Source organism: Pungitius pungitius, chromosome 20 (assembly GCF_949316345.1).
Source record: "Pungitius pungitius chromosome 20, fPunPun2.1, whole genome shotgun sequence".
Classification (NCBI taxonomy): domain Eukaryota; kingdom Metazoa; phylum Chordata; class Actinopteri; order Perciformes; family Gasterosteidae; genus Pungitius; species Pungitius pungitius.
In genome coordinates this window covers 4,716,589-4,828,756 of record NC_084919.1, presented here as the reverse complement: position 1 = coordinate 4,828,756, position 112,168 = coordinate 4,716,589, and the positions used below count along the sequence as shown (strand labels likewise).

Below are 112,168 nucleotides of genomic sequence, written 5' to 3'. Positions count from 1 at the left end.
TTGGGCGTCACTCGCTGGAAAGAACTGGGCCACTTCTCACATCTGTGAACAGAAGGCCTCCCCCAGGTTCAGAGACCTCGGAGCAGTCAATGAGAGCCTCGCCACAGCCTAATGAGGATTAATACGGTACGGAGAGGAAGCACATGGCAAAAATATCAGGCCCTGTGGGATATTTGGACTAAATATGACAAGCCTAAAGACTTTTTGGCCCTCGAGAAGTCCCGCAGAGGGATTGGAGAAGCGTGCCGGGGGGAGATATTTGTGAAAATGGGAAAGCACCCTTTACGTTAAATAGCGGCCCATTCATTCTGTACAGAGATTCGATAATGGTTTACTGTCCCAATTATTGTTTGGCATTGTAATTGACCACTTTAAAACAAGGATTTGTTCTATTTCCCTCAATGATATCTCAGCATGTGAATATTAAAAGATAATGAGCAAATAATAAACACATTTTATATTTGTTCTGCTCATTTAAATTAAATTTCTTTTGATTTGATATTTATTGGTTAAGAAAAAAAACACCAAACACGCGATGAAACACTAATTTTAAAAACACTAATTTGTTTGATCTTCAAAGAAGTCCCAAAATAATTAAACATTTCTTACAGGCAACGCACAGGAAAAACATCAAAAATATATAGAAATTTGTTGATTAAGTTTGGTGTCAGAGGGAACAAAAACACTTCACAATTATATGTGGAGCCAAACTTTCAGATCCACTCTTAGAGGGAACTTTCTTCTTTTGTCTCGCATCTCCCTGAACTCTCCAGAGGTCAAGAGAGGTTGGTTTTTTTGGTAGCCCCCCTCCTCACTCCCCCCTCTTCACCAAACAAACAACAGCTTGCCAACACAACATCATACAGCCTCGTAAACGAAAAGCAAAAGGAAGTGTCTGTGACTAAGCCTGAAAACAAATACGCCGACCTCCACCGGGGCGGAAGGACGTTCCCTCGGTTCGGCGTGTGTGATTTGGCTCTGGCGCTCATTTACGCAGCTAGCACAAACTGTTGACTAGCCTGCACCCCCCCTCCCCACCCCCCTCCTCCGTCACCACCACCACCCATCACACCAGAGAAGAAGAGCACGGTCGTCCTCCAGTCAGAGGGTTGCCGGTTCGATTACTAACCTTTATGTTGATGCGTCCTTGGGCAAGACACTTAATAATTCTCTTATAAGCTCTTTCTGGCTGTCAAATGTTACTTTAGTCCATGCAAATAACACACGGTCTGCCAATCAGAGAGAGTTCGGAGGCAAACTTTTCCAATCAGTGGTTGACATGTGAAACAATGAGCCCCCCCCCCCCCCAACTGACCGATGGAAACGTGGCACTGTGGCGTTAGAGCGGCTGTCATAAACACCTCGTTGTTTCGCGTACGAGTTAATTACAACACCCTGGATGAGGCTGTGGGGTCTGCTACACTTTTCCCCGCGTTCTGTCACATTTAATCTCATTGCACCAAACATTTAAATAGGTGCCACGCTTGTTGTCTTTGCAGCTTTGCATCACTGTCACCCTGCCAAACGAGCACAACAAATGCACTCTCCTCCTTGTCGCGTCCATCCCAAGCTGTGTTTCACATCAACACAAACTCAATTATTGTCAGTAATTACTAGTATCTTGGGGTGTTTGAGTAGAGGCTGAATTTCAAAGGCTGCAAAACATGGACTAAATTGCCCGAGGTGCTTGATGGGAGGAGAGGGGGCCGTTAAACTGTCTCTCGGATTCAATTGGCCTAATGTGTCTGAAGCCAGTGTTGTAGCCAGTAGTTTGCGGTTTATTGGAAGTGCCTCTGTGGTCAGTTTGAACAAATGTCTCCTAGCCTCTTGGCCCTCAGACGCAAGAGGGGAATGTGCAGGTGAGACCAGCTTTCCGCTTCAGAGAGATGGGCCCTTGGAATCCAATTTCCGGAAGGGCAAGGACAATGAGTTGTGCTATATGGGCAATATACAGTACGTCTCTCGTTAACAAATTCAGATTACATTTGGAGCATGCTGATTTGGATTTGGCGCTCTAAATCAAAAAGCAACTTAGGTGTCAAGCAATCATCTGCATTTGCAGGCCCGTCAAAGCACGGTCTGTTATGAGATAAAAGAAAGTGGCATTACTTGAACAATGCAACACAAAGAGAGCAAACCCAGTGAGAGCAAAGAGGCGACTCTCAAAATCTACACTAATCAAATTAGTTTGATGAATCCCATTTTTTAAATTGTAAAATCAACAAAAATATGATTTATTAAAAATCCAAAAAATATCTATAATCAAATTCTTCCTTTAAAAAAGACATTGAATAGAGTTCAATTTAAAACAAAGAAATGCAGGTATGTGGTATTCAAAGAGAAATATCTCAGTCCTCTGATTGCAGTGGTGTTTGAATCTTAATATTATGTTTATAGTACCTTTATATATTTATGCTCATGACTAATTTGCTACTGTCTGTACGTGGTTGCATCAACCTTTGGGAAAGGCTAGACTTCTGAAAATGTGAAAGTTAGAATGAAAATCCTTGATAATGAAGACTAAATGCTGATGATTACTTGTGGATTTTAATTACAGGGGTCACCATGCTTCCTGCAGAAATATTTGCTCATTTGAAAGCAAAAAGAACTTTTTATTGCTACGACCCTCAAAAGCTCTGAGTGGAAAGCTGGTTACAATTAGGTCAGTGTGCTGGAATTGCAGAGATTTCAAATTAAAAAAGAATAAACCCTTGAGGTTGTGTTTTCTTTTGAGACTTCTGCACTGCACGTCTAAAGTAGAACCCTCAGCTAATATAAGTAATACAATATAATTATTATTTATTGTCTAATTCAAATGGGAGGTTTAGCTCTTGTAACAGCACGTTTTGATTTGTGTAGTTCAATTCATCAGCATACAGGAAAAGAGACCTTTGCAACAGCAACACGCAGGACGTGGCTTGAAGAAGAATGGGAAGAAGAAGCGTTTTATTGCGAGAGACACATGTAGGCCGTCCCGTGAGAGCCCCTGATCTGAATTCAGCCGGTGGCAGTAGTGCATGTTGAGCAGCCCAGCGACTGCGGAGGAACTCCATGTACACAGCATGTAGATGTATGCACTTATTCCCACAGCAGGTTGCACAAGGTCTGTAATGTCGATATAAATACAATTGAGTAGTGATTGGTCAACACACTAGCTTTTCCTAATGTTGATCATTAGCACGTACCTGGAACGGTGGTAACTAACAAAGACTATTTTTAGCACACGTTCTTCCACCAGAAGCCATTGAATCGTTTGGTGTTTTTTTTCTGTTTTAATGTAGTTACGTCTTACTTTATGTGATGTTTAACTAAAGACAAAAGTAATGTCATCAAAGGTGGGTTCATTGCTGTAGTGGCGTAATACAATCATATCTATTTTCCAAATATTTCGAAAATTGACTGGGTGCCTCAGCTGTTCTTCTTCCTGCCTGACTCAATCTAGAGATTGAAAATTGGACAGTTTTGTTTTTAGCACAACAAAAGCGGAGAGAAACTACTGTTGTGGTTTTTGAAATTCTCATTACGTTGAATCTGGGATGATCGTTGCTGTCTATTGTTCCACCGGCTGTTGTGTCCACTATCGAAAGAATTGTGGTTTTCGATTAAAAAGAATATGTCAACTCCGGTTTGCCTGACTACTTCCCCAAGGTGTCGCACCGCCATATCAACCCACCCGAGGCAATCTTTTGCCGACTGCAATAGTCATCCATGATGACCTAATATAACGAGTGAAAGTGGAAGCTGAAACGGCTGAAAAGCACCCTGTCGTTTACCCCCATAGACCACGACACATGCGCCCTCTGAAACCAGAAGTCAATTTGGTCTCATTTCAAATTGCATGACTTGCCCTCTGAGTAATGCCCATATAAAACTTAATTCAATGTTATCTGCAGCCAAACTGTGTTGGCGTGACAAACCACAACACAGTCCCTGACATACGCCAAGGGGTCCTGGGGACCGTTTCAGGTAGGAGGTTCAACAAAGTCTGAGTCAAACCCTGAACTCTGAGTTGATTTACCCTGAGATGGGAAATTCTGAGTTTTGGGTTTCAGAACAGCTGTTTAAAGTTGGTTCAATCCAAAGAGTTGAGCGCGTGCACTGAAGGCAGCATGAATGGAGCCATGATACGATTGGTCACCCCTATTGAGCTGGAAATACTAATGCAAGCGTACAGAAAGTATGAACTGTAATTAGAAACAAAGCAACACGCTACTGCAGCAAAAGACAGAGAAACGTGGGAGAAAACTGCTGCCCGGGTCAATGCGTAACTTCCAATATAGTGTTGTCAGGTAGTATTTAATGTACACACTAATCATAATCCATATGTTATACTAATTCCCTGCGTCCCTGGACGCAGGTACATGCGTCTCACCCTGTTAGAATGCACTACACACAGGCTTGAAATACACACCCATGCTCATACTTAATCACAAGAAAAATATTGCTGGTAAAAACTGGTACAATGGTATTGAACCTATGATGTAATTTATTCAGGTGCATCCTGTGGAACTCCTCTTTAATGGCTCTCACCGGTTTGTGTCCAGGAAACAAACACTTTTCTCATGGCTCTGCATACAGTAGCTTTACTAATATTCTCCATCACCGATGTTGTGAAGGAAACTACACAAAGAATGTGCTCTGATGTGAGAGTATGTCCACGATGGGTGACGTTAGTTATATGAGGACGGGTGAGGTTTTGTACATATTTGATAGTTATCTGAAAATGACAAAATATCTAATCGGGGCTCAATATTCTCTCCCGATATTTACCACTCTGCGAAGTAAAACCGCTTCTTCATCAACAGGATGGTCCAGAAAAGGACATGCCATGTTCCAGAAAACACTTTATTCTTTAACGTAACAAAGATCTTATTTTGTTCTTATTTGGAAACTGCGCTAAAATCTGTCTGATTCAGAGTATGAATGAATGAGGAAGTGAAAGTGCGCTGTGTCATTGGCTGGGCTGGTGTCAGGGGGATGAGCCTGTGAAAGAAACTTGAGGTTTCTTTAAGAAAACCTGCTCCCGACCAGGTTAGGTTCACAGGCTCAGTTACCATAGCGACTCACCCCGATGTTTAGTTACCTCCCTTTCTGAAACAGACAACCCAGAGTTCCCCTCATCTCAAGGTTAAGAAACTCTGAGTTTCCACTAAACCCGCTTCTTGAAACGGACCCCTGACCATCTTTCTGTCTTTGACTACCTTGCAGAGGTACGTCGTGCTGAACCCAGATTCTAGAGGCCGCAGCAGGAGCTACACCCAGGCCTGACCCACTTATTTTTAGAGCTGACTATGAGTGAAGTGTTCGGTCCTCAGCTGGGTGGGAAGCAGCGGTGCCAAGGTGCTGGCCGAAAGAACAAACATCTTCTCTAGCTCACCAACAACACCTCAGGATACAGACACACACACACACACATGGAAAACGCTGGGGTGTCGGTAGTCTGACGGACGCACAGCAATTGAAGGTGGCTCACTTTTTCAAGGGCCGTTTCTCGCATCGCCCTACTCGCTGATATTGAACTAATCATGCATCTTTTCAGCTCATCAGCAGTTATCTGCAGTGTTCAAATGAACATTTTTTTCATCCTCCCCATCCATTTTCCCTTTCCTTTTTCTCGGTTCTTTTCTGCTGGTGGTTGAAGAGCTTTGTCCACAAGATAAGAATTTTTATATTTAATGGGACAACAAGTTTTTCATTTAAAATCTAATCTAAAGGAGGTGGACACAAATTATCCAGCCTAATTGAAAAGCTAAAAGCAATAAAACCGCTCCCTGCAACCTTAATGTGATTCTTGAATGGGTGGGGAATGGAGCAAGGGGCTCGGCGTTGGCTAATATCAATGGTGGTAATGATGCTTCAGTTGCCTTCCCTTTTGAGCAGCTTGTCTGCACCAAGGTCCTAAATCATCATCTGTGGACACATTATCGGAGAACAAAATTACAAGTGAGCATTTCGCTGCGTTGTCAGAGTAATTATCAGGGTTTCTAAGGAGGGATGAGTATTCAAACTAAAAAACTGTCAATTTTAAGGACAAATTGGTGTATTCTCACCAAGCAGCAACCTCCAGGGGTTGAATATTTTGCCGAAGTGGATGTGCCAGAAACCATTCCACGAATCACCACTTGATTGGTATTGGTCATAAAAGATCATTTACCTGTTCATGACAGAGGGATGAATCATATTTCACTTAAACCCTGATATATTCAGGATTAAAGTTAAGCATAATTGAGTGGGACATGTCTGCTTTGATTGGCAGGTTGTGACCATGAAGTCACAAGCATGCTTTTATGGAACGTTTGATGGTACTAAAAGATATTTTGGAGATAATTTGGAAACTCTTTCTGCAGGAAGACCATGAAAACATATTGTCCAACCACTCATGGGTGATGTCACGTCAACTAGTCCCACTTTTTGTATTTAATCAATGGCTCGCAAAACTAAACATGTGTAGTCAAAATAAGAAATTATTTAAAGAAGAAGTGGGCTTTGTGGACCTTGAGGTTAATTGTTTCCTCGAACCAACTTTTTGGAGATTGCACTTTGTTTTGCAAATTTCTTTCTGTTCTTCATGGCCGTTCAGAGGAAGATGAGGATAAAAACTTGTTAGGGATGACTACCTTTGGCTCATGAATTTCTTACTAAATTAACATAAATAAGAAGCCATTTTGGCGCCGTTCCTCTTAAACCTTTTTTAAATCATCTATTCCAAATTAATAATGATGAAACAACACGTTAACATAGCTGAGCAAGGACATGGCAAACCAATTTTTAATAGCATGTGGTTTCTCCTGAACAGAGCGGCAGAGCTTTTAATCATTGCCAAATCTCCAGGCGGACGTACAAGATTCTCATGAAAAAAAGAAGGGGCCACGTTTTGATCTCACGGAGAGGCCTGGATGCTGGTTCACAAGAAGCTCACTCTCGCCATTCTGCACCTCCTTAATTCCATTGAGACCCCAGCACATGTGTCTCTCCGAGCCTTCGTTTCTCAGACCTGTTCAGACAGTGGATTGAAAGAGAAATCTACAGGCTAATTATCCCTGAAGCGGGTGGATTTGGAGGACCCGCCAGGCATTTCGTGATTGGTCCTCTCAGCGGTAGTCAGGACCGGGATTAGTGAGGACAGCGAGGGAGGTGGACAAACCCCTGCGGTGAGCCAGTCGGACCTCCAATCCCACCCGACAAGAGCGCCAATAGGCATCTTCATCAGGGTGCAGATGGAAATGCCTACAGAGAGGCCATGTGGCTCCCTATTATGGTTGTCTTTTGTTGAGAGATGGCACTGGTTGGGGAGAGTGATGGGGGATTTCATCTGTTTTCAAAAAGGCAACCTTGCATGCCTCAGAGTGTGATTTAACACGAACTCCAGCAGAGTCTTTGTTCCAAAGGACTTCAAAAGTCCAAAATACTGGACTTTTCTAAAACGTGTATATCCAGTTCAGGGATCTAAGTGGACTTGACAGACACCGGACTGGTGCCTGAATAGCAGATGCGAGGGAGAATGCATTTGGTTTCATGACCAATCAAGGACCAAACTATGTAATTTACTTTCTTTTTTGAATAGAGTCTATGGGCCTCATGTACGTACATTTACAAATGAACGTACAACGTTGGACATGACCAAGAAACAGAAAGCTCTGTGATACTTTAGCTGACGTTACATTTACAAAACCTGCAGCTCATCAGGTAATCAGGGCCTTTCTCCACCCACTAGACCACATATTGCGAGCATTCAAACGCACATGTGAATAGGCCTCCTTCTCTCTTTCTATCATGGATCAACCAAAGTCAAAAGCGAAAACCAGAATTCAGTGGCAATGTAGTTGATGTGTTTTTTGGGCATTAGTGGTGGGGAAATGTGTGTAAGGACTGGTGCGTTGTAGAAAAGCGTGAAGAACTTGACTGTTTGAAATGATCCTGATGCCAATAATCGTAATGTAGTGAGGAGAACTGTGGAAATGGAATGTGAACGCTAAGTCAGAGATGCGTCATATTAGATATCTTTCGGTAACTGGAATATTGCAGAGCTGCTTAATCTGGCTCGGATTATTGTTGCCATTTCACGAGGAGGCATAGGAGAGGAAATGCACATTTTGATTTACACCTGCTTTTATGAGGCGGTACACTTTCACCAATAAACGGAGGCGCGCTTCCACAGGCGGTTTCTGTACATACCGCGGAATACATCATTAGGCGCACTTTACAGATCCCCTCTCCTCACTTTATGGGAAACCCCCACTTTCCCTTTCAACCTCCTGTGAATGCACATGCATGACACGGAAAGCACCATTTTTCAGTTTCAGGCAGTCTGCGGTTTTACCTCAGTGCATGTGCATGTACATACCTTCTACGCGCACATCACAAAACATACATGAGCGTAAATGAGGCCCTGAGCCTTTCCTCATGTTCATGGAAGCTATTGTCTTGAAAGCGATAATAACAAAAAAAGCAATTTTGGGTGCCATCTCAAGTGAATTGTTGAGATCATGTCATGAAAAAACCAAAATGAAATCAGACTGAGGCAAAAGTGACAGGGAAAAAACTAAAATGCACAGTTGTATTATTTACCAAAACCTTTATTAAACCTTCAATTACCAGTTCAATTACTTTACTGCAGACTGTATACTATAATATCATGTGTCTGCTTTGATATTGATTTCTAAGGTTGGGGAAAACTGTGTGACTTTCCAATTAGGTGTACTTATAACTGCCACGTCAAGCAGAGGCTCTTACTCATTGGCTCCCTGAACCACTTGGTCCTTGGGTCAGTGCTCAGCAGGCCCATTAAATAATCCCCTGATAATCTGAATGAAAGAGTCTTTTGGTCCATCAGACTTTGTTGTAAGTAGGTTGACATGTTCCCTTGTCTCTGAAAAAAAAAACATACAAGTTCTTTGTCTTTCCCTTCAAGTGGAATGAAAATATAGGTTTTAATTCATACAAACCTCAGACTGGACGGTTTGGGTCATGTTGGGCTTTGAGAGTGCACTCATGTCTTGGGACGGCCCCATCATTAGACATCCTGTCCAAGTATACCAAGCTGCTCGAAGCCTTAGCCGGGTAATGAGCGGGGTCCTCAGTGTAGCAGGTTAATGTGTTTTTATTGCCATGGTGAAGCTAATAGAGTTGTGATGACTGCACACCTGCCACAAGACTTTGGGGAAAGAGGATTAAAAAAAAAAGGCCACCGTGAAGTCTCCATCAAGGCCCACGGCTGTCTGTGGGCAAGAGTGCAGTTGACAGATGAAGCATTTGACAGTGACGCATTGCTGTGGGATGGAAACCAAACGACTAGAATGTTAAAACACACGTTGACTTTCTCGAATGCCCTCCCCTCCCTCTCTCTCTCTCTCTCTCTGTCTCTTCCTTCACGCTAGGTTATTCTAGTTGTTTCTGATCTTGTTTGAATTCTACACGAATACGTAGAGGGGGAAATTGCACAGACAAGCACACAGCCTGTGAATTATTTGGTCCTCATTCCCCCTCACAGGCATAATTTGGCTGATTTTCTTTCACAGGCGGCTACTCTTCACTCATTCACCCTCCGTAAATTCTCCAATTATTGATCATTACATTACCCTAGAATGCTCTTTATTAAGGTTATGTCCTATTGTTAAAAAAAATCTCAATGGCAACAAAGTCACAAATTAGAAATGCCACATTAGCGATATGGCATCATTGTATTCCAGGCAGCGATATTGAGGGTTACTTCCACGGTGTCATCTGCTCCAGAACAATGAACGCCTGCTTCAAACGATGCTTGGCAATGGAATTGGACTGGAGAAATACAATACCACTGTTATCTCATTACTTTGTTTCTTCTAGGTCACTTTTGTCCCATAATCCATATACATGCAGTTAAACCAACATTTAATTCTAGTTATAGGCCTCCTTGTGGAACAAAATATTACTTTCTGCTTTCACTTTTTGCCCATTTTCAAGAAGGCGGACTGAATACTAGGACACCCTTTGTACCTTTTGATCACTAGTTTTGCTATGGGGCAATGCTTTCATGTGTTGGTAAGGGATGTGTTTTTAAGTTATTGTCTGCAGGTCAGGTGACCCGTAAGGGACCGAATTCAGAATCATGCTAATAATGAGTTTGTGCTATTTTACCACTAATTCTTAGCTCTAACACAACACGAAACATTGTAAGTAATTATATAAACAACACAGACCCATTGATACATTTTTGAAAGTATTATCAGATCAGAATGTATTACAGCAGCAAAAGCTCTCATGATGCATTTTGCATAATGCATTATGATTCTTTATGCATGAATCAACAGGTTTTTGTCATCAAGTGTCATAAAGCACATTGACATACTTTCGAGCCTTTCCACCTGTCCTTCATTCTCTACTTTGACATAAAGGCGCTGAAGTCCTACATTTCTCAGGAAGATGTCTGACAGCACCCAGAGGCGTAATCTTTGATCCAGCCGAGACAAAAGCCCCATAAGTTTATAAGTTTAACAAAGTCAGAGAGGACAAAACAATGGCTTGAAGTGAAAGAGGAAAAACATCAAACAGCTTTAGCGGTCTGTAAGAGCAGTGCAGTGTTTCAGGCCCACATTTTCCCTTTCGCTCCAACAGTGTGCAGGTGCCTCTGTAAAATAGAAGTTGGATGTCAGATTAGTGTTAATTCCATTCCAGCCCCCGCCAAATAGGCGCAGGTGTTAACAGTTGCATGACAGGGTTAGTTTGACACGGCACCGGAGCAATGTGAGTTTTCAGCGAAAAAAGTTTCTCTTTCCAGATGGTAATCAGTTTGGAATTTATTTAATCCCCAATTCATAGGGCGAATAGTAATATGTCTTTTCCTTAATCATTGTGTCTCCCGCAGAGTTCAATAGCATGCTACATTCCTGCTCCCGACGACTCAGCCTGTGTGCACAGAAAAGCCTTTCATTCCCTGTCACATCACTCTGACAACAGTATAAAATGCATGGAACATCTAAGCGCGGCCCGGCAGTCCCATGCAGTGTTGGTTCAGCACCAACAATAATCCACCTCAGATCCTCCTAATTCTGTTAAAACAACAGATCAGGGCAGCCGCGTCTGACGGAAAGATTTTCAGCAGCTTATCTTCCACCTTTCCAGTTATAGATGAAATGTATTCTTCCCTTTTCTGGATTTTTTGATTCTGTGCTATACACGTCAACGTGTGCATGCTTATGTATAGATTCTGTCCCTCAGTCCCTATCACGTTATGTGGCATATCAGTCATATTCTTGTTTTTATTTCTCTATGCAGTTACTTCATCGCTTCAGGTGACACTTCCGGCCGGCCAAAACAGTGTGCCAATCAAACCCTTTGCTAAGCCCCGCCTCTCGCTGCGACTCCAGCTAGCTGCCCAGGTGCCCACACTGTCACTAGTTGCATGACTTTACTGAAAATGCATTAAACATGTCATGAATGTGCTGTAGGCTGTGTTACGAGTGATGCTTATAGCGCAATGATTTCTTAAATTGCTGCACATCTCTTATCCAAACAGACCAATTGAGGCACCCAGACACGTATCCGGCTCATATTTGTCCAAACGAAACGGCAAAATCCGCACAATATGAAAATTCCTCATAGTAGCTTTAAGTTACTAGAAGGAAGTGATGCAGCTGTTATGAACCATTGAGTTACATGCATTTAAAACATTAGAGGAATTGCATAAAAATGCTGTGCAGATAAAAGTCAGGGATCATGGGTCACTGTTGTGCATTTTATTTGCTCCCCACTGGAAATATCGTTCAGTACCCTTCAAAATTATAAACTGAAGCGTGTACTGTCTGCTGGATGAGTCACATTGCCAAAGTGGGATCTGCAACTTCCTCTGACACTGCTCTGCAGAGAGCCAATCTGACGTCGTGGCGGAGCACTTTGACTACTGTATGACTCTAATGTATGACGCTAAACACACGCGCGCTCAGACAAACACACTCACACGGGCCCGTGCTGCAGTTATGAAATCAGCTGGGCTTAACCTGCATGTGCCCTGTTGGTTTAACAGATTGCATTCACATTTTGATTCAAAGCCGCTGCCTCCTGCCGCCACTCCCCCCCGGGTGGAAGCATTACCATTGTCTGCCTTCATTCGCAGAGGATCCTGGATCCTGTCCATGCTTTTTCCATCAGGCCCAGCCTCCGTAAGCTGGGCCTCGACACCCCAGTGAAAACAACTGTGGTCAAACAGAAAAGCTGGCCATTTATCTGTGTTTGCCATAAAATCCAGCACTCCTCACAACACTCTGAAAGTGGGATTATTTCTCCTAAGGGGCTTCTAAGTCTCTAAACCCCAATTACTGTGTTACCATTTGATTTATGGGTTTGAATTTAATGACACATTAAAATGCAATTAGCATCTGTATCCAGAACAAACTGTGTGCATCCAATGCGGGACTTTCAGGGAGGAAAAAACCCCAAACATGGATTCTCTTTTGCATCTACAGTACAACAGGGTCTTTGGCGCACTAGCTGGCTGTACTTTAGCACTCACTTTAGATTAAACGGTCCATTAGAGCTACATTTATTGACGTATTTAACATTATAGCTAAACATAGAAGTTCTTTAGTGGACTACGACCTATGGAAATATGAATCAGGTCTATATTACATACTGCTAAATGCTCTATCCTCACAGATTTACTCCAAACATGCTGTGATCCACTCCGACACTGACACAGCGGCTTCTCCAAACCGCCCTGACCTCAGGAACCGTCACTGGATTTAATATGCCAGAAAACACTCTCAGTCAATACTGTGACTGACCTAAACAGCTAACCTAAAAGTCTGCTCTCAAAAGTCAGCTTTGGACACGGCCAAAGGCAGAAATAGCAGTGAGATCAGCAGCTTGCATTCCTGCATGCTGAGCTGCATGCTGATTGAGCTGCCAGCATTGTATTCTCATAAAAAATGGATTGGCTTTACACAGGCCAGCAGACAGAGCATCTTTGATAACCTGCCTCCTGTCTGGTTGAAGAACAGTTTTTCTGGGCCTGTTGTCGGCACTTTGATGTCAGGGGGCTATGGATAAAGGAATACTTCAACCAAAGAAAAGGTGATTTGTGAACCAATATCTCATTAAGTGTTGCCTTGAGTTCTTTGTGAGAACTTTGTTCTCCTAGCATGCATGGGAGGGAAAGAGAGATTAAAAAACATGCCTTGAATTTAAGTCAAAACCCTCCAACCTCTGTCTATCACAAATATTCATACTAAAAGTTTGTAAGTCGGCAGTCGGAAACACTACCACCGCAATGCTGTCTTTCCATTGTATTCAAATCCAAAAAAAAGACTACCCCTGACCCTTCGCCTAAATGCGCTGCGTTTTTCAAAAAACGCTGCTGGGACTACGCACAGCGGAATGACCAAAAGGGAACCCGTAACATCTGGCTGTGCCCCACCCCCCCCCCCGCCCCGATCATTTTCATGCGGTCATGGGATGCCAAATGAGTAATGCGATCCATATTCAATTAACTAAGCAGTCCCTATCACATATCTTCAATAACATTTTACATTTTACAGAACTCTTCATCATTAATGATCTCACGCTACTCCTCCATGCAAATGTGAGCGTTTAGCACAGATGCATGTGCTTCAGAATAAATTAACATTAGACTGGAATGAACTGAATGCGACTTGGATTACATGTTTACACGAATACTGAAAGACTTTTTAGCAAGACTGTTTTTGTATCATTCATTTTCATCGAGTTTATATTCGGGGAAACTTGGCACTCAAATCTGTTCCATTGAAAGACAGGAAACTGCGGAGACAGACGGCGCTCATCTTTGACGCGGGAAAGAGTAAGAAGGTCCAACATGGAGGAGGTGCCCGTCTCGTTGGCTGTGCTCCAGCAAGCAAATCGTATTCAACCCGCTCCTGGAGTGTGAGCTGCTCAAAACCAGCATTCAAAATATTTTAATTATCATTGAATGAAAAGTGCTTTGAGGGGAGTTAACATAAGAAACTCAAAACAGAAGGAAGCCTTTGAATTTGTGTATTGCTAGTGCATGGTCGTGTATAGCATGTTCTTGGATGGCAATTGTGTTAGCAGTTACTCTTTAGCTAAATAATTTACAATTTACAAAGTAAAGGGATGAGGCTTGATTACTAATCTACTTTCTTTCTCAACAACTTCAAGACGGTTGTTGTCTTTTAAAGTCTCGGAATGTGCCATGCACTGTGGTATAGACACGTGCAAAGGTAAGCAGAGTTGTATTCATTCATTCATTCTTTGGCAGATGCCATTTTGCCTTGAATGTGAGTGTGCAAAAGCAGCTGTGACTCTGTTTTGCACATTAATGCAACGGGTTAAAACATTTGTCCTGTGTCCACAACTAAAGAGAGAGGGATGAGCTCTTTTTGGTTAGGTTGCTTGATGTTGTTGTTCTTCAGGCCTTAATGTTTTACATTATCTAGAAAGAAATACTGCGTGGAACACTTACGGAAACAGTTGCCTCCCACTTGGCACGCAAAAAAAAGTCAAACTCTTTGAATATCCAGAGATATTTCATCCGTCCAAACTGTGATGCTGTTGGCAGTTAGAAGGCCAAGGGATCAAGCAGTGAATGAACCCTGAACATCAGTATTCATTAATGCATACATCCTACGCTACGGCAACCGCAGATGTTCTTAAGAGGCGCTTTAGATGCAGTTATTCTGTGTTGGTGTACTTATGGTGTACTTTAACACTTGACATACCAGAAACGCTTCAATCGCACATATCAGAACCAATCCAATGCACGACAGTGCCGTAAGGCTACAATCTAGTTCTGCAAGCGCAACCGTTATGGATTGGAGCAGCAATGGTTTAAGGGTGGCGTTGTAGTTTTAACACATTTTCATGTATCTCTCTTCTATCGTAGACTTTGCACAACAATGTTTGGGAGGCGGGTTAGCAGTTCTTGTGAGTATTATGGAGATTTTCTCTCACCGGCGCCACTGTCTGCTACCAACAACTCTCTGAAGACGCTAATAATTTCACACTAACTGAATGTGACTGTGTGAATTGGACTGTTTCTGCAATCATGATTATATGCATAGAAAGGGCTACATTTTTTTGAGTATAACCTGATTTAAATCAGCATTGAAACGGGATCTGCTTAGTAGCAGAGTAAAGTCTATATTCTCTTTCTGTTTTATTTACACATTCACACCTGATTTTTATCAAAGAACACCAAGGAGACAGCTGAATAAATAGCGATACTTTTGCCACTATGTTTGCAATCTCACTTTTTGGGGGATCAGGTCAAATCAAAGAAGAATGACATGAAAACATTTCCCTCACAATCCTTCTAAATTTGTGGTTTTAGTTTACGCTACTTAAAAAGTAAAAGTCGGAAGGTGCTTTCAAACGAGATGAATGTTTTTTTTTATTGGAGGAAAAATGACGCTCATGTTTAATCAGGAGCAGCAACGAGGCCTGGACGAACGTGCTGTAGATCAAGAGGATCCTCCCCACAGCTGAGTTAGTGTGTGGTGACAGCTCGAGTGAGTGGACTGGGTCGCTACAAGACAGCAGCGTCAGCGGAAACGACATGAATACAATTGATCTTGGCTCCTCTGTCGCAGCAACCTTTGTATATAAAAGGGTTGACAAAGGGTCAACAGTTTCTTTGGTCTCAGCTCCAGGCGTTAAGGAGAATAAGGATATGCCACATGACATTGGAGATCTCCGCAATCAACGTACACATTTCCTCTCAAAAGTTATACTTGTGCAAATGTGCAAAATTTGGTGGATTCATTGCGGCACAAAAACGCGCTGTGAGTGATGTCACGATTATCTCATGTGCAGATGGAGATTGAGATGATTTTTTTTCAGCACGCTTGACTCAATGACCAGAACTGAGATTAGTCCAGTCAAAAACCAAACAGATGATGATAAAACAATTATACAAGTCAGGGGTGGGTTAGTGACACACCTCCCACCATGAAACCATAACTTTGAGACAAGTAGATCTCCCGATGTCCTTTCACACAGTGTAGGATACCATGACTATACCAAAGATTTAAACTTTTCAGCTGGATTTTACAGATTAAAATAATGCAAACAAACCAGACTGTAACTAACTCAAAGTGTCTACTTAGATCATATATTTTTACTTAAACCACGTAAAGCTAAGGTGTTCATTTTACAGATAAAGGGTTCAATAATGAATTATTACCATCGATTTTTGAGTCAACATATTCATTTTCCATCTGGTTATTTTTTTGTTTGTTCCCCATTAGTCCTGAATTGCAAAGCTTTGTGGAAAGCAATATTTGAGTCTGGTCAGAGACTCCTTCCATCAATCACACAAATCACCCCTCACCTTGCAGTATTCATGATAATGCAACCATTGGCACAGCGTTAATTGCATCCATTTCTCACCTCATCTGATGCTCTGACACCGAGATCAGGAAGAGGCCAGATTCCTTTTGCAGCTGCTCAAGCTCAATTCATCATCCTTGATCCTTTTGTGTGATGGATGCTACATTCAAAGGGAATTACTTAAGCTGTTTGTACCACCCTCTGCAATTCCCAGTTCAGCTGTTCATTTGGAATTTGAATTTTGTTTTGGTAAACAGACTCAAAGAGCAAATGTTGTGTTTAAATGCAACTCTTTTGCAGCACATTTTTGATGCAGGCCCTTGCTGTATTTCCCTGGGAATTCACAAGATTATACAATGTTACTAGGAACAACCAGACTGAGATTAAAATGGATGAGATCCAAGAGCCTGTGGTAGTCAAAATGAAAACAATAAATTCAATAAAGTCAGTTTTCCATCGTAAAACAAATCAAGGCGGCAATCCTCTCAACAAAAACTTCAACGCCAAACTGGGGGGGGTAAAGTTCCTGAAAGATGGCCACTAATCCAGTTATATCCTTCTTCAAAAGCACTCCACATGGGTATATAAGTGAATTGAATAATTGCCTGTACTTCTTTAATGTCCACTTTACTTAGTCTTTACTTCAGAAAGAACGCGGCGAAACTCCTGCTTCCCCTAACCGTCTGAATCTAAAAACTAAACAGCACTCTGAACATTTGATCATGCCAGCGGTGGAGCCATTCCTGTGAATCTCAGCTGAGCTTTTCCGATCGAACTCTGCGAGATGTTGGGAAACAGATTGCGGCATGATGCGGACAATCTCCTTTGCGTAGCTGTGAAGCGCCTCTGTGCCAATTGCGGCGTGTTCTTGCCTGCAGATGTGCAGCACAGCTGACAGCTGCGATAGTGGCTGGAAATAGAAGAAGAAATTGCAGGCAAAAGTTGTTTTTTTTGTCAACAATTAGAGTTGGATAGTGATCCCAAGGTTAATTTGGTAATCAGTGCATCTGCAGTGGTTGCAAAAAGACGTTCATCGTTGAATCAGAAGGCAAGGATGATGGCCAGCTGTGGAGTAGAAAAGGATCCTTTGAACAGTGATAAAAACTTGGCAGCCGTATTTCTTTAGAGGGAGGGGTACTTTTACACTTTTTCCTATTTTGTTTATAAATATAGATATTATAGATAAAATGTCGGTGACACAGCGTTCTGGTTATATCTTTTTTCAACACCCAGGAAAAGTATTCAAGATGTTCATCAGCCAAATGTACAACTTGAAAGCACTAATAGATTGAGAGCCAATATGATAACCACAGTGAATGAAGATGGTTTGTCAGAATACTTGCCACCCTCCTGAAACCAACCTAAATGGTACTGACTAATCACAAGTGTCGAAACATCGTTAACGGTTAGCATCCTGCTAAATGGGGTCTGCAGAGTATTGTGTAACAGCAAAGTTATTCTTTTTCAGTCAAACTTATGGGGTTCTATTCTATTTGTGTTTTTTTTACTCTTGTACTTGATGAAATTGATTCTGAGAAGACATGTAGCCGGACAGGAACTAATTTACAAACACAAATTAGTTTGCAATTATGAGAGATCTGGTCCCTTGTTGTCGCGACTGTGTTTAGGCCGGGGCAGGGAGGAGGACTCCGGTTTGGAGTTTTCCAAAAGCAAAGAGAGACTTAGATCTATAAATAAATAGATAAAAATCTAAACTCAAGATTCCAAAAGGCCGGGGGAAGGAAAAACACAGGGACAGGGACCAGGAACTAACAAGACGCTAGGTTGAACACATGCCATGCCATGACATGACAAGGGACAAGAGACTCACAGGGCTTAAATACAAAGGGGAGGTGCAGGTAATGGGACACAGGTGGGAACTATCATGACACTGCAGACAATCACAGAGGAAGACAGGACAAGACAGGAAGTGACGTTAACCCAGTGACACAAGAGGCACGAAACTACAAAGTAAAACAGGACATGAACCCAAACCGTGACACTTGTTTAGATTCCTTGTTGTTGTGCTTGGCTTTGTTTCCTCTCTAGCGGTCAAATCAAATGCAAAGGACTCTATTTACATCCTTCTTGTAACTGTACACCTCCCAATTATCCCATTCCACTCGGGAATCCTCAGAGCTAAAACCTGTTAGGTAGGTAAAATGTTGCCATTGTGGTTTTGAAAACAAAAATCTTAAGTGGATCCAAATGGTTTTGGCCAATTATGTTTTTAAGTGTCCACTGAATGTGTGAGTCATCAAACATGAGCATCATGTGCAGAGATGCTGCGCAACGTGTCACCAAAGACGCCTGGCCGCACAAGCAGCCCGCTCCAAATCCAAAGCAGAGGTCGTTGTTCATGTTGCCTCAGAGGCTGACGCAGGCCCTTTAGCATCATGCGCAAACACACTGTGGAACCTAGTTTACATTCAATATACCCCGTCAAGGTCATTAGGGGACTTGTAGGCTATACATCATTGCCGGTGTCTGTAAGCACTCAAGGGGGGGGGGGGGGGGGCGCCTCCTTTTTTTTTTTTTTTTTCAAGCGCGGGCCTCCTCAGCTGCTCTTTTTACTGCATCGTCTCGCCTCGTATAGCCACTCAAACAAACCCCTTCCAGGCCAGTTTTTGTCTGACAAAGGGAACACTTCTACCCCATGTGTGATCCAAAAGAGAGTGGAGAGCAGATTTTTTTTTTCTTCCCTTTCCCTCCACAGCCTTTTCCATTAGACCCATGGGGTGAACACCACGCTAGGATCAATACAGGCCCCATTAGGGACCCCTATCGGGGGCTGGCTTTTGAACATCGACCCGCCCACCCTTGGTCGGCGAAGAGACCCCACGGGTCCCATTGGCCTGCTGTGGCGGCTCCTAAAGGTTGCATCCCTGCACAATACTGACCTCTCACGCATTTGAGCTGAGCACCGTCAGCATTGCAGTCATTACTGGGATGCTGTGCAGGGCGCGTATATCCGCTGTGTTTATTAGAAATAAAGCTTCCCGCAAAGCGGCGACCGCCGAGCAGCTGTTCGCCAGGACGACCGGACTGCCACACATTCAGTGTGAGAGCCGCAATGAATTGTGGCTGATTTTTCGGAGGCTTTCCAGCGCTATATGGAAATGTGCTTGTGCAGAAATAAAGCAGGGGAAAAGGGACAGCTGTTAACAATCGCTGTTCATTTTAAATATCTGCAAAATCCGCGCCGTCTAATCATTCCTAAAGGGATGGCATGTCACGCATGTTATATATCAGTTTGTAAGTAATCTCCTGGCAGCATTTCCACCACAGCGGATGCAAAAATACTCATCTATTATTTTATTTTGCCGTCTCCACTCACTTAGGCCTGTGGGAATCCTCTATCTATTCATTCCTCCATGAATAATGCTGCACATCTCCATGTCAGATGGAAAGATAATAGTGTCACAAGGCTGGCCCACACATCTCCTGCTCAGCACAATTTACAGTGGGCCATTCTGTGATTCTCCCCGCCACTCCGTGCCTCACACTGCTGCCCGGTGAGAGGGTGATATGTTGCAGAGCACGTCCGGACCTTACACGGGCCCGCCCACATCCACTCGATTCACTCTTGGTGACTTCGGACTGCTGGGATGCTACTGATCAGTCCTAATTTCGCTCGCTCACTGCGACTCTTGCTAACAAGATGCCACTGCCGCCTTGGGGGAAGAGTACATTTTGCTTGGGATGAACCAGTTGTTCCAATTGATATGTAATGAGAACTTTGAAGAAGAGGGAAAATAGACATGACAATTGACCATAACATTTAACCAAATCAATGCGTTTAGGAGCAGTGGGATGGCAAACATGACAAGTTATGTAGTAATAATGTGAATACATTGTTATAATATGTAAACAATATGTTGATGTAACAATAAACTTGTGTAAATGTACTTAATGCTAAATAGTATTTTTTTCATGAATAAGAAAAGTGTCTCGTTAACACATCTAGTTATACAATACGTCATTATGATTTATACTTATTGACAAGATGAAAATTATATTGTTATGTTGACATAACATAACAGGTTTGTATATAGCAACAACAATACTGTGATACAACGTTAAATGCCTTGCATATGAACATATACATGTATTAAGGTTTTTAATCATACACCTTTCACATTATAACGTCATATCAATCGGTTTTTTCTTTTCATGGCCTGGCAGCAATATCATCCAGCATGAATCATCCCGCCGTTGGCATCCTTCTCTCATTATCTTTTTGGGTAAAGGAGGTCCAGGTGGACCTACAGGATTTTGTGGGATTGTTCCCTGAAGGATGTTAATTTATCTCCGTGGAGTCATTCAGAGCTCTCATCGATACCAATGGCACGGCTGTTACTTGGTCGGGAAACACCGAGGTAGATCTGCTGAACTGCTCCTGTGTGGTTTAAAATGTCACAACACCTTACGTTTAACGTTTGTTCCAGGCAGCCCAGCTGGTGCCACACGGAAACAACAGCGAATGAAGGGTTTTTTTTTTTTTCTTTTTTTCTACAAAACTCATTCAGTCCGCTTTGAGTTCCAATCAAACCAAACAAGCAGTACTTGTTATTGGAGTGAATATCAACATATAAACGAATCAGTTTTTTTTTCTAAATGTCATTGCAATATTGCCACCCAAAGTGACTCAGTTGAACTTTTCCAAAAATCCCTCCGAGGTATTACAAAAGTCGTTCAGTCTGATCATCAACAAAGGCTCCTCTGCAGGCGTTTGAGGCCGGTAAAGATGGCAACGATTGCTCAAGGCTGCTGTTTGTACGTGCTGATGATACAATAATCCCAACACCATTTCAAACAGCATTACACAATTCATAAAAACAGACTTGACTTTTGAGGCCCCCTTTTTTTTTGTAAGGGAAGCACTGATCTGACTTTTTCAGTTCTAATATATTTTCTGATACCTGGGCTCAGGCTGACATGAAAAAACCTTGTGCTTGTCAATAATCCTCTTCATAGTATCTAGATCTCATCGTTGCTTTTTACAGATGGCCTGTGACCTACAACTCTCACTGGAGCCGAGTGTGGAGCAGTCGGGATGAGGATCAGCACTTCTAAATCTGAGGCCATGGTTCTATGCTTACTCCGGGTAGATGTGTCCCGTCATAGTTTAAATGTCTTCAATATTAATCTGTGAAAAAATGTGTGTCCAAACTTTTTAACTTTAAGTTTTGACATTATTGTCCAAAAAATATGAATTAATTAATATGAATCATTATCATTATTATTATATTCTACACTATGTAAGACATTGAAAGCATTAATATTGCAGCAGACAACTATTTCTTCAGCAAAGATGTAGTGGACTAATGTCCGTCTCCCTCTGTAGTCCAAGCTTTGTACTAAATACAATATCTTCTCTCAATATTTTGCACTCCAGTTACCCTGGGCTGGCTCAATTTTATTAATCTTAATTTCATCATAAATCCTCAATTTTACGTTATTACTATGACATATTTTGAAGTATGGCCAAAACATATCTTTTAAACATATATTAAAAACAGTAACAATTCTATGTTCCATCTCAAGTCTGGAAAAAAAAGGAGAGTAGTGATTGTGATAGTTGGTTTTTGTTTGAAATACATTAAAGAATGAGACAAAAATGACAATAACTCAAACGAGATGCTGCGCATGGATTACAGCAAGACAGCAAACACTTAATCCATTTACATGGCGGTTGTGGTCATGATTACCGTGGCATCGATAAACTGTAATACAGACTACATTTATAGATTTCCATGTAGAGCATTAGTCCGTGCGATGGGTTCCACTCTAATGAGCGATCTGAAAAGCCGAGCTGGGCTACTCTCAGCGAGGAAGCGAGCCAACGGCAGCGGCACCATCACTCACTGCCCCAATGAAGTCATTGTATCTGCCAAATCCATCCACCTTTCCAACACAGGCATTTGCCAGCCTGTGAAACTAATCATCCACCCTTGGGGATTGCGGACCGAAGCGGGTGGGGGGGGGGGGGGGTTGGGATGGGTTGAGCAGCCATATTTTATCGCTCACTCCAGAAAGCCCCCCCTCCCCTAATGAAGACTACTTGATGAATCCAAGGCAAGCCTGGACTCTCCTCAACCAATCCAGACACTTGATGAATCGGACTGTACATGCAACACCTAATCAGGATGAGATTTGGTTCTATAAGTAAGCAGAATGGCACAGTGTGTGTATCTTCCACGGAGGGCGTTCAGATTTGCCGGGAAGAATTATTAAAATCTACTTGTGGTGCACTTATTTATGCTATGGTTTTTGATTCACAATATCAACTGTAGTCAATGTTCTCCCTCGGAGAAGTTCTGTTGGTCTGTTAGACCTTTGCTTTATTATCTAACATTTGTTTCTAGAGATGTAAATGTTACACATTTTGTTACCTGTGGCTCACGTGACCTTTTTCCTCTAGCACCTGCCCTAATGGTACTAAGCATGTGTTGTTCAAGGCTCTGGTGATGGTATCTCGCTTCTTTCTCGTGTGTGAAAGAGTTTTGGGACACGGCGTCCAGATTGGGTGACATTTGCTTTTTTTTTGGTCTTTCCTCTGTAGCGTAGAGGAAAAATGAAACACTGACGTGGAGCATCCAGGCCGACCTCCACTCTACGCGGACTTTACCGCTCTTCACACTATGTCACCTCACTCCCTTCTTTATTGTCATGACAACGTGGTCATGATTACTACCGGCAGGCTTGGACATCTGTTTGAAGAGTGGGCATTGAGAAAGCCCAGGGGAGGACACAAGCCCCACCGGTGTGGTGATAGCCAACCTCCTCCCAGAAGATCGTATCAGATGATTTAAAACCGCCGCTTGTTATTCACTCATTTTCTCTTGAGTTGCCGTTCAAATGCCCTTGTCACTCAGGTTTCTTAATTACATCCCCAGTAATTATTTATGCTGATTTGTCAATCGAGAGTGCCTTCAGAGGAATTGCAAGTGCTTTGTATTGAAAATGATATTTACCCTCCTAATGATGAAACCAGAAAGAAGATTACGCCAAGAGACAATGTTTGATTTTCAGATTATTTTGTTGACATCCGACACATAGAGCCTGATTAGCTCCATAGTAAGGATTACATACAAAGTGAAAATCAAGGCAAAAGTTCTGTTGTTTGGAGAATCAGAAAGCACCTCACCACCACTGCACACATTGAGTTTGAAGAGCTCCGATGATGGCCAGCAATGCCAGGGTTGCAATTGCTATTGTTTTAGCTCTAAGTTACACAATAAAGGCGATTTCTGTACATACAACGTCAATGGAACAGTGGAACCCTTTTTATGAATTATCCTATACAATATGCATAGTAGCTTTTATACTAAGTTCCCTCATTTTAAAGAAACCAAATCTATTATAACCACTAACTTGGCTTCCTGCCCGTGCATTTTCCCCCTGCGTGATTGCATCCCCTGCCCTGATTGATTTCACCCTTCCCTCATTACCCTTCTTCCCTTTATGCATGCCAGTTTGTCTCACTGTCTCTTTCATTAAGCTTTCCAGCCTTCGGTAGCTTCTGGTAATATTTGATCATACTTCTGTGTTTTGGCCACAGACACTGCCGGGATTTTATTAGAAATCATTTTTTATTGGCGTCAACCGTGTAATTTTTACTATTTGTCGTAAATTAAGTGAGTGAGTCGTTTCTGCTGATTGCTTGCTATTCAAAAATGTGTTAAATTTGGCATGCATATCAGAACTGATGAAAGATGTGATAATTTTTGGGTTTCGAATTTGCGTATCAAGAAATGTCCCTATAGCTCCCCAAATAGTACAACACTAGGCCAGTTTTTTCCCCCAATGCCCGATTTACTTTAAATTTGGCACACATGTGCTCTTGGACATGCTCTACAAAAAATGTTTATCATGGTTGGCAAATGCGCCTAAATAAATTTTCCGCCATTTAGAATTTTGTGAAAATCACATTTCTGCTAATTTCTCCTAAATATTCGGGGTTCAATGTCCCCCCGAATCATAAAAATCGTGTTAAGATGATATTGTCTTCAGAAGATATGGGCAAATGAACTTTGCAAGGGTTGTGGTTAATCTGGGAACACACATAATTTACAAATGAATTTGCCTCCCTTCACCAACAACGTAATATATGTAAACATTGAATCCCTGAACACATCTTTTCATAACATTTGAATAGGGGGGCACTGCAGTTAATTGTGTCATTTTTAGCCTATTTTCATGATTTGTTAGAGTTTTAAAAGACCGAACTCCCAGCGATTAAACCTGAAAAAATTGCATTTTGCTGGAAAAAATATATATAACTATTGTGCGTAGGGAGCATTTTAAAAAGAACATTCGCCATGAAAATCTGTTGTTGTTTTATCTCGACCATACTTTATCTAATCTGCTCCATAGACATCCATATGATAATTTTCAACCCTAGTCATAGGGCCACCTGGGGGCCTAAAAAAAACTATATTTACAACTCTGTCTGTTTAGCAAACACCTCTTTGGAATTAGGAACTTTCAACGATATCTGCAAACTAATGATAATGGATTGATGCTCTCCTCCCATGGGCAGGTCGATGTCTAAACTTTTGATGGAGCACCGAATCCTTTTTAGGATACAGGGCCCCTTTACCCAGAAATCGCCTCCATTTTTCAAGACAAGAGCTACAGACGGGCATGGAAAGTGCACTTTTGCTGTAAATACCACATTATATTTCCCCAAAGGACACACCTGAACTGTGAAAAGCAAACCCTTTGTTTTCTAAATGGGTCATGATCTGTTTTCCCTGTGGAGTCCCTGTGGACAGGTAAACCATTAGTCAGGCCTGCACGTTCCTCCTAATCAATTTACACAGTTTAAAACCATTCATCTCCATATCCCTGGTTGACTTCTACACTCACCGGCCACTTTATTAGGTACCCCATGCTAGTAACGGGTTGGACCCCCTTTTGCCTTCAGAACTGCCTCAATTCTTCGTGGCATAGATTCAACAAGGTTCTGGAAGCATTCCTCAGGGAGTTTGGTCCATATTGACATGATGGCATCACACAGTTGCCGCAGTTTTGTCGGCTGCACATCCATGATGCGAATCTCCCGTTCCACCACATCCCAAAGATGCTCTATTGGATTGAGATCTGGTGATTGTGGAGGCCATTTGAGTACAGCGAACTCATTGTCATGTTCAAGAAACCAGTCTGAGATGATTCCAGCTTTATGACATGGCGCTTTATCCTGCTGAAAGTAGCCATCAGAAGTTGGGTACATTGTGGTCATAAAGGGATGGACATGGTCAGCAACAATACTCAGGTAGGCTGTGGCGTTGCAACGATGCTCAATTGGTACCAAGGGGCCCAAAGAGTGCCAAGAAAATATTCCCCACACCATGACACCACCACCACCAGCCTGAACCGTTGATACAAGGCAGGATGGATCCATGCTTTCATGTTGTAGACGCCAAATTCTGACCCTACCATCCGAATGTCGCAGCAGAAATCGAGACTCATCAGACCAGGCAACGTTTTTCCAATCTTCTATTGTCCAATTTCGATGAGCTTGTGCAAATTGTAGCCTCAGTTTCCTGTTCTTAGCTGAAAGGAGTGGCACCCGGTGTGGTCTTCTGCTGCTGTAGCCCATCTGCCTCAAAGTTGGACGTACTGTGCGTTCAGAGATGCTCTTATGCCCACCTTGGTTGTAACGGGTGGTTATTTGAGTCACTGTTGCCCTTCTATCAGCTCGAACCAGTCTGGCCATTCTCCTCTGACCTCTGGCATCAACAAGGCATTTCCGCCCACAGAACTGCCGCTCACTGGATGTTTTTTCTTTTTCGGACCATTCTCTGTAAACCCTAGAGATGGTTGTGCGTGAAAATCCCAGTAGATTAGCAGTTTCTGAAATACTCAGACCAGCCCTTCTGGCACCAACAATCATGCCACGTTCAAAGTCACTCAAATCACCTTTCTTCCCCATACTGATGCTCGGTTTGAACTGCAGGAGATTGTCTTGACAATGTCTACATGCCTAAATGCACTGAGTTGCCGCCATGTGATTGGCTGCTTAGAAATTAAGTGTTAACGAGCAGTTGGACAGGTGTACCTAATAAAGTGGCCGGTGAGTGTATATTCGATGCAAAATGTCAGGTACTGTAATAATACCGAAGCGGGGCTCAGGATTATTGCAGAATTGCCAAATACAAATGATTTCTTTCCCTGTTATCTTCCTCTGGCAGTCGGCCAGGATCCACTTTTTTTTCTTAGGCAGTGCATCAGGTTATGGGAGAAATGTAGATTGAAGACATCTTGATATATGAAGATCCAATATGAGATCCATTACAGGGTGGTGATAAGCTAACAATAGTATTACAAAAGACTAATGTTTGTCCGCGATAAACCACACCAGGAATGGCTCTACGGTACCAGAAGCACCGTGGGCCCCACTGGTGAAATGGATAGTTTAGGACTCCTGCTTCAGGTGTTGAGGCGCTAACCACACGGAGAGCGTTGTTTTTCCACCTCCGGCCTTTCTGATCGGTAACCAAGATTCAATGGTGGCAGGTGAGGGGGGAGGGGGGGGGGGGGTGTGATAGAAACGTGGTAAGTTAACTACCCTATGTGGCGCTTCGGGCCGCAGAGGGGGAGTTGGAACCTGAGATTGATGTCGTCTCCATCTCCATCCCCAGAGTAACAGGCAGCACAGCAGCAAGACTACCTGGTGGGGTTTAGAAAAAGTGTGTTAATAACATAACTTTCATATTTTTTTCGTACATATGTCATCATTGTCTTTTGGTTTGAATTTTTGCCGGATACCATTTTTGTGTTTTCATCAATTAGCTAATTTTGTCCAGCAGTCTGTGTTTGCTTGTTTATTTTCATTTTGCTGGGTTTTTATAAAACATTCAGTGCTTTGAATGTAGTTTTTCCTGCTACAGATACAATTGTGCCCTTCCTACCTTTATTAGTATCAGTATAGTATAATGATTCCTAAGTCAGGCTCAATCAAGGTCTCATAAAATAATGGTGAGTTATTAAATTCACAATCAAAAGAAAAATTGAAACCTGCTTCTGAGAGTGAATTGTTTTTAGGAGTTATGTATCTCTGGTTGTCTCACCATATTTTATTACATGATATATTTTTATATGATAACTGCCTAAAAAATGATATGTTTTACTTTTAAATGAATTAGAAAATCAAGGATTTTTTATATCACTGTCAACTCTATAGCAACGGCGTTTCTGTCAAAATCCAAATATAGTTAAACTGGCACTGAGGTGGCATGGCCCTTTAACTTGGATGTCCTGATATGCTCAACCTGAGGCCATAGAAAGGACCACCACCTACAATGTCATATGTCATATTCATCAATTGGAACTGGAGAGCTGAACACAATCCCGAACCCTCTTTGTATTGTAATTGTTTGGCATATATCTCGGCACATCATGGATCAACAAAGCCTCGTGTAACTTTCTCCTGCACGCGACGATGTGCAGATGTTCAGACCCCAGAGATAACATTTAACACACATGTCCTTGGATGAATAATAGCCTTTCAAAACTTAAGTGGACCATCTCATGTGGAATAATGATGTGAAAGGAGCAAAGACAATAAACTTTCCCCCAGGCGGAAACACAGAGTGTTTTTGCACATGAAATAATCTTAAAGTTTAATGTAAAAATATGGCAAGGTGCAATGGGGAGGGATCCTGTCACGCGGAGGTACGTATCGGCGGAAAGGATCCACACGCAGAGGGAGTCACAAAATTAAGGTTTTAATTTTCAACGAAAACAACGAGCCGAGCTCAATGGTAAAACACAGAACAAAAATGTACTCTCTAGGAGATCAGCTGGGCAAACGGTTAAACACAAAGTAATCCTCCGGACGGGGAAGTCGTCATCGGATGTAGCCTCCGCGGCACGTCGCTGGAGATCGAGCGCGCAGACCTAAGCCGTGCGTGAGAGGTAGAGGAGTCTTGAGGCTGCGGGACAGGGCAAGGATTCAACTCAAAACAACAATCCGACAAGACACAAAGGGAACACATGCAAGATATAGCCAGGGTGATTAGACAGGACAAGAAACAGGTGTAACACCAAACAGGGCGGGCACTGATTGGGATGAGCGGCAGGTGGGTGGGAAGACTATGTGAGTGGGTGTGTGCGTTAAGGTGAGACTACTGGGTAACTGAGTGTGACAGTGAGTGTATATGGCAGAGGAGAGGGGAGAGAGAGACCCGGATCCTGACAGTACCCCTCCCTCAACGAGCGCCCCCAGGCGCTTCCGAGGAGGGAGTCTGGCGAGTCCGGTAGAAGTCCTCAATGAGCGAGCGGTCCAGGACGTCCCGGGCCGGAATCCACTGCCGCTCCTCAGGACCGTACCCCTCCCAATCTACCAGGAACTGGTGGCCCCGCCCTCGGGGACGAACATCCAGAAGTTTACGAACCCTATAGATAGAGTCCACCTCGTCAAGAGGGGGGGGGGGGGTGCACGAATGACAGGCTTTAGACACGAAACGTGGAAGACTGGGTGTATCCGGCGTAGCGAACCGAGCAGCTTTAATTTAACGGTTACCGGGTTGAAGACCTTAACAATGGAAAAGGGACCGACAAAGCGAGGCAAGAGTTTCCGTGAGCCTTCGCGTGCGGGCAGATTGCGAGTGGAGAGCCACACCTTCTGCCCACAAACGTATCTGGGTGCCTTTACACGGCGGCGGTTGGCAGTTCTACAAGTGCGCTCTCTGGTGCGACATAGGGCGGACCTCACTCTCCTCCAAGTGCGCTTGCATCTCTGAATAAAAGCCTGCACGGAGGGGACAGAAGTCTCCGACTCCTGTGACGAAAAGAGTGGGGGTTGATAGCCGAGACAACTCTCAAAAGGAGACAGACCGGTTGCGGAGGAGGGTAAAGAATTATGGGCGAACTCGGCCCATGAAATCTGATCTACCCAGGACGCCGGGGTCTGAGAGATCAAACTGCGTAGCATGCGCCCAAGAATCTGGTTGGTCCGCTCGGCTTGCCCATTGGTCTGTGGGTGGAATCCTGACGACAGACTGGGGGAAGCCCCAATTAGTCGACAGAACTCCTTCCAAAACAGAGAGGCAAATTGGGGCCCTCTGTCGGACACGACGTCCAAGGGAAGACCGTGGATCTTAAACACATGATCGACCATAACCTGCGCGGTCTCACGGGCGGACGGTAATTTGGGAAGTGGAATAAAGTGCGCCGCCTTAGAAAAACGATCGACGACCGTCAGGATAACTGTGTTGCCGGCGGACGGAGGGAGACCGGTGACAAAGTCTAACGCGATGTGTGACCACGGGCGTGATGGAATGGGAAGGGGTCTGAGGAGACCCGCCGGCGGAGCGTTGCTTGACTTAGTTTGCGCGCAGACAGGGCAAGAAGCAACAAACCGACGTATGTCACGCTCTCTGGTGGGCCACCAGAATCTTTGACGGATCGCGGCTAACGTGCCCTTCACGCCGGGGTGCGCAAATAGTTTAGAGGCATGGCCCCACTTGAGTACGGCCTTTCGTGCGTTCTCGGGGACGAACAGCCTCCCCTCGGGGGCAGTAGGAGGTCTGATGGCGTGCGCCAGGGCCCTCTTAACAGTCTGTTCAACTCCCCAGACAACCGCTCCGACCACGCAGCGTTGGGGAACAATTCCCTCCAGGGTTGAGGCATCCTCCGTGGAATCGAACTGACGGGAGAGGGCATCGGGTTTAACATTCTTTGAACCGGGTCTAAACGAGATGGAGAAGTCGAAGCGGCCAAAAAATAAAGCCCAGCGGGCCTGTCGCGCGTTAAGTCTCTTAGCGGAGCGTATGTATTCGAGGTTCCGGTGGTCGGTCCAGACAATGAATGGCACACTGGCCCCCTCTAGCCAATGCCGCCACTCCCCCAGCGCCAACCGGATAGCCAATAGTTCCCGGTTGCCGACGTCATAGTTTCGCTCCGCGGGTGAGAGCCGGTGCGAAAAAAAAGCGCACGGGTGGATTTTATCGTCATGGGAGGAGCGTTGCGACAAAATAGCCCCAACCCCTACGTCAGAGGCGTCGACCTCAACAATAAATTGTCTTGCGGGGTCCGGGTTGACTAAAATGGGCGCGGAGGTGAATAACTTTTTAAGCCGATTGAAGGCCTCTTGCGCCGGTTCTGACCAATAAAACCTTGATTTGGTCGACGTGAGTGCGGACAAGGGGGCAGCCACTTGACTAAAATTGCGAATGAATCGCCTGTAAAAATTAGCGAATCCCAAGAACCGCTGGAGAGCAACGCGAGATTCCGGGGTAGGCCAACTGAGGACCGCCCGTACCTTCTGGGGGTCCATGCTGATTCCCCCCGCGGAGATCACAGACCCAAGGAACATAACCGAATGCGAGTGAAAGACACATTTCTCAGATTTAACAAACAGGCGGTTCTCGAGCAGGCGCTGTAAGACCCGACGGACGTGTTGGACGTGTAGCTCGAGGGAGGGTGAGAAGATTAGAATGTCGTCCAGATAAACAAATACGAAGATGTGTAACATGTCGCGTAGGACGTCATTTACCAGTGCCTGAAACACCGCGGGGGCGTTGGCCAATCCGAAGGGAAGGACCCGGTATTCAAAGTGGCCAATATGGGTATTGAACGCGGTCTTCCACTCATCCCCCTGTTTGATACGAACTAGGTGGTACGCATTACGCAGATCTAACTTAGTGAAGAATCTAGCGCCCTGTAGGATCTCGAACCCTGACGACATAAGGGGCAAGGGGTAGCGATTCTTGATCGTTATGTCGTTTAACCCTCGGTAATCAATACAAGGACGCAACGACCCGTCCTTTTCCACGAAAAAGAACCCCGCACCGGCAGGGGAAGAGGATGGGACAATGATTCCATCCTCCAGCGACTCTGAGAGATATTTCTCTAACGCTTCTCGTTCGGGTGATGAGAGAGAGTATAGTCTACCGCGGGGGGGCGTGGTGCCAGGGAGGAGGTCAATGCTACAGTCGTAAGGGCGGTGAGGTGGCAGGGAGACTGCCCGGGAGCGGCTGAAAACCGCCCGCATGTCGTGGTACTCCTCCGGTACGCCAGTCAGATCACCGGGCTCCTCCTGAAAAACAGAGACAGAGGACACGGCAGGGATGGCAGACACTAAACAGTTACTATGACACGAAAGACTCCAAGACAAAATAGTACTCCTGACCCAGTTAATATGGGGATTATGTTGGACGAGCCAGGGGTGCCCTAAGACAATGGGGGAATAGGGGGAACAAAAAATGAAAAAAGAAATAGTCTCTTGGTGGTTCCCGGAGACAGTCAGACTCACCGGACTGGTGACCTGATGGACCTCAGCTAGAGTTCCACCATCCAGGGAAAATATAGTGGTGCGTCTTTCTAAGTCCACCAGGGGAATGTTGTGTTCCCGAGCCCATCCCTCGTCTAGGAAGTTTCCCTCTGCCCCCGAGTCAATCAGCGCCGGACAGGAGGCGGATGAGCCAGCCCACCTTAGAACGGCGGGGAGGGTGGTGCGGGATCTGGATGAGGATGAAGACACCGCCGCGCTCGTCAGTACTCCTCTGTCTACTGGCGAGCCCGGTCTTTTACCTGGCATGAAGCGGCGAAGTGGCCCGCCGCACCGCAGTACAGGCATAGCCCGTTTGAGAGGCGGCGTTGTTTCTCCTCTGGCCGGAGACGAATGCCCCCCAGCTGCATGGGCTCAGGTTCGGGGGAAAAAGGGGGAAATAACTCTTGAGGTGTCGGGGCAGCAGTGCGGACTCGTCGTCGTTGTTGAAAGCACCGATCGAGGCGGATTGCCAGCTCGATCAGTGTGTCCAGGTCGTCTGGTGACTCACGAGCGTAAATCTCCTCCTTGAGTTCAATGTTCAACCCCTCTAAAAAACGGGCCACCAAGGCGGGTTCGTTCCATTCGCTGGTCGTGGAAAGAGTTCGAAACTCTATGGCGAAGTCGGCAACGGACCTCTTTCCCTGGCGAATGGTGGTCAAGAGACGCGATGCCTCGCGTCCAAAGACTGACTGGTCAAATACCTTTATCATCTCCTCCTTGAAGAGGAGGAAGCGTCCGCAGCGGGGACCTCCAGCCTCCCAAACTGAGGTTCCCCATTCACGGGCGCGTCCGGTCAGTAGGGAAATCACATAGGCGATGCGGGCTCGGTCTTCCGCATAGGTCCGCGGTTGCAGAGAGAAGGCCACCTCACACTGCGTCAGGAATGCCCTGCATTCCGCCGGTTCCCCAGCGTAACACGGGGGGTTATTGATGCGGGGCTCAGGAGACGACGAGTGAGAGAGTGAAAGTGGAGACTCGGAATGGGGCTGGGTGAGGCGCATAGACAGGTCGTTCACCTGAGCGGCCAGGCTCTCCACGGCCTGCCTGGTTGCCGACAATTCCTCCTGGTGTCGACCCAGCATCGCTCCCTGGAACTCTACGGCAGTGGCAATGGATTCCTCCCTTGCTGGATCCATAGCGTGGTCGGATTGTTCTGTCACGCGGAGGTACGTATCGGCGGAAAGGATCCACACGCAGAGGGAGTCACAAAATTAAGGTTTTAATTTTCAACGAAAACAACGAGCCGAGCTCGATGGTAAAACACAGAACAAAAATGTACTCTCTAGGAGATCAGCTGGGCAAACGGTTAAACACAAAGTAATCCTCCGGACGGGGAAGTCGTCATCGGATGTAGCCTCCGCGGCACGTCGCTGGAGATCGAGCGCGCGGACCTAAGCTGTGCGTGAGAGGTAGAGGAGTCTTGAGGCTGCGGGACAGGGCAAGGATTCAACTCAAAACAACAATCCGACAAGACACAAAGGGAACACATGCAAGATATAGCCAGGGTGATTAGACAGGACAAGAAACAGGTGTAACACCAAACAGGGCGGGCACTGATTGGGATGAGCGGCAGGTGGGTGGTAGGACTATGTGAGAAGTGGGTGTGTGCGTTAAGGTGAGACTACTGGGTAACTGAGTGTGACAGTGAGTGTATATGGCAGAGGAGAGGGGAGAGAGAGACCCGGATCCTGACAGATCCAACCAAAAAATAATGATGAAATCATTATCAATCAAATATATAATTTAATATATTCTATGTCACTGTTGGGGATGGGAATGTCATCACTTCCAAAAAGACATGACACAATTGATTTTAACTTGTTTTAGTCGAGCTATTTTAATTTGAAAGGTTCAATGGCACCGACGGGAGAATTAGCATCACCAACTGTTTGTCTGGATGAACCCATTTTGAGATTTTGAGAACATGACATTATCTTCTGCAAAAGGAATCTGCTTATTGTCATGGAATTTAACAGATGCTGTGAAAAAGGGACTCTGAATCCGGAAAGAGATGTTGCTGTCCACACATTTTCATCCTCATTCATTTAGGGGACAAATCCCTCGAGCACATTAACGCACCGGCTTCCATCGCCTATCAGTGGCATTGTACTTTTCCTTGAAAATGTTCCAGTGTCGGTGTGTTTTGTGCCCGAAGATGTGCAGGTTTATAAAATCTGTTTATTCATCCTGCTGCTGCCAAACAGAATCCTCTTATGTAACCGACTGTCTGAAAGTTTTGAGGCTTTGCCAAATAGTTGTTTCTTGAAATAATGTTGTGATGTTTCATTCTGACAGCATAGCGGTGTGTATGTGTCTGTGTGTGTTTGTGAGCATGTTTACTTCCTTACAGCACACAGTGGTTGTGAACTGCTCAACTTTTGTAGAAGAATTTAGTTGTTTTTAAAAGAAAAAAACTCATTGTACATACATTTACTAAGTATTTTTGTGCCACTGATACCCTGATAATGATGTCAACTCTACTGGCGTTTAACAAATGTAACACTGACCCCAGCCTATGCTTAAGTATAATTTTGGTTTAAACCCTCAAAACTTCTCTAATCCCGAAAATCAGAATAAAACAAGTCATTTCTGGCCATAGATTAGTTTACCTTTTTCTAACTATCCAGTTTTAGACTTTAAAGACGACATCACCATACCACTAGACCCTCAGACAGCAATACCTCTGCAGATGATCTATTAAGCAGGATAAGACTGTGCCGTTTTAGGCTAATGGGCAGAGAGGCGTAGCCACTGAGAAACTGATGGATGGAAGCCAGATTCATGTGTAATCCAAACTCACAGAGAGAATGGAGATGAATTAGAGACAGCACGTTGTGCCACTTCTGGGCTTACTAAAATAAATACAAAAACTGCTGAAAGATACCACGAGGGATCCATCCAAGCGCCTTGAAAGAAGTGGAATTTCTGGAAGATTAAAGAACAAAACAGGACGGCGTGGATGAGTGTTTGGACAGCCTTATCATGCACGCCCGTGCAAACAAGCTCGCGAGCATGTCCAAACCGCCATGGCAGCTGCAGGGAGAAGATAAATAATAGAAAATAAGTGTTGAATACATTTCCTTCCTCATGAAACATTTGTAGAGCACATGTTATGAAGACTTTAATTCCTGCGTTGTTTAGTGTCTGATGGAGTGCATTTTCTTCTTCATCCCTGCCTTCTTGGTGCAATACTTTTCTTTCAGTGGAATAATGTGAGAATGTGCCTGAATTTGACTTTGTGCTAGTTATCAACTAAAAACGGAACATGAAATAATGAAGTTGACGAGATGAATAAAAAAAATCAGGTATGCAAATAAGTACTGATGAACAAAAAACAAAAGGACACCCAAAGCTTCTATATAGATTGTATTATATTTTCAAAAATATATGTACAGTCTATTACAAAGGTTACAAAGCAAAAAGAATTGTCTATGTAACAAGAAATTGTCTAATTCAATGATCTTACAGTTCTGCTGTTGGGGAAAATACTTTTGACCAGTGGATATTCAATACTTTCATCACAGAAAAATAAATAATAAATTGACAATTTGTATTACTGTACAGCAAACTAAAAAAAAATCAACAAAGTCAAAGTAAAGATGGTAATCCTATCAGCCGTCTTTGGTCCTAAATGAAAAAAAAAAACTTTATGTACAACTAAAATCTTGATGGTTGACAATAATTTCTCGGCAAGATAGAAAAATATAGTGCATTTTCAATGTATTCAGAGCTCTCTACTGAGTAATATGTGTAAAAAACAATATAAATAAAATGTACAAGTTTTACAATTAGTTCACATACAAAGATCCCCTCAAATCTAGTCTCCCTCTGACACAATCAACAGTGCTGCACTCTATGGAATTATTCACCGCCTTGACCAAAGCGGTGAAACTAATTTCCAACTGCTGAACCACAAGATTTAAAAAATAACTTCATACTCTATCTGCTATTCCTGATTCCAACATACATCCTGCAGTTTTTTTGTTTTACATTTCTTTCTTTTTTTTTGGTGTTTTTTCTTTTTTTTTTTCCTGCTGAAATAGAGCCACAACTAAACTTTTCTCGTCCAGAGTTGAGCAACCTAAAGTAAAAAAAGAAAATGTGTATGAAACAAGCTTAACCAAGTTCAAACCTCTGAATGACTTCTGGAGCTGAAGGTTGGACGTCGAATCGATTGCATCCCGGCCTTAATCTCAATTTGGCTCAAACGGCTGTTTCCACAGCACGGGAAAAAAAAAAAAAGAGGACAGAGGCATTCTACCCTGGGGTGTAAAGTGGCCTACAGTGGCCCAGCCTTAAAACCCGAGCGTAAAGTGAGTGTGTGTGTGTGTGTTGGGGGTGGGGGGGGGTAGCGAACTGGGGAGTTTTGTGCTGACTGAATGACTTCATGCCGGTGTTCAATTCAAAGGTCTGGCCAAGGCCCAAATGCTGAGCTCTGCTGTACGGATAAAGGGCCCAATGTGTGTGACACAGGGAGGGTGGGGTAGAGCTAGAGAGCCGGTCGGGGCTAATTCCTGGTGTCTCCTGACAAAGGTGAGTCCCCACAGTGGAAATGGATCCAACTCTATATCCACACTAAACTGGATTATTCTGAAAACACAGTTTACGTGCAAAGTCAAAATGAAATCCACACCAGCTTTCTCAGGGAACTTTATGTTCACTTTGTAAAGGCAGTGAAGGTAAAGGTGGTAAAAGGTTGTATAGTCATCAAAAATGCTTCAGAAAGGAGCGACAAGAAATGCCAGACACTGAATTTTGATGATTGCGAAAACCTTTTTTAACCTTTCCCCAAAGCTCTAAACCCTAAAGCCCTGACCTTAAGAGATTTAGATTTCTGTCCTGACCAAGCAGCCGGACGGCAGGGAAACGGGCCGCTTTAATGCCTTTGGGTCAGTGGAACAACGACAGCCGGATAAACCTCGTGCTTTCGGTCATCGCTCAAGTATTTCCAAACTCAACAGTTAGTCATCTTTGTAAGCTCTCTGTTATCAGACAATGGACCGAGTACAGCCACTTAGTTGCGGCTCATCAGTACTAATTGTTGAAATCCAGAGCTGAAATAATTATTTGACAAATTAATCAAGCGATAATGTAAATTCTGACTTGAATGGGAATCCTTTTTGGATGTTGTAGTCGTAGTTCGTGCGATCTTATTGTATTTTGTAAAGTGAATTGAAGTTGAGGGGTAGGAATAAGGTAGGGTCGAATGGCCATTGAGAAAATGCGATACATTGTTTTTCACTGTTTTATAGATCAATGGTTTAACTGGAAAAATATTTCATGTTCATCAGACTAACTGGGTGCATTATTTTCCAATTCAACATATGTCAGACAAAACCAACCGGATGATGAGTGACCGTGTGAATGTTGGGGGTTGGTTGTGGTGACGGTAGCTATTGAGAACTCAAACGGAACATGTAGGTGTCCTGGGAAAAGCCTTCAATACAGTTATTTAAATACATAATCATCTTCGTCTGTCTTCTTCACCAACCCGTCAGCGTTTGGCTGAAGGTCACCAGTCATAACGAGGTCACCTGTGGCCCTGAAACCAGATGGGTCTGCTGTTGGAACATTGCTTCTGACAACCCCCAAAGTGTATTTTGATGCTGGTAACGTTTTAATTCAATGTTTGAAGCTTGTCAACTCTTGCAGATGCGCAGGCCTATTTGGGCTGACGTTGGCTGTAGAAGGGTCCCTACTCTCCTCTTTGGGTTGATGAGGTCTGAGCAGGCCCTCAGACAAAGAGGTACGATGGTAACATTCATTTTAGGACTGTAGTTGCCTCTTTATAGACATCCAGACATGCGTGCACCAGTCTTTAAAGTGTTTCCGTAGGTATCGGGCTTATTGTCGATAATCGGGAGAACGAAGAAAGCTTGTATGGTTTTACTTTTCATCAGTGAGGGATAATGTTTTTTCAATGCATTCAATATGACAATAATTGAAATAAATGACCGGATACCGGAGATGTATCTCCGGTTACGGCAGCAGTAGAAGACATGGTTGTAATGGTTTTTCTCCATGGACACCACTCCTGTTTACGTGACAGCTGAATGAATGCATTTTCTTTTGAAAGGATACTGCACTGAAAACACTCAACATGGGAACGCTCTTCTTTTTTTTCTTTTGCATTTCAAGTGGAGACAGATGGCCCCCGAATAGGTTGATTGGCTTTCAGCGCATCATCTGAGAAAGCCCCCCCTCGTCTCTGTTCCCGTACAAAAGACGTATGGGAGGAAAGAGGAGCAATCTTAGGAGACACTTTAATGCATGTTCCTTTCGCATCTACGACGCCTGTGAGGAATGGGTGACGGGGACGCGTGAATAAATAAGGGAGCAGCGTGGCATGTCTACAGAGCTGTGGCGGCGGTGGGCGGGGCGGTGGGCGGGGGATTTAACTGCGCCATCTGCATTCAGACTGCAGCTCCGTCTCCTAGTCCTGATTCCCAGAAGCGAAGCCCCAGTTGCGGACGCCGTAGGTGTCGGAAGATGATGTCAGCGCGGCCAAGAGGCGACTTTCTAGAGTTTCGAATGGGGCCTCTTTCATCTCAGCCAGCCACTCAATTCAACATTTCCGTTGTTTGAGTCCCACCAAACGCTTTAGCATATCGTAGTGGCCAAACAGGACGGATGATTATTTCTTCTGATGACTTGGCGAGGCCAATTTTTCCCGAAGCACTTTTTCCAAATATTTTCCTGGTCACAGAGGTAACATTCCTTTCGATTTGCGATGCTGACTGAGTCTTCTGGGCATAGCACACACATGCGATAAAACCTAGCACCTTTTTTAAAATAAAAGAATATTCAGGCAAATACATTTTCTACCTGGTAATTATTGCTCTGTGTAGTCCGTCTCTTCACCGAACGCGTCACTCGTGACATTAAATTGCGTCTGTGAGCTCAATTTCACCACTTTCAATTTCCAGATAAAAAGACACTACAAGGAGAGAAAGAAAATAGTGACACTACAAGGAGAGAAAGAAAATAGTGAGCGTGTCCACCCTTTAAATGAAGTGCCTAAAATAGTGGCAACACCTAATCTAACGCATCTTTTAAGGCAGTATTACGTCTACAAAGATCCACCCCATAAAAACTGTACTTGCGGCTTGACACTGCAGCAAAACAATGGAGGATTCAATTTTAATCAAATTTCTCAACAGCGCTGCAAGAGCCTTCTCGATAACCATGTAACCGTTCTGCCTTTCCTGCAGTGAACACTAAGACGAAGGATATTGCTACTCCGATATAAAAGTCTTGATTTTTGAAAAACAACTCGCCTTCCTCAGTGTTGCACCCCTCAGGAAATTCCTAGTAAACAAACCAAACAATTGAAAGATTGGAACCATGTTGGGGGAAAAAAAAAAAAAACTGCACAGAAAGGTTACTGTTTTCACTTCAACAGCACATGAAGGGAAACACGAGTCACTGCAAACAGTTCAAACAGTCCAGCATGTGTCGGCAGCACAAAAAGTACCTTTTTGAATCTGCCCCTAAAAAGTTCCCTCTGCGATTGGATAAAAGAGAGTTTACCCTGTTGTCAAGTCCAAATAGAAGAGAAAGAGAGAAAAGCAACAAAAACTGCCACGTGGGCCACCACAACCTGTCACTTTGGCAGAAAAGATGGAAAATAAAGTAGTTAGAGAAATAATTGAAAGCACCGCAAGTAGACACATTGTTTTTTTAGTTGTTGTTTTTTTTGTAATCCGTTGCCTCGGTGTGGTCACTCACGCCGTTGTTCAAAATGAATGAAACGGAAGCGTCAAACTCTAATGGGCAATTTGGATATATAGTAGAGTTCATAAGCGCTTCTAACAAAAGACAAAAAGAAAGTAATCTTGTCCAGGTAGTTTCTTTTTTGTTGTTGTTTGTTTGTTTGTAGTTCTTTCTGGCCTTTTCCTCTCTTTAGTGCCCCTTTGAAGAGTCGGGACGGCAATCCTTCACCGAGGAACAAAGGAATGGTTTCACTCCAGACACGGCCGGAAGAGTCAGACGAAACAGATGTCCGTTTACTTTGACGATTATCCCGCTTGCGTCCCAGGCACTGCTCCAGATTAAGTTCTGTTTTTTGTTTCCTTTAGGGTTTTGGACCCCGTCCGACGCGGTCCGTCACACCTGGACCCCAGTGCCGTGGAGGTGCAGCATCTGGGCTCTCATAGTCTGTATGCTGCTCATGATCTTTTTCTGATGGCCCACCAGCGTTATCCCCAAGCTCATCACGTCCCTGGGAAGACGAGATAACACATTGGTCAATGCATTGGACCGCGCTGAGGGGCCAAACAGGCGCCACTTACAGCTTTAGCATTATTGTGAGTGAAAGGCGCGTACAACAAAATGTAAAAACGCAGGAGGCTCGTTTATAATTCTGAATGATCCATTTTAACAACAAAGATAGCGAGGATCGGAAGTGTGTTTGGAAGTTCATTTGAACCCTTGACCATTGAATGGGTGTGCAAAGACAAGTATTGACATCTGATGGTCAATGAGAGTTGTGAGTAACCACTGAAGGGCAAGCCACAGTCTGGGCTGACTCCACAGCCGCTGTCAACTGGTAAGAATGCAATAAAAAAAAAAGCAAGGAGTTCACACAAGTTCACGAGGCTTAAGATGACGACACACTAGATGGGAATGTTTGATGAGAACTGTGAAACATCATGCAACAACATGAACACGTCTGTGCCCGTTATCCACAGAGCATCATTTTGCTTTACACTGTGAGATTTTGAATTAATTGAGAGGTAAAATGTTGATGCTCGGTTGATTAGAGGCCCTCGATTTAATGTACTTCCCTACTTTTTAGTTTATTTTTTTAGTTTAAGCTATGATGAAAGATATATATATACACTCAGTATGTTTTATTATATACTTTTATTTATTTAGTCACTGCTGACAGAGTGACTTATTTAATATGGTGACTTTTACTTTGAAGTCATTGTGATGTAAAGATTGACACTACTACTTGGTATGGCATCTTTAACAGAAACACAGTTGTCACTAATTAGTTCCAAAAAGTAAGAATTTGCTAATTTTCATCAGCCTTTACTGAAAACACAATAAACAAAACTCAATTGTTTAGGTCGGTTAGGAAAGGGAGGAACAATGCCCTCTAAGCCCCTAAAAGGTTTTTAATGTGAAACATCTGTTCATGTGTTTCATTAAGGGTATCAATGAAAGAAACGCAGAAGGGAAAACCTCTCAAATATTAAAAGAAACAGAGTAGTGTGTTTTTTATTTCTTTGATGTCAAAGTGATGGAATTATTGATGTGGAAATACTTTGACTTTGCAAAGAAAGATAACTAGGAAGGACTTGAGTTTGCCTTTGCCATCAAAGAGGCCTCTTGCTGAAAAAATGTATAACATATACAATGTTCAATCGTGGAAGAAATAAAGGATGGGTTACCTCCAAAGTTTGGGTAAATGAGGCCTGTAATTGAAGATTTATGATAACTTAGAGAAAAACTCCCCTATCCAATAAAACTCACTGGCCAAACGGCGTAATGCACCAAAGTAGATTGTTACTCATATTGGGATGGGAGGAAGGGAAGGGAAGTCTAGGTGAGATCACCGTCTTAAATGTGGCTGGTATAAATGTTCTCGACTGATGCTTGACCCCGTGAGGGCTTCATATCTACATACTCGATTGACATCCTGGCCACAGATTCCAGGGAACTGTAGCCGGCCGCTGTGAAGTTGTCCCGGTATCGCTCCATCTTGATGGCTTCCAGCCACTCTCCCACGGAGCGGAAAGCGGTGAAGTCTGGTGTGCTCTGATCCAGCAGTGGACTAATTGGTCTGCGGGATGAGCACAGAATGATGTTTATGTCTCGGGTGAAAAGAGAAACGTCTTTCGCCGAAAACACAATCAGGAAGGCGACGAGGCCGAGTGACGACCAAAGGCACCCAGCGGTGCAGCGAATCGCGACAGGGAACACTGATTGGAGGCTTCAATCAATGGCAAAACTCACAAAGACATACAACGTGGCAGTTTGCCTTGTGAAAATGTTTTTTTGTTAATCTGATTACATTGTCCTCGTATAGTCTTCATAAAATAAAGCACTCTTTAACCAGCTGAAACTTTTCCATCTCGCCTCGGGAAGGTATGTTCTGACTGCCAATAGAATCCATCTGACAGGCGTCAGAGAAAGGTCCGGAGTTCCCACTGCACTTTCAAAGAACCCAGAACTCATTACAGGGGTTGATTTAAAAGGACTCTTATTGACCATAAAAGCCATGGAAGGTGCTTTGAGGTATTGATCCCCGGGATTTATCTTTCATCTCCCAACTACAGAGGCTAAATCATTCGCTGGACACTTTGGATCGCCCACTAATGCACTAAAGTAAGTCCAAATTCTTCGTTGTATGAAGCCACATTTAAATGATTAATTATTGTTGGTTTTTTCTTACCGTGTACATGTCCCCAGTGGGGTTTTCAATGTGTTAGGGTTGCGGATCATCTTGTCAAGTATGCCGACTATCTGATCAAATTTGGGACGTTCAGCTCTGTCTTTCTGCCAGCAGTCCAGCATCAGCTGATGGAGGCCTGGTGGACAGTCCATCGGAGCAGGAAGACGGTAGCCTTCATCTATTGCCTTTATGACCTGGGAAATACAAAATGAGTCATTAGTATTAGCCGTCAGTTGGCCAAGACCCTTTGTGTGTCTTCCTAACCCCATTAGCCTTTAGCACCTACCAAATACTAACCCCAAACACTGTCCAACCCTTATCTAACCCTAACCCCCAACACTTTTGGCATGACCTTGAGATTAATTAAGGTCCCAGCTCATGATGGACAAAAAAAGGGACGTGAGATAAATTAACTTTCACTTTTTATAGTCATGTTAAAACGGTTGTGGGCTTTAATTTAGACCTATTACTAAAAACCAGATCCTGACTCATTTACCTATTCTGATGAGACAATACATGCTTTTAGTTTCTCTTTGACTGTTCTTTTGCTTTACTTAGCCATAAAACAGTTTAGCACAGAGTTAATTAAAAGGTTAATGACATGAGAGAAGTGGGCGCAGTGGGTACTTTGATCTGATTATCCACTTTATATATTGTGTGGATAAGGAGTTGTGTACATTTTTGCATATTTTCATCAGCATTTTCAGTCATGGCTGCTGAGACGAGATTGACTCTGGGATAGAAAAAGGTGTCAAAACACTGAAACTGTTGAGAAAAATGCAAATAACGTTTTTTCCCGCAGCCCCCGGAGGATGTTTGCTGACAACTTGATGAAGTGCGAAATATCCCTGACATTGATGTCTGGCAAGTAGCACCACATACGGCTCTTTAATGCCCCGGCCATCTTGTTTAGCATTTCCAACATCTGATTGTTCCAAGCCTCTGCTTTGGTGCACCGGAGCATGTTAATCAGCTCTAGGCCTGGCGCTTTGGGTGCTAAACACCATGCAGCATTTAGGAACCCTCCGGGCCGGCACAGACCATCGCCATCTACCATCAATCAAAATGTGCCAAATGTCCGACGACATGGGACAACTTTCGAGTGGTCCGGCACAGTTGGACTCCCTCACTGGGAGTTGGCAGGAAGGCTGGTGACTGCACTGAAAGAACCGCGGGTGAGTTAATCATTATAGCCATTTGTGGCATTTGTAAAATAAGAAAATAGTTTTGGGACTAAACTCTCTGAGGAAGAAAAGCCTGGGCAATGTCAGGAGTCAGCTTGTACAACTTGGTGCTACGGCACTTTAAAGATACAGTTTCTGATTCAATTAAAGCACATAAAAGAACCTCCGATACAAGATGTTTCACAGCAGTCAGGTTGGAGAAGATTTTTATGTTGTTTTTCATTTTAAGAGCTGCATTGCTAGAGCTCCAATATCTTGTTTTGATTGTGTTGTGCTTGACTTCATTAAATGTCTTTTATTTTTGAAAATGTTTTAGGAGATGTGAACCCTCTCTTGCAGTAAGTGACCGTACAGAGGTCTTTACACATATCATCAAGTGGTGTCAAAACATCTGTAAGAAGGCATAGTTAAAGATGCCCTATATAAACTTTTGTACTGTACTTCATAGACGTACCCCTCCCCCCAGATTGCGAGAGACGGAAAACAGATGAAAGTGTACAATGAAAGTAAAAGATGTCAAATCAATGCCTTTACATGGTTGTATCCAATGGCCGTGACAAATTCAATGCATCCAGCAAAATACGCTGGAGTTGTTGCCAATTTTAATTGGTTCAACACTGCTACTCACAGTGATTTCCCATTAACATAAGTCATTAGAAACTTTTAAGGGCATTTGAATCAAAAGCCCCCTGCATGACAAGTTCTTTTGACGCGCGTTGTGAGGACTTCCTCTGTGTGTGTGTGTGTGTCCCATTACGTGTCTGTTTCTACTTCAAATGGATTCAGACTGCATGATCATGGCAACTAATTAAGCACAAGGTTACCGTCCCGGCCGGGCTGTTCTCGAGAGGGTCCCGCGAGAGTCTCGAGGCAGAACAAAAAAAATGGGAGTTTGGTTCGTGATATTTATGTTTTAGTGGAATGACTTTGTTAGAATTAATTAGGGATGAATCTTGTGAATATCCCTGCCCTGTTTCAGATGGTAGTCGGCGTTTGCCCACACTGTCCTGTTTCTTTTCATGAGCAACACAGGAATTTATGCTTTAGAAACTCAAACAGTTAATGGAACTTAGAACAGAGGTCAATTCTCTTCACATCATTCGGCTTTTCTTTTCTTTTCTTTTGTGCAGTTGGACTACCTCGTAACCAAAGAGTTTACTATCAGCGGAATGACAAAGTAATTCAGTTGCTTCATATCAGGCAGTAACTCACATCTTGATTGGACATGTCCCAGTAGGGCCGTTCCCCATAGGACATGACCTCCCACATGACAATGCCATAACTCCACACGTCGCTTGCAGAGGTGAATTTACGATACTGTATGGCTTCTGGAGCGGTCCACCGGACGGGTATCTTTCCTCCCTGTTCAGTAAAACGCAGGTCAGTAGCTGGAGTAAAGATCAAATGCATTATATCCTGCATCTTCCCCTAAAGACATCAATTAGAGAGAGAGAGTTTCAGAGTTACAAACATGGTCAAAAACACAAAAAACAAATAAACTGCCAGTACTTTCTAGGCCTTCCTTAAACGAGGGGATTTTTGGCTTTGGCAATGCTTTGTTAATCATTTAGAGAGGCTTTATTGATTGATCATTAATAAGAACAACAATGTTGCAAAATTTCCTATCTGTGTTTTTTTTTACAGTGCTGCAGGGCAACTATAGTTTAGTTATTAGAAGCATATTTACTATTAAAACTGCAGACTAAGTGGATCATTGGAAAGTACGAATCTCCTGACTCGCTAATAAATTCCAATTTCTTATTCATCTTCATTAGAAGTGCATCGACATGTTGACATGTACATTTTCCGTGAAAAATGCCTCTACAGCCTCAGGAGACAGTTTGGCTGTTTTTTTTTGCCAGCAGTAGAAACACATACAACCCAACGAAAATAAGAAAACCATAACAACGCAGAAGCTAGCCCCTGCCTGAGGAAATGGCTTATCAATTAATTAAATGTCAATGGCCAGAAGGATATTGCAATAATGTTGACTTTCAACTACCCAATTTTTTTTTAGATTTTTAATCACTTTTGTTTTCCTTGTGATTGGTTGTCCATGAATGAATACACTCTTGTTCAATTTGAAAATCGGATGCTTAAAAAAAAAAAAAAAAAAAGCCCCCGACCCATATGTTGCATTTTAAAATAAACTCAGTTTACAGATGATAAGCAAGCGGACACATTTTCCAACCCCGAATCTGTTCCTTTTAAGTAGCGTATTACTGATTTATAAGAGCTATTGAATCAAAATGAGACTACTTGGGCGTGTACCAGTGCTCCATCTCCATGCACCACCTGTGATTCGATTAGAGGATTCAGACAGCGCCCTGGCTGGAGAGACAGAGCAAGCGCCTTTAATTGACTCACGGTTGTTGTGTAGACAGCCTCGGGATCGTCGTCGATCACCCTTGACAGGCCGAAGTCAGACACTTTACACACAAGATTGCTGTTGACGAGGATGTTTCGCGCGGCTAGATCTCGGTGGACGTATCCCATGTCGGAGAGGTATCTCATTCCCGCCGCTATGCCCCGCAGCATCCCCACCAGCTGGATGACAGTGAACTGACCGTCGTGTTTCTGCACAGGGGACGCAGGGAAAGAAACGACAATAAAAACACGGGGCCCCGGTCAGTCGCCTCCGCTGACCATGCGGGAAATGTAGGTCACGGCACTGCAGCGGCTCCAGAACAAGATGCATGATTTTCGCACAGCGCGGGCTCTCTGGGACACTCTCCAGCAGACGCAAGGCGCACTTCCCAAGGTGACACTCACCCTGAGGAACCCGTCTAATGAGCCGTTCTCCATGTACTCGATGACGATCATCACGGGCTTTCCTGATGAACAGAGGAGAGGGAGACGATCAATCGTAGCAGGATCGTTTTGTTTGCTCACAAAATGCTTCACAATAAACAACGATGCCGGAACTGCTCCGGATTTATTTTTAGCCTTGTGTATTAGCTTTTAATTAAAAGTTACCATCTGCTCCTTTTTTTTTATTACAGTTTCTAAATGAGAAAATGTTAAACAAGGACTGTGGCTAATCTAATCACATCTAATATCACTCTGACTAGAACGCTTTTACCTCCCAGAGCTAAATATGCTTTGATGAAACTGATTGAGCAGCATTTTTAAGGGCACACACCCCAAGTGAGTAGGGTAATAATTCTAATTAATAGATAACACCACGAAACTTACCAAGTTCATCACTAGCATTTGCCAAACAATTAGTTTGTATTGCAACTGTTCTGAATTTGCATGTTTAAAGATATATATATATATATATATTTATATAAGTATTGTCAGTATCCATTTTTGCTGTGTTGAAGGATACGATGCTACAGATCAGGCAATCTGTGTAGAGATTGCAGAATAAATTATGAACTAGATAACAAATTTAAGAAAAAAAAGGTTTCAAGGTTTAAACTATCTATTAAAAACTATTTAAGCTATTAAACTATTTATTAAATGTATATGCATTTTTGCATTATCAAATTGTTTGAGTGAATTTTAGTAGAAATGTACAATTGCAAATAGACAAAGCAGAAAAATAAAGACCTGAATGTGTTTTTTGGATGTTTACTTTCCAATATTCTGAAAGAAGACACCTTAGGGAAGCAAAAAAGCCTCAAAATCCATAAAGAGAGAAATGTCTTCGTAATTTTACTGCGATTACCTCTCGTCACGACTCCCTCCAGATGAACCACGTTGGGATGGTCGAACTGGCCCATGATGCTGGCCTCGCACAAGAAGTCCCGCCTCTGCTTCTCCGTGTAGCCCACTTTCAGCGTCTTGATGGCCACGGACACGTCCCGCTTCCCGGGCAGCTTGAGCCGGCCGCTGCACACCTCCCCAAACTCTCCTGTGGTGGGGACGAGGCCGCTAGCTGGGTGAGTTGTGCGAGTGGGAACAAAGCCTTTCACAATGACACATTTATTAGTGTATGTTGAGAAAAGGCAGCTGTGCTGCGGTGGAATACAAATTGGTATTGCAACATCTTGTTCTACTCGGGGGAGTGTAACCAAGACCTATAATAAGACACGCTAGCGCTGCAGAGATACCGTCATTGACCGCCGCTGTAAAAAAAAAAAAAAAAAAAACTCCATGTGGCAGCATTTTCTCAGCCGTGGAAAAGATCTCGAGGACGGCCTCCCCCAGACCCAGCCCACATGTTAATTGCAGTGAACTCCCCCCTCCCCCCCTCTTTGCAGTGGCACCATCAATATAGAATGCGTAAAGCTGTGCCAAAGTGTAAATATCTGCCTGTCAGAGTGATGTATGGGAGCACCGAGTGACTAAACAGCGAGGGCTGAGAGGAATGGGGATGGCGCTCACCTGCTCCGATAACCCGCTCAATTTTGATGCAGGAGGCGTCCAGCTCCTTGGCAAACTGATGGACGGCCCTGTTGGGGTCCTCGTAGGTCTCAGGGTCAATGTAGGTTTTGGTGCCTGGAAATTTAACTGTAGAAAGGTAAGAGGATTACTGTTATGAATAAATATGCACGCCATGCACCGGCGGGCAATTGACAGGCAAACGGTTACTAAGACCAGTGATTCAGAGGGAATTACTGAGCAGTGGGAGGAAAAAAAAGAAGAAAAAAAGGGTTTCCATGTGAGAAATTCCATCAGAAATGAAAAGATTTGACTTTTCCCTTCCAAAGATGAATCTGTTCGATTGGCTACGTCGGTTCATCGGGTCGTTTATTGACACGTGAGGTCTCTTTCCAGATGAGTAAGGTTGTTTACAAAGCAGTCTCTACTAATTAGAGCCATTTCTTAACCATCTTTAAAATGTTCAAGGGCACATATGATAAACGTGAACCATTAATTTATCCAATTTGAGCTGCCAAAATACATTTTTCTGACACGATTTGAATGTCCAGATCCAAAAAGGACCAAATGACTGTGAGCAGCTTGAATATAGTTGAACTATCTGAGTTCAGTCCCCTGAAAGTCTCATTGAAAGAGAAGCTATGTCTGGGCTACAGACACGGTAGAAAATTGCATTGCTCCGGTGTTTTTTTTTTCCCCCCAGTAGCACAGAGATGAGAAGAGTTCATGAAGAGCTACAAAGTGATGGTGAAAGCACTTTTTAACCAATAAGGAAAACAAACAAGGTTAGAGCCAGGCCAGATATGGGAAGGAGGGGGGAAGTCTTTTAAGAAATTAACAGCAAATTGCAGTATTATGCACTATTAAGCAAACACATCCACTCACGGGGCCCATTCCGCTGTGCATTTTAAATTCCACCAGTAACAACACAACCTGTCGACTTTAAAATTTAATGAGGTTCGGGCCGTAAACCACTGCGCGAAGTGCCCAACCGCACCCTCACCCGGATCGAGAGGCTCAACGCCCCAACAAGGATGACCGAGGGCGACATCCCCCCCCCCCCGACAAATGGAGCCAACGTGTTGGTTTGGAGGCGTCCGGCTCCTGTCATTGGATGTGGCCCGTCGGGTCGCTCCATTAGGGGCTTTCGGGGGATCTTTCAGGTACTTAGCGTTGGGCCGACCCGGACTCGCCTGCCGCCCACTTTATCCTTTACGCACCGCGGCACCCCTCTGACCCTTTTTGTTTCCAAATCAGCAGTTTGCCTACAGCCGTGGCCATCATTACGACTCCACTCGGGGGGGGGAGCAGTCTGCAGCTGCATCTCCAGGGGCATCATTAGGGATAGAGGGGGCCTGGAAGGAGCCCCTTCGGCTGAGCAAACAGTGCTCCAGAAGCTCCGGCCGCTCGCCAGGGGTGAAAGTAGATGGAAGTTCCTGAGGTACTACACTCCAACCTTTATTACTCTGTATTGCCACCCCCCCCCCCCACTCTCAGCTTCCTGCATCATTCAACACACACAATTCATCTGTCGCTGCTTGTGTGGCGGAAGAAACAATGACTAATTCTTCAAATGTAAAAGCGCAAGGATAACTGCACTGTTTTGGAGAAGCAGAACAAACAGATTCAAAAAGTTGTAGGCGCAAAACAAGACGACGCTGGAACTATTCGAAAGAAAACTTGAGTGACACTCGATGGTACGCTCACGTCGCTCCTCCGACTTTCCCACCTTCGCGAAACTGAGAAAGTTGTTCTTCCGAGCTTTCTTCATGAGCTTTAAGTCGCAACATGAACACAAAATGGACTCCAAGAACAGACGTGTTGTGTTTGATTGCTTAGACAATATCTTTGCCTATTGTGATCCTTCCCCAGTCGGGAACTCGATTTTTGGCAATGAATTCCGACAGCAATATCAATGCAGAGCAAACTCCCTTGATGGGGTACACAAAGATGTACGATGTACGAACCGACGAACCGAGAAGCAGACATGACCTCCTTGGCCGAGGTCACTAATTGTGTGCTGTTGTAACGTTGGCGGCTGTGTGTTCTTGTTGAAGTGCGGCTGCGTCGTGTTGTTACACCACGAAGGTCGGTTTGGGAGGGAAGCTGCTGTCCCTTGAGGGACGGAGGTCCCCTTCACGTCCGTCCCTCACTACAACCACCTGAGTTATGGCAGTTATGGTTTTCTTTTTTACTGCTTTTCTTTTCTTTTTTTCTTTTTTTACTCCACTTCTCAACCTCTAAACTTCTCCTCCCTTCCTGACAGGTGCCCCCTTTGCTCATTTGTACTTCCCCCACGCCTTCATCTCCACTCACGACTGAGTCCTGCCAATCAGTGGCAGATGTTCGCCAGATTGTTACCCGGCTTTGACCCGAATCAAATAAACTGGCATCAAACACTCATGCCAGTGGGGGTTATTTTTGTTGTCGTCTTTCTGTTAAGCATGCAGTAATTGAGATACCCCGGTGTGTGTGTGTGTGTGTGTGTGTTCACGTGAACTCAGACACTCACATTGGAAGTAGAGCTCCTCGTCCCCCTCCTGATCTGCTTTGCTGTATCCGCAGTGCCTGCACGGGGAAAGGGGGGAGGTGGGGAAGGGAAGGGAAGGGAAGGGAGGGGTGGAAGGAGGGCGGAATCACTGTGACTGTGCAGAGCAAAACGAACGCCCTAGATCAAGAGTTTTAATGCAGCGTATCACGTTAATGCACATCCAACAATGCATGCGCTGCTGAGGACAGTTCAACACGTCTTGTAATATCCGACGTCTTGCAACATTAACGTGTTGAAGGTTCCCTCAAGCAGGTGTTTTGCTGCACAAAGTTGGTCTTTGAGCACAACCAGGGGCAAAAAAAAGAACAGTAAGAGATGGACCACATGTGAAGGGTGGAATGAGTGCTGGACATGCACTTGCTGTGGATGCAGTGAGGCCTTGTATCCACTGTTCATTCTGTCCCACCAGAACCCTCATTTACAGGTGGATTTCACTACATGTGGAGTTATTTTAAACTTTATACTGAGTGGACCTTGATTGAGCATCAAGGTGTTGACTAAAGACGTTAGTTGCAGATTACGGTTGTGACGGTCAACCAATGAAATGATAATGAAATCATATCACTTATTTTCAGAATAAAATGACACGTGCTGGAGAAAACACTATATTTATCTTAAAAATATGTAACTTTGAGGGCGGGGTTCTTGGAAAGAGTCAGGCAACGGTTGTTGAATGACAGGCATTAAACTCCCAACTTTGACTCATTAGAAAAAATAAAATAATATGTACATATGTACAATAAGGTAATGTTGGTGGTTTCCAAACTGGACCATAGCATTGTGTCCGTGTAACAGCGAAAATGCTGCAGATGGCATTGGCTAAATGGGCTGCATTGTATATCCATCTCTATATATTTAGCCAATTTTGAGCCAATTTTGGTGATTTTGTTTAAGACGCTTTCAGGTCAGACTTGACTGAATCTTCAATGCTGACCCTAAAAAACCTTAAATGAAAGTTCTGACGAGAGACCATTGGTGCAAATGAAAGCGCTGATGAAGTGTGTGATGGAATGATAGTAATGACAATGGGCTGGGTGCTTTGTGGGAAAAAATCAAAAAAATCGGTGCCACTTTTCATCATGCCCTCCGGATCTCTCACTCTCACACACACACACACACACACACACACACACACACACACACACACACACACACACACACACACACACACACACACACACACACACACACACACACGCATAGGCTAAGCTCCCTTTTGCTCTGGCGTACTTGTCTCATAATGGCTCTTTAAAAAAAAAAACTCTTAAAAATGTTGTCAGGGCTGGAAGTAGGGGGGAGGATGTAAAAAAAAAAAAAGCATCACAGTCCATTAGCACAGCATGCCGTGAGATGATGGGTGCGTACGTGGGCGTGCGTGTGCGCATGTGAGGCAACAACCGCGGGAGGGCGCGGAGGCCCGTGAGTGGGGAGAGAGGGCTAATTTAACAAGCGCGGACTCACAGGAGCGGAGAGTCAATGGGGCCCGCGAGAGCGTACCTTCTCCCGATGATGAAGCCGAAAACCATGAAGACCAGGATGATGGTCCCCGCCACGGCCACCACCGCTATGATGATGACGGGGTTCTGCTCGCTGGAGACGATCGCCGCTGACGGGACGGACACACGGGGAAAAAGAAACAAAAGAAGAAAAATCAAAAATACGTCCGGTGAGAACTTGGTCACATCGAACCACCATCAAACGGTGGGATATGAGTGAGCCCGGCAAGAGGCGCTGAGATCGATCACCTAGCCCCGCCCTCCCGCCCCCCCCCCCCCCCCTCTGAAGGAGCGGAGGATGAGGAGGAGAAGGACGAGAAGGGGGGCTCTGCTTCTATTTTTGAGCCGTCCTCACACACACACACACACGCACACACACGGCTCCACTGTTTCAGAAAGTGGGCTTAATAGTCCCAGACGGCGGAGGAGATGCCCTTCATCTCAAGCAAAGACACATTCAGGTTGGATTGTTTCCACGTCGGGAGCTCCCGCAGCGCGCGGGCTGTATGGCGTCCGCAAACCGCCGATCGGACCAATAGGGGAGGCGCGCACATACACACACACACGGGTCTGTGAGAGATGTGGGTTTCCACTCTCGACTTGAAAAGTGGAAGGATGTTCGTTTGTTGCTGTTGTTGTGGCCTGTCTGAAGAGGAGAACAGCTGATCAGATATTCCCGAGCCTCGATAACGCACTCATATAATGTTACCTACTTTTTTTCCCCCCCTTTCCACCATGGAGGCTGCACTGCGCTGGTCAAGGACACTCTGTCCGGACTGCAAAACTTCTAACCTTGTCCTATGGACACGCTCTGCATGCGGCGCGAGTAATTAATCCGTCCCTTTTCATACAGCAGGTTGTGGATGTGAGCAAAGTGGTGTACGGCGGCCTCAGAACCAGAGGGAAATCAATGAATTAATGAAACTCAAGGAGGTTTTTGCCCCTCACTCTGAGAAAAACAGAAACTAATGAGAGCGTTTCCACAACATGCCGATACGCCTGTTGGGACGCGGCACATGCAACATGGTGTCTGGGATTTGCATCAATAGTTGCCTCGTATGTCATGTGAACCGGTGCTTCTACGATGTATCATAACGCCAGACCCCCCGTTAACACGCTGCCAACCTCGGTGCAGAGCTAATGCAGCTGATTAGATTCAAACAAGGTCCGTCCTCATGGCACCGCAGTGGCTCGTCCTCGCGCTCAATGATTTGTCCCACGACGTGTCGTCAGCACAAAGTCAAATGCAATTTTTGTCGGCTTTGCTTGGAAGCAAATTATTTCCCCTGGCTATTGCTTGCGGGGGTTGGATACATTAACGGTTTGCACCCGAATTTGGAGTCGAGAGATCGAAAACCATGTCATGACAAATATATATATTAACAAATAATACTACATATGGTCAGACTCTCACACCGTTTGCAGTTTGCTATCGGAGACACACTGTAGAGGTGAGCACTGTGAAATGAAGCATAATTACATGCAGAAGGAAAGCCCTGTGGATGGCATAAAGTGCGTGGTAGAGCATGGTACCTGTGGCCTCCTCCTTGGTGGTTATCTCCAGTCTGGGGCCGTAGGTGCCGTATCCTGCCTCTGTGAAGGCCCTGATCTGAAACACGTAGGCGGTACTGGGCTTCAGGTTGTTCACTGTGGCTGATGTGGACTTGGACCTCACTGTGGAGTAGACCCGGTCCTTCTGATCCTAAAAGAGTAGCAGAGAAGTAAACCGGGTTTCAGGGTTAATTCCCTGTCACATTTCAATCGTTTCTTTTTTGCCTTTTCGTTTGATCGCTGTACAGCTAACATTAAGCAAACTGCTCAGATGTTTCAAATTAAAAGCCTTGCAAAAATTTGAAGGGCAAAATCCCACCCCTTCATGGCAGACTTTTAAGGTGACACATCTCATAAAAGCAATTTGGAAAACAGCTCAAATCAAAGCAAATGGAACAGACTGGCAAATCTGCATTTCTTTTGAAAATACAAACTCAAGAAAAAATTGAAAAGTGAAAAGTATGCCTAATGCTGAAAGAACCCCTGTTACTAAAGTTAAGAAATATATGAATATCTATTCATTTTTGAAAAGTGGCTTTCATGTGAGAATTTACAGAACCAAATTCATTTTATTTTATTATTATAAAATAGTTTTTTATTTTCACTGATTACCATCTTCCCGTTATAGGCAGCTCACACCATATAAACACACATGACCAAATGTTCTTTTTATAAAAAGGAAATCCATTTGGAAGCACAGTCTGCAGGCATCGTGTACGTGGTTGCTAGGATCTGTGGGGGGGTGGCTGTAGTTTCCAATGTTCTACTGTTACAGCTGGGCGGACCACAGCCACAGTACGTGACCTCTGATTGGTCGGTGCTTTTACACGGCGCTGCTATCGGAGCTCTGCCGCACTCCTCGTCTTTGATTCAACGTCCTTTCCTTTTCCACATCGAGGATGTAGGGAGAGAGGATGTTAAATGTGTGCGGACCGAAAAAGCCCTACGAGGCAAATTTGTAAATTGCAATTTTGGGTTATACAAAATAAAATGACACGGATGGATTTTTCGCTGGGTTAAACCCGCTCCGTTAAAACCGGTGCTGCAAAGAGACGATGTGTTTCGGACTTGTGGTGAAAGCTACGAGGAAAAGGAGATCCTAATTCTGGCAGTGAGGCAGCCGCGTCGCGGGGGCGGGGCCACTGTGAAGGAGTGCGGCCTGATTAAAATCTTCTGAGCATCTTCATTCATTATTGCAATTAGGAGACAAAGGACGCACTTGCGGGAGCCTCTCGCAGCTAGAATTCAAAATGAAGAGTCGGCAGGAGTGAACGTGAAAGTGGCCTCTGACTGCGGAACTCACCTTTTCGTAGTATTTGATTTCGTACTCCGTGATGACGCCGTTGGGCTGCCGGGGCTCCTGCCAGGAGAGCTGGATGCTGCGCTGCTGCACCTTCTCCTTGATGACCTCGCTGACCTGGGACGGAGCTGTTTGGACAAGGGGAGCAGGTCGATCAGCCCGGGGGGGGGGAAAAACCCACTCCGGCTACCCTCCACCGACCGACAGGCTAAGAATTCAGACTGACTCGCTCCTGAATGTTTAATGCTCGATGTTGCAGCACCCCCCCCTCCCCCCCGGAGAAGAGGGGAGAAGGTGGAATTGTCATTATGTCTTGGATGTATTTCAACATGTCCGGCGGGAACAAGCAGACGCCCCGCTCTCCTCGACGACGGATGCGTTGAGACATCCTCTTAGACAGCCCTCCTATGCACACCCATTGTCTCTGGCTCTTTGCGTGACTCATTTGAAATGTCTGGATTAACTGCAGGCGCATACGCACACACACACACACTTCCAACTTTTAGTTTGTGAAGGTGAATGATAGTAACAACCTGAGCTGTATTTTAAAAGGGATGTGAGGCTCATTTTAAGGTTCAGGTTTGTATTTTGGGATTCTTGCTCAAATGTGTTTACTTCACTTTCTTCACAGACTGTTTGTCGGAAATGTTCTCTTTTGGCATCTTTCTCTTTAAATATTTTCAGGCCGTGTTAAAATGCAGAGAATCGCACGGCTTTATTATTCATTCATCTTTATAAATGTGGATACTTGTACGTACATGTGTACAAGTGCAGAGAAGAGGGGGCTGTCGTTGTGCAGAAACCGCGGCATTAGCACGCCGCACAAAGGCGTTTCTTAAATGGGATTAAGGGAGCTTTTTGACCTGTTTCCAAAGCGAAGTTAAAGTGTAGTCTTTTTTTTTTCTTCCTGGAAAGTCGATACTAGCAGTCATACTTGTCTGAAGACGTTTTTGCCGCGTGTGACCACTGCTACTAGTTCCCAGCTTCCGGTTCCACGAGCATTACCATTACATCATCACCGCCTTGATCATAATAACCATCATTTCCACAGAAAAATAGACTTTTTGGCTTACCTCATCCCAATGAGATGATGCTTTAAAAAAAAAAAAAAAGGGGTAATCTGCACTTTTAACAGCCTGAAAAACCTTACACTCTGAAATCGTGATGAGTCACGCTGCTCTCGGGGCAAATACATTGAAAGTTGAAAAAGGCAAACTGGGGACCGCGCAGTGGCAGCCACTTGTCAGCTGCTGTACTGTGATTTCAGTTTTCCCGGGTCTCTCACGGACTGAAGATGTTCTTTTCACATGAAAGGGGAGCTTGTGAATGATGGATTTACACCAAAGGAGGACGTGAATTCATCAACCACGGCGAGATGATGGGAATTCGGTTTGATTTTGGAGCAAATCGGCCAACAGAAGAAGCTTGTGTTTCTTCGCTGTCAAGTATATTTACAGAGCCGCATCATTTGTACAGTCTTCACCACGACTCTGAACAACATCCATATCGGACAGGAGCCAAAGCTCTTGTACCATGACCAGTGACCCGGCCCTCTAAAGCAGCCTGACCCTGGATTGTTCTACCATGACCCTGCCACTAATGACCGCGGCTGGATTAAAACCTCATTAGGCTTCATCGGCATTCCTGACAGCAACGCAAACGACAGCGGGCACCCAAGACCTTGTCAAAAAAAAAAAAATCTGAAACTTGTGTTGTGACATGTTCCCTAATAATCCACCCAAAACACGGGAACAAAGCATCCTTTCTCGGAGCAGGGCAGATGGACAAAAGGGCCGATAGAGTTTTCCCTCGTCGAGTCACAACAAGCAGTTAGTGCAGCTTAACCTCATCCAATTTGGCTGCTTTCTCGGTGATCCATCTCGGTGATCCATCCGTCCTCGATAAATGGACCTTTCCTAAAATGGTTTTTTTTTAGGGGTTTATGGGAAGTATTTGATTCTTCTTGTGTGTTTACCGCCTTCGTTTGACATTTGCTTTTATCCTCTGCAGACATTTATTTTTCTTTTTTTACACTGTGACAAAAACGTTGGACTCAAGCAGTGGTTAAATGTTGATGCGTACTGACTTAATGGTGTGTTTAATGCAACATTAATAAAAAATACAACACAGTAATCAAATGACTGATTACATCGCTATTCAATTTAAACTTTACACAACAACTCTCAAAGACAGATCTCCTGTAGGACAGTAAAGTGTGTGTCTTTTTCTACTACTCTGTGCTACTAGTACTGTAAAAGTCAATCAATAAAAAGGATGAGACAATAGACTTTTAGGACGTTGTATAGTGCGTCAACTGCAAAAACACCCAATTCTCAATTTCCATTAAGTGTTGTAGACCATGAATGAAATAAAAAAACATTTTATTGTTTAACAGAAATTTTCCATGGGCTTAAGAGGTAAAAGTCCTATGGAAACAAACATTTTTGGGGCCCAATTTACATTACCCATTACATGATGCCATATATATATATATATATATTATATATATATATATATATGGTGTCATTGGGAAACTAATACCACAGTTTGACCACCGTATCAAATCTTCCAAGGGATTTTGGCTTAGATCAGAGGGACAAGGTCTACTGATAAAACTACTAACTGCAGGGCCAGATATGGATTATAAAATCAAGCTCCAAACTTCCCAGTTGCAACTTAATATGGCCTCAAACGACAATGACAGGACTAGATTTGGCTTCATAAAACATCCTACACTTCCCATGAAGCAACATTGCCATGTTTTTGGTCGGATCAGGTTCACAAACTCCATTTATTATAACATTTCCTTTTATTTGACCCGTAACTATATCAAGTATGCGTACGGTCGAATAATAAAATGCACAATGTAAGGTTGCCACAACTGCAAAATTGTTGCGCTTGCAACTGCACAATAACGATCTTGATTAACATATTGATTAAGACTTAGTATAAATTTTTTTGGCCTTTTCATTCCTCAAATCAATATTTGTATATACATCGCACAAGTGCATATGAAAGATTTCTACGGAGATGTATGGTTTGACTCGGGCTCAAGCAGCAGATCTGCCCCATTTACCCCCCTTTGGCCTGCGGCGCGGGGGGGGGGGCAGCGGTGACTCAGCTCAGCCCCGCCCCCAACCTTCAGTTCCATTACCCATGCCACGAGGGCTGACAGTGAGCCGGGGTCCCGCGTGTTTCCACAGAGATCATGAGATCAGTGAGGGGTATTAGCAGACGGGGCGTACCACGCTGGGCTTAGGGGGGGGGGGGGGGGGGGGCGTCCATGGTTCACTCGGAAGGGGAAAAGCGGGGTCATTCTCATGTTCATTTAGTTAAATACCAAGCATCAACCCAAAAGTAGAAATTGGCTACACCCCTCCACCCCCCCTCTTGGTTCTGGATATCAAGGAGACCGGAAGCATTCAGCCACTCTCTCCGACTCGGAGCACACCTGTTGGGCTTAGCGCGGCGGGAAATTGTAGAATTGTCTCACCCGTTTCCAAAGAGACTTTTTGGGGGGGAAATTGGGGCCATTTGTGCATTCACTTTGCAAAATATTAGTAAATCCTTCAGTGACGCCCCCCAAACACCTCTTCCTGTAAAGCCAACTGATGCAGAAGCCCAGACGCCACGGACCGAGTGTCTTATGAATACATTAGACGCTGCGTTTTAATATCCTCCTCTTTCACTCGGCCGTCGGATTCCTGGCCTCGAAAGGCGAGGAGCGAGAGCAGTTCATTACATGAGCATCTTTCTCCGCCTGCGTGCCTGCCTCGCGGACCGTACCGGCGCTATAAGTTCACATTAATTACCGCTGTTGTCGTCCAAGTGCAGAAGACCGTGTTTGATGGTGTTTAAAGTTTTTTTTTTTTTAAACAGGTTTTTAATTTAAAACAGGACATTACAATGTGTCAAGAGAGAAAACTTATTAGAATAGAAAGGATCCTTTGGGCCCGATACGGGCCGCATAAAGCGCGGCACCATTTCGATCCAAACAGCTTCCATGGTGACCTGTGTGACGAAGGAGGCCGACTGTTCAGTGCGACACCTACAGTGCTGGATCCAAACACGCGATATAAGGAATCCCTTTTAAATCATTCATATTCTGTATAGTTGAGGAAACTGTTAATACACTCAAAGTCCCACTTTGCCGGGCCGGCCCTGCTCTCCATCACATCGAGAATTTCACACATTGACAGCTCTTGATGCCTTTAACATGCTGCATAGGCGGCGCTCAGTTTCCTTGTCACCACTGCAGAGCCGAATATTTATAGTTGTGGGGAGTGCGCTTGTTAGACTGAAGCCTTTTTCTCCCCCCCCCCCCCCCTTAATACACCATCTCCAGCAGCCCGTGAAACAAAAAGCTTTGATTTGGCTGCCTTGACTCTAACGGGGTATGACATAATCAAGATTACTTTTACTCTGTGTTGTGACTCCCATAACTGAGCAGAACCAGACTGTTCTTAAACGTTGGCATCTTTGGGGTGAAAGAAAAAGGGCTGTTAAAATATTATATTGAAAAGTATATTTTTGATTTCCTCGTCGTCCTCGACAAATAGCGTTGTTCTGTGCATAGTGTTTGTAAACCCGGGCTTGCTATAGATTATCCCATAGATAGCCGGATCTGCAAAAACCCTCGATGACATCATCATAGCTCATTTTCTCAGACATAACAAAGCTCCTCCAGACCAACAGAAGAATGGTAAACTGATGTTTAAGTATACAATTGCTGGGTTTGCCCTTTCAAGTTGATGCCAGGCAGTGTGACTCATGGTTAAATAAAAAAAAACACTTTAGCTGAAAATAAAGACTTTGCTCCAGCTGAGAGGTGAAGAATACTTGAATGGATTGTACGAGCGCCACCACCACATTGTCTACTGTCTCAGAGTCCAACTGCTGCCTGCTCCTCTCAATGTGATGCTCTCCTGGTGGGGGTCATCTGTCTCCCCCTGCACGCAGGATGCAATTTGCATTCTAAGACAGCCACATCATTTCACAAAATTCCATGTGACCCCCAGCTGTTTGCCACAGCTGGGATGGCTTCATATGTCGGTGTGTGGGTGTTTTTAGTGGTTCAGTTATCAATGTGAACCCCTGTGGAAAGTGTGTGTGTTTGAGGGGGGGGGGGGGTTATCTGTATCTAGCTACTTTTCACTTATTGACTGACGGTGCCGCCTAGCTCTGAGGGCCATAATCCAGTGACAGGCTAAAAAACTGCATTCGGTTTAGCAACTGCATGTGAGTAGCAGAGTAAAGGATGAAGTGCGATAACGGACCGATAATAGATTGCTCTGGTGGAGGAACAGTCAGGATCGGTGTGTCACGAGCTTCTTGCTCTTGGGCTAGCGAGCCGGTGCCTTGCAGGGGGCTTTGGGGCTCTACACGGCATCGCGTTGCAGCCAGCAGCTGCCCGGCCTGTAACATATCACCTCTGCACGCAAACATGGAGGAGAAAAAAAAGAGAGGAATGATACAGTCCTCTTTTTTTTTTTAAATGATCATTGCTTAACAATAGAATTTTTCAAATGGATTTTGAGGCCTTTTCAGGAACATTTTTTTCCAGGTCAAATAACAGCTCGAGGAACCTCCATGTTTAATCAAACGCATTTTATATATCAGAAAAAGGTCCCTGGGTCCCCTCACGTCAAAACACCAAACCTACACCTTTGTACTATAAAAAATACGTTTCCTTTACAAGCGCGTCCTTACAAAGTCCTCGCGTGGGTTGAGGCCAAAAAAATAGCGTGTGGCCATCAGAAGCTAACGGTACCATGTCTTGAATATTTTGATGGCCTGACGATTCCTATTCACCGCCAACACTTCTGGTGGAGGCACACAAAATACCCTTGAACCAAGAGTGTTTGAAAATATAGTTTTTTTTTTTTTTTTAAAGAGCCTGGCAGAGGACAGAGTGCTCGCTGCATAACAATGCCGGTCGAAAGCGGGGACACCTTTAGTGACCATGCGGGAAGGGTCAAAGGGGGGGGGGCTCCGTTTCAAAGCAATTAGCTGGGCCCGTTATGAGTCAGGTCTAGGCTGCCTCTTTCATGTTCCATAGGGCCGAAAGCTCCAGAGGTGATGGGATGATTATTAATATATTTCTGACGCTGACAGCTCAACACAGACATCAGGTTTTCTCCTTTATTATTTTTCAGTTTGAGGACCCTATATATGCCCATCAATTGTCTCAATCAGCAGAGAGGCATCCAATCCGATCGGCTTTGCCGCGGAGCCGGATTTTCCGCCGAATTTTTTTCTCAAGCGCTGCACTCCACCCAATGATGGGTGGATGTGTTTGGCCGTAGAGTAAATGCATTAGATGTCAATGTGAATTCCTTCCCCCGGCTAATAGAATCTCTCCTTGAATTCTCCCTGCGCTCAAGCAAGTAAATGTTTCTCGGTGTGTGATTTGCTGAGTGCATCGCCCACACCTAACAGCTTAAGTATACCCCCGTGTGCTGCCGCCAAGCCAGGAATCAGAATCACAGTAGAAGGTCAGTGGGGGGGGAATTGCATTCATGCAACACCGACAAGCACACATAAGGTGCACTGTGCATGATTGCCCCTCCAATGCCTCCTGACAAGGAGTTCATTTTAACCCGCCGGTGGTATTCCCCCCCCCCCCTATGTATAATATCAAAATGCCGTATGGTGGAACAGATGCAGAAATCCGCTTTGTTACATAATTGTCCAGCCAGCGTGGACCCCACTTATTGACGAAGCACTCGGCTTTCCTGTGTCAGTGTCCAAATTAGGGAGCAGGGCTGGCAGCCCTTCATCCGCCACTCTCATCACACACCCTGATTTCTGCAGCCAGAATGGGGGGGGTCTGCAATCGGCATGTCTATTTTGTCTTCACGCAGGGCGCGAATAGAGTCATCTCGTCTCCCTTGTAGCATGGTCGACATTTACATAATGAATATCTAAAGTCCATTTCTTAGGAAGCCTTTCACAAAAGGACAAGTGAAGCAACTCAAAGAATTTGCCTAATTCGGCCGGGTTTTGACGCAAACATTTCCACCAGATTGCTGCTCTGTCTGATTTTTTATGTGTATTTTTAATAATAATAAGCAAATTTCATTAAGCAAACAACTCTAATCAATCATAATAATAACTTTTGCAATACTTTATAGAAACATATTGATCAGTATATAATAATAATTATAATTCCCAATTTAAAGATTAAAATCAACTCTTTCATTTATTGACAATCCAAATGTTATAATATAAACTATAAATATACCCACCTTTACATTCACATGGTAACACTGGAATATACAAAAGGCTAAAGAATTTCCAAGAGTTAATTGTGGCTTTATGATCATCAATTTTCTATAATTATCAGTCCTGTCATTGAAATGATTACATATGTACTCTAGAACAACACCTACTACAGTGTGCTACTTTAGAGTGTGCCTACCAGAGACTTCCAGTAAGCCCCATGTTAACTTGAGTGGTATAATTCAAATTGTGTGTATCTTCTTGTCTGACCCCGTCTTCTTGACTTTCCAAATACTGAAAGTTGAATGGTGGAATTTATGAGCCACAACAGAAGTGACCATTGAGGTGGTGCCTGCCATGTACTGGCTGTGCAATATGTTTTGTAGGTAGAGGATAAATGGATAGAATAAAATAAACCTACAGGACCATATCAATGTAAGCATGGGGAATCTCATCATTAACACACTCAAGATCATTTTATCATCCAGCCCTACGATGTAGCAGAATTGTCTGCTATGTTGAATAAAAGGATAGCTGTGGTCCTGTGAGCAGATCCTCTGACCACTAACACTTTACATCCATCAAAAGCACGTAATGCAAAAGGTCTACTTGTTTCAGAGAGATTCTGTAAGATTTGAAGGCGAGAGTCATATTCTGAGGTGGACACCCATAGAAAAGGGTTGGGAAAACTGGTCTCTGCTGTTGCTTCCAATCGGCAACTGTATGCTGAAGCATAACACGATCACCTGACACGTATTTCAATAAATACCAGGTGTAAGCTGTAATTCACTCCTCCGCCTCGCGGTAGCAGGTCACGTTGCAGAAAGTCATAGTGATCAGCCTGACAGATGGCAAACAGCAATATGCCTCAAATGAAAATGACATGGAACATGAATTTCAACGTGCACTGCAGCATGATTGTGCCACAATATGCTGTAAACATGGCACAAAAAGTAAGGAGTTTGGCATTTGGTTCATTATTTCTCAATGCTTCGTGGCAATGAATCATATACAATTGGAAAGCTTGTTTATTTCCCTTTGGTAAAACGGTTCCACATCTGTCAGGAACATGCAGGTATGAGTTGCCTCCGTGAGAAAAATTGCCAAATCTGCAAATCGGGCTGCAAGGAGATGCCCGGCCAGTGCATATTCGCAGTCGGCCGCAACCTGAATGTTATGTTCAGCCATTAGTCCAGATTCCGCCTGGGTCATATAGTGTCAAATTTTTGAGAAGACTACGCTGATTGCTGCACCGATAGAGTAACATCTTTGGGTGGGGGCAGTGGGATGGTGAGGGGCGGCATCTCCCTCGCAGTAAAAACAAATCATTGGAGGCAATCTCAATGCAGAGAGACATCGAGATGAGATTCTGCAACCAGTGGCCATCCCATATCTCTTAAATATGGGACCGAACTCTATCCTGGAGTGCAGATGATAGATGGCTTCAAACCCCACTAGAGGGGTCAGCTAAGGCGTTGGCGTTGACTTGTGACCGGGCCCGGTGACCAGCATGAGGAGGTCAATCAATAAGTCTTTCTTCTGCAGACATCAATCATCCAATCCACCAAACAAACACCTAACACAAGTCAATGGAAGGGAAGATTTGGCAAAACGTCACTGGGCACAACCCACACACTCCGCTCTGCAGCTCATCCCACAAATGCATGTTCCTAACATATGTGGCCCATTTCAAAAGGAAACGGCTTTTCCCAGTGTGAGATTTATTGGCATGAAGCATTGTTAAAACAGAATTGACCAAACACAATTTCCTTGATTTAGGTTTATTTTCCACGCACGTAAAACTGAGCCCCTTGATTTAAGATCCTCTACCGCTCACAGAGAAAATGCGTGACCCTGGTTGTTTGTTATAAGAACCCCCCCTTAGGCTGCCAAATAAGAACATCTGTTGACTTATTTTAGCCATCATAATTATATTGACAATAGCAGGCCGGCATGTGGATCCACCACGATGTGAGGGCGGCGGCGCGGGGGGCTCGTTTCAGGGAGGTCGCCCCGGGAACGAAAAACGACACGCTCCGAAACAGAGGAAAAGGGCTTGGCGTGTGTTTGTAAATAAACGCTGCTCGTGTTCCGCAGAACCAAACGCTTCCCATCTGAACCCATTTAAATCAGGACAAACCCTCGCTTCCCGAGACGTCCAACGCCTTCATTCACAAACTGCCAGGAGATCAGCGAGCGACCAGACGTGCCTGATGGAAGTCGTAAAAAAAAGATGGCGAGCCTTTGTTCTAATCATGCTATCTAACTCCCGGCTCGGTGAACCCCGACCGTCGGGGGGGGGGGGGGAGAACACACGGGCGCGGGCCAGATGAGAAATGAAAGCGCCGGTACTTGTTATAATGTACGCGCTTGGCGTTGCTTATCCGCCGACTCGCTGACCTTTCTGCCTCGAGCAGCTGCGAGGCACGTCTTTCCAAATACACGAGCGCGCTGGGCAGAGATACGCGTCTGCGTGCGCAGTGGCTTTATCGTTTATCTTAATAAAAGCAAGACTGCATAGGAAAAAGAAAAAAAAAAAGGCCGGTGTGAGTATCGAGGTGGATATTTACGGGAGATGCTAAGCAGCCAGACGGCCTTCCCCACCTCTTAAATGTCAAAGCGCGGCCCGAGGGGGCCCTCGGCGCTCCAATCGGAACGCCCTGATTGGACATCTGAGCTCCACGGGGGGGGAGATAAGCGAGATAATTCACGGAATTCACAGTGCTGCGGAGCGGTGGCGCACACCGGTCAGGATCCCGAGGCACTGCTATTATTCCGGGGTTTCAACCCCCATGGTCGCACTCATCTGCAGCTTCACACAGAGGCAGCTGCTCCCCTTCCCCCGTTATAGCCAAATGGATCTAATGTTTGGCATCGGGAGCATGGGAAATATTCAAATGACAAAATTAAAGCCAGCGCTGTCTGCGCGACGCTGGGACATACAATCGCTGAAGGCGGGCATCGCAAACATTGGTTTATTAAAGAAACACCTCTGTCACCGGGGTGGTGAGCGCATTAATCAGTGCCGGTATTCTCTTTAATCACAGCCTTGGAGCGGCTGCGTGCCAGGGAAATCATATCCACGGCCCCTTCAGCCGCCTCTGTCATTTTGCACAGTCCAGTAACAGGGCCCGGGTCTAGGCAGGGGCAAGAGGGGGCCTGGCCCCCTCAAACTAAATCAATCAATTAGACATGGTAAAAGGTGCTGGAGCACAATGCCCCCCCGTCCGAGACGCCATGCAGGTGGTCTAAGTCAGGTCAGAGCACGAGACGACCTGCCGCGGAGCGGTTGGGCCGGGGGCGGAATGTAGTTCATCACTGTGCAAGATAAAAGGGACGGCTATTCCAGCAAATTCAGTTCTTGCGGTTTTACGGCGTCTCTTTCTAGAGGGATCGTCCTCATCTCAGAAGTGAGGACGAAGCAGTTTGAGACAACGACCAAAAATAACTCCATGAAATCACAGCCGATTAATCACTCACACTCAGGTTTTGTTCAAGCAACAACGAACCATTATTAATTACTAGCTTGCGACTAGAATGTAATTTATAGAGCTCTCAAAAGTAACTTCATGTTCTGAAAAGTGCCCTGACATTGCTTTCGTTCTTATAGCCACAAGTGGGCAACTACTCATAAAAGAAGGGAGATTCTATCAAAGTCTGTGATCATTGTGAATAGCATTTTAAGTACATGTTGTTTGCTTACATTAGGTTGCACTTAGTTGTCATGGGTGACTACGTTTAACGCTTGTTTAATATGGACGTTCAAGAGACATGTAACAGACATGTAAAAAAACGTTTTAACAAGATCCTTATAATCAGGTGCTAGTGTAACAATAATACAATTCTCATGCTAAATTAATTTGAAAGCAGCCAACGAGGCGAGTAGTATTCCAGGAATAGAGTGCTAGTGGGAATCTGACAATTAAAAAAAAAATAGAGACAGAAATACGTCGTATGGACAGCTGAAACCAGAAGCAATTTCTATATATATTATATATATATATATTATATATATAATCATTTGTAAACAATTAGGAAAAAAAGTGTTAATCATGGCAATGGAACATCTCGATGAAGCAGTGACTCCTGGTGCTCTTTTGACTCTATATTTTAAAAAAGGTATTCAAAACTTTTCAATCACATTTTTTTTTGTTTCCTACACCAACAGATCCAACAAATGTCTTCTTCCAACCTACCAAACCCTAGTTCTGTCCGAGAAAAGAGAAAGTGGTTGGCGATGATGGCCGGGGATGGGGGGGTGGAAGTGTCCGACTCATTTGACTGCACTCTGGGTTCGAGTGGACCAAGTGTGCGTGTGCAGGAAACCGAGCCGCCGACTCAGCAGCAGCCTCGTAATCAAGGGGACGACTTAATGCTGGCAGCCACACTCATGATGAGTAAACCCCCCCCCCTCCCTCCCTCCCTCCCCTCCCCGGGCCAGACACTCCAGACAGGCCTCCAGCCAGACAGCGTGCGGGGAGAAAAGGAAGGAGAGATTGCACAAAAGCCTACTTAGCGACTTGTAGTTTAGGGGATTGGCTTTTTCTATGTCTGTCATCAGCACTGAGCTTTCCCATCACTCATCTGTCTGCCGTGAGCTCACTTGATGTCTTCTTTATGCGCAGACAACAAAAAAAAAAAAGCAAACGACAGGACATCAAGGGAAGCAGGAGGCAGCGCAACAACGCTCTCGGGAACTGGGTGTGTTCACCCCCTCACGGGAAAATAAGAAACCCAAGCGAGGCGTGTCTGTCCCAGGGGAGCGCTTGTTTTTAAGGTTAGGGCAGCTCGCGCGTGTCACGGCGAGGAAAGCGTCGATCCGTTCAGGGATTGACCTCCCGACTTTTGTTCTTTGCGTCCTGTTAACTTATGGAAGCAGCTAACTGATGGTGATTAATGGCCACCACGCACAGGCAGAGACAAGCAGAGACTTCACCTCTGTGGGACTTAAGTGGGATTTCCAGCACCCAAATTTTTTTTTTTAAAAAAGGAGACGTGTGGGTTTGCCACAACTCGCTGCTTGTAACAATCGGTGTGGATCAAAGTCCCAACTACGATTTATTATCAGTTGTCCCAGAAAAGCTTTTGTTGCAGTGCTAATAAGCAGCCCAGTGTAACGAGGGCTGATCATTCCCAGACTTGGGGAAAAGGCAGACTCTTTGCCCCCCTCCCTCCCTAAAACCCCCGAGCGGCTTTTTTCAACCGAAACTTCGCCGAGTGATCGTCCGCTCGAGGACACAAATCCAGCTCTCAGGTTGCCCAGCTCAACTCTGCACGGATCCCCCCCCCCCTCACCCGGCTCCCGGTGCCCTACAAAAAGGCATGTCCGCTCTCTTTTGTCACCCCCCCACCACACACACACAGGGTGACTGGTCCAATCGCCGGGTACGGAGTCAGATTCACAGCCCTGTCATGCTGTAACACCGGCTCCACGGACAAAAAAGGGGACAGAAAGCCTCTTCCCCATTGTATCGTGAGGGGGGAGGGGGGGGGGGGGCGGGGTTCTAACGGTGCCAGGCTTTAGGAGTGACCAAATGTGACCTCTGGTCAGGGACAGAGAGAGAGAGAGAGAGGCAAGGGCTCGGTGAGTTTGGGAGATGCGGCTGCCCTGATTTGAAGGGACATTCTACCCTGGCGCTCGCACTTTACGAAACCAAAAGGTCGGTGTTACGTCCCTAAAAGGTCTAGGGGTGGGGGACGCAAACAATGTAAAATAATAAACCCGGGAGGTCTTAACAGACAACTATTTTAATAAAAAAAGACTCAACAAAAAGCAAATGAAAAGGATCTTCAAACGGAAGACGAGCTTGGATTCTTTGGTCTGCAACTCAATCCACCACCTCTCTGCTCACTCTGGGCTCCGCTGCCACAACCACCCTTAACGCTGGCTTGGCACCGCCATATATCCTTTGCTGATCAGCTGATCAGCTGCAGCTGCAGGAGTGACATCACAGTCACACCTGAGGAGAATCACACTCACATCACGGCACGTAACAGTCAGTAAAAGCAGATACTTTATATTAAGCTGATCTTGTATCCCTGTCTTAAGGTGGGGCCCGGGGACACTTTGTAGGACCATAATGGTTTTAGTCAACATTGTGCCGTTTAGACGTGGCCAAGTATTAGTCAAGAGATGAGCGATTCCCTTCCATCAAAATGTCCCCCACATCACAATAAACCAAAGGCTTCGTCTTCACACGGTTTGCTCTGCCCAACAAAGCCCAAACGTATCACATGTGCAACTAGAAAGCAGACGTACAGCTCAGGCCTCCGCCAATGTCAAAGGCCACATGCCACATCTTGTTTTGAAAATGAATAATGAGTCCTTAGTGCACTCCAAACGCTCCAAAAAAAAGCTTCACGTGAATCTGTGCCGGTAGTTTTGGTGAAATTCTTCTGAAAAAGAAACTAAACACAGCGAACCCTAATTCTTGCGTCCTTGGAGGAGTTGACCACGATGGTACATGCAGACCTCCTCCATGGCTATTTCATCTATATTCATCCTCATTTTCACCAAGCTTCATTCACATTCTACACTCACCGGCCACTTTATTAGGTACACCTGTCCAACTGCTCGTTAACACTTAATTTCTAAGCAGCCAATCACATGGCGGCAACTCAGTGCATTTAGGCATGTAGACATTGTCAAGACAATCTCCTGCAGTTCAAACCGAGCATCAGTATGGGGAAGAAAGGTGATTTGAGTGACTTTGAACGTGGCATGATTGTTGGTGCCAGAAGGGCTGGTCTGAGTATTTCAGAAACTGCTAATCTACTGGGATTTTCACGCACAACCATCTCTAGGGTTTACAGAGAATGGTCCGAAAAAGAAAAAACATCCAGTGAGCGGCAGTTCTGTGGCCGGAAATGCCTTGTTGATGCCAGAGGTCAGAGGAGAATGGCCAGACTGGTTCGAGCTGATAGAAGGGCAACAGTGACTCAAATAACCACCCGTTACAACCAAGGTGGGCATAAGAGCATCTCTGAACGCACAGTACGTCGAACTTTGAGGCAGATGGGCTACAGCAGCAGAAGACCACACCGGGTGCCACTCCTTTCAGCTAAGAACAGGAAACTGAGACTACAATTTGCACAAGCTCATCGAAATTGGACAATAGAAGATTGGAAAAACGTTGCCTGGTCTGATGAGTCTCGATTTCTGCTGCGACATTCGGATGGTAGGGTCAGAATTTGGCGTCTACAACATGAAAGCATGGATCCATCCTGCCTTGTATCAACGGTTCAGGGTGGTGGTGTCATGGTGTGGGGAATATTTTCTTGGCACTCTTTGGGCCCCTTGGTACCAATTGAGCATCGTTGCAACGCCACAGCCTACCTGAGTACTGTTGCTGACCATGTCCATCCCTTTATGACCACAATGTACCCAACTTCTGATGGCTACTTTCAGCAGGATAATGCGCCATGTCATAAAGCTGGAATCATCTCAGACTGGTTTCTTGAACATGACAATGAGTTCGCTGTACTCAAATGGCCTCCACAATCACCAGATCTCAATCCAATAGAGCATCTTTGGGATGTGGTGGAACGGGAGATTCGCATCATGGATGTGCAGCCGACAAATCTGCGGCAACTGTGTGATGCCATCATGTCAATATGGACCAAACTCCCTGAGGAATGCTTCCAGCACCTTGTTGAATCTATGCCACGAAGAATTGAGGCAGTTCTGAAGGCAAAAGGGGTCCAACCCGTTACTAGCATGGGGTACCTAATAAAGTGGCCGGTGAGTGTATATCCATAATCCTGCTGACTATAAACAACAACACCAACAGACTGGACAAACAGGACCTCTTTGGCAGACTTAATAGACTAGGTAAAGAGTTCACATTCAAACTGCGCCTTCAGAAAAACATTTCTCAGTGGCAGCTGCCGTTTTACACCCACGCTCAACAATCATAAGGGATGGATACCCAGCCGTAGAGGAGACGGCCGATTGTCCAGCCGCTGAAGACAAGAATCCCTCCCAGTGTTTCTGTTCAGGGTTGTGACTTTTTTTCTTTCCCATGTTGCTCTCTGCACCTGTGCATAACCCCCCCCCCCCCGCCCCGCCCCTCCACCCCATCCTCCACTGCTGACAGCATCAAGTTCACACCGCCTCTCAGTTGTGCTGTCAAAAGTCAAAAAGGAATGTAGGAAATCACCCTCCTCACTGCATGGTTGAGAATAAACTCTGAATCCCCACCCCCACAAGTACACTAAATTATAGATCATAGATCCAGTGACGCGTTGGACATGACAGCTTGGCAGAGCATCTGCAGCATGGCATGTTCCTTTTAAGCTTATGTTGATATTCATAAATCTTAGGAGAGATGTTTATTCGGAAAAAAAACACCTGGAGCTTCTTTGAACGTTTAGGTTATTTTCTGTGGAATCATTTTGCTTGAAAAAAAAAAAAAAAGGCAATTTCACCGAGGTGTGTGTGTGAGCGAGTTCTGTGTGAACAAAGACACATTCTTGAACAGTGACTCACTATCATTATAATGATGTCATTATTGTGAGATAATTAGCGCTAAAAATGTATCTCAGGAAACAATCTGATGGCTCCTGCATCCAGCAGAGGGTCTCTGTTTCGCTGCCAACCATTTATTGCACTCGATAATGACTTGTCTCTCTCTCTCTTTTTGGGCCGGTTACAAGAATTTACCTCACAATATCCGCCGCGATCACTTTGCCTCAGTGCGGGTAACGCAAATAACAAGGCGCCTCTAATGAGGGTGTCAGGAATCATCAGCGAAGCCGGCGAGGGGACCGGCGGAGATATATAATCGAGGGAGACTTCATAAAACACGACTGCGATCTGAGCAACCTAAAAAAAAAAAAAAACACCCGACGCTCTCAAGGTGGTGGCTCCACGCCACATTAAACAATGGAGAATCGAGTTCTTTTTGGGCTGTTTTTTTTTTGTAACAGCTCTATTAGCTGCGCAATTTCTTCTCATTTTGTCTGTTTCGTTGGCTTTCGTGGCGAGCTTAAGGAGGGCGGCTTTAAACGACAGAAGCAGGGAACAGTCTGCAGTATTAAAAAAAAAAAGTAATGAAAAACGGCAGGCTGAGCAGATGACTCCCTCTCCCAGAGAAGCCTCTGGAAAGTATTGTACCTCCTTGAAGTCTGATTAAAGTTTGCAGATTGGCCAGACAAAAAGAGGAAAGAAAAAGACTCAATCTGTGCCCTTTTTTTTTTTTTTCTTTTTACTGCTTTGTATTTTCTTTTGCAAGGGGGATGAAAAGCAGGTACCAAGCTGTCAAAGTGGTTCTTTAAAGAGAAGAAATAATAAAAAATAAAGAATAATACCGTACTCTGGTCAAATATATTCCCAACCTCCACATGGAAATCATCAGCAGTCAATGCCTTGAACACATGGCATCCACGCAACTCCCATTAGTCACAAGGGGACAACGGGAAAAAGAAAAAGAGAAGCCGAAGCCTGACGTGCCTTAATCCTTCATTATTAAACCCAAGAAGAATTTGCTTGGACCATCGCTACCTATAGAGCGGGGCGCTCTGAAGGGCTGCTGTGGATCCAGAAGGTAACAGCAGCTAGGAGGTTGAGAGGGAGAGGGAGAGGGGCGGCAGCAGTGGGGCGCACCGTGGCCCAGTGTAGACCCCCCCTCCCCTCCCCTCCCCCCAACAACACCCCCGCTGACGTGACGGAAGGCGGTTTAGGGTTTACATTTGGCGTTGAGCATTTGAGAAGTGAAGCACTTTTTCCCCTCTTTAGAAAGACCCCTAAGGTATCACGATAACTGCATTGGGTTGAGGGATGCAGGGATTTGGGGGTTTCAAACAAGGTTACTCAGTTTTTAGGCCATTTCACGGCACAGAGCCTTGTTCTGGCATCATGGCGCTGACACGTTGACAACAAGGTCAAATTGGGACTCATTCATTCTGAAACGTTGACCGGCTCCAAAAAAAAAAGACCGTCTGCTGGTTTAACAACGTCACTAACTAAGTTGATAGGAAACACACATTTATCTTTTGGCTCAAAACGAGGGGAGATTGATGGCAGCTGGGTAAAGGGGCCCTAGCAGAGCTCCTCGCTGATTGGTGATTGGCCGCAGCTCATTCAAGGTCATAGAAGACACACAACTGTGTGTTTGCGCCTTTCACTCTCTAGGAAAACTGCAGAAAGGTAGCATTTATGGTGACAGGAATACGTTGCTTTTCATCTCGTTGATTGTCGGAGGAGGATCCAAAAGGGATGGACCAGATGACGGTCAATCATTTTTCTGGCCCGTCTCATTCTTGTCCACGCTTACCAACCCCACATAGTAAAAACTCTCACGCATCAAAGCCAGACGACTTGTTTTCACAAAGACAATGCAGATTCTTTTAAAGCTTTGCTTTTCATATAATTAATACAAAGCAGCCTCAAAACCTCCAACCTAACATTAAAACCCAACATACATACTAAATAAGTTTGGAGAGGATGAGAAAGACGTCAAAGTTTTCACTTGAGTTAATAGCTCTCAGTAAAAACTGAGATTATATAGGGGAGTAACAACCCAAGTAGTTCAATTGGGCCAAAGCAGCTTAAAGTTGTGGGACAGCAAATTGAGAGACAAAACCTGACGCCCCGATCGCCAAGGTGTCGCGTCGTTGTCGGCCTTTGTGTATTGGTTGCAGGATTTTCCGCTACTGTAATTGGTGAACTTTGTTTGATAGGCGGGTGGGAGAGGGATACGAGGCTTAAGGCTCAGTGGGAGGGCCGGGGCAACAGTTTGCTTTTCAGGGTGGGGGGGTGCAGTGATTTTCCCCAAACCTCAGTCCAATTACCCTCGGAGGGGACAATGACAGACAGTGGCTTTTCCCACTTTGTGTCAGACGTCCGGCGTGTTTGCTTAGCGTCGCTCCGATTTCCACTTTGTCACCAGTTAATTGGAGACCGGTGAGGTATTCTGATGCAAATGCCAGACATGTTCACACAATTTAAAAGCAACCTCTACCTTCAGTTATTATGAGGTGTGGAAAAAAAAAAAAAAAAGAAGAGTGGTGGCAGTCCGGGGGCGAAGAGTTCCCCTCCTGCAGCACACCATGCATATGACTTCAGTGTGTGTGTGTGTGTGAGGGGGCCGGGGGGGATAGTGGCTTTACAGTGTGCATGCAGTCATCTCAAAGTGCTGTCAGAATTTGCACACTGAATTCATCCGTGCGTTATCAACTGCGATTTAATTTTCATCCAGACAGCCGAGGATGTTATCTGTAAAATGTCAGATTAACAAGCCCATGAAGCTGAAATGCATCCAGGCGGTGCATTAAGTCCCAGAATCTCACAGGCTGGATGTAATTTAATTTAGCATAATAATCAAATAACGTCATGACATTAATAAGTGATTATCTTTCTTCCTGAGCACTACAGGGGTGTTTTTTACCAAATAAAAAACCTGCTTGCTTAAGGGGGGGGGGGAACTCTTGGAGGCCTTTTTAAAAATCTGGTCCCTCATCAAGACACTAACTGCCAAAGTGTACCGGTCTCAACACATTGTGACATACTTTTTGGCGGCACTCGGCGGCGAGTCGCCAGCGCGTTGGGGAGACGATTTGAGAGGAATTTACAAATTTAATTAGCTTGGTCTCTAAGGACACGAGCTCTTCCAACTTTCATTCGGATGTAATCTTGCTTCCCGAGAATACTTTTCAGCACACGTTCCTCACAGAGCGGTAGCTCCGCTCGGTCCCGGTGCCACACGACACGCAGACTCTGGCTGCTTGGTTCTGGGAAGCGGCAGCAGAACTGTAAAAACATTTTGAAATTAAAATATGAAAAAAAAAAGAAAAAAAGCTTTGAGGGCAATTTACGCTTTAACATAGCATAGCTTGCTAGCATAGCTTGTGTTGTAGTGACAGTTAGCTAGCAGGTTAGCACATCTGTGCTACACTAGATAATGGTGACAGCTAGACTGAGGAAGAGCACGGAGCGGTGCTTAATGTAGGGAACATTCTGGAGCTATTTTGGTACAGCTGAAGAATTTTCATTTTCATTGCACAACTATATGCACTATATGGATAGGATTAATATATCAAAATGCAATAAAACAGTAATTCTGGGAAGGGTAATAATACATTTAGTGGAAAAGCAGGTTGAGCAAAAGAGAGTGCAGCAAATAACTTCCAAAGAACACATCACAAACTGCAGTGATGTAACATTGGTAAAGTATCCGAGGGTATACTTTTTTTGGTTTCCTACAAACATGCTTTCTTTTCCCAGAAGCCCTTGCACGCACCCTCCTCTGTCGTTTCTTCCTTTTCTCCCTGTTGAAGTTTTTTTTTCATGTGTTGATGTTTCGGGACAAAGGATGTCGCATGTGTACAGACCTTAAAGCCCCGAGGCAGATTTGTGGCTACATGAAATAAAATTACCTGAACGTAGATTAAGCGGATTCTCTTCAGGTAACAAGCTAAAACATGTTCTCTGGCACTCTCTCTTTCTCCACCATCTCCAGGTTAAATAGGCAATCATTTAACCCCCAGTAGGACTCCACTAGCGCACCAAAACACTTTCCGCAAACTCTTTGTCCCGGCTATGCAGCAGCATGGGCAGGGTACATCATCGCATACAAAGGGACTGTTACCCCCTGTCACAGCATCACTCACTATCTTCCCCCGAGCCCAGATGTGAAGCCCATCTGCTTCACAGCCAATACCGGCGTCCCTTTTGCATCCTCGATTGCCGTAACCTTTTAACCGTTGCTTTTATACCTAATGATTAAAAGCATCCCGCCAGATGGCTACCGTTCGCCCCGCTCCGCTTTGACAACTAAAAAGAGCTTTTCGGGGAGCGCTGGTTTTAAAGCAGAAGCCGTGCAGCCGAGGAAGCTAGCAGGTGTGTGCGAGACTGTACCGCGTCTCGCCGTGGCCCTGAAAGAATATGAGGCGACAGCTTTTGAGGGTCAAAAGGTTGTCCGTAATTGCCAGCGGCCTGTTTGAGTTGAGGCGAATGGACTTTCGGATTTTTCTTTTTTTTTTTTTTCTTCTTCTGCTCCCTTCTTTTCTCCAAAGCCAAAGTGGTCTGGCACAAACTCATTATGATTTCCAAGTGTGATGATCTGAATAAAAGGGGAGGTGGGCAGGGAGGGGGGTGAAGCAGGGGGTTGAAGGCATAATTAGTTTTCCTCACTGCAGGAGACAGTATGCTGATGAGACAATGAAAGACGGGGGGGGAAAAAAAAAGTCGAGCTGTCAATCTCCCTCGATTCTTTTCATCTCACAAAGCACCAGTGAGCAATGCTCACAGACAACGTCCCCCCCCCCCCCCCTCGCAAAAAAAAAAAAAAGAAAAATCCCTGCGCACCCTGCAGCAGCAACGTGAGTGTGTGTTATGCAGCGCACAGCTCTGCCAGTTGCACAACGAAAAAAAAAAAAAAAAACCCATTCCTCAGACCTTGGGGAGAGAAGACGGAACAGACACTTTCTGGCAAATAAGATCTGGGTTGTGCAAGAAGTGAAAACAAAGTTTTCAACAGTGCAAATAAATCCAACGCTGGGGTCCAACGTTTATGGAATGTCTGATAACCTCGACCTTCAGGCATGTTTTGAAAGTACACACATTATGAGGAATATAACTTGTTATTCAATCGACCCACTCCTACTTCGAGCGTTTCAGATCTCCTGTTTTAGGGTTAATCACATGACTGACGACATGTACCGTGTGCACAAAATGGGGACACATTTGGCAAGGGAACTTCTCAAACCGCAGGCGGTGTATTCGGATGATCTGGCCATGTGACAAAGGGAGCCACGTATGGAAGGGCTTGTTCTGTCACATATGTGCACAAGCAGTTTTTTCACAGTATGCCCGCTATAAGTCAACGCTCTCTGCTAAACTGTTAAGGCCCTTTTTTTTTAAAGAGGCTGCTACATTATCCGCGTCAAGATACAGGTGCGATTTTTGTTCCACAGACAAAACCCTCGGCCCGGCTAGAGGCTCAGGCAGATGTTGCCGTTTCCCAGTGTGTGCGATCGATGAAATGTTCCCTCTCCGGCAATCCCACTAACACTCACCAGGCTACAAACAATCCCTCCGTACCACCAGACAAAATACCACCGCCTTTGGGAAACAGCAATCAAAGTTTAGCTATTGACTTGGGATTGCTTTTGTGTGTGTGTGTGTGTGTTTTCCAGTAGGGGGAATTCACTGCTATTGGGCACCTAAGGCGCGCAGCCCTGCTTGGCTTTTATTACCCCTGGAAGTCCTTTTAACTCCTTCAGCAGGAAATGAAACACTCAAAATGGCTCGATTGCAAAGTGCCGGAGCCATTTGCAGCCGGGGGGGTGGGGGGGGCGGGGCGTGACATTCCCGAGCATGTGTTCCATATAAAAAGAGACTCTGGGAGTCACAGGTGCCTGCTGACAGGGCGTGTGTGTGTGCGTGTTTGATTGAATGTATACGAGAGCAGAGAGTATTTCTGTGTGTTTACCGAGGCCTTACAGTCACCACGTGGGCACCGAGCGGAGAGCTGCTGCATTCCGGAGCCAGCTGCCGCCGCTGACCCGCTCGGGCGCGCGAGAGCGCACAGAGACACTTAAATATGGACGCCCGAGGTGCAGTTTTCAGCTTCAAGCTTTCAGGCAGCGGGACGAGGGAGCTCATTTCAAAAATACGGCGTCGTTTTATTTCTGGTTTGGTTTGTCTGATAAATCGTTTGTGTGTCACCATTATACGCTGGTGCTTTAAACGATAATTGTTAACAGAGTGAAATAAAATGTGTTTCTTATTTCTGGCTAAAAATAAAAATAGAACAGTGCAGCTCAACCACTGTGTGCTGCGAGTGCTTCAGAGAGCGCCGCGAAATGTGTGTACTTCATCTGGCATTCTGACTGCCTCAATTAGCGGCACTCACCGAGAGACATTAGTACGCGTCCAACAAACCTGAAAACCGGAATATATTACAGTTCCATTTTTGTCGACAGTGACATTTCTCATCATCTTCCCCTCAGGTCTGTAATTTCACTGAGCGAATACTCGCGATCTGTCACCCCCGCGACGGTGGGTGGAGGGGGAGACTGCTCCGGCGCTCACGCCCATAGTCTGAGGATGCACCCCAGGTGATAAGTATAGCCCTGAAACCGACCAAGTGGACTCCATGCATGAGAGCGATTCAATTCATCATTTTCAAATCTTTCTAAAAGTCTAGATCAGAAATTTGAATATTAGCCAGGCTCAGAAGGAATCTGCTGAATATATATATATATATATATATATATATAATATATATTAGTGCTACAAAGATATTGAAGATTTCTGGCTCAGAGTAAAAAAAAATGTTTTTCCTCGTTTTTTTTTACAAATGAGCAACAGAAAGCATCATGACTGGGATAAACTGGTATGTAAAGTGGCACGGCCAAGGACAGGAGACCTCCGAGGACATCATACACAGGCCGTCTACAGAGCAGATATTGATGACAGACCCCAAAGGATATTAAAAGCCCACCCCCCCCCCCCCCTCCCCGCACCCAAGCACCCTGCTGTGTCTTGAAGCACGCGGGGCGGAGCGCTGCATCGGTGGACCGTCGCTCGAACCCCCGGGCCACACTGCCGCCACCCGTGTAAACAAGAGCGAGTCTAGTCAAACATTTCAATTTCTGAGCTTCCTGCTTCTTGTTTGCACAGATATCCCTGTTTGTTTATAAAAGGGTGAAGGATACCAGAGAATACACACAACCGCAACCGTAATATCCCCCGGGAAAAAAAAACATGGCTAACTGTGGCAACGCTGGGCGAAATTGTTTATTGGCCAACTAATACAACAATAAACATGTATGTGCAGATAGATTCCAGCGGCTGATGGTAAAACCGCAGCATGACTGACGAAGAAAAACCATTGGCTCCGTCTCTGCTGCCTCGGAGAGGTGTGAATATTTAAAGTCGTGTCTTGTCTGCTTTTTGGGGGAACCCAAGCCCACGGGACAAAGTTGAATGTGAATCAGCGCTGTTTTTAAACTTTCACATATTGCCAACTGGGGGTCGAAAACCTCCGAACGTTGCAACTTTTCAGACAGCTTTTCAGAATGAAGTAACATTGCTCCGTGCAAATGTTCCGAATGAACGACACGGAATGCAAACCCAAACAAACGGGGTCGGAGAGAGAGTTTCCGTGGATATAGACGAAAATAACCCACAGAAAATGAGGAAGAGTCGAAGGGGAAATCTCTTGCTACTCAACATAATATTTGAAGGAATGTGGTTTGTCATGGCAACACCTGGTACAAAGGAACAAAGAGCAAAGGATATTTCTGCGTCCAAACTGCACATCTTTAATCATAAGTCACTTTTTGCCGATTCCTTGGATTTCTTTTGTTCCACAACTCTGGATGCTGACTCGCCCTTTCTTTCGGATTTTGTGTAATGTTGCCATCCCTGTTGTAGCCTGCATCTACACCTCTGTGATCCCCCGAAAAGTTAAAGAAATGCAGTTTATTATATTAATGAGATGTGAAAAGAGATTTCTACGGCTGACTATTTTTGATTGATGGTTTATTGATATTGTTGAGTTTCTGTGGGAAAGACTGGGGGTGCAGGCACGGTTCTATCTACTATACTATACTACATAGTTCATAGGATATAGGAGGTAAATAGGATATACTTAAACAGACCCCTAGACGAAAGGTATATTTTTAAGTTGCCTTGTATCTTTATGTTGAAAGTTCAGGTGAAGCCCTTGGAATGTGCAATAGTTCTGGGTAGAACCTCATGGGTGGGTTATAGAAGAAACCCTTCACTTTTTAAAAAGGTTCCCGTTAGCATCGTAATAGACGGGAATCAGGTTAGAACCTCCAAAGAAGATTCTGGGTGGTACATTTCCCGGATGGTTCCCCAGTGTTTAAAGTGGGACCCTGTTTCTAAAAAGCCCGGTTCATTATCAAAACCTTCTACCTTGGGGACAAGCTGGGAAACCGTATCCAGTTCTAGTTAGCACCTTTTGTTTCAAAGAGTGCACATGTGTACCACATTTTGCCCGGTACTGCTGATGTTTTCAATCATTTTAAGGCAACACTGGAGCTCCGAGGCACAGAGGAACATCAAGCCGCGATTCACCACAGGAGCCATCGAGAAACACGTTTATTTTAATCTTGTCGAACAATTGTTTTGGCAAGAAGGAAACCCTTCGCTGAATACCAACAAAAGACACCCCCAGCCCTCCAAACCGGCACTGGTAGGGCGGGCGGCCTATCCGTGTCCTCACCCAGGACCAAAGCACAGAGAGGCGGGGACTGCCCGATGCACGCGATGGGGACCGAGTGAGCGAGCGCCAGCTTCCATGAGGGACGGCCCCCTCGGGCATGGGAGTCTCTTGGAGGGGCGGGGGGTTTGGGGAGTTCGCCTGCCAGCAATAAAAGGGCTGAAACGGGATACTTGGCGAGATTAATTACCACGATAATTCCATTTAAATGGAAAAGTAATTAAAGTGCACCTTCCATGAAAATTATTCATTGCTGACGGATTGGGTGACGGACAAATCAGGAGGCATTTACAGAAAAGCTGCAGGTTAAGTGCTCCGAGCTGCTGCTCTGAGACCACCACAGTTTTATTGCAGCTGGTGAATCGTACCGCTTTTCCCTGCTCTCATCAAATTACTGTGAGCATGTGGAGCAAGGGGGGGAGGGGGGTGAAGAGAATGGGCTCCCAGGTAACGTGAAACCCAGGACAAATGCTACAAAGGAGGATCCGCTTAACTAGAAAATGACACTGGTCAGGGGGGGACTGCTCGGAATCAATCAATCCTTCTGTTAAGGCCCCCACGGCAGATAGGAACACCAAACGGGATGAATCAATGGCCTTATTGTTCCCCAAGTGTTACTTTCACAAATGCAGTCAACATTGTTCATTTAGGGATGATTAAGTATCAAACGTTGCCGTATGGATAACCGCCTGGGGTGTCAATTTGCACCCACCAAACATTTATTATTTAAATGATTTCTGGCCTTAAGTGGCAGCGAGTTATCATTGAACCAATGCGAGAACCTCTACGGGTGCCTTCTTTTCTAAGCTTTAAGACGCTCAACAGCGGGAGGACGGCAACGCTCACATCGTCCGACGCTGGCGTCGCACCCCATGAAGGCCACACAGGGTTTTCCGCTAAAAAGTCAAAAATTCCGAGCATTGTTGTTTGCCTCAACGCCCCTCCGCTTCGCATCGAGGGATTTTTAATGAAGGGAATAGCTTGTTGTTCTGCTTGAGTGTTTGATTAGGTTTGATCTTAAGGGACGATTGCGGTGTAACATCATCTCGCGTTCACAGTGTTGCCAAAATAAAATGTAGTGAAGGATGGCTGGAAAGGAACAGAAAAGAAACCTCTTCAGCCCCATTGTCACTGGACAAACCCCCCCCCCCGCAAAGGAACACAATGATCGGCTTTTGTACTGTGCGAGAAAGGTGCCTCTCAGCATTCATCGGTGGAGACTAGTGTCTCTGCAGTAGTCACAGGTACGTACGGCCTACGGTTCAGCTCAAATTACCCAACACAAGTTTCTCTTAACAATTTAACAAATGTTTTTACTTTAGTTGCTAGTATTCTTTGACAGTCTTAGGAATAAAATGAATACATATCTCTTTAAGTCATTCTCAAAGGCCTCCATTTGTGTGGTAGGTGTCAGAATCCTGAAAGACGTCTTCATCTTAACAAGGTTCTTGGAGAGACGACGCAGGCAATCCGAGGCATTTCTGGTCAAGACTTGCCATCGTCTAAATAATCCAATGTCTAAGTGTTTTCTGCTCTGACTCGCGTGTGGGGCCTGTGGACACATCGCTGAAAAGCTCAACTATTGTACACGTTGCTATCAGAGTGTAACAGGCGCTGGGCAGCTGGCTAATGCAAGCAGTCAACATTAAAATCAATTCTCCCTTCACCCATTATATTGTTCATACCTCTTGCTGATCCGGCCTAAACCCCATTTCATTGCTGGCGTGCGCACACACGGGTCATGTCGCCCGTTCCCATAACCAATTTCAAATGGCATCGCTGTGCCCTTCTCCACAGCAATTTTCCCCGGCAAAGAGATGTGAACATCCGCTTGAATAAATATTAACGCTTGTTCTATGAACAGCGCTCCCGAGGAGTGTGCCGAAGGAACAAAAAAGGCCTGTTTACAAGTGTGCTTGAGGAAAAGCCAAGTCACAAAGGGCCTCTGAGGGGCGGCTCTGCGGCGCAGTCGACTCACAATGGAGTGCTGATTGAATCGCACTCTTTAACTTCCAGCGGACGGCGGAGGCGAAGATGTCAAAAATCCTCACCGTGACGGTGAAAAACTGAAGGAAAAAAAAAAAAAAAAAACGTTTCAACCGCCCGAAAGGACGGAGCTGGAGAAATCAAGCTTATGAACTCGCAGCCTCCACTTAAACTCATTTAAGACGGAGCTGAGAGGTAATTAGATTTTCTGGGAACAATAAGCACTCAGCACCTCGTGTTGCAGCTCCAGCCTGGCCTTGCCTTTGCTATAATTAGGGGAGGTGTGAATTCCTCATCAGATGGATGGCCATCTGCATTCACAAACTGCGCGTTCATCCCCTCCAGTCCCGCCGCCACGGGTCCACGCTCGCAATTACCGCGTGGTGGGCAGAGATGTGGAGCTTTTCTTTCCTTTTTACCCTTTTTTTTTTTTTTTTCTCAAAAAAAAGGTTCGTTCGGTGCTATGAAAGGTTAATCAATTCTGAATGATGAGCCATAAAGGCTTTAATAATGCAGTCATTCTCTTTATCGAGTGGTCCTGCACGCTCGCTCGCTCAGGAAGGGCCGATGGTTTTTGGGAAGCTCCGGCGTTCCAATTACAAAGCGCTTGAGCGTTTCCCTCGAGCCGATGTCCGCCTAACGGGGAGGGGGGGGGTTTACGAAAAAGACACATCATAGGTTTGTCAATATCAAACCGATTGCCGATTATTGACTCACTGGCACCTCTCTCAGAACCCAAGCGCCATCTTTTGGAACTTCCTGATCCAATGGGGACTAGTTTAGTTTAAGTAAGGGTGAGTATCTTTTCAGATGGAAGCCCCTGAAGCAAAATCCAACGGAGGTTTGTGCCCCTCAGTTTAGAAAAGAAAATGGGTTGAGAACCACTGCTTGGAAGGTATAACTCTGTCAATTGAATTGATAGAGTTGGCTGACTTGCTGATAACAGATGCTTTCCCAGGGGGGGGATATAATTAGTCTGAGTTTCAGAGTCCGGTTTGCCCAAATACTAAAAGATACTCGTGGAAAAACAAAGGCATGGTTTTCAAGAGAAAATGATCACATTTACAAATATGGAATGGCACACACTATTGGAGATACAAATTGTAATGTAATAAGCCAACAAAATGATCAGCTGCCTCATCCATGCTGACCAATTAAACTGATTACAGTGTTAACGCTCTTTAAATGGTGGCACTTACTCAAAATAATAAACATGACACCATCTTGGCCAAGCACGCTGCTCGCCTTCCCAACGGCTAATGGCTAAATATTCCACCGGGTTAGCTGAGTAATTGTCTGTTGTCAACGAGCCACGTATAATCACGAGTGACTCTCAAAGAGTGCGGGTTAATTGTCTTTTTTTTTTTCTCCTGCAGGTCGCCCTATTTCCCGCAATCCCCCCCCCGTGCCCTTGGCCAGGCCAACCCTCCCTCTGCACATTCCAGCGTGTGTCTATGTCCTGAATGTGGCGCGGCGAAATGCATCATCCCCCGACACCGCATCCAACAATCATCCATTCATTAAGAGGCCTCTTTCTTTCTCGATCTCTCCCAGATGTGACTGAGATTCACTATGTGCAGTTAAACGTGTTTTTTTTTGTTTTTTGTTGCAAACCACAGCTTCTGCAGATGTATGTTGGGACATGACATTGAAATTATAACGTGAATGGACAGAGAACAAGGGTTTATATATCCAGGCAAAGCTTTAGTTCTTCTTTTAATCACTATAGTCAGAACACTCTTTTGGACCAACTGCATTTCATGGATGGTCAAGCATGAAAGTAGAATCTTGTTGGGTGGATCCATAGAGATAATGAATAAAAAAGGACTTTTAGTTTGTCAGCATTAAAATACAGCATTTTAATTACGCTGCATTCCCCAGAAAATGGACTTGAAATACAACTCTTTGGGAGACGGCACCTCTGCTAAGCCAATGATGTTGGCTACAGTAGTGCTGATGCACACATGAATTAGTTTGGGTAATATGCATTGTGAATATATTACTGGATAATATCCGACTATAGTCATTAATGATAATGGGGAATCGTTGTGATCGTTTGCATGTGAGATGTTTCGTAAATTAAATTGTCAATCGCCTAATGCTCGCTCAGCTGGAGCAGAGGATGAACTGTGCACGGACACGGCGTGATTACGTTATAGGGTGTGGGTTTTTTTCACTGGCAGTTTGATTTTTAAGGGAAATCTATTTCACATTTAAGATCACATTTGTTCTTGACCATAGTCGGTGGAAATCGGGGTTGATGGAGAGGTCCAAACAGACTTTAACCCGCTGTTCATGTGCTATTTGAAATCACTAACAACTAACTCATTTTAACAATATAATCAAGTGGTTTGGTTTTAATTCAAGTCACAGCATGTATCACAGATGAATGAATGTGATGCAGAAGTAACGTTGCGTATGAAGTTGCGCGGTGATTTGTGTAGGCAGCCAGAACTTGTTGTAAAAGTCACAACTGGACCCACCCGACACGCTCCACTTCGTTCCGTGCGCATATCCAAACCCGAAACGGGTCAGCTTGACGTAAGAGCCCTCACCTGCTTGTCCCGTGGCGATGCTGACCGCCGCAAACAGCCTCTGCGTGCGGCTGAGGTCCGACACGCCGTTGACAGCCTCCACCTCGAAGGTGTAGTTGGCGTGGGCGAGCAGGTCCACGACGCTCACGTAAGTGTCCGCTAATCCCGACTGCGCCGGCGAGTATCCCACGTTGGGCCCGCACGGCACGCACTCCTCGGGTTCCCAGCCGCAGCGCCGGCACATGACCCGGTAGGTGACGTCGTTGCGCCCGCCCGTGTCGGCTGGCGGGCCCCACTCCAGGCCGACGGTGGTCTGGTTGATGTTGTAGACCAGGTTCTGCGGCGCGGAGGGAGGTCCTGTCAGAGAGAGGAGGAGGGGGGGGGGGAACACGGAGAAAGCCAGAATGAGACGACGCCAAGGAAGGTGACAGCCAGGAGTGTGCAATGAGGGAGAGAAAAGAAGGAAGAAAAGCCACTCACACACACACACAGTACAGGACATGCCAGCTCCAGCCCTGGAGCAAAACACTGACACTCAATTATAGTAAGGCTGCTACAGGTAGCCCGCACTGAAAGGAAGTCCGCTCTGGCAGGCACAAGGTCAGCGTTGGGGAGCTGATAAATGAAGGAGTGGAGCCCGGAGTTTCAAAGGTGGAACCATTTCGGTGTTCAGAGTTCACTCGTCTTATTCTCCTTATCATTCTGCGGTCTAGGTGTTTCGGGGAGGAGAGACGTTTCAGTGCTCCTAATCATCCGTTTCTTGTCATTTCATGAGCCGCGCGCACATGAATTATACACATCGATTGGAGTCACACAGCTTAAAAAGGTGGGGAAGCGATGGTGCCCTGGTCCCGTCACACCCATCTTCAAACTCCGCCTTCATTCTGAGTGAAACTAAACCCCTGTACATTTTCCTGATTCCATTGTGTCGCATTGGACTTGGGGTGCAATAAAATGCACATCCAAATACGTATGTTATCAAAAGAAATGATCGGAACAATGCGTTAGAGATCTTGATGGTTGTTCCCCCCCCTAAATTTCCACAATGTACTTGTGCCAACAAACACAGCCGCTGGCTCATCAGGAGACCTTTGATTACATACCGATTCATAACGGCATCAAATCTGCAGCGGCTAAGGAAAATTGAGACTTGTTTAGACTCCAGGACACTTAAAGTTAACGTCTCAAAGACCGACCACAGGGGTGTGAGAACAAGATTTAAACCCGGATTGTCACCGCGCTGTAACTGCCGTTGAGGCTTTCATCGGAGCCACTAGCGAATGGCGTGCGAAAAAGTGCATGGAGTTTGACTGCGAGTGTTTCACGTAACAACAAAGTGATTAGCTCCTCTCGTAAAAAAAAAAACACGAACAACAAATTGCTGCTGTCATCGTTTAAATTGCAGGCCGTAGGCTTTTATGGCCCCAGATGTTGATATGAATTAACTCCCACCCACCCCAACACAGTAAAGATTATATGACTTGTCTGCTTTACATTGTTTATGAATAGAACATCTTCAGCCTGTTCTCTGGGACTGTTAAAAAACGCTCTGTTTTTCTCAGGAAACACTCTGAGCAAAATCTCCCCACTCGCTCAATTTGTCACATTACCTTAAGAAAAAGGGGTCATGCATATGCACCGGGCCCAAAACCGCTACCACAACATCCAGGCTCATTAATACAGCACTTAGGTGTTTTTTTTTTTTACCCTGTTCTACCCTTTAGAAGCGAGGGCTCAGCGGGAGGCATCCATATTCATGATAATCCAGCGAGATAACAGACTGTGGACTGAGAAGATGAAAGAGCCACCTGTGGCAGGTGAAGCGCAAGAGGAGTGACTGCTGATAGCGCCACTCCACCTCAGCCTTGGCACCGACAAATCGAACGGCGCTCGCAATCTTCCTCGCAGACAAAAGGGGGTGGGGGGGTGCCTCGACACATCCGCACAGCTGCTCACGCACCCTCCCCTCCCGGAGCTTTTATCCCCCTGCATTTCCATGGCCGCGGCGAGCGCCGATAAAACCTCATTCCGCCCCGTGCCACTCTCGTCGGGGTCTCAGGTGCCACGGATCAAAGCGGCGATATCTCGGGCAAAACAAGAGGCGAAAGGAAATGAGATTGGACCGGCCGCGGATATGTGTGTGACCTCTCGTTTCCATATTCTTATCCCAGATGCAGTCCTTGAAGGCTTTCTTCCTCCTAAAGCATATTTCAAATGATGTCACCCTACACCCTACATTTTCACCTGAAAATGTAGCTGATCTGGTTGCAATCGGAGGGAACTTGATCCAAGTGATGATGTAAATACACCTTTCATTGTGATCCAATCGATCCACGTGTCCTACAGCGGCTAGGCCTCCGGGGGAAGGGGGGGGGGGTGTATGACTTATTTTGTAAAAGACAAATCCATTATCTGCGGAGGGGAGTGAAGATTAGGCTGGGTTTGAACTTTTCTCTTCAAGTTGTCTTTGTCATTTATCATGTGTGCAACGTTACACCAACAACGCCACGAGTGCCTTTTGCAGGGACTGTCTGAAAGGATAAAGTTCACCCTGGAGGGAAAAAAAGAACTAAACATCCGCTTTTGGTTCCTTGTAGTAAAGGTTACAATCAGCATTCATTCCTGGGAAGAAAAAAAATGGCTGCAGTTTTTCACTGGTGGAAACATTACATCCTGGACACACGTATTTTTGCAATGCTATTTTTCTATCACGTACACAGAATGTCACACAGGCGGTGGGGGGGGGGGGGGGGGAAGTATCATGCTACCTTCTTCTTCCTCTGCCTTGGCGTCACATTGGTTCTCAGAATATGCTCTGTTTGGAGTTTTTTGCAATATGAAACTCTGCCCCCACCTCACCTACAGGACGAATTTGGATTGCGGCCCTCGGCTGTCTGTCTGCTCATGGGTTTGTCGCTCTTCTTCTTCTTTTTTATTTTCTCCTGTCAGTGCCCCCACTCGTTCTTATCTTTTTGTCTTCCCTTCTCTCTCAACCCTCCTCCCAGTAAAGTGTCATTTCAGGGATAAGTCTGGCGGGGGCCCCGGCAAGCTGAAATGTCTCAATCACTTGCTGGCCTCCCTCCCAAAATGCTTCCACTGTGTGTTTTTGTTGTCATAAATATGGAATGGGTGCATGCACAGTTTGTCTCCGGCTGGGTAATTTACATGCTAACGTGGGGTAGATTCAGTTGAGTAAAAACCAAAAGTACCACAGTGCCTAAAGCCGGTAAGGAAACAGACCTCATCGGCACTACATGTCATAATCTACCAAATGTAGAAAACAAAGTGTACCATCAGATCGTTTGTGGGTCACGTTTCAAAGACCTGAAGAATTCAGGAGTTGTGTTGTGGGACCCGAGTAAATCCAAGCTTAGGAGAGAAGAATCTGGCGCTTATCTGCCTTGAGAGGCGCTCGGGGGGGGGGCTGCCTTAACCCTCCACAGCCTATTAGCCAACTCTGCTCTAATTGGTGAGCAGTGGGGATGGGGGGGCGGCAGGGGTGAGTGGCATTCAAATCGCCCATGAGGTAATCCCGGGTTTGACAAATGTGTGTTGCAAACCCGGCACCCGTGACCCGGCCTGTAATGATGCGGCTGCAGCAGGGGATAAAAAAAGCCCCCGAAGTTGCTTTGGCAGAAAGGCCCCCCGGATGTCCTCGTCGCAAACAAAACTTCAAAACCACTCCAGTGCCAAGATGAACCCAGGAATGGATTTGCTGCTTGTGCGGGCTAAAATTCAATTTCAGCCTGGACATTGTCTTGATTCCTAAATACCACCCCATATAAGGCACATCTGAGAATGTGGATGTGAGTGAAGTTGCTGCCAACCCAAATGTGCATGGCCTTGCACGGGTAGATCGTGTCGTGCATGATCTGAACGGGGACGCAGAGGCTTTATGTTTCGATCAACATCATTTCTGATCATTACGTCTAAGTTAGCGTCATTTTGGCGATACGCAATGAGCTTTCCCCGTCACTTTTCAGAGAGGATTGCTTTGGTTTATTACAATCTGGTTCTTATTTTTGTATTTTCAGTATGTCCACTGCCTAATGAAAACTATGAAGTTCATATAGTTATAATAGTAAATGGATTAATCTCCTACTGGCATTAATAAATGACTGAGGCCCAGAACCCTGAGGTCCCGTATGGGCCTTAAGATTTAGCATTTCCTTGTTGAAAAGAAAGTTGTCGTTGAAAGGAAATCTTTAAATCTAAGTCGCCTACGATCCAAATATAACCAAAGCAAGTGGCAGGACACCGCCCATTTTAACAACAGGGCCTCACCGTTGGTTCATCCAGGCCTCGCCAAAAGTGTCTGCTGAACTGTGGGAGCCCTTTCACAGTCCCCTAGCAACTCCAGGCAGCACCAGCCCTCTAACGCACGTCAACTTGTTGAGCTGGCACATTTTTATGGGGCTCCGCGGGTGGGGGGGTGGGGGGTGGAGGGAGGGAGGGACCTCTCACAACTACCCTCCTCAGGCCCAAGCACGCACCAGTGCCACTCACAGCTGCTGCATGATTGATGCCCACTCCCCAACCTGTCAACGACTTCTGCCTGGGTGTATCCCTTGGAAAAAATGCCTCCCCATGGCAGCCCCCCCCCACCCCCCCCTACATCTCTCCTCTTCTCACAACTTTGCATGGGAATGGCGTAGACAAACCTTTCAAAAAACACAATTTCATCCTTCAGGGCCCCTTGTCCCTGTAAAATGCAACCACACGGTAAAATGATTTATTTGGAACTACGTGTTTTTGCAACTTCTTCCCTCATCTTTATTCATTCATTCGTTTGTCTCATTTTCCCTAAAATCCGCGTAGACATTTTGTTAATCTCTTTGTGCCAGCGATCCATCTCACTGTTTTTTTTAGGCCTATGATATGGTGGCTTTACAAACTCCTATATAAATTATAAAAAAGATCAATCTATCAGGCTATTTGTACAGGCAGTGCAAATTCATTTTCAATTAGAATTCACTCGTGTTCTGCATGAGACTTGAAAAATAAGTAAGTCCCTTGGTCAAAGAGACTTAATCCAGCCACGAATGAGGAAATGCACGTACAGAAAAATGAGTGAGGGCTAGAGCGAAGCTATTCACACAAGTTGAAAATACATATTTACATAAAATGGTATAGGGTCATCAAGCGTAGACCCCGAACTTAATGAAAATGAATAATGGAAAGTGTGCATTAGGCAACTTCAGTGATTACTAGGCTACTTGGCCAAGGTGATTACCCAGAGGGGGGAACAGCCAGAGGACACGGCAAAGAAGTTTCTCCCGCAGGCGAGTCCTGCCCCCCCTCGTTCAGCGGGAGGCGCGCAAGTGAAGCGGCACGGTTGCGTCCCCACGAAACAGGGAGACTGCTGGTTTGTGGTCATTGCCAGGCCTCAAATTAGCTTAGCCTGAGTTATGTCCCTGTTTGTGTCTGACGGCGTTGGGCACCGGAGTTCGCCAGACAAATCCAAGCCCTTCGTAACAACTTTATGTTTGAATTGAGGTCGTTGGAAATCCTTGAGACACGACTTCTTTTATTTGTCTGAAACCGTGAGACAGAACCAGCTTTGTTGCCTCGTCAGAACTTTTTTCCCCAACGGCAGACGGCCAAAAGTGACAGTTTTAGCATGGTGGGCGAGGGGGATAATGCCTCTTCGGCGGCTTTAAAGACACTGTCATTAGGACGTCTGACTCAGAGCAAAAGGAATCTCACCACAAGCAGACAACAAACATCTTGCCTCCTGAGCTGCACAATGTTTCTGCCTTTGTTTACACTTGACTTAAACCATTGAAATGTTAATCTGTGACATGCTAAGAGAGGACAGGTGGCCCCGAGCCATTGTTCTGCAAGTAAGTCTCAAGCCTTTGCACTACATTCCCCGAACAAGCCCCAACATAAGAGAGGCGGGTTCCTAGTCGACACTGACAAGAGCCGAGTCAACGCCGAAAGCTCCCCAAGTGAGGTCCAAGACTGACATGTCCAGAGTCGAGACATCAGTTCCTGAGTCAGGAAGGACAACTCCCAAGTAAAGACTTAAAACCGCCGCGCCTCTGTTGCTCAAAAGGTCTGTTTAGGTCACAAAATTAAAGTGTTAAAATACGATATATATATGTATATCAGGGGTGGCCACACTTTTCAGGCTCGCAAGCTGCTTTTCGACTAACCGAGTCATGGGCGATCTACCCCCCTCCCCTTCAAGGACCAGCCATCTGACGCCTGGGGGGGGGGGGGGGGGGCTTTGTGCTGAAAATGTGTTGAAAGTAAATGGAAAAGTTTGGCCGCAACAAGCCTCTTATTTATGACCTTTTGACACGCAATATTTTAAGGATCAAATTCAAACTTGAATCCATATGATGGGCTCTTTAAAACTCTGATTTAATGCGCACGCAACCTAGTGTGTCCCTTGCGACGTTCCAATGTTTGCATAATATCTCACCAGCAGTGTCTCTCTGTCACGCGCACACGCTTTGGAGATTCTGACGTGGCCTACTTTGACTCTGAAAGAAGCCGCAGTGCTTGGGGATGAGAACAAGGTTTAACCTTGTAGGCATTTCTTTTTTTTTTTTTGGTTTCTCATCCTTATGAAAATGCTGAAAAATGGTTTCGCTCCTAAAATGTTTTGTTTTAACCCGCGCTTCTTCTCAGAAAGCAAGTGTGTACTTAAGCAGCCCCTGTGAGCCGTTCCAGGAGTCTTTCTCTGCATCATCAGCGGAGTGAAGCCGGCACACAGATAAGGTGCAGAGATTATGTTGAGGGGGGGGCTATTTACCTCCGGAGATAGAGAAGAGTGCTAACATCGTCCTGCGGGGCTGGGACACTCCCTGTTGCACAGTAGCTGAGTACAAGACGGGCGAGGGGAGGGGAGGAGGGGGGGCACCTCTTAAAAAAAAACTTGTTTGACAATGTATTTGGAGCAAATCAGCCCTACCCCTTTTAGACTGATCAGCCCCCACCCTCCTCCCCGCCTGTGTAAACAAGCCCTCAATGGCTTGTCACGTTAGCGTGACACTGGCCAGGACAGGCGAAGACGCCGGCCTCGGCTGCCGACTGGAATTGCAATCTTTCAGACGGGAAATGGCAAATTGCTCCTCTCATCATTAGCAACCAGCTAAGACGGAAAACAGACACGCAAGCCTGCAAACATAATTATAACGACACACTGGGAGGCGGGGGAGCGGCCATTGAACACATCTGGGGCTCTCATGAGGCCAATGCGGACTGAAGGAACAGGTCTGCCGTGGGCTCTGGAGTGCGTGTGTTTTTCGCTTGGCGCGGGGCGACTCACTGGTGCAGGCCAAGGACGCGGGGTCGGAGAGCGCCCGGTAGTAGCCGTCCTCGCAGTCGCAGCGCCAGGAGCCCTCGCGGTCGTTGAAGCTGTGCGCCGGACAGCGAGAGCACTGAAGGTCCTGGGAGGAGGACTTGTAGAAACCTCTGCCGCACGCTGTGGGAGGGGAACAAGAGGAACGAGGTCAAGGCCAAGTGGGAAAAGAAAGCATTCTCTCAAATAATCATTTGGAAATGCCCTTGTGGGTTGTTGTGCAGATTGTAAAGCCTTCTCGGGCTGTGATTTTGGGGCTGCACAAAATAAATTGAATTGAAGTTAAAAAAAATATTGATTCAAAGTTGGATTAGGACCAAGATACGTGACTAAGCGGCTGGTGGAGTGCAATTCCTACCGTTTCTATTTAGTAAAACCCGGCTAAGCTGGGTTCACACGCCATTATAGTCTGAGACAAACGTCTCCAGTCCTGTGCAAACACAGCCTGGAAGAGTTACAACTTCAAACCTGAACACCCATCATGAAAAGAAAAGGCGCATGACCGACCAAACCACTATGTCGAACCACACGACATGAAGCGGCCGGTATTTAGTCTCGACCTGCAAACTGAGGACACGGGGGGGGGGGGGGGGGGGAAACAAAAATAAAGCATCGCAAATCTCCCGTTGAGGCGTTCTCGGGATGAATGACGAGGGTAATGAATCCTCAGGTCAGTGGAGGGGGTCCGCCTCCTTTATGACAGGTCCTATCTCTGAAAGGGTTAACGTTGGCCTGAGAGATGAGCGTTGTTTCCGCCTCGAGCATGAGCTGGCGCATCGTTGTGACATTTTTACTTTTTTTACCGAGACTGTAAACAACCCTGATAAACTGACATGACTAATCAAGGAGGACTCAGCGCTGAGATAGTCATTTAACTGCAACGCTGTCTTCTACAAAGTGACTCCCCCGTACAGCCATACCGCCACAGTGGTAATTTACAGATCACGGCTGCAGCAAAACTACTAGGTTTTGTAAAACACCCTGGACCTGCCTGTGATAACCTTGTTTGTTCAAATATTCAAGTATACAGTTGTTAACTAAAATGTGTCGACGTTAACCTCTAATGGCCTCCGGAGTTCATTCATCCAGATTTGATACGCTAGAAGAAAGAACACCGACTGGTCCCAAACAAACACTTAACACCCAAATTGTTTACCGAGCATTTCTCTTAAGTTACAAATGATTCCCATGAGAGGGAGCAAACGACAATGGGATTTCAAACGGCATGAAACTACTGACTCGTAGCACCTCGCACGCCTGTGCAGGGTATAATGTCTATTCTGGGTCTGGCTATTTCCAACTAATCCTCAGTGACCGCCTGTGTGTGCAAACGGAGCTCAGCCTGTCGAGGGAAAAAAAAAAAGAAAAAAAAAGGCTGCAATCCAGGCCACATGATTTCAACAATCTGCAAGAAATCTACACCGGATTGGTCTGCATACAAACTATCAAATTATACAAAAAATGCATTTTTCATGAGCCGCAGGGGGAAATTAGTAAAAGTGGTCAAACCCGGGTCTCCCACAGTTTACAGATCTGGGTTCAGCTATTTCTTTATTTCCTTCCCCCCCCAGGCCAACGCCTCCTGTGACAGGGTCCGGAATAAGAGGAATAAAGAGATTTGAATGTTTCTTGTCGTACCACTTCCAGGGCGGCGTGAAGAGGAGGCTGGGGCTTTCTCCTTTTTAGCTACACGAAAGGACTGTCATTCTCCATTTATCGCACCGCCACGGCCTTGTGGAACAAGCCCCTTCTCGCCTTTTTTTTTTCCTTCCCTTTTTCTTTTCAATACATGATTTTATCTCTAATCTTTTTTTTCCTCTTTACCTTTCCGAGCCGGTAATTGGAAACAGAGCCGTGAGGAGGCTCTATGAGCTAGCGGGCGGCGTCTCGAAATGCTGACCGGGGCGAAAAAAACGTGCCCACGGGGTGCTTACTCGTCATATTGAGCTGCTTTTTGCCGCGTGTTGCACGTCCGATGAGCGATGGCGAGGGAAGACTCACAACTGATGCACAGTGGAAACGCTCCCCCAGTGGCTTTATCCCACAGGTTAAAAAAACGGCAGGCCGGGGCTGTTAAAACATTTCCGATTAGCCACCGTGTATTTTTGGGTCACCTGGCTTTTCTGTGAGCTCGTCTCCCAATGTGACCACCACCACTCAGGCAGACAAGAGCATCCAACACTGGGATTAGGACGAGCAGAATGCCAGGGGAGGGACGGGCGTCTAAAATTAACATTACTGGATAAGAATTTATTACCACATAACTTCATGGCTTTAAGGGGCATTTCTGTTGGTATGCGTCCCTCCCTTGATACTAGTTTCAAACCCAAACCCAAATTAGAGTGTGCATTTCAATGCCATTGCAGATTTTCCCAAAATGTAATTATTTTGTTAACTTAACTTCTGCATTAAAACATATAAACCAATGAATCGTTCATCACCTGCTGAACAGCCTGTTTTCTTTTTTTATTGTTAGTAGTAGTAGTAGTTCCTTCTTTCATACATTTTTTCTTCAACAGTTTTTGACATTAAACTTTTCAAAACAGGAGTAGTGACACTAGTAGTGGCTAAATCTATGGGGGGCACTAAGATTGCTGGTCACTAGTGCTGGATGTAAAGAACACCGTCGATTGTGAAAAACGGTCAACGCAGATTTTTATTGTTGACGCATCACATATTATTAATATTAAGAAACAGTGTTTGATTACATTTGTTTTAACTTGTTACTCAAATACATTTGAAGTTCAATTTCCAACATTTTGAGTCATTATTTAGATTTGCTACGGGAAATAATCGTTGTTTTTGATTCGACTGATCTGTCGCAAAATCCAGCACTGAGGGAGAAAGCAATGGGCGGACAGACAGGCTCAAGCGGAAAAGAAGGCGTAAAGATCCATGTCTCCTCAGGGTCCTCCACTTCTAATAAAAAGCCTGATAAAATACCTAATATGTACAGAAACAACACTGGCACACAGATACATACTTTTTACCACATTTAATTTAAGCACAGTAGCTAAATGTTAGCCGTACATAAATGGAATTCTCAAAAAGTTCAGAGCCTATTTTTGCATCGTTGTATCAAACTGAAAGTCCAAGATGAGGCAGGAAGTGGCATGGTATCAGCAGATGCTTGAAACACAGTTACAAACATAGTTAGCTCTGCAGGACATTCACATACGTGTTTTAATTGACCGATACTGGTGTCGTCACCCAAGCTGATCAACTTTAGGCTCCTTACCTCTTCCTACTCTTAATTTTAACCCATCTTGATCACTACTTTCACCAGAAAAAGAGCCCTGTTCCAAATATACCTGACTCGTCCTTTAACTCCAGTAAAACACGGTACATTTTCAATGCTTTTCCTCCCAAGGGCTTTCCGGCAAAACCTCATGTGGTTATCAATGCGTCCGACTGGGTTTTGGCACCCAGAAATGTTTACAGAAGCAACAAGGCGGCAAATGAGGCCTCAAAAAAAAAAAAATGGAATGCCTGGATGACAAGGGGGCAACTAAGTGCTGCTGCTGCTGCTGCAGCTCTCTCCACCGCTGGCAGAGCATTGAGTGACAAGTACAAACACAGCCGTTGTGGGCCCCGGCATTCCAGTTCGCCGGCGGCTCGCACTCCCTCGCCGCCGGCGACTCTCACGTTCCTGGCACCAGACTCCAAAGAGAACACCCTCAGTCCGAGATGGGACCCGCGATGGCGGGCCGCAGAGGTTCTTTGTCCAATGTCCCCTCGGCCACACGCTGTCCTCCGAGTGGGGAACATCTACCGATGCGATCGCACCCCGACCCACCCAATCAGCCGCTTCCAAATGGCGACCGAGTTGACGGAGAGCTCATTAGCAAACGCTGACTGACGCACAAACATGTCAGAACGCCGCGCCGAACTACTGGCGCGCCGGACTTTGGCGGCAGGGCTCGACAGTCCAACGTGTGATTACATTTGTGAAGATAAAGTGCATGAAAAATAAAAAAGGCCTCCCCTGTTGCTGGCCCTCTTCTGGCACAGATATAAAAGTCAGACTAATGGTTTTTAGAAGGAAGCTCGGCGACAGAAACAACACTCGGCTCATGGGCGACTCTGATGATGAAGTAGTGCGTCCTCGGTGAGGCGGGTTGATGTTTTACAGAAAGCCTAACATTCCAGCCAGCTCCTGCATAGGCCCAGCGTCTGTAATGTTCCTTCCAGTGGTCATTTTGATTGAGTGAGGTGTGTGTGGGTGTAGGAGGGGGGGGGGGGCAGCAGTCAGCAATTTTTTTTCCGGAGGAAGAGGAGTGGGTTCGTAGGGAGGAGCGGGAGAGACTTAATCAAACGCTCCTGTGACTTCGGTGTCTCAATCCCAGCATGCACACACTGGCCCCCCCGAGAAAAAAAACAAAAAACAACCCAGACTCCTTATCTTAAGCACACACACGCACATGAATGTACACAAAAACGCTATCTGTATTTTCCTAACAACTGTGTTTATTTGTCTCCCCCCCTCTCCGCGCTGAGCTTCTTAACATTCTTGAATCGCGTCCAGGTTCTCATGCGCTTTGCCAGTGTCATGACACCTCGGGGTGAGGGACAGAGAAGGAGCCGGGGGGGGGCAATGAGTTACCGCTTATGCGAAAGCCTGACATATCTCTTCCCGGCCAAAATAGAAAATAATTATTATCCTTGTCTGGGAGGCGGAGGGGAAGGGGAAGGGAGGGGGGGGGGTTGTTGAAGCAAATGCATCCAAAAAAGTGTTGCAAGTGTTACCACTCAAAAATCCAATCAAGGTCACAACCCTTGTTACGACTGAGCGTGGACAACTCTACAGAGGAAATTGAGCCCCCCCCCCCGGACCCCCCCCCCCCCCTTCCACCCTCTGTCTCAATAATTATGTGTGGGAAACTTGGGAGATTCTCTTTGATTTTTAACAGACCACCAGAGCCGGAGTGCGAATGACCAGTGTGGCCCTTTCTGTCTCCACGGTCCCAGCACGATGAGTCCTGTCAGGCCCCCCCCGCCCCTACCCCAGCTACCCTCCCGTCCAGCCTGATTATGTGTTAAATCCGCCCCGTGTGTGGGGATGGATGTGGAAAGAATGCGTGAGGGAAGTGGAGGGCCGTGGAGACCCGGAGAAAGCGACCTGGAGATAATGCCCCATTAGGGTGATAAAAGAGGCACTGCGACGAGAGCGGCCCGACAGGTCCGACATGCAGTCCCCCCCCCCCCCACTCCTCCACCGCCACTGATGAATGCCAGGTGGAGCTGGTTAAGAGTTATGAGTTTATTTTCTTATTTTACAAAAAAAAAATCGGAGCCATATCTACAGATCTAGTTTGACGGTGGTGGGGGAGGTGTTGGGCCCTCCATTTTGCAAGTGGACCTCACCATGTTTTTTCTTCAATGGAGACAAAGGAAAAATAATGGAGGGAGACCCTAATGTCTGATCCGGGGGCCGATAACAATGACCCCCACTGGGGTCCAAGACCACACCGGGCCATAAAAGAGGATGAAGAAAAAAAAAAAAAACACAGAAAGCTCCCATTGGTCAAGGACCGTGTCACATGACGAAAACCCCTGTTTTATAAAAAGTGATCGCGACAAAGAATCGTCCTTTCGCTTAACTTCCCGTTAACAACAGATCGAGACACTACTTTTTTTTGACAGGTGCTAAGGAGCTCAAACCCTCACAAGTCAGCTGGAATCTGCTGAATCACGGTGAAACCCATCGAGGCCATGAAGACAGAAAGATTTCTGGGCAGATGAATTTAGCAGTGGGGGTTTTTTTTTGTGTGTTTTACATCATGGTTCCATGTGGAGTAAAATAGACCAGGGCGGGCTGACTATGATTGACAGGTTGCCACCTGCTATGTTGCCGTCATTGGTTCCACAAAGCCGAGATGGAGAGCATATGTAATCCAACATGTCGATGGCCAAAAGCGCCCGAAACTCGAGGCTAACAGGCAGCAACCCGTACCGATGGGTGATTGTTAACGTCTTCATAGGCGTTCTCTGCGATCCATTTCAAAACAGCCTGTGTGCCGCTGAATGTTCAGACAACCATGAAAGGCTGTTTTAAAAACAACAACTCCTGCTTCATCTTTTCCTTTTTTTTGTCTTACTTCAAGGGCGTGCAATTAGAGACCGTGACCAAGCGTTTGCGACTATAAAGAGAGGGATGTGTGTGTGTGTGTGTGTGTGTGTGTGTGTGTGCTGCTCTGATTAGATGTGACTTATGTTCTTTTGCCTCCAATAAATGGTCGGTCTGGGTGTGGATATTCATTAGACACTGATCACTGGCATTTTATGCAAGCTGAACCATGGTTGCTTCTCTTTTTTCTTTTTTTATAGACTGAAGCGAGTGGTGCTTTCCCCTGCAATGTAAGCGGCAGTACATCTTGTGAGTAATTTCAGGGCAACAGGCAGGCAGGCGGACCTAAGATGGGGGGGGGGGGGGGGGGGGGGTCAAACACAACAACTCCTAGCAGAGTGTATTTCTGCTCCTTGAAAAGCCAAAGGACAACTCAATTGATCTGGTCTGGCGGGTGATGTGTGGACTTTGGTAGCTGCAGAGGTTGTGGAGGAATCAAGTGGACCTGGAAGGAAGACGTGTTTTTATTTATCGAGCTGCAGTGCCTGGCTGACATTTATCCCCTGGACCTTTGTGCCGTCTAAACCGCGTTGAGAGTATTCTAATATCACACTTGTTTCTGATCTGTCCTAGGTAGTCTGATACCAGGAGCATCAAAGTAAGCAGGAGAAGACGTTCCTTTTTGTGTGTTTTCTGCAACCTCATTGCAGGAGTTCCAAATCCCTCTTTTTTTATTCAATAAAAAGACCCGGCAGCTGTTTTTTTTTTTTTTTTGTTGCCAGCAGCCATGTTAATCTCCCACCTTTTTTCAAGGGGCATAGATTCTTTCAATGTCAAACCCTCTTCCAAAAAAAAAAAACAAGTTAATTTCAAACTAGCAACGCGTTCCAGGAGGCAGGCGCCGTAGGAAGAAGGTGACCCAGTAAGTCTGTTCGAAACGGTCCAGCATCTGATGTCATAGTGCGCCGGATCCTGCCTCCACCCCACGCATACTTGGAATGACTCTTGTCTGGCTGCCGCTACGCTCCACACATACAGACAACCGGGCCCCATTCATCCGAGGTACCTGTGCTTAGCGGGAGATAAGTAGCTTTCCATGAGAAACAAAGAGAGAAGATTAGCATTCCCTCAGACGGTGTTGGAGGGCATGCAGCTCTGCCCCTCTGAGCAGGGAACACAGAGAGAAGTGCCTGCTTGGTTGTTCGCATTAAAGATCAAAGCCAGACACTTGATTAAGTTATATTCCAAAGTGGAGATAATGCTGCCACGCTAGTGAGGGTACTGCCACTGACTCGAAAAACAGAGTTCCAGCCTAAATTGCTGTCAAATTACCCTCCACGTGAAAGGAGATACTACACAGAGTGATGCAGTATTGTGTCACTGACCTTTCTGCTACTTTTAAGGTCTTTGACTACATGTCGATACGGTGGAGGTAGCGTCCCTATAAAACTGCAGCGTGATATTTTGTGTGAATTGTCCAGAAAACCAATAGCGGTGTTGAATGGTGTCCATTAATCTCAATTTTTTTTGGTCTGGAGGCAGAAATCCTAGCAAGACATACAGTATATCATGTCTTAAAAAAAACTAAAACAATACTACCTACAAAACACCTGACCTAACATGTTTTTCAAAAGGTTGTTTTGTTAGTGAAGAGTAAATGAAGAGTAAATGAAGAGTAAGGCTGGGGATAACTTGTATGACTCTTAACCAAATACCAAAACAATATATTATATACTCGCTACACCAACACGTGGTGTGTGTGTTAGTTCACGCTTTGAGTAAACAGCGACTCAAGTCTGCTAATTTTCTCATTTTCTTTCTGTGAGGACTTGGCGGTGGACTATGAAGGGCATTTTGAGATGAAACTCACTTCACGGCAACTCACTCCGTCCGAGCGGAAGATGGATATCGGATCAGCACCCACAGACCTCCGACGAGGACCCCGCATCTTTGAGCCATCAGCGGAGAGAGCTCCTTTGAAATGGAATCTCAGTGAAGTGGAAAATGTCCTTACCTAATCGTCTTTTGTTTAGTTCATTTAACTCGCACAGAAACAGGAAAGGGCAGAGGGGGGGTGGGCGAAAGGCCCTAGCCTTATGGGTACCTTTGCTGGATGAGGTGGTCAGCTCAACAACAAAAAGGAGTCGTGCCAAAAGATGGGGAAGAAGTTGCATTCAAGGGGATGAAAGCAGGGGGGGTCCAAAGGTCTGAGCGATCCAAAGCCCCCTGCAGCCCAAGCCAAATCGCCACTGAAAATACCCCCAGTCAGCAACTGAGCATTAAGTCTGAATCGTGCCAATGCCTTCCATCCCACACTGACCCCAGCCAGCCTAATCCACCACCAACCCCCAACCCCCCCCCCCCCTCGCAGAACTGTGACTGAGAGGAATGGAACAATGTCGTACTAGCTGCTCGTCACACTGCTGTGGTCAGGCCTCTCCTGACACACAAAGATGGGCTTTTTGGGGACCAAACAAGTGATCAAATGTCCTTGAAGTCAATGGCCGTGAATTATATATTGCACCCTCTTGGTTGAATGCACTTATTGTGCTTTGGTTAAGTCGCTTTGGATAAAAGCATCGGCTAAACGAAGATATTAGGGCTGTCCAAATGAACATGTTAATCCATGCGATAAATGCTCTACAATTTTTTGACGCAGGTAACGCAACTTTGTTTACTTCCGATGTACTGGATGGAGTTTGGAAAACGTCCTGGAAAATTCTCGGGGGAATAGTTGGCACTTCAAACACAGCCGTCACATGACGGAGAGCTGAGAGCACAGCAAAGTGCACAAGGACAGCAGGGGAGTCGCTGGTTCAACGTGTTTCATGCTGCCATGGAGATGATCACATGTTTCTACAGGGAATTTGTTCGGTACTGTTTTGTGATTTGTGTGATTTGAGCACAAAAACGTCCGGAAAAAAATGCTGAAGTCCCTGCACACAGAGCCCTTCCCGCGGTACGTTTTAAGACCTGCTTCCTCTGCTCTTGATACCGGTGGGAAAAAAAAAGCTACTTTATATGTTATCGATTTCAGCTTCTAACGTAAGATTTGAAGCACAGAGCCCGGGGTTCTGAGGCCTCCCAGATGAGCCGCTCCACCAACAACCACCGGGGGGCCCCTCCCTGCTGCCTCTTCCAAGGTGGCCCGGGCCCAGGTCACATATCACTTTCACCCTCATGCCACCGGGACGCAACACGGAACACCGGAGACATTGTCTTCTGACAAGGAGTTGGCCTGTTTCTGCTTGCATTGCCACTCAATCAGTCAGCGGAAAAGGCAATTACCAAAAACAGACATCTGTGCCACAGTTTGGATAGCTTAAAAAAAAAAAAAAAGAAGAGTAAAGAAAAAAGGGCAAAAGCTTTGAATCGCAAGAGGTATTGAGGTGCAGATCGATGGAGATGTCTGAACCTGTTAGTGCAAGAGGAGATGAGGGCCGCCGCACCACGGGGGGAGGGCTCTTTTGTCATGCAGGGAGAGGGGGTGGGGGGTGGGTCGGGTTTGGGGAGGTGACTCTCTCTGGCTATCAGGGGTCAACTGCTGCGATCATCCATCTTCCTTCTTGACAGTGTCCTGTCAGCCGAGGCGCTCGTGTTACTAAACACAACGGGCAGGCCTCCATTGTGGCGCTGCATTGGTCTGCAACCATGTGTAAATGAAGTTAATATTCACTGACCTTCTGCATAGCCACATGTGGACCCCCGTGTCACCTTGGAAATAACACTATCTGACGAAAAGTCACTGGGGTCTCTCTTTTTTTTTTGGAGGGGTGGGGGGGGATGAAGGGGCTCACCAGCATAGCTGATCATGTGCCTTTTGTTTGTGTGAGAATGAGAACTGTTTACTCGGATTCTGTCTATTCATTGGACGGAGCGAAGCGCATCAAATTTGGACTGGCAGGTCAGATTCCAAGACCTGGATACTGATTAGTCATCACTCCGGGTATATTTTGCATGGTGACTTGAAATAGCAGATGGCGCAATATGCCCCTGAAAAAGCAATGCTTTTTTTCAGAGAAATAACGTCAATCTCGACACACATGCACACATTTGAACAAAATAAGTCCTTATCTACCTAGACCTCCATTCATGTAACAATGTTTGCAATATGTTGAGAGCATAAAACTAACCATTTCAAAATGTGTAAAGCTTTGATTTGACTAAATCATGTTCTTATCTAACAGGATTTGTGAAATCTCACTGACATGCTAACTGTCTAAATATAACATTATATGGCATGCTTGGGTACATAGTAATAATAAGTTACATTATCCACTTATCGTACAATGTATACATTGTAAAGTTATAAATGATTGTACAATATTTACGACTGATCGCTTGTTGCATCTACAGACACCAACAATATAGCCGACATGTTAATGTTTGTGTTTTCATTGATTTGTAATATTATGCTATTTTATTATCGCTGAAAATTGTCTTAAAATTATAACAATGTAGTTTATTCCAACTTTAAGTTAAGTAACAAAGCCAAAAGCGTTGTTGTATCTGGAAAATGTACCCATTGAGATTTCTTTTGGATGGTTCTAATTGAATTTCAGTTCATATAAATGATAAATATTTACCAAGCCAAATGATTTTGTGAATCGTTTTTTTTTAAGCTTCCATAATTAGCAATTCATATCAAATTTGAAATGTTCACAGGTAGGCCCAATCCAGCCCTGCTGGAGCCCGCTCAAGCTAGTATATCCCGGGAAATAACTTCTGCTTTTGCCTTTACCTCTATTGTGGATGTATATTTTCACAATAAAGGGGGCAAAGGATTTGGAAGTAAAAAAAAAAAAAATGTTTTTATTACAGCACACTAAAAAGGTATTCTGCCTTCTCTTCATCCTCTGAGGAGAGGACTGTGGTCTAGTTTCCATAATGAGAAGGCATCTCAGTAGTGCACAGGGATAGGAGAAGTATTTTCTGGTCATGAAGACAAGTCTACATTCTGTTCTCTGTAAAGCAACTTTAGTTGGCGTCATTTTTCGTTGGAACCATTGTTCCCTTTGCCCGCAGAAAGTCACTTTGAAATCACTACGTGCGGTTGTTCTGTGGACAGGACAAAGAAAGAGCACCGAGACATGCAATGTGGGGAATCACTACTAGGGTAAGGACAACCTTTGAGATAATGGGTGCAGCAACAAAGTAGCTGCTTTGAACTGATAGAACTGTCATAATTTTCAGACTTAATTTTAGGATAACAACGTTGTAACAGTATTTGTAGAAAAATCCATTTGTCTCTATTTTTATAAAGTGAACACTCAAAATCCCAATGTGTACATGATTAGGTGCTGAATAATTCACGTGATATTATCTATATGTGTATTACTAACATAATATGTCATGTATGAATACATGTCAAGACCATCACAACCTCCTCACATTTCTTGGAATTCAGGAAATTTAGTAGAAGTACAAGACTCAAATAATTAAATCTGAACAATCGTCCAAATCTCATGTCAAAAAGTGCTACAGTTTAGGACACCCTGCCAGGTCAGGACAACAAGGAGGGAGAAGCCCTGTGGAAGAATGCTCCTCTTTACAGGAAGCACACACTGGCAGTGACGGGACGAGCTCCCATCCATCGCCAATTTATTTCAATCCTGAGTGATTTAGGTCCATTTGGGCCTCTTGTGGATTCGACTCACACCTGTCATTTGCATAATTAAGCTCCGGAGCAGTTGTAAAAGACAGCCATTTGGTGTATTAAATTCACACCTTATCAATCAGGGGGGAGCGCCAAGATGCACGAGGACCTACTGTCTCTTGGCTTCCTGGCTTCATTTAGAATGCAAAACGCAGCCTTTTCTCCTGGGACTCGCCGCTTCTTGGCCAAAGCACACGTAAGCTGCCGTGGTCGGACCTTTGACAGCTCGCCCGCCTCTCCCTGTTGCGTCCCCCGGGGGGCTCAAATCATCCATCAGTCCCCCAACTAACTTCTGTCCAACTCCCTGACAGCGGAGATGGATGGCGCCAGCGTCTACAGGATGCTGTATCCTTTCATTAATTCTCTTGTTAGCATGCACCGATAGCAGAAAGATAGAGCCTTGTTTCGTCTAGTTTTCCAAAAAAATCGACGCCTCTCGCTTTCGCTGGTCGGGGGGGGGGGTCAACAGTTAATCATTTCCCAGCCACTGGTTACTTAGTGCCACAATGATGGGATGTGTCAAAATCGGACAACATACATTCCCGGGATTGAGTGGGAACAAAGGCGCCAATGTCCCCCCCACAAGGGCCCTCTCTCTGTCCCAAACGACTCCGTGGCTCCACGGCCGCCAGTGGCCAGTGCTAAACAAGACCATCCGATGAATGGGGGCTATTTTCCCAGCGCGCACTGCTCCGCGAAAGGCCGAACCCGTGGCAGGCTGCAGGGACACTTCAACTGGCCTTTTTCAAAACCCATTACACTGATACCAGTGAACGCAGCAGGCGGGGGGGGGGGGGAGTGACATTTGCTGCCAAAGATTTGCCACACAAAGAGTTAAAGACAGAGGGGTGGGTGGGGGGGGGGGGTGAAAGAAAAGGGGTCCCTCATTGCTGACGGTGATGGATGAGTGGATCACTACACGTTCCTGCGTCCACAGAGGGGGGGAGGTCGGCTCTCAAATGACATGACTGACAGCTCAACTTGCTTCTCTCCACCTGCACTCACAACCCCCCCCCCTCAAGCGGCTTGTTTTTTAGTTGGCGGCCATGTAATCACAGAAGCCATAACTGCTTGGTTGGATGGTATATATCGTCCCAAAATCAATTGCAATACAAATATTATTGTAATAAGGCCATTTCCCTGCCACTAATCGTGATATAATATCACAACAATGGAGGACAAGCCTTTCAAAGGGCAACAGACCTTTCATTCCAAACATAACCATTGGAATGGGAAAAGTGTAATACCTTTAATAAATCAGAAAAATCAAATAAAGCAGAACAACTGGCATGATAAATTAAATTCTCGTTGTACATTGTTGTATACAGAGGTATAAAACATTAACTGCCTAACAGCCAATATCCTGCCAATCAGTAAGATGGTAGGAATAGGTAATAACACATGATTAAAAATATTATTATGCTGGTTTTAAGTTACATAGATAACAAAGAACAACACACAAGAGCAGGAGATTAGAGGACGATTACGTAAAATTAATATTAAAACAATGAGTCAATATAGTCCTTATTCTTAAAATATTTTCAATGGAGTCTGATGTGATCGCCTACCCTTGTTTGGATACAGTAGCCATTTAGCCATCTTTCCCCTACGGTTACTGTTATTAAAGTTTTTCCGCTGCACACGGCAGTTCGCCCCCCCAGGTCTTAAACCGAGGGGAAACTGTAAATGGTTAACAGTTGAAGTTAAGTGTTTTGTATTAATTTAATTTTATAGTATATTTTAAACAGATCATATTTTTTAATTTGAAGAAAAAATTGCCTTGGCAAAAGGCGGTCATTTGTCAGTTTGTCTTTTTTTTCAAAATGTATCGGTTGAGGCACTGTCTAATCGGGAAAAAAAGGATACATATCCGTAGCAATGAGCCCATATCACGTCAGATTGTTCCTAAATTACTGAAAGATAGTCCAACGACTTTAAACACCCCCTCGTATTATGGAATCAGGAGCCCTCCGTTTTTTAAAATCTCAAAGTTATTTGAATGTGTTAAACAAGTTCCCGAGGTTGCACTGTTACCCCCCCCCCCGTGTTCTGGAGCAAACGTTGTCTGCTAGAAGCATACTGAGCCCTTTTATACTAAAAGGTGCACAGTCACCCTGAGGCACCAGCACACAAAGATCCGCTAACACAAGTTGGTCCGAGAGTCCAAATGATTTCGCATTTTTTTAAACAGTCACGGATACTTGGGCCGCTTCGTCCGACGGCAACGGCTTTGAATGGCTTTTTAGATTGTGCTCGGGGGGAAACTGAACGGACGATTTAACTTCAGCGGAGCCGCCGGAAGAAGTGCTGATGGTGCACCGTGATTCTCATTTTATATAGATTAGCTACCCCTTAATGCAAAAAAAAAAAAAAAATGCCTCTCACGCCTCGGTGGAGATAAAAGCTCGTGAAAAGGTGCAGTGTCGAGACTGGAATGCGATCCATCGCGCGGACTTTAAACAACCTGAGGGCACCGGTCCGTCGCACTGCCGCCTATCTCTTTGGTGTTTGTTTTTTAGACGACGCGCGAGCAGATTGATTAACATGGAAATGCTAACAGTCCACCGTTGGCATGCGGGGCTCTCTGCATCATCAGTACTCGATGAGGAACGGGGGGGGCTAGGGTACCCTTTGTACCCTAGCCCTGCTCTCTGCTCTCCAGGTGGATGCCAACCGTGTGCTTTCTGCCCATTGAGGTGGACGTCGGAGACAACGCGAGGCGGGCCTGTGTTGCTCTGTATATCACATGGCCTAACGCGTTGCATTAACCATACATCCCTCGGTAGGGTCCCTAATGGATGACAGCATGGCATAAAAGCTTGTCTGCTAGGGACACTAATTTGTTCTTAGACACATTCCATTCAATTATTGCTGGCTGCTGCTCCTCATAAGCTGCTTAGATCGAGGTTGCCCAGAAGAAGAACAAAAAAAAAAAAAAAAAAGCTTGGCTGACAGGGCAGGCCACTTAAGTTGTGTGACCCTAACTTAACCCCCCCCCCCCCCCCCTTCTTAATCCACATTGATTTTTATCTTTCAAGTCAGGTGCCCGCTGGAAACAATCCTCCCGAGTGACAGTGAGCATGTTATTGTTAATTGTAGCGGCACGATAAGGCACCACAACAAGGCAGGGGCGAGCTGTGTTTGCCCTTCCCGTTATGCTCCTTCATAAATATCCCAGAGGCCCTAAATGCCAAAGAGCGGACGGCTATTTGTTTTGCCTCTTTGTCGCGGGTCGTTGTTGTTGCTCAACCCCAGAGTCAACGCGATCGCGGCTAAAACGAGCCTCGCCATCAATTACTACCTCTGTTATTACACCGCTGGGTCTCAATATTTCTTTCTCAATATCTTTACTGCTGGCAAATCAGCTGCTTTAATCTCATTTGCCAACAAAGCTATTGAGCTAAATTTCCATAGACGTGCGTTGCTTGATTATATCTCAAATATTCTCCAAATCCACGGACTGACTAATTTCTAAAAGTTGAGAAAAATGATAAACAAATACAATTACAACTAAATATTTTTTTAAAAAAAGGTACTCACGTTCACACGCGTCTCCTTTCTGGTGAAATCCAGCCTTGCATATACATTTCCCTATGGGCACCAGCCACTCCCCTTCGGCGCTGCAGTGCATCTTGGGAGAGTTGTCGGCCTCCTCCTCAGCGTCGCCCACGCACACGCCCTCCACCTCCACCAGCGAGGAGAACTCCGACCCCGTCACAGTGTCGGGGAATGTGGCCAGGTTCTCGATGATGGACCAGCACTTCTTGTAATACACCTTGACCGAGACCAGGGCGATGCACGCCCCCACATCCTGGAAGGCCAGGTAGAAGCCCCGCCTGGTCAGCGGGCCGATGATGCGGACCTCCGTGTTCAGCTTCATTTTTCGCTCGCCCAGGTCGCCCTGGGTGAAGCTCTCGTCCGCGGCGATCGTGTCGATCTTCACGTACTGGTTCTCCCGCAAACTCCGGCCCACCTCCGAATCCGTTTCCTGGTAGTACAGGTTGAACGTCTCCTTGCAAGTGCCCACCACACCGGGCAGGCTGTTACAATCCCTCAAAGTGAACTTCAGTTCCACAAAAATTCTCTGGGCATTGCCCTTCTCTATCCAGTTAGTCCGAAGCCAGTTGTTCTGATTGGGCTCCATGACTTGGCACACCTGGTAGGTGCGAATGGGCGTGTAGTTCTCATCCAAGCCGCTGATCTCTTCCCACTGAAAAAAAAACAAGCAGACGGCGTTGAATTGACCCGTCCCCTTGAGGAGATCGCCAGAGAGATGTGAAAGACCCTAATGACTGGCCATGGAAATGAAGGACACTACTCAGATATGACTGTGGCGATGGTATAAGCAATATAGTAATTTCAGACTTTATGGTGCAGTAAACGGCCGAGAATAGAGGGGCATTAGCCCGTGACAAAAGCCAGAGCCCATGTGTATCTGGTTCTGATCAAATTACTTTAAAAGAAGTTTTAATCAGACAAGCAGGTTGGACATGGGTTGCCCGAGGCCCTTTGTGCTGTGAATGTCAAAGGCCGGGGGAACATTCTTTATCTTTGGTTGGACGGGAGACGTATCTACCATTGGTCCTCATAAGTGTGGCCAAATGCCCTCCTAAATATTATAATTCCTGTCACAGATGTGGAACATGAGAGGGAGAGGGAGCTGGAAATGGAAAAAGGCGTAGATACGAAGCGCACCAGTGTGTTGCAGACATTCGGCGGACTTACCCCATTGGGAGGATAGGAGATCCACTCAAGGTCTGTCTGCTGTGCCTTGGAGTCCAGCAAAATCACTAGTGACAGGGAGGCAGAGGCAGGTGGTTAAATCTCCCCGAAAACCGGGACTGCGTGTTACACATCGATACCTATACCCCGTGACCTAATTCCTAACAGCAGCAGCTAAAGCTAGAATATATATACATACATACATACATACATACATATATACATATACTGTATATTCACTGCAGCACACAGATCCTCGTGCCCGAGGGGGGAACTTTCTGAGAGACAAATGAAGACACTGACAGCGCGCTAGGAGACGATATAAGGAGATTAAAAATCCGACACGCGCATTACAACGTGCCGGAAATCATTGCGCGTAACACATAAGAGCATTTAAGCCCATTCCTTGTTTTAAAGCATTCATTTTATTACAACTCACTTCTGGGAATGGAAGTCGTGGCGTTAAGTTCAGAGCTGATGCCGCAGCTGCTTTTCATCCCGACGCGTTCATGGCACACGCGCCTCAACCACGGAACATGTCCAGCGCTAAAAAGAATTCTCCGATGCGCCCGTGTCCTGTTGCGGAAGCGTTCGGCGGAGCAGCGGCAACCACGGCGGGTTCTTTTATTTTCACCAAAACATGAAGTTGTTTTATGTAACATCAGCAAACCTGCTCCCTTGTGCGAGACGGGAAGTGGCCAGGACGCATTGCTGAGCATACAATAATATGTGCATATATATGCGTTTACAGGACACTGAGATGGAGGTATGCTGAAATCTGTAATCATTCTAAGGTTGGTCGGTGCGCCGGGAATCTAAATTCCACATTCTCAGCGCGCGCGGTAATAACGCCGTAGTTCTCCTAAAGAGAAAATCCATACCTGCCCTTGTTATTTTCTGTTTTTACGCACGCTATAATTTAGCTTAATTTCATCACAATCCCAGCGATGAAAAGTGTCAATTGTTCTGCCATCCGGCGATATGTTATACATCTCCTCCTTTTATGTTATGTTTTTTTTTATAGCTTTGGCTGATCAGTTTGGATGGTCTGGGTGCAGATTACGGATCCGCATACTACCCCCCCCCCCCCGCCCCCCCACTCCAAGACACAGACAGTTAAGAGCCGAGGCCACTTTGAGGAGGAAATAACCGTCCAGAAAAATGCGTCCAGACTGAGACAGCTCACTCACCTCCCAGGCGGCCGAGCTTGGCTGGATCGATGCGCTGATTTTAGCCCACATACTTTTGTCCTAATGGATCGTTAATCTATAACGAGCTGTACCGATAACGCTGGAGTAAAATATAATAAACACAATGTTTTTTTTTTGTTTTTGTTTTTTAAACAGCCGGTCTCGCGTCTAGATCCCGTTTCGTTGCCGTGCGTAAAAGCACCGAGAGGTCGCTCGGCGAACGGACCCGGGAACGTGGCGCTGTCATCCCCGCACACACCGGCCTTGTCCGACGGCGGACGGGTTTAAAACAAAAATAAACGGCAACATGCAGCCATTTGTTAAAGCTTCGCGTTGGTATTCAAAAAGGAGTGGATATTAAAAAACACAAACAAAGCCCCCCCCCCCCCCCCCTGATAAATTGTGGAAACCTCTCGGGTCATTCCGGAGGTCTTTCCACCGACGCGACGGGATGAGAAGAGAGTCCAAACTTTCGGAACTTACCTTCCTTCGCGTTCTGTGCTTTTCCGCCGTCTACATGACAGCACAAATGAAGACAAAATGTAATCCACAGACACGGGGTGGACCAGGAGAGCATGGTGCTGCCGCGGATTTCTGTCTCCTGCTTTTTCCTCCTTTTTTAAAATCTAGACCGTAACTCTCTGTGCCACCGCGTCGCGTGCTTCCCATTGACGGCACTGAACTCGGCTCTATGTACCACAGCCCGCTGCTCCCCTCTCAAATAGCGCCCGCTGCCGCTGGGCGGGGACTGTAGCCGCGGCGGTGTCCGTCAACGGGACGGGCGGCGCGGTCCTCCAATGGGTGAGCGGAGATCGGAGCCGTCGGGGAGACGAGGGAGCCAATGGGCGGAAGGGGGTGGATCTTCCTTATTTTCTAAGGAAGGGGGATGCCTGCGCGGCGGAAGAAATGTCACAACTTGGTTCAGATATATTTTTGGTACGGTTGTTCTTAACACGCATACGCACGCACGCACGCCCACACTGCTTAGGATTCTGGGTAGGTTGAAATAGCGCCTCTGATGCACAATGAGCCCCCACAGTGTTTCAAGTTTGTTTCATTTGACTTTTACGTCACACTTGAAAGTTGTAGTTCATCATGTTCATTTTACTTTTGGTCCTTTTTAAGAAAAAAAAAAACTTTTCACACAAACATTTTACCCGTACCCGTTTAAGGCGTTTGTTTGAATTGTTTCTATTTCCTTTCTGACTACTGACAAACACACTCGATCTTCTTGGATCATTTGACTTTTGAGACTTTTTTTTTCCTCATAGGAGAAGAGTGCAGAGTGGCCGGGAAGGAGGAGGAGGAGGGGGGGAGCTGAGCCGACCTGTCACAGAGGAAAACTAGAAGGTCTCATCAGAGGCTTGAAGCCCAGTCTTCCATGATATGCAAATCTGCAACCGTGACTTTATACTATACTATATCCTCTCCGGGGTTGTGGATATGCTCCAAAAGTTTAATAGTTAATATGCAAAAGCTAACAAACCCCCATAACTGACACCACTCCAAAGCAACACACAAACAATAAGTAAACAACAAAAGTTTATGAAAAAAATATATTTCTGTAGCTCAAAGTCAGTGGTCAGTCTACATGTTGAATCACTGATTAGTCAAGCAAATTGGTAAAATGGACTAAACTTCCAAAAATCTAGCAGGTGAAAATAGATGGTGGAGAGATAAATTACAATATTAAGAAAATAAATAATTTATATGTAGACAATTGCGGCTTTCAGGCGCTCACTTTAATAGCTAAGTGAGCTTTGGGTATTTCTTAACTAAATATTAGCCATTTCAAAGAGAGACCACTTTTGAGATTTGAAATGACCCATTGCGATCTCTAGGATAATCATGAGCCTCATGAAACTCTACACCCAAAAACTGGCAATAAGGTGGTTTCTGATCAAAAGTGCATGCCATCAATCACAAACAAATGCAGTTCTTCTTTTTAATCTACAAATGTGTCCAAACATTTTTTCAAAATCAAACTCACTGTCTGGCTTTTTCTAGGTTTTTCCTCAAAGTCTAAGCATCTTATTGTTCTGCCAATTTTTATCTATACCGAATATATTTAATGTTAGGGCCAAATCTGTGAAAAAAAAACTGTATCAATCCCACATTTTTTTGAGACATCCCATTCTCCCATTCATCTCCTCCTAAAAATCTATTTTAGCCTCTTAGGGTGAATCAGTTAAAGAGTTTTAGGGTGAATCAGTTAAAGAGTTTTACGATACAGAGTAAAAGTTTTTCCATTCTGCTCCTGGATTCTAATTTGTCTTTAACATTTCAGCCGAATCGCAAGACACTAAATGGTGTTTTTTTTAATCCATGGAAGGTCACCTTAAGTGAGGAAGAGTCCCACTGAGACAACAGCACCTGATTCTATATTGCTCTGCTGCTTGAGAGACTTTCACTGAGAAGATGAAGGAACCGACGGGGGTCCTGAATAACAAATAAAGAAACAACAACAAATAAACACAATTAAAAGTCTAAAGTCAATCTCCAACTTTCGTGGATGACTTGAAACATCACTTAAAAATGAAAGCAAAAAAGCGCAGCCTATTACCCCTTTACCCATAGAGCATTTGTTGCAGGTCACTAATTAATCTCCATTACCTCCCAACAAGCAAAACAGCTGTAATTATCACCACAAATATTGATTAATAAACTGTGTATATAAAAATGGACAGAAGGAGACAAGGACTCCCTTCAAGGTTTATTTACCTCTGCATTTCTATATTTATCTTGAATGGCCTGTTTATTGTGCAAATTACCGCTAATCCTTTTTGCCCTTGATACATTGCAGAGTCTTGCATGAAAGTGTTTAACTAATGATGGTCCAATTTTTCGGGATTAATGTTACCGTTGTCACAAACGCTCTGTGACACCGTCACTGTACCGTTATCATTCAGTTTAGTTCAAGTTTGGTTCTTGTCTTCTGGGTTTGTCCATCGTTCCCTTGGTCTCTATGGGGATTTTAAGGAGCCAAGTGAACATTACGATAAGAACGCCACAGTGAAGACACATTTATGAAAAAAAAAAACTGAATCCCGAAAAAATTATGCTGCTTCTTTACGCTGTGAAAGTATTAATGAAAACACATTCATAAAAATGTAATGAGCTACATTAATCTCAACATACGTGAAGCCGCTCCTGGGAGAGTTATTCTGGTATTTTTTATTGTCAGTAGCTTTTGATATTTCCAACTCTAGTTTCCATGAGCACCCAATAAATAGCCATGTATGAATCTTTTTTATTTTTGCTGAACTTGTTTGGATTGTAGCCAATTTTCTTAGTGACCTCTAAAATGGGGAAAAAACTAGACCAGATGGACGCAAGAAAAGAAAAGATATGAAAAGACAATGTCGATAGAAAACCGTTTAATACGTGTGCTTTGTGCTGGAAAAACTGGCCAGAAGATATAAAGGACAAAACCATTTTTTTTAGCAGTATAACTATGACATATCCTCGGTCCACCATTGGCAGCACTGCTGTTGACTTTCCTTTGAGTCCATCTTTAAACCATATGTGCTAAAATTGACATATTCAAGTAAAAAAATCATGGCACATGTTTCTTGTCCCTTCTGAATTTTCACGTTCCTGGATATCATCAGTTTCCTTGTTTACAGCCCTTTAGGCGTCATTGGAAGCTGTCTGTTTCGAATCACTGTGCCTGACCTAAACATGCTCGGTGTTGCTGTGGCGTCCTCCAATTAAAGGCTTTCTGCTACCCTCATCTGGAAGTGACACTAAGCGTTTAGAGCTTATTACGTTCGGCACCGAGGGTAATGAAGGCGCCGTCATCCAGGCGTGTCACTGCCAAATGGGTCTGCTAACAGTGGGCAAAGCAAAACTGTGCAACATGTGAAAGGTTGCTGCCGGAACTGTGATGC

At 45.2% G+C, this 112,168-nt stretch overlaps 1 protein-coding gene across 7 annotated transcripts; it reads right to left on the bottom strand.

The window, feature by feature from the left end:
- Nucleotides 1–34,933: 34,933 nt before the first annotated feature.
- On the bottom strand, nt 34,934–108,982 carry epha7 (eph receptor A7). Of its 7 annotated transcripts, none has more exons than XM_037448735.2 (17): nt 108,762–108,982; nt 107,092–107,156; nt 105,907–106,576; nt 90,611–90,766; nt 83,353–83,688; nt 54,399–54,523; nt 53,078–53,246; nt 51,510–51,654; nt 50,010–50,065; nt 47,501–47,626; nt 46,842–47,027; nt 45,941–46,002; nt 45,536–45,745; nt 44,381–44,596; nt 41,985–42,178; nt 41,217–41,372; nt 34,934–39,803 (listed from the first exon to the last, which is right to left on the bottom strand). In XM_037448735.2, exons 1-17 carry the CDS (start codon nt 108,853–108,855, stop codon nt 39,689–39,691), a joined length of 3,081 nt encoding a protein of 1,026 aa, XP_037304632.2. In that variant the 5' UTR covers nt 108,856–108,982; the 3' UTR covers nt 34,934–39,688. The 7 variants fall into 7 exon arrangements, with proteins under 7 accessions (XP_037304632.2, XP_037304637.2, XP_037304633.2 ...); XM_037448740.2 differs by having other exon boundaries at nt 44,381–44,530; XM_037448736.2 differs by having other exon boundaries at nt 47,501–47,614.
- Nucleotides 108,983–112,168: the final 3,186 nt, after the last annotated feature.

Bases quoted from the DNA above. Each gene is read 5' to 3' on its own strand.
- epha7 (XM_037448735.2), bottom strand. From the start codon at position 108,855: ATGCTCTCCTGGTCCACCCCGTGTCTGTGGATTACATTTTGTCTTCAT. The intron at 54,524-83,352 runs GTGAGGGCTCTT...TTGTCCAAACAG, and splicing joins CATCGCCACGGGACAAGCAG to CTCCGTCCCAGGTCAGCGAG. The intron at 41,373-41,984 runs GTAAGAAAAAAC...CTCATCCCGCAG, and splicing joins CCACTGGGGACATGTACACG to ACCAATTAGTCCACTGCTGG.